Below are 144,179 nucleotides of genomic sequence, written 5' to 3' on the forward strand. Positions count from 1 at the left end.
ATAAATCCTCTTCTTGCACCAAGGTTATATATATATTCATCAGGACCTGAATAGTATATCTGGATGGTGAATGATGGGAAAAATGTAGTTAAAATCTTATATTCATTTCTCTCTGAAACAATTGTTCCCAAATTTGGAGAGCTTTACAAAAACAAATTTCCAACACCTTCTCATGCCCTCTTCCCCTACTGATTCAGAATCTCCCAGGGTGAAGCCCAAAGGCTGTGTGTTTTCCAGTTTCCGCAGGTGACTAAGGGTGCCAAGATCCTCGGATCCAGTTTACTCTCCATGTCCCGTGTTCATCCCTATGAGAGTCTCTTTTATTTATTTTAGCAAATGTCGCCCTCTGGTGGAACAGATTATGACCTAGCTTTAAAAGAGTTTATGCCTCTTTTCTGTTTAAAACCCTTCAAAATTTCATTAAAAATTATTATGATAAGATCAACCGAAGGACTTGTATACACATATATAAGCCAAACCAATGGACATGGATAACAGGGGGATGGGAGCATGAGTGTGCGGGGGGCGGGGGGAGGTTGGGGGTTAATGGGGGGGATGAGGACACATTTGTAATACCTTAACTAATAAAAAAAATTGATTAACCATTAGAGGAGAAAAAAAAGAAATTAAATTCATCAAGAAGTGAAAAAAAAAAAGAGATCAACCAAAGGACTTGTATGCAGGCATATAAGCATAACCAATGGACACAAGACACTGGGGAGTAGGGGAGGCCAGGGGAAGGTCAAGGGGAGAAAAAAAAGGAGACATATGTAATACTCTTTGTAATACTTTAAGCAATAAAAAAGACGAAGTTAAACACGATAAAAAAAATGATTATGATGTTTGTTTGCAGATAGCTATTTAGTGAGAGGGTAGCTCCCTTTGAAAGAAAAAGCTGGTAAAATCCAAAAGGGAGGTCATGGTTGAAAGTTCAGTAACGTCTCAAAGGAACAATCTTTATGAGAATGAATGGACTCTGGCTTATTTTTAGTGATCCCAGTGCTGTTGCCGCGGCTTCCAGACTTGAACTTACAGCACATGTGGGGCAGTTGTGGGAGAAATGAAACGATGAAACGAGAGTGCCTGGTAGCAGACTAACTTTCTATCTCCTTCGTGTCCACATTTTTAAGGGAAATGGAAGAAAAGCCACTGCCACTGTGAGCAGTCTGGTTCTTAAGCAAATAAAACTCTTCCTGTTCTTGAATGATTGGATCTGAAAAGATGTGACACTCATTCCAAACCACTTCTCTTTGCCATAGAACCGAACCTACTACATCCTTTCTTGTATTACAAAAGGGAGTGTTTCTTTTTATCGCAGCTAATATTTATTGGGTGTTCTCGATTGTTTGGAAATGTGCAGAAATACATGCTTTACGGGATCATCCCACGTTATCTGGACAGCAGTTCTGAGGTGGGTGTTACTAGCCCCATTTTTCCAGATGCCACGTTGAAATTTGAAAAGGTTAATAACTGAGAGGGTAACACACAGCCAGTGAGAGGCACAACCTGGATTAGAATCCAGCTACCCATATGACTTCAGAGCTTGTCTAGGCGGCCCAGATGCTAGAAAGTGTTCCACCACTAGCTGGTTATTATTCTTGCCCCTCGCACAGCATTATGACAAGGTAACATTATGTGACCTGTAAATGTAGCTAGGCAGTAGCCCAGATTGGTGTGTGTCCCTGGAACGACAACCAGAAGTTTATACATATGTGTGGTGACAAAGAGCAGTGCCTCAAATGACATGTAAGTCTCCTGATCTTATCTGAGGGTTGTGCAAAAGAATGTAAGAAATACAGCAGACATCCGGGGTTTCTGCCCTGTGGGTAGTTCAGTCCAATCCTGAGCATTTGTTCACTTACCTTTGAGCTGTTGTTTCACACCCGTCTGTGCCAAGTGTATTTGTCACCATGGTGTCCATAGTGTTATCAATATATTACTATTCTCAAAGGCCCAATGCAGCACCAATACAGGAACAGTGTCCTCAGAGTGCCACTTCCTCCCTGGTCAGTCCCTCCTAATCCCCTGGAGTCTGGCATATTTCCTTAGAACTTTCTGGAAACATCTCTTAAGCAGCTCATAAACATTCTTCCTCTTGTAAAATCCCAGTGACCATGCTTGATCTTATTTCCATAGGCCTCTCTTCAGTTCGGGTATGTTAATAGTTCCGTTTTCTTGAACTTTTCCACTTTGAATATTACCATTTTCTGTCTCTTTTTCCTCCTTCCAGACTGTTTCTCTCAAGGCTTAATATGTATACCTTACCCAGTCTATCCCCTTTTCCTTAGGAGAGCTCATTCATAGACGTAATCAAATTTTAGAGCAGAAAGGAACTTTAGCTATAATTTCATCAGCTTCATTTTAGAGATGACTACATGGATTACCATTCATTCATACTTTTTTAAAAAAATATTTTTGTTGATTTCAGAGAGGAAGGGAGAGGGAGAGAGAGATAGAAACATCAATAATGAGAATCACTGATCAGCTGCCTCCTGCATGCCTTCTACTGGGGATCGAGCCCGCAACCTGGGCATGTGCCCTAACTGGGAATTGAACCTTGACCTCCTGGTTCATAGGTCGACATTCAACCACCGAGCCACACTGATCAGGCCATTCATTCATTCTTTGAATGAACATCACTAAGGGCTTCTGAGTACATGGATTGGTACCTCGAGGGAACATCACAAGACTCTGCAAGTTGGAAAAGGTGATAGGACATGCACAGAAATAACCAACATATAGGCTGACTGTGAAAAGTATGTGAAGGCAGGAATAAACTCAAATAGAACTATGGTGTTCAAGACAGGGTCTGGTGGAAGGAAGAGGGTGAGAAGGGTAAAGCAGAGAGGGCTTCATGGAAGAAGTGGTGCCTGTGCTGGGCCTTTAGTCAGATTTGACAGAGAAACGGATATCCTAGGGCCGTGGTCGGCAAACTGCGGCTCTTGAGCCACAGGCGGCTCTTTGGCCCCTTGAGTGTGGCTCTTCCACAAAATACCACGTGCGGGCATACATACAGTGCGATTGAAACTTCGTGGCCCATGCGAAGAAGTCGGTTTCCGGCCTGGGCGAGTCTATTTTGAAGAAGTACTGTTGATATTTGGCTCTGTTGACTAATGAGTTTGCCGACCACTGTCCTAGGAGGAGTGGAGGACCTGAACAGGGGCCTGGGGAAAGGAAAGCACTGTGTGGCTTCATGGGAGCCCAAGCCGACTCATCACTGAGCGTGTGCTTGGCATCTACACAAAGGAGCAGTGGGAGATGGGGCTGGGAAGGCAGCAGGATGGGTCAGTAGGTGGGGGCACTACACTCAGGCTGGGCTTTCTCTAATAGGCAGCAGAGTGAGACAGGACTGAAGATGTATTTCAAGGGGAGAGTTAGGGGAAGAGGCAGGCGTTTGAGAGACTGTTAGGAGATTGTTCATCTCTAGAAGAAGAGGGGAGAGGACAGATACAAAGCTTGCCAAGGCAGAATGGCAAGCATCTGACTGGTGCAGTTACACAAACAAGAAGACTGAGAAGAAGGAATTCAACAATAGTTCATCAGACCTTTACCTCATTCAAGGGGCTGTTCTCATTGCTGGGACCACAGAGGGAGCAAGTAAACAGGAATTGGGGCCAGCTCTGCAAGAGCGGATATGCTAAGTGGTGTGGACAGACTTATTGTCTGCCCCCTAGCGGGCATCTACGCAGGCTGGCCCAATCATATTACTCTATTGTGGAAGCCACTCAATGATGGCCCCAAATAATCCTTTCTCTGCCTCTATGCACATGCTGCTCTGCCCATCAAAAGGGAGAGCTTATTTTCCTCTTTCACTTTTTTTTTTGTGGTTAATCCTCACCTGAGGATATTTTCCCATTGATTTTTTTTTTTTTTAAGAGAGTAGAAGAGAGAGGGAAAGACAGATAAAAACATCGATGTGTGAGAAACACATCGATTGGTAGCCTCTTGCACACCCGACCAGGGTCCGGGCCAGGGAGGAGCCTGCAACGAAGGTACATGCCCTTGACCGGAATCGTACGTGCCCAGGACCCCCACCCCCACCCCTTTTAAAATATATATATTTTTATTGATTTCAGAGAAGGCAGAGGGAGAGATAGAAACATCAATGATGAGAATCATTGATGGGCTGCCTCCTGCACGCCCCCCACTGGGAATCGAGCCCACAAACCAGGCATGTGCCCTTGACCCAAGACCCTTTAGTCTGCAGGCCAATGCTCTATCTACTGAGCCAAACCAGCTAGGGCTCTCTGGCTTTCAATCTGGACTGGGCCCGTGACTCGTTGTGGGCACAAGTGATATTCAGGGACCTCTCATCACAGATTTAAGAGGCCTGGCAGCTTCATTTCCTTCCTCTTAGAATACTAACTCTTGGAGCTCCCTCTTGGAAGCTAGCTTAGAAACCCAAGCCATCGAGACACAGGCCACGTGGAGAAAGGAGTTGCTCTAATCAACCGCTCCAGCTGAGGTCCCAGCTGCCAGACATCTGGTGGAGCCATCTTGAATGTTCCAGCCCAGGCAAGCCCCTAGGTGACCTCAGCTGATACATGGAGCACAAGAATCTCCCAGCTGAGTCCAGTTAACTCAGGTCATTCTGTGAGCGACAATAACATGGCTGTTGTTTTAAGTCACTGAGTTACAGAGTGGTTTATTGTGCAGTAATAGATAACCAAAACAGCTACCCATCTGGCCACCTCTACATGACCCATGAGTAGGCTTGTACCCAATCTGACTCCGGTTAGAACCATGAAAAGAGCCTCGTTTCCTTTCTAGTGGCAAAGCCAGGAGGTGTGAGGCCCAGGAGCCTCATCCATCCTGCAAAGAAAGCCAATTCAAAAGCAAGATGGCAGATAGAGAGAAGCATGGATGCAGTCAGGGAGCCCTGGACAAGCTTGAGTTTGATTCTAGTTGGCTTGAGATCAGGCTGCCCAGCTCTCCTCCCATTTAACAAAACCTCCCCCTTTTGACCCCAGCTAGTTTGAGTTGGGCAACTTAAATCAATGAACCCTGATTAAAATGCTGGCTCAGCATTCCTAAGAGTACCAAATCAACGATGTATATGACTACACCTGGCCTATGGCTGATTATAATACCATTTTACACTGACCATATGGCAAACTATATAAAGTCTGACAGTATCAAGAATTGGTGAGGGTGTAGGCCAATGTGGGAGTGCATTATTTTTGGAAAATAATTTGTTATTATCTAGAAAGTTGGAAATGTGCCTACCCTACCACACAGCAATTGTGCTTCTATGTACATACCCTAAAGGAACTTATGCACACACAAGAATATTCGAAGTAGCTTTGTAATAGCTTATAATAGTAAAAACTGGAAGCTATTTTAAACATCTAATATAAAGAGAATAGATGTGTAAAATGTAGAATAACTGTGTACTGAAATGCTACCTTGGTTGTATTACTACAATTACTGGTTGCTTTACATGCAATAACATGAACATCACCAATATTAAGCAATAAAAAGAGCAAGCCACAGAAGAATTTATACAGTATATTCTATATATATTCTATAAAGCTCAAAATCAAGTAAGACTAAATAATATACAAAATATGAAGAAAAATTAAAAAGAAAAGCAAAACAAGACAAACTCAAAATTCAGGATCGTGGTTTTCTCTGAGTGAGAAGAATCAGAAGAGGCGAAAGTTACTTCAAAATTACTGATGCCATTTTTCTTAAATTAAGTGGTAAGTATAGAATATTCAATTATTAATTATCTTCAACCATACATACACTTTATATGTACTCCTGTATGCAGTTATTTCATAATAAAACTTAAAATTTTTTATTAACTTTTAGAGTGGGAGGAAGGGAGAGAGAGAGGAGAGACACAGAGAGAGAGAGAGAGAGAGAGAGAGAGAGAAAAGAGTCACATGGATCAGTGCCTCCTGCACACACCCTGACTAGGGACCAAATCTGCAACTGGGGCATGTGCCCTGACTGGGAATCAAACTGGTGACCTTCTGGTGCCAGGAATGACACTCCAACCAACTGAGCCACACAAACCAAGGCCATAATAAAATTTTTAAATGAATTTTTAAAAGGCATATCTTACCAGATTGAGCTAAATACTATAATCCAACCATATGCCTACTACAAAGGACACATTAACTAAAATCACATAGAAAGGTTAAAAATAAAGGGATAGACAGTTATATCAGACAAACATAGACACACACAAAAAAGACAGAAGTAGCATTGCTAATCTAATGTAAGATAAATTAGAATTCAAGGCAAAAACCATAATAGCTTAGTGTGTTGTTTCATACATAAATATATGTAATCCACAATGGAAATGTTATCAGTCACCAACCACAATGAGATAAACAGCATAGCCTCAAAATATACAAAACAAAGAATAATAGAAAAAATCAAGGAAAATGACTGAAGCACAATTTATTTTTTAAAAATATATATTTTTATTATTTCAGAGAGGAAGAGAGAGGGAGAGAGATAGAAACATCAATGATGAGCATCACTGATCGACTGCGTCTTGCTCACCCCACACTGGGGATGGAACCCGAAACTTGGGCATATGCCCTAACTGGGAATCGAATCGTGACCTCTTGGTTCATAGGTTGATGCTCAACCATTGAGCCATGCTGGCTGGGCTAATTTTAATATTTAAATTTCACAGTAAAAATAAATTTTTGGGTGAACAGTTCTACTAGTTTTGACAAATGCATAAAGTCTTGTAACCACCACCACAATCAAGATACAGAACAGTTCTATCACCCTTCAAAATGTTCTCGTGCTGCTCTTTGTGGTCATATCTCTCCCCGCCTTGCTCCCCCCTCCCCTCCCCTGCCCAATTCCTGGAAATTCTTTGATCTGTTCTCCATCCTTATAGTTTTCTTTTTTAGAATGTTCTATAAATGGAATCATACCATCTTTTGAGTCTGGCTCCTTTCACTCAGCATAATTCTTCTGAGACTCTTACAAGTGTTGCATGCATCAATAGTTTATTCTATTTTATTGCCGAGTAGCATTCAATTGTATGGATGTACCACAATTTGCTTACCATTCACCCAGTAAAGGACTTTGAGGTTGTTCCAGTTTGGGGGGAGTGGGGATTATAAATAATGTTGTTATAAACATTTGTGTACAGGATTTTTGTGTTAACATAAATTTCCATTTCTCTTGGGTAAAAACCTAGGGACAGCTAGGTCATATATAGAGTAAGTGTATGTTTAACTTTATAAGAAACTGTCTGATTTCTTTTCCAAATGGTTGTACTATTTTGTGTTCCCAAACAGTAATGAAGCAAATTTCTTGTTGCTTTGCATTCTCACCAGCATTTGGTATTTGAAGCATAATCTTAACACATCACTATCAATCAATGACAGAGCATACACTCACATCAACTATAAAATACAGAGATATGGACAATATAATTACAACACAGCTAAGGCTGAATTGATAAATATTTCATATCAACATTTGCAGATGATAGTAAAACCATTTTCATTTCAAGAATCTGTGGAATATATAAAAATAGATCATACTCTAGTTAAAAAAACTTAAATACATTTCCCACATACACTTAAATACAGTGTAGAAACTGTACCACACTGTAATAAATATTGATATTAATAACACACATTTAAACAGCAAAAAAATAATCATATCGAAGTGACAAAACACTTGCCAAAATAATTACTGCTCTAAATCAAATAGGAATTTTAAAATTTAACTAAAGACTAAAAAAATAAAAATAAGAGGCCCGTTCAACTACAGACTCGTAGGTTGAAATGTTTCATCATTACACACACACACACCAAAAAACATTTCCCTTATTAAGAGGAAAAAAGGATTCCCAAGGAAAACATATGAAGGAAATGAAGATAGCCAGAAATTGTGACTGTTTACTGTTCCTTTCCCCAGTAAATGAAGCTCTTAGAGCACAGGGTCATATTCCTACGTCCACTGGTGAACAGTGTGCCTGGTTCACAGTACGAGCTCAATATTTAGCAACTTTTAACTTTCCTAATGGTAGGCCTTCTTTCCTTTGGGCTTCCACAGTAGGCTGCTATCTTAGAGTTTATTCAAGTATTGGAACCACATACGTTTTCCACATCAAAAAAGTCCTCTAAAAACAAATATCTACCACTCAGAATGTGCCGGGCGATTGGCATTAATCCCCTTAATCATCACAACTTTTTTTTTTATTTTCTTTTTCAGAAACTGAGGCTCAGAAAGGTTAAGTGACCAAGGTCATAGAGGAACTCATCACACTATCCAGATTTGGTTGCACACCATTCTCCTTTCCCCCACACAAGCTCTTTCTACCGGAAAAGGTTACAGTGAATTCAGGGGCAAGGTTCGTTTGCCACCTTTGTAGCCACAGCTCCGAACCTTGTTACTGGCACAGAGTATCCCAGACAATTAGGCATTACTTGCGTCCTGTTGTTTGTAAAGTTTTCTTTTGTGGGCCATAGAGAAACGCGCTAATTACCAGCCCGCCACCGAGACCTGGAAAGAAATCGGGAATAATTTAGGACTCTCCTAGCCTCCCAGCTCCATGGTTGGCTTGTAACCACTCTATATTCTGGAGGACTCAGCGAGCACGGCCAATCATTAGGCCACTTTCCAGGCACGTGGCCGGAAGTTTGACTTGCTATTGGTTAATAACAGTAAGGCCCGCCCAAGCACCCTGCCTGCTTCTTTAAATAGAAGCCGTGGGAACTTCTCCGTCTCTCGGCGGCTGTAAGCTTGCGAGGTGAGGCTGTCTGTGCTGTGGGTTGTGGCGGGCAGGCCTCGGGTGTTCGGGCCCTGGAGCCGGCTGGGAGGCGAGTGGCCAGCGGTGATGACATATCAATCAAAGCACGTGTTAGACTGCTGACAAGGGTGATGCGAACAAGAGTCTGAGCCTGGCCGCCGGCGGGGCGAGGAGGGAACAAGCCGGCGAGGGCGCACCCGCTTACCCCCCCCGCTCTCGTTGCAGGTCCGGCCGGCCGAGGACGTCGGATCCATTGCCCTCCCAGCGCTTCGACCCTTCCCTGAAGGCTCTCAATAAAACAGATTGTTCCTACCACTGGTGTCTGTGTTTCTTGTCGTGACGCGCTGCCTTTGAGCCCCCGCTGCGCCTGCGTGTGGCGCCGGGGGTCAGGCTGCAGCGCCAGAGCAGCTGCTCGCGCATAACTGGGGCCTGCGGCGCTCTGCCGGCGGCCCTTTTAACCGCGAGCGACACGGCCGCACGCTCTGTCGGGGTCGGGTTTTCCGGGGGTTTTGACCGACCCAGCCTTTGAGCTGAGGTTGAAATGTCCTAAGGAGACGTTGGGGATCCTGTAGGCTCTGCTACCGAGTGCCCCCCCACATTTCCTGTGCTTGCCCTGCAAGTCCCGGCTCTCCGTCAGTGAGACACTCATGCACCTGAAGTTAACCGCGGTGTGCGTGGCGGTAGAGAAAAACGGGCTGTAGCTTTGAGCAGCTTAAGGGCGTGGTGTATTCGATAGGAACCGACTTCGGTCGTGATGTGGAAGGATTTAATCTGGCTAAGGGGTAAATTTAAGGACCAACTGCTTGTTTGGATACTGTGTGGCTAAAGCGTTGGGTGAATGTGTCCCAGCCCAGTTAGCCTAAACAGAACAGTGTAGCTGTGAAGGTGAGATTTTTATGGTTTACTGGGCACAACATGGGCACCTTGATAATTGCACAGTCACTCCTTTGTAATCCAGATTTAAAAAAAAATACATTTTATTGATTTTTCAGAGAGGAAAGAAGAAGGATAGAGAGTGAGAAACATCGATTAGCTGCCTCCTGCACACCTACTGGGGATGTGCCTGCAACCAAGGTACATGCCCTTGGCCGGAATCGAACCTGGGACCTTTCAGTCCACAGGCCGACAGTCCATCCACTGAGCCAAACCGGTTAGGGCTGTAATCCAGATTCTAATTGAACAATCTAAGCTGCATCACTTCTGAGTAGGAGGAAGCACAGGTGCAGAATAAACTGCATTGGCACCTGGAGGGGGCCCCAAGAAACAGGACTACTGGGCAATACAGTTCAAAATTTACCCTCAGATTAAACGTGGATTAAGGATAATAGCACTTACCTCATGTCGGGTAAGAATGCTGGTCCAATGATCACCCAGGAAATAGTGCCCACGTGTCCCTATTTAATTAGGATTCAGTAGAAATAACAGATGCCTTTATCTAGTATTTGACATGAGATTTATTTTGTGAAAGAATGCAAGCAATTGTAAATCCCCCATATACTATTTTAAGTGCAATAGGGTACAGTCATGTGTCATCTCTTTACAATACACAGTAGTGCATCTTAGTCCTCTGCCTTTAGTTATTGCACAGAAATTATAAAGACCAGTGAACAAGACATGCGGACTGACTGGCAAACTGGCCTACACAATGAGAAATTGGAACAGCACACTGACTGGGATGGTCAAATTTAAGTCAAATGGTTAATGGTCCAATTAAAGTAATCAAGTAAAGGTTCAGGTATTTTTTCAATATATCAATTTCTTTAAAGTCATGTTCAGGCAGGGTGCTGTTTAAAAAAACACTATTAGTACACATAAATTATCAAAAGTTACCCAAGGTAATTTTAATGTTGAATGCAGCTTTAAACTTTAAATTCTCAAAGCAAATTATACAATTAGGGCCTCCACACTTGTAAACGAAACATTCTGACACAAATGCACAAATTAAAGTTGGCAACGTTGAAGAATGTCACATTAATTTTAAGATATGTAGTGTTTGATGAGCAGGCTTTTGGTCTTGACTCGTGATAACATGTTAAGTTTGGGTCATCAGAAAAGGAAACTGACCACAATAGATCCCAAACTAGATGAGCAAAGCCTTTGCATACCTATAAAGTTTCCTGGAGCACACTAGAAGACGGTGGCCTGGTCATGATGTGGTGTTTAACGTTTTCATGTGCTGTCAGGAAATTATTTGGGATTAGAACCAGGTGGTTATACATCATTGGTAAAAGGCTTGGGATAGTTTGATATTGTGTCAGTGTATGTTCTATGGCTACTTGCTTCCAAGACAAATTAATATGAAGAAAAGTAAGTTGCTATGCATATCTTTATCACCAATGAAATCGTTTACAAAATTCCATTCCCCACCCTCCACATGGTACCACATTGACATTCTCAAAATGCAGAGGGCTGCATCACATAAACTAGGAGTGAGAAAATGTTCCACTTGTGCTCTGGCTGCCTGAGGAAAAGCTTTGGAGTTGAGACAAGGGGAAGGAAGCCTTCCAATTGTAGCTTTGCTCTTAATGTGCTCTTGCTGCCACAAAAACTGGTAGACTCAAAGACATGGTATGAGTCACAAAACCTCTGGATCCACCTTGATTCTTCCAATCTCCTTTGAGTCAGAGTTTTGCAGTAGGCAATCCAGACACCAGCTGCTGGATGCATGGAATGACACCTCACAGTGGAATGGGCACTGGCAGGCAGAGGGCAGAAGCTGTGGTGAGGAAAGGCCTGTGCTACAGCGGACAGGCAGCCAAGAACCCCGCACCTGGATCTAGATCTCAACACTGGCAATGTCAGGTCTTTACCCATCACAGCTGGTCAGCAGCCTCCACGAGTGGGTCTTTGAGGCAGGAAGTGGAGCGAGGGTCCATGGCTGAGTGCATTATAGGGACATACACATCATCCATGTTTGGCATGACAAACACTTTCTGTAGGAAGAAAGAACAGCCATGTACAAAATGTTTTGTTTTTTCACCTTTCTTTTTGGTGATATTAAACTTTCCAGAAATTGGTTTTGTTATATTTAATCTATAGCTTTTAAATAATAAAAAAGCTTCCATGGCAGTAACTCAAAACTTACCACTACAAAAATACATGTATTTTACAGGTGAAACTCAGTACAAAGTAAACAAGTTGCTAATAGATAAAACCTTGAGAGACAACTGTGCCTCAAATATCTGATTAAAACTGGATAAAAATAGCTCATCCCAGGGCCTGGGCTACATTGCTATTAACTTTTGGTGGAGAACGCAGAAGACAGGCTTGGAGAATGAGCTCTTAGAAAACTCCAAGACTGCTCTAGAAGATCCACAGGGGAGGGACAGGGGTGCATCTTTAGACTCCTGGGACAGGGGTAGCTGTTCACAGAAGGGTTTCTAAAGAATGAACAAACTGAGCAAAGTGGGTATCACACAGAGCGGGAGCAACTTTGCTGACCATGGGTGGGTGCTACTAGCTGGCCAATTTCAGGGCCCACAAAATCCAAAGATGGACCCAGCAGGCAAAGGGCTTAACCTTCGCCAAGCCTACTGGTAGAAGAGGATCATTTTGTTCTTTGGCCCTACCTTTTGGGTTTCCCTTTTGAAGACCACTGAACAGTGTGCTGTGGATGAGTTCAGAGTTTCTGAAACCACCTGAAGTTTACACCTGTTTGATCATATGTGTACTTTCCTGGGATGAGGCTCCTCAGAGGAGGATCCTGACTCACATGAAGTTCAGAGCCTCTGTTCTCTACCCAGAGCTAGCCTCGGTGTGCAACACGAGATGACAGTGCAGGTGTACCTGAAACTCTTGCTCCAGTTTCTTCTCTATCCAGTCTGTCACGTGAACTAAAGTCACTTCTCTCTCTCCAAGTTTTGGCCGAGCTTTCAGCTCCACATATGGTGGCTTCCGGAAACCATACCTTTTTAAAAAAGACAAATAATAACCACATTTAGAAGCAAAGAAAGGAAGCAGACAAGTACCAACAGCACACATTCCTCATTTACACAGGCCTTTACCACTATTTAACCATTCTTATTCTGATAATCCCCTCTGGAAAGTAATTCAGCACAGTAAGTATGATCTGAACTCCCTGTGTCCTGAGCCATGTGTAGGGCTGTGATGATCTGAGAACAGTTCTGACAAATGGCAAGCCAGGAAGCCCCAAAGGAAAAGTCAGTGACCTGGGCTTGGTTCTCCTAAAATGACAACAACCTTTTTCTTTTTCTTTCTTTCTTTCTTTCTTTCTTTCTTTCTTTCTTTCTTTCTTTCTTTCTTTCTTTCTTTCTTTCTTTCTTTCCTTCTTTCTATCTATCTATTTTTTAAATTTATTTATAAATATATATATATATATGTGTGTGTGTGTGTGTGTGTGTAAAATAAAACCCAAAATATACAAGTGTATAAAGCAGAAAGTGAAAGTGGTCCTCTGAATATCATTCCCAAGATGGGACACTGAGAGAAGTGGTCATGGTCCTCACACCTAATATGCATGTGTAAAGAGAACATTCCATAGCCTTTTTCATTCCATACTCCCTACCACACTTACTATGGCTTCTCCAGGGAGCAGACTGGTACTCAGAACTTGGTAAAGTATCCAGACAAGAGACTATGTGCTATCAAACTATCTAAAAACTTCAATTTGTCATGGACCAATGTTTTAAAAAATACAATAAAAATGTCAAATTGCTATAAATGTCCTAAACATCCTAAATATCTAGACTTATCTTTGTGGATCATTAATAAATGGTTCAGCATTTGAGCATGCATCCTAGAGGCCTTCAATTTTATCTCCCATTGAGCAGTGGCATTTATAACTGATAAAGCTTAGAAGGGAAAGAAATGTTATCAACTCTTAGTATTTAAAAGCATTTTAAATTAAGTTTGGAAGACTGTACAGAAAGGTATTAACTGATTATTTTTGGATGATAAGATTATAGGCTTTTTTCCCTATGAAAATATTACTTTATTAATAACATCTAAAATGACATTTTAAAGTTTTTACTGGGAGACACCGATAAATCATTAACTGATGAGTCAATTCAAAAATCCTCTGGATCATCCCCACAAACTCTCCTGAACACTGAGGATGTGTACTACTAGCATGGTGGTTTCACTCTATGATAGAACAGAGCTTTTTCATTGGAGTGTAGTTCATGGTACCCTGGGGTCTCTTATGCAATCCTGTATACACTTACATTTTATAGGATATGGAATGTCAATTTTAAATTAAGATTCACAGAGTGATTTTCTTCTGCTGGACCCATGAGTAATTTATTTCAGTGATTCTCTATCCTGGCCAGTTCCTCAATCCCTCAATCCTGGGTACTGGGCTGGCAATATCTTTAACAAATCCCTCTGTAACTGTGATATATAGGTGGGTTGAGAACCACTGGTTCATTCAGTTACAACTCCTTGAATAGACCTCCTACCACAGTTCCAAAGTGCATATGCTCTTGCCTCCTGAACATCTAGGCCCGACCCAAGGAGTCTTCCCTAAAAGCCTGGGACTCTGTTGCATGTGTGATCCCGTCTGTAAATGGCACCTATCTCCAAGGATGCTGTGAGGACTGCCCAGGTCAAGCAGTTACACCTGGGCCAGGCACAGAAGAAGAGCTCTACAAATGGCAGCTGTTCTTACTGGTGGATATAGTTGGCTCTAGAGAGGAGGAAGATCAAGAATAGAAACAGCTCATCCCATCAACTTCACCTACTGACCTTGTGAAGGTGAATCTTTAAATGTGAATTAACCATTTGCAGAAGAAAGTAGGTTCCATGAAAAAAATGTGCGAAAGTGCTTCTGCCCAGGAGAAGGTACTTTCCATAATGTCAAGGGCAAGCAGGCTGGGATTTTTATGGTCACACAACAAGGGAAATCCCAGCCATCCCTCAGGGCTCCTCTACGTACCATATTCGATCACTTGGGGGAGGTGGAATGTTGACTGCCAAGGTTCCTCTACATTCCTGTACTTCCACAGTTAGCAGCAGGGGTGTATTGGAGACTTCTTCAATCTTCTTTTTAATGAACTCTGTCTCCGTTGCTTTTTGGAAATATTTTGACTTGGTAATTTTATCAACAAACCTCATAATCTTACTTGTTCGATGACCTCCAACATACCTTTAAATGAACACAAATAGGTGTTATCTCTACCTAATAGGTCATTAGCACATTCCCCCAAGTCATGACAATAAAAAATGTTGTGAAACATTGCTAAACGTCCCCCGGGCTGCAAAATAATCCCCAGTTAAAACTTCTACTTCAGACAAGGTAGAAACCTCACACAGAGCTGAGTCTTGACAACAGAGGGTCACACCAAGTTCTCACAGGGCAAACTGAGGAGGCACCTCATGTTTACAGAGCTCACATACTGAATATAAGTCCAGTGTCCTCTTAGAGAAATCTCACCATCTCTAGATGGCACTAAGAAATCATACTTCATGGACAGGGACAAAAACCACAATTTTTTAATGACTGCGTTTTAGGTGGCATACCAACTTTGGCAACCACTTTTTAAAGGGCTTAGGAACTTCTAAAGAAAAATGCTACACCAAACTGACATGCCAGCAGGCCAAGAAGCCAAGCTTTTGTATTCAGTCATGTCTACCATAAGACTGCCCTAAGAAGAGAGGATAGTTGCTTTTTACAGTCCTCCACAGTTCCAGAGTGTCAGGAATAGTATGTCTATGTGTGTGGGGAAAAGCAATCATTCCTAAGAAGGTCAAGTGGGTAGATTTTAAATAATGCACTCAAACTTTAGAACCAACTCCTCAAATATCTGGATTCTCTTTTTATCTTCTGTAGGATTTCAAAAGTGAATAGGCTGATATTTTCTTACAGATGCTTCTGGCTTCTTTATAATCTATAACTAGAGGCCCAGCGGAGGCATCCTGCAGGGGGCTGGGGACCTGCGCCTGACCTGTGTAGCACCGCCTGCCATGCTGTGTCTGCTGGGGTGGGGGCAGGCGCTCCTGTGTGTTGTGTCTCCGCTCCGGCCTGCCCCCAGCCCCAGCCTCCCCGTAGCTGCTGGGGTGGGGGGCAGCACGCAGTCCCCTCCCGCCCATCTGCGTGCAGCTCCTCCTGAACGGTCGTGATGCTCGGCTAATTAGCATATTCCTTGTTTATATAGATAATAATAATAAAAGCATAATATGCTAATTAAACCGGACTTCCTTCTGGACGAAGCCGGGGCTGTGAGGGAAGCCCAGGTCCTGGGTGCCAGAGAGACGCTGGTGCCGGCAGCTGGGGGAAGGAAGACCTACTCTTGCACGAATTTCATGCATCAGGCCTCTAGTCTTTAAATAATGAAAAGATGTGCACTGTTTAAGCACTTTGATCATTCCACAGTCCAAGTAACAGGCAAAGAGAGTCCCAGGAATGAAGTTTATGATCCAAAAGATCAGCTAAGTGAACCAGTTTCAAAATTCACCAAAGAAATGGCCTGAATGTCTCAGCTTTGTAGGAACTGGCAGCTGGACAAAGAGTGACCCAACTGAAAGGGGAGTAATGCTCTCCACCGAGCACCAGGGGGCGATGTTGTATAATTTCTGCTCCTTGTGATAGCAGCTCTTCAATTCTTTTACTACAATGGCCCAAGAAAGCCATTTTGTTTGGGACGCTCTTAAGTAAAGAAAGCTATATGGCTTTTTTTGCTTTGGGGCCTGGAATTCAGACAAGCCACTGATTTAGGTTATTAATGCAAAACCCATTCACTCAATGTGTGGAAGAAGGAAGATCACAGAGGAAAAGGGAAAAAAAGCTCACCCCAACTTTTTGCCCCGACTGCTGGAGACCCCACTCACCCTTCGGCCCCTGGGAGAAGTGGTTTGTCTCCCACACTGGGCTCTGGTGCATCGTCTTCCTCAGAGGAGCCAGCACTGGAGGACTCCTCATCGCTGTCAGCCAGACAATACGCCCGGGGCCTGCAACTGAAGAGGACAGAGTCACGACTGCAGCCTGCCCATCACCCAGGCTCTGCTTAGAAAGAGAACACAGCCACTCCACCACCACCACCACTACACAAGTCATCACCCAACCCAAAAAGAGGAGGCCCAATCCAAGAGTCCTGGGACTGGACTGGTTACTTGGGAGATATTTCAGCACCAAGTCCCCTGGAAGGAACACAGAGGACTTGGGTCTGAAGAGTGCACTTCTGAGCATGCATCAGGACAGGTGGTGGGAGTTTGGTGCAGTCAACACAAAATGCAGTGAGTTCATCAACAGTGCAGCAACAGCCAAATGGAGGGTGAATAGAAAGAATGATGGTTGTTGCAAGGGTGAGGTGCCAGCTTATGGTGGAGACATGACCATCCCTCACCAATGATGGGGATGTCCAGGCAAGTCCCCTGACTGGCTGACTTAAAAAACTAAGACACTTTCTGGTTTTGTTACTTCCAAATTATTTAGGCTCAACACCCCTTCTTATTCCATACCTGGCCCAGCTACTGAAGGTCACAGAAAAAGCCAACAACCAAACAACCACAGGGCACAAACCTAAAGGGACTCTAGGAAGCAGTTAACATGAGGGCCCAAGTACTGCCCAGAGAAGTACAGATTTAAAAACCATTAAAAAACAAGGTAATAAAAAGCCTCACTGGAGAACAATGTCCTTTGCTAAGCTTTCCAGGTTGGATATGCAGTTTCCAGAAGCATGAGGGCTGCTGGATTACCAAGCAGCAGTGACTGAGTGATCAAGGTTCCCCACTCAGGGTCACTAGGGGTTCTTGGCTGACCTTCAGCCCCATAAAAGCAGCTCCCTTCCTGGATGATGGCTTCACTTCAGGGAGGCAGACGGGCAGGGCCCAACTCCGAGGCTCAGAGACTTAACTGGGACAAAATGAACAAAGGACAGAGTAGTTTCTGAACACTAGTAAGCAACCAAATGGTCACGAAGCAGAGGCCAGGCCTTGTATTTTTGACAAGGACAAAATTACCAGGACAGGCAGTAGAGCTTAGGCCCCATCTCCCCGCAGATACAATCCTTTGGGGTTTTCCTCTGATGTTGCCCTTGGGCCACCAGAAGAAGCCTATCGGGGCAGTCATCTCCTAGCCACCAGGAGCCAAGGGCACCCAAGGGCAGAGCACACACGCTGGTGTGGGCTTGAAGGCCCAGCAAGAGGCTCCAGCACTAGGCGGGCAGGACTGAAATCTCCGCCCCTGAAACAGGAGCCTGGCTGTAAGAGGACCCCAAGAGTGTCCTCCCTGGCAGGACACCGGGATCCTCAACTCCAGCTCTGAAACATTAGAGCCAGCCCTTTAGCCAACAGGCCTGAGCGTAGTGTTAAAGGGAAACTCCCTCTGCAGACACAAAAGCCTCTTGTCTCTGGCCACGGAAACAGCAACAGCACCTAACTGACTTGTTATTCCTCCTCCATCAGAGGCCCAGCTGGTCCCGGAAATGTGTGTTTGCTGGTCACAAAGCTCTGACTTCAGAGTTTTCCACAGCCAGACAGCCCTCATTAAAGCTTTTTTTATTTTGACTGTACATAACAAAATATAATTTCCAATAGAGCTAAACAGGGTCTTAAGATGAGGCAAGTCAGGGACACAAATCCCCAAGGATAACACACAGACATCTCAGACATCTCAGAAATGTATCCTTCTCTACCAGTAGTGACTGGGCTCCCTGGCTCCCACCCAGTGCTGCCAGGTAAGGCTTCTGTATCCTGCCTGCTCCTCATCCACCAGCACGAAAGGCTACTTCAAGATCTGGGACCACAGTGAAACCTGCTGAGCCACTGCCCCCTCCTGTCCCCACCCTCATTTGTCATCTGGCAGCCTCCAGACCGGGGCAGAAGATGCCGAAGGCCAAGCACTGCAGTGAGCTATCAGGTTCCCGAATTAATCCTCCACAGGACAGAGAAGAGGACAAATTTTGTGTCTGGAAGTTAATAATTTAGACAATGCTCTATCAGTTAAAGCAGATCAGATGACACAAAATTCTGATTTTGACCAAGTGTTACCTCTACTTTCTGCAGGGGGAGCTATTCTGTGTGGCACCCAATACTTACTAATTAAAAGTGTAACTAACTGGCTGATACTCAGTTTTATAACTGAACATGCATTTCATGATCTCAATCTATGATGTCAGCATGAACTTCAGAGAAAGACAAACTGCACACACTCTTATTTATATAAGATGTGCTAGAACTAATAAAGCCTAATTTTTAAAAACACACCTCAGAATTCCAGATGAGTGTGATATCCTTTCAAAGAGTCACCTTAAAAGGCTTATTGAGTTTTGCTGCTGCTGCTAAAAATCTTTTTGGAAATATGTTTGGAGCCAGACATATAAGAAAAAGTGAATTATTTTATCACTGATTCTCTCTCTCAGAACAAACATTTTATTTCTTGGTTTCACCATTGCTGACAGCTCTGAATGACTTATAGCAATTTCTCACAGATCCAATTGATCTACGAAGCAGGATGATTTTCTGTCACTCAATAGTTAAAGGAATGTCACAGATTCCAGAGGCAATTCTAAAAAAGCAGCTCCAGAATACTTTAAGACTTAAAGTTTAAGTGAAAGAAGCATAATTAGATTAACAGCCCAGTGAGGTGACTGCTTTGTGGGGGCCACACTCATACAGCGCATTCTTCTTTTTTTAGTTAAGAGAAATCTGTCCCACAGACACACATGTGCGTACATCCACAGAGCCGGACCTAGTCACAGTGCCTAAAGTGGAGTGGTGGTGGTGGTGGTGGTGGTTCAGGGTACACTGTGGACTAGTGACCCAGCGTGGGGACAGAGGGGCCCTTATGTGTGGACTTGCATACTGCGCCCAGGCTAAAATGGTAGAGCATGAACAGGCCAAGTGCCTTACAGGAAATGCCCCACTCCAAGGCCACCTTTCATTAAAGAGCAGCCAACACACAGAACATTCCCCTGACCGGCTCACTTTGGCCTTTTCAGGCAATTCCTAAAGTTAAGGCTGCACAGTTTACTACCTGAATTCTACTGAGTACATTACTGCCTCAAATTTATGTTAACTACGCATGTAACAGGAGGACTACTTGGGAAATAAAAAGACTAAAGGAAAAACGTCTGCAAATATAAAGTGTATGCACATTTCAAAGGGAAAAGGACTTCACTGGAATAAAGCAATATTGACTTCAATTTCTCATCATCACCCTGAGGGTAATGACGGGAAGATGGGAACCAGCCTCTACCAGTAAGTTGGACTTCTCACAGGTTGAGCAGCATTTCCTCAGACTCCCCAAGGGCACAATCATGTGCATACTTGAAGGAAGCTGAGAAGAGCAGGGAGATAGAGCAGAGACCCTGCCAGAGCGTCCCATCCCAGGAACAAGCCATTGCCTGAAAGTGAGGCCCTTGACTGGCAGCCACAGAATACAGGGAGCACCTGGAGGGAAAGGGCTGCTGCTGGCCAACTTTCCAGACATTCTGCTCTTTGGAGAGGTTTAACATCAAGGAAGATGTCACCACCAGAGATCACATGCTTAATAACAGCTAAGTGCACACTGACTTCTGTCTCTCCTCCAGCATGTAGCCTCGGTGATTCCGTGCGCTCAGCACTGAGGGAGTGAAGAGTGGATCGAGAATCACTTCTGGGATGAGGTTCTTAACTATGGGTGGGCTTTCAGAGGCTCTCGATGCTCCCAGAAATTGTGAGCCAAATGGAACACATGAGCATTTTCTGGGAGAAGGACCCAGAGCTCTCAGAATTCCAAAAGGGTGCATTATGCAAAAAAGGGTTAAGGGCTCAGCTGCTCAGGCTTTTGGATTGTATGCTTTTAAAATTAAGTGACAGTCAATTACATGTCAACATAAAATTTAACACCTTCACAGGAAGGAGCAAAACACGTTATAACAGATTCTACTGGGGGAAAAAAATGAGCTTTAGGTATATATTACAAATTCAATATAATACCATTGCAAAAGCAGAGGATTTTTTTTTCACACAGTCTAGAGAAGATTGTCTACTCAGAAACATATCCATCCTCTGGTCAGTCATTTTATGAACTTGAAATTGTGCCAAGAGAGCTGGATGAATAATAGTTAACATGAAGCACCTACGTGGCAAGGATCTCAGAGACCTGGCTGTACTGGGGCTCCATTTGCTACCCCAAACCTCACCCCCTTCCAATGGAGTCCCAGCAGCTCTTGTGCCAGCACAAGCTGTTCCCAGAAAGGGCTCCTTGTACAAATGCTGCTGACGAGTGTTCGTAGTGCCGTGCTCCCCCTCAGATAGACCTCATGTTCAAGACTGTTCCTGCCTAACACGCTTCATTTTAAAGGCAGCTGGTTCTGCCACTCTTACCATGAGGCTGGACTGATGATGCTCAGGCGTGCACAGTGATGGGGGATGTGTGGAGTGCAGGGACATAAGTTGAGTCTGACCACAGGACAAGATCCCCCAGCAATTCAAATCAAGGAAGTTTGTCTGACTTTCCCTGCCAGGAAAGCCTCTTAAGTCCTCCTGATCTCAATCCTCTCAGGTCTACAAACGGAGCCTTTATGTCCAGGAACATGATGAAATGACAAGCTTCCTAGTGGCGTCACATGGGATCAAATAAGACAGCACTGACAGGGTATGAAATGCTACATGGAGACTTGATAAACACCACTCACCAGAAAATACAATCCACAGATTGCCGAATCCAAACACATTTTAACAAATCGAAAAATGAAAGGGAAATAGCACAGATTAAGGTTAGATTGCATACAGCAGGTGAAATTCTCCAATTATTAAAATAGGTACATTTCATTAAGTAACTTGGATAAATCAGAATCATCAAGTAAAAGAACGTTCTCAAATGTATGACCCAGCTCCCACACTGCTATTAACACAATATAAATAGAAGTATTAGGTCAGTATTATAACTAAGCAAAAATTTAAGTCTGTGTCTTATATTTAGACTCTGAGAAAGTGCTCCCTGTAAAATGTTCCTGTCACCGCACTGTTAATTCTATGGGGGGCTAAAGATGTGAGAAGCAGACTCCAATCAGCATTTTCAGTTTGGACAAAACAATTATATAATTTAAATTTGTAGTTAGTCATTTAAAAGGTGTATGGAAATGTAAAATTTCCAGCTTATTCATTGTAAGCATTTAAGAAAAAAAAAAAAGCAAACATTATTAATTAGCTTACAAATTTGAATATTTACTAAACTCTGGGCAATAGATGCAGTATCTTCTACAAAGAGAAGCATTTGCTAAACAAGTCAATATTGTATTATTTAGGGAAAATGCATCTCACAACACTTCAGGAGCACCCTCTTGGCTATAAAATCAACCACTAATTGTAGTTGACAGACTACAAAGCAGACAGACCCCCTATGGGCCATAGCCTTGCCCACGTGTGGCTATTTGTGGCAGTAAGTTGGAGGAGGTACTTTCTGAGTGACAATTTTCTTTACAGAGCATTTTACTGCGTAGACAAGCCTGCCCTGCTGGTCTCAGTCAGTGATGCCTTCTGGAAAATCGATACTATGTGCCCCACCAGCAGCACTGAGGCCAAAAGGCACTGAGTGGAGGTGAGGACTCACAGTGTGCAGGGTGCAACTAGGGAACCATTCCCTGAAACACTCTGTGGTCCAGAAGCACTTACATGGAATGTTGCTCTCTCAACATCAGGGACGACTACATGTCAAACCTGCTTCTCAAAGGCTGGAGAGAGAGGTTGGTTCCCCAGGGTTGGGTTAGTAAAGTCATATAGCCCCTTACCCTTCTTTGCCAATTTCTCCAACCTTCAGGGCTTCAACAAGAGGCTCTTTACCTAGTTTGGTCAAATTCATTTTGGTCTCAAGAGTCATCAGAAAGGACCCATTGTAGGACATTTCCAAATCGATCCAGAGTCCTGGAGAAATGGTGAAAAAACAGAAGGTTTTTCCCCCCCAGAAAAACATGACTGCACATGACAATATAAACATTTATACTTGAAAGTATCTAAATTGGTATCACATTGAAAGTCTATAGATATATAGATACAGATATAGGCACACAAGAGGAACTCATGAGGAGAAAAGCCTTTGAAAATGCTGCAAGCAACTGGCAAACTGCCGGCATCTCACTATCATTGAAATCGTCACAGTGAGCTCAGTGCTCATGTTAGCCTGGGGTCCCATTCTCTGGGCTCTTCTCACATAGTAAGAGGATGGCTTGACCCAGGGCAAAGCCGGGACAAGGTGTGCTGATTCCCAGCCAGTTACAAGGCAGAAGAGAGGTGCAGACAAGACACTTGACTGCAAGCTGGGCTGTTCTTTAAAGACACATGCAAGAGCCCTGGCTGGCATGGCTCAGTGGTTAGAGTGTTGGTCTGCCCACCAAAGGGTCTCAGGCTTGATTCCCAGTCAAGGGCACGTACCTGGGTTGCAGGCTGGCTGCCTGGGCCCCTGGTCAGGGTGAGTGGGAGGCAACCAGCCCATGTCTCTCACAAGCCTCTCCCCCTCCACTTCCCCCTCCCCCTCTCACTTTCCGTCTCCCTCTCTCTCCCTTCCACTCTCTCTGAGGAGCAATGGGGAAAAAATATCCTCCGGTGAAGATTAACCAAAAAAAAGAAAAGAAAAGACACATGTGAGAACCACTGTCTTCCTTAAAATGATCTAAAATTGTGGGGGCAGAAAAGACAGGGACACAGAAAATGGTTCAGACTTAGCTTGGTATAATAAGGACAGTGACAAAAATTTTTAGAACCCTTTCCTTTCTGGAAATTGCCTAATAATGGAAACAAAAGAATTAATGTTCGAGCCCCAGGATTTTCCAAATAAAGAACCTATTCCTTGGAAAAGCTACTGTCAATGAGATCATATCTAAGAGCAGCTCACTGGGATGGCCCATCAGCACAAATCTAAAATGCAAACAAGGACCAGTCACCGCAGGACCTTCTTCACCAACATTCTATGACTCGGCAGGTAGGACAGAATAGACTGGGATTGGAGCGCCATGATATCTCATGGACTTTCAATCAAAATATGACCCTTCAAGTGGGTGTTTAAATGTTAATAAACTTTCAGAGATCCTCAGAAGACAAATGACAACATTTAAAGGAAGCAGGAAATTAATCTAAAACTATTGTTCATACACAGCAGCATTTTCAAGCAATTACAGTAAATAACCTATCCTCCATTTGGCCACAATCTCAGCTAAAAGCTTTGCTTAACCTCAAGAAGCACTAATGGTATATAATTCCTCACTAAAGGCAGAATAATTTCCAATTTGTTTTCAACAAATTCTTGTTATCATAATTGAAGGTACTCATTTTCCATGATGACCTGGTTTAATTAAGTGACATGTAGACCAATTATGATTGTCTTCTTTGCTTTATTTCATGCTTACATTAAGCAGTTAGAAATCATCAATTAGCTTGCTCTGCAAAGGTACTGTTACTGGAAGTGAAGGGCACATCTGTTTTCATAAAGACATTTAGTCATTCATCACTTCCAATAGAAGAAGGATCAGGGCAAAAGGCTTGATATTAATAGATTTCAAACTCAATATAAAAAGGACATCAATAAAGAAAATATTTATTCTATATCTCCAGCTTTATTTAACTCAAGAATCAATAGACTCAAATATCTGGATGCTGTATGTCTTCAGACATAATCATTTCTTTTGAAAATTCTAGTCAGGTTTTCAATAAATATTAATAGTATGTATTGCCTTTGAAGATTGTTATATTAAAGCCATCAGAATTTTACTTCTTATAAAGTGAAGGTTTTGTTTGTCTTTTTTTTTTTTAATGTGGGGATATAGATACAGGCTTAGTAGGTTTCTGGCCCATACCCCAATCATTGGGACATCCCCTCAAGTGACAGGCTCCCGTACCCTACCTTATGAAACTGGAGGCAGGGAAGAGGAGGAAAGAGCATATGGAGCCCAGTCACATGGAAGTTCCCGACCTTTGTGCTCCGGCCTCATTTGCACAAGGGAGACCGAACTGATGTGTGTAGCCCAGCGCCCGGAACATCCTAGCCAGGCTCTCCCCTTTCTCTGGCAACGCCAGCCCACTTCCTTACTTCCACAACTCCTTGCTCCAGCCTAGTTGTTGCCATGGCAGACAGGGGCCAGACCAGAGGAGGCTGCAGGGCCAAGAGGGAAGAGGCTGCATTGGGCAGCCAGAGAGCATGTCTGGGCGAGGGAGGGGACGAGAGGTGGGCATCTGACTGAGCCTCGGAGTGGGGGATGGGGTCTTTTTTATATCATTGTATATGTCCCATGAGCTCACTCATGGGGTCTTGCTCAGTCCTGGTTCTCAGTGAAAATGTGAAGGAGTCAAGAATGGTTTGAAAACCTTTAAAAATAGATATAAACTGCAAATATTCCAACAAATTAACATGATGTGCTTGCATTCTGATGAGGGAAAGGTGACAATTTTAGCACTAGGAGCAGAAAAACTCTGTGACAAGAGTCAGCAGGCAGAAAGCACCCTGAAAACCGTGAAGCATAACAACCTGGAGCCGAGGCCAACTGGTTACATAACAGGTGAGTCAGAAGGCTGCTGCCTTGTTAGGCTGAAAGATAGAAATTAACAGTTTCTAGAAAGGCTGTCTTCCCATTGGGGATAAATGTAACAACAATGGGAAGACGGGACACACACTGCTCCATGAGTGGTGTCTTAACTCTAAGGGAGCTGAATGCTACTCATCTAGATGAATGTAGTTACAGAGTTGTTTCTTTTGTGCTCTTAACGAATGTTAAGACTTTATTGTGAGGCATTTCATTTAAAATGCTGGTTTCTGTAACCATCTGCTCTTGGTAATGCTCAAGGACAAAAAACAGAAGTTGAGGAGGACAATTTTTTAAGCCTCTAAATAGGAGTAAGCAGTCAGTCTTGAGAGGTTCTCGGAAAGGATAGGAACACAAAGTCCTGTCTCATCTTGGGCTGCAATAACAACATACCATACACTGGGTGACTTAAACCACAGACATTTATTTCTCACAGTTCTGGAGGCTGGAAGTCTAAGATCAAGGTATGGACAATTCAGTTCCTGGTGAGGGCTCTCTTCCTGGCTTGTAGATGGCCACCTTCTCACTGTGTCTTCACATGGCAGAGACAGAGCAAGCTAGCTCTCTGGTCTTTTCTTATGAAGGGCATTAATCCCATCATGAGCAACCTCCCTCATGACCTCATCTAAACCTAATTAATTACCTCCAAAGGCCTTACCTCCAAATACCACCACATTGCAGGTTAGGGCTGCAACATAAATTTGGAGGGAGGAGGTACACAAACATTCAGTCCTTAACAAATCCCTATAAAACTGGCACTTTATTCTGGAACATGGGAAACACAACTGACAAGGACAACAGTGAACTTCAGTGAGTCTTCATGCAAGGGCCTGTGAGCAGCTCCGATGACTGTTTTTCACTCTACAGCTTCAGAGAAAAGGATCAGTTACCACCACCACCACTACTCAGAGGGATACTGCAGCAAAAGTTATCCCTCTATCCTAAAGTGCTTATTGAGTCCTTAATGCAAGGTATCAGGAAGTTTATGCTTGAAGGAGAAGAAAGATACCTGCGCCATCTGGTGCAGATCAGACTTCGGGTATCACCAGAGATCATAAACAGCCGTGCGAGTATCACCAGAGACAGCTAAAACAGAGGTTCTTTGGCCTTCGTCCTGGTATTCTATTTAATAGATTCCATGGCCTCAGGTATAGTTCTTCCATGGCTATATCCATCTAGTAATTTCACTCAGCTGGTCACTGTTTTATTACTATTAAAATAACTAAAAGTCTCATTGGAATAGGTTTAACAGGGCCCCTGTGGCTCAGGAGTTGAGAGAACCTAAAGCCTTGCTCACTGAGTTTGGCCCTCATGTTACCTCATTTCCTCCACCTCTAAATAGTAGTGGTTGATTTTCACTCCAAAAGCATCCAAAGAACAAAACCTCTTAAAATGGAGCATTAATAATGTATTACCATGAGCAGATGTTTGAGTTATTCGGCTCTTAGAAGAATTCACCAGTGACTGTTTTGTTCCTGGCAAACAGACTGGTGACATATTACTCAGATACCACAGAAAACTAGCATTTCTTGTATTTGGCTGCATCCTTAAGGATTAATGTCATTTTTAGCGTTGTCTACCTGTAACTGTTCTTGGAAACAGCTCTGCCTTCCAAGGTGGACATAGTCGTAAATCAATCTCCTCTCTCACACCCCTACCAAGATCCACAAATGGGTCTTTTTTCTCCCTTTCTATAAAAGTCTTTTTCTTTCTGCAACATGATCTAGTTAGAGAAGTGTGCATGCCATTCCTGTAAGTACCAAGCCCCACATCTGGCCCTGTCACCATGTTCAGCTCTAGATAGCTGCTGTCCTAATGTCAACTGTTGACAAGGGTGTTGCAGCAAGGAATGGGCAGGTCACAAGCCTGGCTCTGGTTCCAGTTTCTGAAACAATCAGTTGGAAGAGTATCTTTAGACCCAGCACAAGGCACCAGGCAGTCGAGTTATGGTCCAGAAGATGAGGGGTAGATGGTGGAAACTGCCAGTCATGAGTAAAGGCATCTGAAGACCGACAAGGTTCCTATTCTGGCTGGTTATAGTAATCTTTCTACCTTCAGTTGAAATGTGGGTTGTTATTTTTGGTATCCTGAAATGGGGCAAAATCAGTACAGAAATGCCCATGGTAGATGCTCAATGACTATTTGCAGACTTAAATACATGAAGCAAACATCCTGAAGACTAAATGAATTCATCTGATCCTGAGGAGCACAGTCCATATCCTTGGTTCATTCTGACACTGGTCCCAGGCACGAAGATGATAACCTGGCTGACAGAAGAGGTTCCCTACTAGAAAGCTTTTACTAACAACAAGACTTTGTGACAGCAGCAGACACTAATGGCTTACTATGTGCCACGTGTCCTCTCTGAGCATTTTACACATAACATTTTATCTCCACCACAACTGGAAAAGGGAGGCGCTACTGATACCAGTACTTTACGGATGAGGAAACTGAGGCTGAGTGGTTAGTAACTTCCTGAGATCTCACTGCTGAACAGTGAAGAACCAGGGCTCCAACATGGATGGCTTGGCTGCAGAGCCATTGCTCATGGAGAGCCTCTGGCCTAGAAGCTGAGGAACAGGATGGAAGGTGAGCTGCTGGGAGATCTTTGGCAAGTCACACCCACTCTGGGCTTGGCCTACACATCACACAGCTACAACCCAGCAGGGTCTGGGCTAGGTTATCTCTGACTATCCTCTCAAGTCTATGTTATCAGTCTGCCCAATTCTTTAAGTGTCTGGTTCTAATTCAATTTTTTTTTTTAAATATATTTTATTGATTCTTCACAGAGAGGAAGGGAGAGAGACAGAGAGAGTTAGAAACATCGATGAGTGAGAAACATCAATCAGCTGCCTCCTGCACATCCCCCACCAGGGATATGCCCGCAACCCAGGCACATGCCCCCGACCGGAATCGAACCCGGGACCTCTCAGTCCGCAGGCCGACGCTCCATCCACTGAGCCAAACCGGTCTCGGCTCTAATTCAATTTTTAACCATAAGAGAAAGAATACTAGGAGAGAATAAACCAAAAATGTACCATAAAGGTAACCCTGGCTGTCTCTGAATGGTGGGGTGATGGGTAATATTTTTCCTTTTCTAAACAATCCAGTTTTCCCTACAATGAGCAGCTGCTGAATAAACGAGGAGCAAACATTATCTATCCCAACAGAGTTAATAAAACAACAGGAAAGAGCTTGGCTGAGAGGGGTGGCCTGGTGGATCCCAGAGGCCTGGCCCTGGAGACAGCAGCTTGGGTGGGTATTAGGGGTGGGAAGGGGAGGCCAGTTTTGGGTGGGTTACAGAGACAGGACTCTGGACCCCACTGTACAGCCTGAAGAGAGGAGCCCCCCACACACCCATGGTTAGAGACATATGTGGTTTGGGAGGAGTCGGAGATAAGGCAGGAGGTACAAAGCCAGTTTCCAGCCACCTGCTGTTGGTGGGAAGTGACGATGCCTTGGGTAAGGCAGTTACTTAACTTATTAACTACATAGAAATAGGCTGTGTGCCCCGGAACTTGGACAGGCCAACGTGGTCAACGTGTGATTTTACTGCTCCGTTGCAAGGCCACGAAAGCTGACAATGGCATTCTTGTTTCCATTTATTCTGGTAGCAGTTGCCAGCTTTAAGCTGTAGGATGGGTCAACTGTGAGCCCAGCAGTCTGGCCCCAGACCTGGTGCTCAGAACCACCACTCAGTGCTGCCTAAAGAGGAGCATCTGTAGGACGAGTGATCCAATCAGCTCTGGACCAAATACCCGTTCTGAACCAGGTGCCTCCAAGTAACAAGCACAAGTTAGAAAACATTTTTAAAAAATAGGGGAGATCCCATGGGAGGTGTCTCTCCCAAGAGCTGGTAAGGCCTCTTCACCCTGGGTTGCCTTTCCCTGGAAGGTGAGCTCTGCTTTTCAGAGTCCGTTTTAGCAAGTCACCCTGATTTTAATTTCGCTGAAAGGAATTTTTTTCAGAGCCATGGAATCCAAAATGTGTATTTCTTTTGTGTTCATTTCTGTTTTACCAACACTTGTATTCTTTGCAGACATGGAAAAATCTAACTTGGTCAAACTTTTAAAACCCACAGGCTTTATGTCTTTATCATACCTTTCCTCCTTTGTTACACAAGCAGGCAGATCTCTAAAATTTGCCCTGAAAGGAGTTAAATAAGGAGCAAAGCTTTAATTTATCTTGTGCAGTGATTTTCAATGGGTGTGCCACAAGAATTTTTAAAACATACAATACCTGACTAGTTAGTCAGGGGCACTGACTTCTTTTCCCTTAGATTGTCAAATAAAAAAAATGACAACAGCCAGCACAACACTTCCTGTGTGAATGAATCAAAATTATACTTTTTTTTTCTGATCGCCAAAAAGACATAAATTCTGGTGCGCCATAGAATTTTAGTAATTAGTTTATGGGTACCATGAGATGAAAAAGGTTGAAAATCAGTGATCTAGTGAAATATCTCTCTTTAGAGGGAAAGGAAAGAGACTGAAGACTTAGATGGTTGGTGAATTTCACTCAGAGCCTGACAGCGCTGCCCTGGGAGGCTGCAGAGTTCAAAGCCAGAGGGACACTCAGATGCAGCAAGGCCCAGCTGTGGCACTGTTCTCTTGTCGTAAGAAATTTCTAATTCAACAAAGGGCGAATTCGGCCCTGAGATAAGAGACTGCTAATGCACTGGAAAACAGAGCATGTATACCTATTATTGACTTTCTTTAAGCCCATCGCTCAGAAGGGTTATGTTAGCTGATCATTTACCAGCTTGTTACATGCAAGTTAATTCCTAGAGGCAAAGAGTAAAAGGCAACCTAGAGCCTGCTAGAAGCAGAGGAGAAAGGCAACACTTGTACATTGACAATGGAGCGAAGATTCTAGCTACACACTTAACACAGAGATGATGTATCCTTTAAAATTTCACATGTGGTTAAGAGAACTCTAGCTAAATCGTTTGCAAAGAATCTTTTCTAGTTTTACTCTTAGTGAACCAGGAATTAACCAAGGAGCACTCAGATTTATTTAAAGTGTAGACATAATTTAGTGGTTATAGGTGATCTCAACGTGCAGCATTAGGTGGACTTCTACATTTGCAAATACTACTCTGGTCTACCTTTCTCTGAAATCAATGAGATGCTCAAAACATGACAATATGGGGTCACTATCTGCTGAAACATTGCCACAGAAATAGGGCTACTAATTGTAGCACTAGGAAAAAAATCCCTTTGAATTTATATTAAATGTATACAACACAGAAAAAGATTTCACTAAATATGGTTCAAGAGCCATGTGATATAGCCATACAGAGATACAAGTAGATGCTAGAATGTCTAAATTTTCCAAAACCTTTACTTCAAAACAAGTATCACTCTCTTAAAAAGTTGTAATTATTTTCTTCCCTACTTTGTTCCTGAGCCTTTGGAAGAATAATGTAAATCCAGTGGAGGTAGAAAGAGGTTCACTTGAAAGGGACATTATAGAAAAAAAAATCAGCTGTTTGCATGATGGGCACATTTTTTCCTGCCTGCTCACAGACTGTTCTTGCCTATCTGGCTCAGTCTTCTTTTTACCAAACTCTTGTGCACTAAATTACCCATCAAGGTCATTTTAAAACTACATGCCATAAAATACACATAAATCTTTACATTTATTTAAACTCTCTAAGCATTCTAATCAACTCTTTCTTCCCCAACACACACAAGTAGGCATAAATAATGTCAGCAGCATGTCTTAAAAACCAAATCTGAGAACCTTCCTCCAACAGAGAGACTTACTCTCAAAATACTGTCTGACAATATGTCTTCCTTGTTTAAACACCTAAGTAAGTGCCTTCTAAGAGTGGTAAGAACATAAAGATGTAAAACATGAAGATCAAAGAATCTGCAAGCTAGAGGTTGGGGCGAAGTAAAGGAGTGGATACATAGGAGAGGCAACTCCTGGAAAGAGGTCAGGGCTGGGCAGATGCACATGTGAGGCCCAGGACAGGGGAGTGAGGCTCACCCTGCAAGGGCTGCAGCCATACAGAGCAGGGACTGTTTTCTAAGTCACAAAAGTTCAGGCCCCAACTGGCATATGTGTATCTTTGGGCTGAAGGAGGACCTTTTTAAAAAAAAAAAAAAAAAAAAAAAAAAAAAATATATATATATATATATATATATATATATATATATATTTTATTGATATTTTATAGAGAGGAAGGGAGAGGGATTGAGAGTTAGAAACATTGATGAGCAAGAAACATCGATTAGCTGCCTCCTGTACACCCCCCCAACTGGGGATGTGCCTGCAACCAAGGTACATGCCCTTGACCGGAATCGAACCTGGGACCATTTAGTCCACAGGCCGACGCTCTATCCACTGAGCCGAATGGGTTAGGGCTGAAGGAGGACTTTTTTAAGGATCCGAGAGACTAAAAGGAATAGGAGCAGGAGTCCTGATCTATTCCCCATTTGTGTGAGGCTGTGACTGTAAAGAACAAAGATAACCAACATGAAATACACGATTTAAAAAGCCCCCAACTCCCTCCAAACACAAAGTCTTGGTATTCAACCTGCAGTGATGGGGACATTTTCACACTCATATAAGTGTCATTCCTCTCTAAAGTCAATTAAGAGTTACCTTGGTGATCAACATAAGGCTTGAAGGCCTGAAGGATTTTTGGCACAGCCACCCCCATGTCAAGTTCCGTCAGAGTTAGCTCATTCATAAAGTAGGGGAGCTGGAGAAAAGAAGTAAACAATGAATGAAATGTTAGTACCCTGGTAAATGTTAGAATTCAACATACTCTCAGAAGGAATGATGGTCAAGGTTTTGGGGACACATTTATTTAACCCAAATTTATTGAGCACATACCACTACTAGGCACTGTATTACGGACAAAGCCGTGGATGAGGCAGAGAAGATCCCTGCTCTCATGGGATTTATCTTGGAGAGACAGAAACAGATAACTAAGTAGACAAATAAGTTCAGAGAGTGGTTAGTGCTACAGAGAAAATAAAACAGGAGAGAGGGATTCTGGGGCATGAGTGGGGTTGGTTATGTTGGCTAAGGAGGCCAGTGAAGGCTTCTCTGAGGAGCAGTGTTTGGACAGAGACCTGACTGTGGAGAAGGAGCTGGCCATGTTGGTCAGGTTAATAATACCCTGTTGGCTAATGTTTGGGAAAATGGACAGCTCTTAGACTACCAGTGGGAGTTAAGAAATTGCTACATTTCTGACAGGCAAAATCACACTGTTTATTGAAATCCTTGAAAAAACACCAACACCCACATCCCTTGACCCTGTGCTGACATATTTCAATTGCCCCTGGATTCTAGTTCCTCCCTATACCCCAGGGCTGGCATGAACAAATCACGCTGATAAGCTCTCTTGCCCTCTGACTTCTGGTTGGACTTGGCCAATGGGATGCACCTGTAGGGAGGTAAGGTACAGAGAAGAGTGCTGTTGGACATTTGTCCCCTCCCTCTATTAAAGGGCACAACTCCTGTCAGACAGGCAGCATGCCCCCCCCCCCCCCCCCCCCCCCCGCCACACAGTTGCTCCCCACTGCTGCCAGCCCTGGGGTGCTGCACCATCCCTTTTGGTTTCTCTACACAGACCCACACTTTCATAAATCGTACCCACACTTTCATTTATTAAACTCTCCTCTTAGGTTCCTCCATTTGAGTGGGACCCCAACTAATACAGCTAACAGTAGGTACTTACTCTAGAGGAAATAACATAAAAGGATTAATATCATGCTTAGAAATTCCTACTTTGCCTCAAGACTACAGAATTAATTCATCTGTGTTTCCTCCACCTCAATTTATGTATGTGTATTTTTAAAAAATCTTTAGTCCATTCCTAATTTTAGTGTAAGATGTAAATTATGGATCCACTTTAATTTTTTTCTAGTAATTAGTGAGGTATCTTAATATATTTATTGAACCACCAATACTTTCACTACTAATGCTACCTTTAAAAATGAGATTCCCAATACACTGGAGACTGTACTGAGCACCCTGCTTTCTACCAGTATCAAACTGCTTTTATTACTGTAACTTTATACATTTTAGAATCTGGCAAGTCCTCTTTTCCCCCAGATTTTCTAATTCTCATGAGTATTTCTCCATTTGAACATTATATTAATTTTGTAAAATTTAGAATAGATTTTTAAATTAAAGTTATGTTAAACTAGAGGTAGCATCTAGCCAGGCATGAATTTATGCCTATTTTGAGTGGACCTCTTCAGCTGTCCCTCTGTAGAGAAACTTACACACTCTTAGGATTCACCAGTCAGAGAACTTCATCTCTGATATTCTGCAGGTGGGGAAGGCTTAATGGAAAGAGGTTATGAAGTCTGTGATGGCCAAAGCAGGACTAGAGACAGTATTCAAATGCACATTTCTGAGTTGGTGGTTTCTGTGTTTGGAAAAGCTTTTTCCAAAGCATTAATGTTATGTGGTCCCTGACCTCCCAATCAGCCTACAGAATGCTGCTTGGCCAAGAATGTAGCCAAAATCTTGGACCCTTGCCTGCCCCCATGCGTTTAGTCTATTATTGTCATTCTAATACCTATGTGTCAGGAGCATGCTGGGTTTCTATGGGAACAGGGGTCCAACACTGAGCCAGAGGAGCAAATACAGAGATAGGAACGTGCTTTCCTTCCTCATGGCCTGTCCAACCTCCCACCCCATCCCATCCTACACCCTGCAGTTCCGGAAGGAACTAAGAATGAGGAGGGGCTGGAAGAGAAAGACAGGGCAGGATGTGGTGGCTCTCATTACCAGAAAGTACAATGGGGAGGGGGAACATCAGCAGGGTCTGGTAACCTACCTACTCACCTGAGTACCCAATTCTAAGATTCTCACCCCCCAGCCCCTCCTTGTTCAGATCTCTGATCTGAATCAACACTCTGGAGTCCAGGCCCTGGAGCAGCCTCCTTCCTCCCCTGCAGGGAAGGCAAAGAAAGGCCACTCCTCCTGCTCTTTTCAACCAGAACCTCTCTTCTGCCCACCCCAAAGGGCACCACAGTGTGACAGAAACTCACTGTATGTTCTTTATCCTCCTAAATGGGGGACTGGCGTGCAGGTATATGGGACATTCTTGGGTGGGTGGGTGGTGTGTTAGCAGCTATATGCAGTAATAGCAGAGGCCCCTAAATTTGAAAGCCCCATGGCAGTGTTAGAGTTTACTTGCTGTTGGGGCAGAAAATCAGCTTGTTTTAAACCCACCATTCACTATATAAACACAAGGCTGCTCTTTCAAAACAAGTCATTATCATGTGCGAGGCAGACAATCTGAGACTGCAGGGCAAGGCCAGCAAAGAGTTCTCCGATTGTCAGGCCTTCAAGGGCTACCAGGACGCAGGGGTCTTTGTCACAGGGGACTGCTCAGGCTCCTCCAGCCATTCTGGCTCTTGACAAGCCATTAATCAAAACTCACTATATTTTGGAATAACTCTACCAGGGATACCTGAATATTGGTGATAATAACGAGTTCCTTTGGCAGGGGATCTGGTAGGTTCAGAATTTGGATAATATCTTGCTGCCATTCTGTTTATTCCACTGCCAGGGTAAGGTCCCCTCTGGTCTACGGGGCACTTCATGGGTGGCAGCTGAGGTCAGAGTGGAGGCATTGAGGCCAGCAATAGAGTGAGTACTGCCCCTGCCTCTGAACGGCTGGTGCCGCTGGATCTAGGCCCCCTTTCTCCACCCTAACCCTCCAGCACTTCCGGTCTCAAAAAAACAAAGGGAGTGTCAGTTTGTGAACTGCAGAAGCTCACATGTAGAGCAAAGGAGAAAATGAAAATAAAAGGCTTTTCCTCACTTCCTCTGGGATGACAGAACCCACTGTTTTCCACCAAGGGGACTTCCGACTCCAGAGAGAAGCTCGGACACTGCCCCCTCCATTGTTTTGGAACGTGTGTCACAGGGAGAGCAGGGTCCCATCTGGAGTGCAGGCATGCCCTGCTTTCTGCTGCACACTGCCAGGCCCCCAGCTCAGGGAAGGGCCCACAACAGTCTCTGGGAAAGAGAAGTGCCAGCCCAGGAACTCAAGCCCTCCACCACTTCTCAAATCCAAGAAGGGTGAGTGAGCTCCAGGCTGGCTGTGGGCCTCTCACTCTAAACATGGGAGGGTCATTGTCGCTTCCTGCTCCCTCCATGGACCTGGTTACCAAGGTGGGTTCAATCCTCAACCCACCTGAAGAATACAAACCGACTGACCCTTGTCAACTGAGGGCTCCCAAATACCTGTCCTGAATTCAGCCTCGAAATCTGCTCTTCTAGTGCAGGAGGCAGCCTCTCCTCTTCATCTGGGGCTCAGGAAGCAAGACAGAGCTTGTTCGTTACCCAAAAATCAATCCCAGCTCTTCCATGGCCGTGTTTCCCTTCCACTGCAATTTCACTTAGCTCTCAGTCTCCTAACATGGAGTCCTTGAACTCTCTGAGGTCATGGGCAAGATTCTGTCACTGTGCTTTTTTTCTAGGGAAAGGATCCATCTGTTTCTGCTGCTCAAAGGTATTTTGACCCCAAAGAGCCACTGACTTAATTTGCTGACTGTGCTACCTCTCAGTGAAGATCTGGGGGCCACAGTGACTCTTCCTTGGCTAGGTCTTTGCTGGGTCAAAGACATACTTCTAAGTCACCTAAACAAGGTCTCTTGGTTACCAAAGGTGATAATAAGTTAGTCATTCAGTGGCAACCATGAGGAGTACTTATGCAGTTTTAAACTCACTTCCAAGTGGGTCTAAATCAGAATTAGGACTGTTTCTTCAGCAAAGAGAGAGCCCAAAATAAAATACCATCTGGCCAGAAGGAAAGGTCAACCCCAGACACATTTAGAGTGCAGTGCTAACTTCCCCAGCTTGCAGAGGGAGCATGACTTGGGAAAGAGGTCTTAAGTAATGAGGCATGTTCCTCAGCATATACTGTGTGGCTCAGACTGTGTGGCCTCTGGAAATACTAACTTAAGTTAAATGTTAACTTACAGATAACAGAAGTCTATATGACAAATGTGAGCTACAAAAGCTCACATTTTCCCAAACTGAATTCTGGATTATCACCTAGAATGGCTCACAATGAAGGCAACACAGAAAATAATTAAACAGGAATGGTCACTAAGTCTCCAGATGCAATTAATCATGTGGTCAAAGTCACAGCCCAGATATGTTGTTTGACAAGAACTTACTACTCTCATATATCATATGCTTTAAACTGAGTTATCTTTCACTGAGAATACAATGGTACAAAACTTCCAGAAATTAAGAAATGTGAAGAACTGGAATACCTTTATTTTGCTGAGTTTCATTTGGATTTTCTTAGACACCAGTTCAGACCAGTACTTCTCTCCTAAGAAGTCCCAAAACATTCTCCCAAGCAAGGCGTTCACCCAGGCTTCCTGTTCTTCCTCCTCAGAGGGCGGAGCCTCTGGCAACTGGCAAAAGAAAAGGGACCAAAATTAGCTAGAAAGCAACTGGAGAACAAGACAGGTGCTTATTTTTATAGTCACTGAAGGTCCTTCCCTATAGAGATGGATAACCACGTGAGTCGTATTTCTTCCCTATAAATTACAAGTCCCACATTATGTCAGTGAAGAGAAAAAGACAAGCCACCATCACAGATAAAAACTCCTCACCCCCTGTTTTATTTTTCTACCCGTCTTCCTATGGATACCATTAGCTCAGCCAAATTGCTTTGCCCCCCCCACCCCCCCCACCCCCCCCCCACCCCCCCACCCCCCCGCCAAATTAGCTCGGTACTGATCAAATGTCTGCCTACCTCTCCTCTGGCTCAGGCTCCCTGGATGAGTAATTTGTCAGTCTGGTCCTCACCAGGCAGCCCCAGAGTTTCCCAATGCTCAGGACTCTCACATTTAACCTGATTCTGTGAGTCATGATTCTCTGGGGTGAGGGGCAGGGGAGTGCTTAAAAACACTGATGCCTGGGTCCTACACCAGACATACTAATTTAAGTGGGTATCAAGATTTTTAGAATCTCTCTCACTGATGTAACAAACAGGTGAGGTTGAGAACCCAGGTCCTGGATTAGAGAGGCACTCAGGAATTCAGTGAAACTCCTGTAGCTCTTCCCACCTGGTCCTCACTTCCAAATGATAAAATCCATTTAAAACATCCGTCATGTCCAGTGTGCAAGGTAGAAGAGCAAACCTAGGTTAGTCTCCAATTTCCAAGGCTAATGACACTATGGATTACGGCCTGGTGAGGGTGAAGAAGAAGGGAGAAGCAGCAGTGACATCTATGACAGTCTGGTGAGGTTTGGAGGTTAGTGCAGGTAATGCGTGGCGGTCACTATTGCTGCCCACTGAGGCCAGGCCAGACCCTGTGACAAGACTCCTTCTCAGGCTCCCTCTTTTATGCCGCCCCAAACCCTAGAAAGACAGAACTTTTATGTCTATTTTGGGGATAAGAAAACAGATTCAGAGCCGTTCAGTGCCTTGCCTGAGGCCCCTCGTTTATTGGCAGAGCCTGACTCACAGCCTCCTTCTCCGGATCTCCACCTGCTGGGTCCTGTGGGAGGGCGGAAGGGGGTGTGACTGGCTCCTGGCGTGACAGACATTTCCCTATCCTGAGGTTTCTAATTAGACTATACCTTTATAGAAAAAATTGGCCTTGGAAAGCAAAGACCAAAGGAACTGGAAGTGCAGAAATCTGTGAACTGTTCACCCTTTCACTTCTATGGTTTATGTAAATGCATTTGTCTTGCCCTCAGGGGTTGCCTGCAGCCATAACACACACCAGACATTCTCATCCTCTCCATGCTCCATACATGTGCATTCATACCAGTGCGATCTGGTGTGGGCAGCTGGGACTGTGCTGATGCCGCAGCTGTGTGCCTAGGCCAGGAGCACAGTACAAAGGGGCTTAGTGCTCATGAATTTGACACTTGGGGAAGTGATGACTTGTGAGTACTTCAAAGGTCTATGGCATGTGCCTATGTGTGATTTTTCTGAAGCCTGGTGTTCTGAGGGTCTGGCCTGGTGAACCGCTCACTGAGCTTGTAAAGGGCTTATCGGACTGCCCAGCACCCACCTGACCACTAATCTTGCCAGAGCTTGTGCCATCTTTCTCTTTGGGGACCTGGGGCTTAACATGCATTTTCAACTAATGTTACTCCATGTGAAGGGAGATGTTTTATGTTCTAGGAGTCCTTCACATTTGGAGTATTTTGAAAGGTCTCCCTTATAAATGTTGGTGAGTCTCATTAAAAAAAAATTAAACTCTGGTTCTGAGGCAAGAGAGTAAGAAGCTAGGGAAATTCCTTGACAAGCGGAATAAGGGAAACTGAGACAAATAGTTAAACAAGGCCACATAATTAATAGCTGCTAATAAATTGCAAGATCTTATCTTCCCTAACCAAGGACACTTAGGAGCAGATGGTTTACACTTCTCCTCCCCTACCAGAGAGTAAGTAGCTTAAATCCTCCAGGTCAGGGAGATAGATAGCAGAGACCCAGTTAGTGCCATTAGTGCCAGCCAAATGCCAGACTGGATGAAGTCGGGAATAAATAACAAAAAACCCAATTAAAGCCAGACAAATCCAAGACAAACGTAGAGCAGTAAAGCTGACCAGAGAATGATCCCAAAGTCCCCTATAAGCTCATTTTGATGGATCAGCATATTAAAGAACACACCTGGAAAGCTGTTGAATATTCCTTTGAGACCCTCCCCTGAGACCTCCCCTAAAACTCCCTCCTTTAGAAAACAGATAAAAACCCTTAAGACAAAAGACCCAATGCACACTCTCTCTTAAGCATGACTATGTCCCCCTTCTTTTCTCAGGTGTGTATCTTTTCTTTCTTTCTCCTAAGCTCTAAGGGTCCCCACAAGATTTGCAACCTGGGAGCAGGGAGCAGTAGGCAGCAGCAGCTCATTCTGGGCTAACCCCCTCAACCTGTCTCCTAGGTCCCTCTTTTTGCCTCTGTAATTTCCTTTCCTGAGTCCATGCAGCCCAGTCTGGGCTCACTCCTGTTGCTGTGACCTTGCCTCTTCTATCTCAAGCCTTTCCTATGTTTCACTGTCCACAGCTTTAATAAATGTATTCTCTCAAAATCACCAGGATTGGTGTTGTGAAATATTTCCTACACATGATGGGGCCAACTGCCTAGTCCTGGTCCCTTTCTGGTGAGAGTTTAAAAAATAATACATGTTGATCATTCTATTTCAGAAGACATGGTTCTACCTCACTCATTTTAATGTCTGAAGAGTATTCTCTCTGTGCTTTTCTAGTGCTGTAATGTCTTTTGATATTAACCAAGACCTTTCTACCACCAGGTCCTGGACAAAGGAGCGGAAGTCTGTGATCAGCGAGCACTCAGTCATGCCACAAATTGTACATGTTATATGGAGTCACTTTTCTCTCTGTCTGAACACCTGCACTCTACCCCTAAGGGGATCTGGTCCAGCCTGAGGTTACTGTCTTTGAGTCCCATCAGATTAGCTATGTAGACTTCTCAGTAAACACTCACCCTAGGACAATGCTTTCCTCCCTGGGGGAATTCAGGCAGGGCCTAGCTGCTGCCCACATAGGGTACTGCATGTCTTCCTTAGATCTGCAGGCTACATAAGAGAATAGATTTCTCTTTCCCTTCTCAAGCAGGAGAGTCTATCCTTTATTAACCTTTCTTTATAACCCTAGTTATTCACAGTAAACAGGTTTACAAAAAAATTTTTTTTAAATAGCAAGAAACAAAGGCTATTTCACAATTTATATTTGAGCCAAAGGCATATGATGTGGAAACAAATTTCAGAAATAACTGACAAGCAGGTTGTTTTTTGTTTTCAACAGTTCCTTTTTCTAATTCAGGCTTCTCGCCACAGACTCACTGAGAACAAAGAAAAATCCAAGAGCAGCAAAACATTCAGAATGCCTCAAAGCAGTTTATGAACAAAGTCTGGATTCAACAGGCTGCTAGAAAGAACTCACTTCCAATGAATGTCATAAACATTAAAGAGCTTAAAGAATAGCAAACAAAAGCCAGGTTTGGATGGCTTCACATGGGAGTTTTACCAAATATTCAAAGAGAACTAACACCTATACACCTCAAACTATTAAAAAAAAATCAAGAGGAAAGAACACTTCCACCTCTTTTTATGAGGCCAGCATTACCCTAATTCCAAACCCAGATAAAGCCACTACAAAGAAAGAGAATTACAGGCCAATATCCCTGGTGAACATAGATGTTAAAATCATCAACAAAATATCAGCAAATCAGATCCAGCAATATATTAAAAAGATCATACATCAAAAAAAAAAGAATAAATGTACATACGTTTCCTAATATTGCTATTTGGCTGGAGGAAGGAATGGAAAACTACCCATTTCACTATTTCAACTATATACGTATGTACATTTTCAAAGGGCAACTTTCAGAAAATGGCTTCCAAAAAGCAGTTGGAGAGGTCAATGGTCTGAAGGAGAAAATGACTATCATAACTGAGTAGCTCGTGGGATATATGTTATTAAAAATTAACCTCCAAAGTAAAGTAGTAGAGATTTTCTTAATTTTGTGGTATAACCTTTCCTATTACAAATGGCCAGGAGACCAGCCCAGGATTTTTTGTTACAAAGAGAGCTTAGTGCCTCTGATCCTAAGGTTTGATCATATACAATCTGGTGCCACTGAGAGTCTCACAAAGGGCTACTTGGTCCAGGGGAAGGTACAATGAAGACCCTTCCCCCAGGGTTGTTAGCTATAAAAACAATACATAATCATTATAGAAAACACCCATAATCCCACTATCCAGATGTAATTATTTAAAAAACATTTTTGACTATATTTCCTTTCAGATACACACACACACACACACACATTCTTTTAAAGAATATAAAACTTTTAAAAGACAAAATTGGATCTAATATGGTTTTGCATCCTTTTTATATATAGCTTCATTAAGATTGAACTCACATACCATACAATTCACCCATTTATAGAGTACAGTACATAGTTTTTAGTGTATTCAGAGTTGTGAACCAATTTTAGAGTATTTTCATTACTCCCCAAAGAAACCCTGAATCCATTAGCAGTCACTCCTCAAACCTCCCCAACTCCATCCCTACCACCACCACCAACACCAGCCCTAGGCAACCAACCACTAATTTGTCTCAATGAATTTGCCTATTCTGGACATTTCATATAAATGGAATCATACAATATGTGTTTTTTTGTGACTTCTTTCACTAGGTAAAATGTTTTCAAGGTTTTTCCAAGCTGTGGCATGTAGCAGTACATCATTCCTTTAAATTTCAGAATGCTATTCTATTGTATGCATATACTACACTTTACCCATTTATCAACTGATGGATACTTCAGCTGTTTTCTACTTTTGGCTATTGTGAAGATTATTGCTATGAATATTGGTGTACAAGTATTTGTGTGGACACAGGTTTTCATATCTCTTGGACATATATCTAGGAGTAAAACTCTGCATCATATAACTGTTTAACATTTTGAGAAACCACCAAACTGTTTTCCATAGCAGTTGCAGCCTTTTACATTCCTACCAGTAATGTATAAGGGTTCCAATTTCTCCACATCCTCAATAATACTTGTTGTTATCTGACTTTTATTCTAGCATCCAAGTGGTTGTGAATGGTATCTCATTATGGTTTTGATTCACATTTCCCTGATAGTTAAGTTAATGACAGAGTATTCTTTCATATGCTTAACAGCTATTTGTATACCTTCTTTGGAGAAGTGTCTATTCAGATATTTTGTTCATTTCTTAATTGAGTTACTTACCTTTTTATTATTGAGTTGTGAGAGTTACTTATATATTCTAGGTACTAGACCCTTATCAGATATATGATTTGCAAATATTGTCTCCATTTTGTGGGCTGTCTTTTCAATTTTTTTAAAATATAGTTTTTATTGATTTCAGAGAAGAATGGTGAGGGAGAGAGAGATAGAAAGATCAATGATGAGAGAGAATCATTGATCAGGTGCCTCCTGCACACTCCCTACTGGGGATCAAGCCCGCAACCTGGAAACAAACCCGGGACCCTTCAGTCTGCAGGCCGACACTCTATCCACTGATCTAAACCAGCTAGGGCTCTTTTCAATTTCTTGATGTTATTATTTGCAGCATAAAAGTTTTTAATTTTGATGAAGTTCAATTTATCTATTTTTTTATTTGCTTGTGTGTATTTTTGGTATCTTATGTAAGAAGGCTTTCCCTAACCCCAAATCACAGAGATTTACACCTATTTTTTCTTCTAGGAATTTTACAGTTTTAGCTCTTAAATTGAGGTCTACAATTCATTTTGAGTTAACTTTTGTATATGGTGTGAGGTAGGGGTCCAACTTCATTCTTTTGCATGTGGATACCAATTGTTCAGAACCATTTTTTAAAAAGACTATTCTTTCCTCTACTGAATTGTCTTAGTACCTTTGTCTATATCCTTTCTAAGATTTATTTTTATTTATTTATTTATTTTTATTTATTTATTTTTTTTTTATATTTTATTGATTTTTTACAGAGAGGAAGGGAGAGAGAGAGAGAGAGTTAGAAACATCGATGAGAGAGAAACATCGATCAGCTGCCTCCTGCACATCTCCTACTGGGGGTGTGTCCGCAACCCAGGTACATGCCTTTGACCGGAATCGAACCTGGGACCTTTCAGTCCGCAGGCCGACGCTCTATCCACTGAGCCAAACCGGTTTTGGCAAGATTTATTTTTAAATTGTATATATGCCTTCACATTTCTTATTATATGAAAAGCACTTTCTGACTTTTAAATGTTTGAAAAGCCAACTCTCAGGAGGGAAAGGAAAATCTTTAGAAAATCACTCCGCCAATTAAGATTTCCTGATTACTATTCAATTCCTACTTACTTTGTAGGGTTCTCAACTCCTGATAACACAAAACAGGGAATATCATATGATCCATTTATAGATAACAAGATAATTAGTGCAACTAGTAATAATAAAGAACTATCACTTATAAAGGAAAGCATGAAGAGCAATAAAAGTAGTACAGAAACACTGTAGCAGATCTTATTTTCCAGAAATTGTGCAATGATATTTCACATCCCACATGCTCTTCTAAGAAATCTGCTAACCACTCAACAAGAGGTGGAATCCCTGCCCTTCTCCTTGAAACTGGGAGGGCATTTGTGATTGCCTTGACTAATAGGGCACAGTGGAAGTGACATTATTTTACTTCTGAGACTTGGTCATAAAAGACAATACAGTATTCACTTAGCTTTTTCTCTAGGGATGCTTGCCTTAGAACCTAGTCACCATGCTGAAGAAAGCTCAGGCCACCTGGAGAAGAACCGAGGCCCGAGGCCCTAGCTGAGCTCTCATGCAACAACCAGCATCTTGCCAGCCATGACAGCAAGCCATCTTGTAAGCAGATCCTTCTGCCTTCAGTCCAGCCTCCCCAGCTGACACTGTGTGGAGCAGAGAGAAGCCTGCACTGCCAAGTCTGACCAAATTACAAATTTGTGAGCAAAATAATTATTGTTTTAAGCAACCACTTTGGGGGCTGTTTGTTACGAAGTCATAGATAAATAAAACACACCTATGTTGTATTCAGGACCTTCTCAACTACCAGATCATGAGAGCCAGGATGTGACCCACACATGCCTCATGCAGACCAAACAGATGGAGAAGCCCAGCACTAAAACTCATACGCTTTCTTCAAAGGCCCTTCTTTCAAAGGCTTATCTCTGTTCACACAATTGTGGCTCTCTGGTTTCCTAACCCATGCAGATTAGAATCACAAAACTAATAGAGTGGGGGTGGGAGATGGGGATAAGTGCTCAAGGAAAAGCCAGCTAGAAAAATACATACCCATACCAGCCAACTGACAACCGAGAGAGAAAGCTGCAGAGTTTGCAGTCTGGAAGACTTGGATTAGGGGAGAAAGGCCTTCTGATCTCAGCAGCCTTGCATGACAGGCCTGGATTTCCGTTTGTTGTACTAAGTCTTTATCAAGAAAAGATTAAATCATTCTGCTTGCTCTAAGGGGCCCAAAAGTACAATGTGGTTTTTACATTTTCATGAGACTTAGAAGAGGAAATGAATGTTTACTGGAAAGGTTTGCATTAGAAATCTGCCCCCACACAGAGGTTGAGCTGTTGGCCCTCAGGGTCTCCCAGTCCCCTGGGCTCCCACAGAACATGTTCTGAGGAAACAATGTTCTAAAACCTGTTTTCATTTAAGGAGCTCTTTTAAAAAGCAAGCTTTTTATTAGATAATTTTCTTACATCAGTGCACAATTCTCCCCCTTATTTCCCTGAGTCTGATGAGTCCAGGCAGCTGATAGCATGGGGAGGATGGAAGTTTGGGGGAGGGGGATACACTAGTGATAAGTCAGACATTTCCAGAACAGTTTTATATTAACCTACTCTAGCCTATGGACAGTCTACTTCCTGCTCTTGCTGGTAACTTAGGGCAGAGGCAGTAGCCAGCAAAGGCACATGGTCTTTTTTCCCTGATAAAGTAGGTTACATGAGGAGGGCTCAAGGCCTCTTCCACACTGAAGAGCTCAATGAAGTGAATCAAGACTAAAGGCACAAACAGGAAGGTATCAAATGCTTCCCATTAAGAACAGACATATGGTCCCTATAAGAGGCCACTTTAGTAACTGAACATGGAAAACAGGCTTCATGCTCCTCAGGTGGGAGGCTGTGTCTCAGAATTATTAGTGGAAAGTGATGGCAGGAGGCCTCATGTCAAGCAAGGTTTTTTGTTTGTTTGTTGTTAATCCTCACCCCAGGATATTTTTTCCCATTTATTTTAAAGAAAGTGGAAGGGAAGGGGAGAGACAGAGAGAAAAACATTGATTAGTTGCCTCCTGCACATGCCCCTACCAGGGCTGGGGAACGAGCCTGCAACCAAGGCACGTGCCCTTGATCGGAATCAAACCCTGACACTCTTCACTCCAAGGGCCGACGCTCTAACCACTGAACAACCAGCTACTGTACTCCCTTACTTAGCTTTATTTTAATTTGTATCACCACCTGATGTCTGCTTCTTGCTATTTCCGGAACTATAAGTTACCTGAGGGCTCAAGCAGTTTTAGAATGACCTACCAAAATGGCAGCTGGGGCCATGGTCTCATACCAGGTTTTGCACACTCCATCATAGCAACTCTGAAATTAAGCTACAGTACTTAACTTCTGTGAGCCCAAATGGAGAGACTATCATCTAGTTCGTAAAACTGTTCAAGGGGTCAGAGTAATCCTATTAAAGAGCCTAATAAAGTCTGGCACATGGTAGCTTATATTATTGATCTTATCACAGATGGTAGTGAGTCAATATCTAGATTTTCACACTTTGGAAATAACCCTGGTGGTGAATCTTCAAAAGCACTGGACATAACTGAGGCGTCTAAGAATTTGAGAATACAATGGTCATTGAAGAATTAGACCTCTATTATTAATGATTCTGTGAACTTCCCTACTGATCACCCAGTTGCTCACGTGAAAAACCAGGCTGGTACTCTCACACCCCACATCTAATTCATCAGCAAATCCAGCCAGTTCCCCTACGACACATACTCCCAAAGCAGCCCTTTCTCACCATTGGCTGTTACCACCTTGACCTCAGTCCCATTCTCCACTGCCATCATTGCCTCCTACCCACACTTTTCCTCCTATAGCCAATTCTCCAGGGAAAGCCACTTACCTTTTAAAACTTAACCCTTTGCACTCTGAACCATTCTGGACATTGGCTACCAGCTACTTGACACTACTTTGCGGCGGAAACGTGCATTTACAGACCCTCGTATTATTTAGTATAATTTTGGAACCAAGTAACGTATTATAATGATATTGGACTTATATGAATTGGGTGACATCGAGGAATGTATATTTGCAAAAAAAACAATATTTTATTGTTTATAATTTTGTAGAGTATGATAAGTTTTGTAACACTCCCCAATATGCATTGCAGGCTGATTAGTGCATGTTTGACAGTAATAAGTGGTTTGACGCCTGCCACCAGGTGTTTTCCTGTTAGAACACACAATGCAGTCCCGTTTTCTTTGTCCCACATCGGGAATATGTAGTTTATTGTTTAATCCGACACAAAACCCGCTGACATTTCTTGTATATATCTTAGTAATTTTACGATATTTTGATTTAATTTCTTGTGCCATTTCAAGATAAAACTTCAGGGAAACATGCATGTCTCAAAAAGTTGCGTTGAAATAACTCAATTCCCCGTAATCACTAATAAACTGCAATGTCCCCTGAGAGAGGACATCCGAGTGATATGCTAGAATTCCGATGTCCCCTGAGAGGGGACAGCAGAGTGCAAAGGGTTAAATCAGATCAACATTACCCCCTGCTCAAAAGCCTCCTGGAGCTTCCCATACCCCCTGGAACTGATCCGATGAGGCCCTGCCTTTGTCCCTTGCTCATTGTTCCCCATACTGTCCTTATCACAGTTCTTTGAATATTCCAACCACATATCCTGCTTTGGGACCTTTGCACTTGCTGGTTCCCCACCTGAAATGCTCCTCCCATACCTATCACCATGGCTCACTTCCTCACATTGGTCAGGCCTCTGCCCAAATGTCACCTCCTCAAAAAGACCCACCTTGACCACTGATCTGAAATAGAAGTTCTGGCCACCTTCTGTACTCCCTTACTTAGCTTTATTTTAATTTGTATCACCACCTGATGTCTGCTTCTTGCTATTTCCGGAACTATAAGTTACCTGAGGGCAGGGCCCCCTCTTTCTTGTTCATTACTGTGAACAAGACACCAATGCCTAGAACAGGGCCTGGTACACAGAGGTGCTTATGCAGGAAGAAATGAGTTTAAATGGAAGATCTGGAAAGCCACTCCTTGGCAGCCAGAATTACCTTTTTTCCAGCCGTGGGGCTGCTCTCCGCACTCTGCACGGGACTCCTCTGGGGGCTTCGGTTCTCTTGGGGGACACATCTGGCCATGTACACGCTGTAGTCTAGAAGCATCTTCTGCCGCACACTGCCCATCAGCTCCTTCTGCTTTGGCTGGGACATAATCTCCTCTACGCTGCCTTTACTGCTGCTGCGACTGTGGGTCAGGTGTCCTGAGGGACTGCTGTGTCTGCTGTGTGAGGGCAAAATCCCTGGAGCAAAGAAGTAAGGGTTGTTAATAAAGATGAAGAAAAGGATTGCAAAGTAAATTAAATGTAGAGCAAATTCCACTGGGTTACACTGAGAAAAGCAGCTTAAAAGGTTATCAAATGACTATTTAAAAAACAATGACAGCCCTAGCCAGTTTGGCTCAGTGGATAGAGCATCGGCCTGCAGACTAGAGGGTCCCGGGTTCAGTTCCAGTCAAGGGCATGTACCTTGGTTGCAGGCTCCTCCCCGGCCTGGGGCCCTGGTCAGGGCTTCTGTAGGAGGCAACCAATTGATGTGTTTCTCTCACATCGATGTTTCTCTCTGTCTCTCCTTCTCACTTCCAGTCTCTCTAAAAATCAATGGAAAAATATCCTCAAGTGAGGATTAAAAAAAAAAATAGTGACAGTATAAGGTTGTAAGGAAAAGCAGCTAAAATGCTATCAAATGACTATTTAAGAAATATTTATAAGGTAATACTCTCCATTCTAATAATAGATAATTTTTTAGAACAGTTTTTATTCCTCCCTAAGACCATTCAGAGTAATGGGAGCCATGAAATACACTAGTAGGTACCTTTTTCTTTTTCCCGGTGATCTCTTAGGGTCAAATAAAGGACTGGCACACACCCAGGGGCAAATGGAAAGTGGGCAGAAAGCTAACTGTTCATCCACAGCTCATGGCAATTCCAAACGTGCCCTCTTCTATTCAATAAGGTTTTTATCAAGCACTTTTCTAGGCCAATTCCACATCAAAAAGGGGAATAATCCCTGCCTTTGAACTTGGGCACCTAGTCAAATAAATCACACCTGGCAAGTGCAGCTGCAGTGGCATCAGCCTCTCGGGCCTCTGCAGCCGTGTGCTACTGAGGCAGTGGCCAGCGCAACGGGGCCGGGATGAGCGGGAGCAGTGCAGCACCCAGCCCAGGCTCCTCCCCGGGCCCCTGGAGAGGGCGCAGTCCAGGCTGAGGGACCCCTAGTATGTATTGTGACCAGTCACAATAAAGTTAAGTGAAGTTCCAAGCAAGAGGACATGGGGCAGAGGGATAGAAATGAGCAGAGGTCATGATTATCGATACAAATGCAGTGAGTCTAGATGCCAGAGGATGCTGCATTTATATGGTGATCCCGCATTTTGCTGGGGGACATAATTGAGGCCAGGGGCTTGACAGCACTAGCTGTCTCATTATAAACAGGGTTGTGCTGTTGCTTCTTCTTTCAGAGGAAATTTTTAGAAGTTTTATAATACATAAATATAATCCTAAGGAACCAGCAAAGGCTAAAAACATACACCTGCAAATGGTTCCATCACTGGTTGAATGATTCTGTCTAAAGGGTCACAGTGATTGGCCTAAAAGGCAAATTATTAATGAGAACACACCTTAGGTGGCAGACAGTCATCAATTCAGAGTGGGCTTCCTTCCTTCCTATCTAGGAATTTCAATTCTCCTACAGGCCCTTTAAAAATACATAAACATTTATCACACTTGTCCTTACCTGATTTACTTCCAGAGACACCAGTTGGCTTCTTGATTTCCGACTTCAGCTTAGATGCCAGAATAAATCTCCTAAACCACTCCTCCTTTTCTCTGCCAGTTCTCCCAAAGAGATACAATATCTGATCTCTCTGGCCAGATCTTGTTCCTTCCTGAGGATGGGGTGGCTTCTTAGGGTCCTCGACTCCCAGGTCTCTCTCAGCTGGCGGCTTTTCTTCAGAAGTCTCTTTATCAGTTTGGGCCTTGGACATAAAGTCATCTTGTCGACCAAGCTCGATACAAATGGGATACTTTTTATTCCAGATTCGTTTTCGAGCCAAACTTTTGGGTACAAGATAAATCTACAGAGAAAGGGAAGTGATGATTCACTTATTCAATTAAGAATATGCTACATTGTGAATTAAAATATGTAGAGTACAAATGCAAACTTTATAGTATTTTTTACTAAAATGATGAATGTGAAATAATTACCACCTATCTAAAACATGACTATAGACTTTAGAATAAAATTTTAGAGATGACTTGTTATTCTTCTTCAAAATTATTATAGAAAGTAGATGTTTAAGAATTTTGCAAGAGCTACAAATATGTATAATTTTTAGGTAGTAATAGCACAATAATTATATAGTGGATCTTCATCAACTAAGTTTGGATATCAACTGAGTTTAATGACCCTGGACCAAATGTAAGCTGGGAGGAAAACAAAAATTTATAAAACTAGATCTAGAGGGAAAACTCTAGTTTATAACTAAAGCTATTTTAAATATTTCTATAATTTTGGAAAAACTTAAAGATCAGTCATATAGTTATAAGAAGAACAGAGAATATATAACTTTTTGGAATAACAAATAATTTATATTTCTCAAAAACACAAGTATATAGTACTTTTATCAAAATGTAATTATATTGCATATCTATAATTTTCATATTTATAGAGACTTCATTAGTTATTATCCTAGCACCACTACATACAGCTTTTTGTTTGAATGAAAAACTTAACTCTCAAAGTCAGAAGAGTGTGCTATGCCCTTGTTCCTTGAAGTGTGGTTCCCGACCAGCAGCATGGGTACCAGACCAGCAGCATGGGTACCACCTGGGAGTTCATAAAAATGCAGACTCTCAGGCCATTCAGAATTGCTGAATTCAAGTCTGCATTTAAAAAGATGCTCAGGAGCCTGGCTGGTGTGGCTCAGTGGTTGAGCATTGACCCAGGAACCAAGGAGGTCATGGTTCAATTCCTGGTCAGGGCACATGCCTGGGTTGCAGGATTGATCCACAGTGGAAGGCATGCAGGAGGCAGCCGATTGATGATTTTCATCGATGTTTATATCTCTCCCCCTCCCTTCCTCTCTCTGAAAGCAATAAAAACATTTGTAAAAAAATAAATTAAAAAATAAAATAATGCTCTGGAGATTCATATGCACATTAACATTTGAAAGGTTCTGCTCTAAATTGTACTAATACTGTAAACACACACACACACACACACACACACACCCTTTTTAGGGAAAAAATGTTTTTCATTAATCTGAGTTTCCTAAGTTAGTTGGACTTACCTTGCTGTCTGAGAGGTCGTAGATTTTCTGGCTGATGTAGGTGACCTCTGGCTTTGTTTCATTGTAGCTTGCCCTCCTGGAAATATTTTTATTGGGCTTTGAAAGTCTTAAGGTCCCACCCTCAAGTCGAACAAAGACTGAATGTGTCAAAGTCGCATGGTAAGTTTCTGGATCATAGTTGTAAATTTCATTCATCCAACCCTGATGGAGAAAACTTCTATTAGTAAAATAAGAATAAATACAGATCAGATTCAATGTGAAAATGATGACCGCTGGTATTTGGGACACTGAAATCAAACTTGATCATAACTCAAGTGTCAATTTATTAATGACTACAGGTTTCTGAAACAAGTGCTTAGCTTGAAGGATAATCAGTGCTGAGGAGTAATTTGGTATGTTTTTTGATAACTAAAAAGCTAGATTTGGGGGAGAATGACAATGTCCATTATCCTAAATAAAAGGTTATTTTCCTTTTGTAAAGCTGACAAGCAAATCAAGAAACTCAAAAGTATTGTTCATGTAAACAGAGTAAGTCTTTTGCCCTGACCTCCTCTGGGGGTGAGTTATCCCACCCAACCTGGTCTTCCTCAGTAGCCAAATACACCCTCTTCTCAGCCTACTTGCAAACGATCTTTGAAATTTCACAGACCATATTAACTCATGCTACTATTCCAGGACCCAGAGAACACCTACCACTCTATTTCTATATCACTAAAATAATATCGTAAAGCAGATAATTGAGAATTAGGCATTAAATAAATCATACATATGATCAATATGTCAAAAATCGAAAGTGTATAGTTACTTACATGAGTAAAATATTGGTCCAGGGTCACCTCTCAATCAACATAAATGTACTTATACATTGATTTTTTTAAGAGAACAAACATATTGAAGTGTATGAACAACACACAAAGGCCCAACACACCATAAAATTGTGCTAAAGCTAATCTCATAGCTGTAATTAATATCCATCATTCAACATTCTGCCTGCCCCACAGTACTTTCAGATGACATGGGTGGCCCAGATCTCTTTAAAAGAAGTTCTCTAGGGAATTTTAATTGATATCTTCCCACCCCATCCCCAACCCCCATTTTATAAATGTCTTTCTAATGAGCAGAGAAATGCTAATGCTCACTACACTGGAGTTGAAATTGTCATTCTTTTCAAGGAATAGCCATTTCTATGGTAAGTACTTGATCTCATCTTGAAGTCTGGAGGGCCTCTGCAAATGAGGAATACTCAGATTTCTCTTTTATTCATTTATTTATTCGTCAAAACATTAGTTGAGTTTCTCTATAGACCAAGTAATGTGTCAGGAGTTGATACAAAGATTAAAAACAGGACACTATTCTTGACCCAAATCAGTAGAGAAGAATTGAGCCTTCATTTTAGCATCTTATGACGCCACTGGAGCAACCATAGAAATTTGGCACAAAGAGTACCCTGAATATGTCATGGAAGTAAAATTAGACAAATACACTTCTTCGTCTTTGGAGGTGTAAGATTTATGAGCCAATTATATCGGTTTATGTACTTCAATATATTTTATTGCATGAGATAGGAGTATTTCTCCCTCCTCCCAAAGAGTCACTTGTATCTATTAAAAACTGTTGAATCAAAAAGCAGTAACCATGAAAAGAGGGTGTGATCTAGGTGTTTATAAAGAAATAGCAATGACCAGAGTAATGAGTAAAAAAAGAGAACAAGCAGTACAGTGGGGCCTGAAGTGGACTGTATGGTCATAGCATCTGTTTAGATGGCTCTATTTTGCAAAATGTAGAACTAAGTATATTTTTTGGTTCACAGTTTTTTGCCTTTTTCTTTAGTCTGTTAGTATGGTGAGGTTACACTAATTAATTTTCAAATACTGAACTAGTTTTGCATTCTTGGGGAAATTATGTATCGGTCATGAGTTGAAGTTGGGTCATACCAGCTCATGAGAGCCTATTCTACACATCTCTTCCCAACTATACCTTCAGTGATTTCATGTTGGTAGCTTGCAACTGACTGGTGGGAGTTCTTACACCATGAAAATCAGTGAACAGTACAAAGAGGGCTTCCAGCCCACCCCAGAGAACCAGTTTATCATCACAACACTATGATTATCCTTTTTATACATTGCTGAGTTTGACTGCTAATACTCTGTTCATTTTCCCTCTAAGTTGACACGCTGCTCAAGCCATAATGACTTTCTCCATGCTAACAGTACTTTATTGCATGTAGTAAAAGGAACAAATATTATACATATGATTTCAAAAATACTAATGTTCATAATAATAGCTGACATTTAAGCTCATATTATGATCTAGGCACTTCAAGGTGCATTATTTCCTTTACTTCTGCGAATTCCCTATAATTTTATAGGTGAGGAAAATAGTGAGAGAGGTTAAGTGATTTGCCTCGAGAGTGGTTTAAAAAAAAGTGGTCTAGAGAGTGGCAAATCTGAGACTTAAACCAAGTCTACCTGACTCTGAGGTCCAGGCTCCTACTTCACCTCCACAGCACAGACCCACCTTTAGTCTAACACCTGGTGTCTCCTCAGATCATGGCAATGATGGCACTTCTCCCAGGAAGCTGCCCTGATCACCTAAGTTACTTTCCTCCTAGCACTGTATCTGTTAACTGCCTGGTTTACTTAACCACAAACTCCACAAGACAATCACAGTTGTAACAAATGTTTGGCAACTGAGTACATAAATGTAGCCTTATTCAGAGGGTGGCTGTGAGGATTAAATAAAAGCTGTATATAAAGCACACATAAGGACAGTTCCAGATGCGTAAGTGGAGACAAGCAAAAGAATGTGCTGGGACCATACTAAGTGCAGGGAGCTGTGGAGGTTACTTTAAAGTAGGCAACTTGGCCCTAACCGGTTTGGCTCAGTGGATAGAGTGTCGGCCTGCGGACTCGGGTCCCAGGTTCGATTCCGGTCAAGGGCATGTACCTTGGTTGCGGGCACATCCCCAGTAGGGAGTGTGCAGGAGGCAGCTGAATCGATGTTTCTTTCTCATCGATGTTTCCAACTCTCTATCCCTCTCCCTTCTTCTCTATAAAAAATCAATAAAAAATATATTTTAAAAAAAGAAAAAAAAGTAGGCAACTTGGTCATTGTTCCCAACTAAAAAAACTAAGTTATAATTACACAAAACAGCACAGGTAAAGGAAATAAGTAACCTCAGAAAGAATCCTAAGAGTAAAAAAAGTTAAAGCTTTTCAGAACAGAAACTGAACAAGCTCTATCTTATACAGCAGAGAGAGAGGGGTTGCGACTGGAGCCCAGGTTTCCTGACTCCCGTGTAGGGCTCTTTCCAGAACACTACAAGCTTTGATAGGAAACCCGGAGACACTTATAGGGAACACTACTTAACCCACACTAATCAAGTATCCAAGATGCAGACTGGCCATTGGGAGGCTCAGGTCAAGAGGTGGCCAAGCATGACTCGAGTCCCTCTCATTGTGTACCCCGAATGCACCCCTACAGACAAAAACCAGGCTGCCCTTGCAGAAAGCAATTTCCCAATGCAAATCCTAATTGCCTTTTACATCATCGATCAGTCAATTTTTCTGGGGCGTAACAATCTCCCTGGTAAGCTGCACATGGAACTTCCAGAGCTAAGTGGTCAAACATCAAATCCTGAGAGCAGCCCAGCAACTCAAAGGCCTTCACCCTGTTTCTCATATAATCTCAGCCCTTCACTGCTCAGCTATTCTAAAATTCTCAACTCTGAATTTCTTACCAAGTAAGATATTACTCCAACTTAATTTTGTTATGGGACATGGGAGTGGGATAAACAGATACAGCATACAGTTAGCAACTCAATGCATTTCGTCAGTCAACTACAAAACTCAGATATGCTCTCAACCCGCACTAAAGTAACTCAGACAAGCCTTGTTTCTTTCTGAAGCTGGAACTGTTAAAATGGAGACAGTGCATGCCACTGCAGGACAATGACCACAGTCAGCCAGGCTGCAGCTGTCTGGCCCACAGACTGGTCCTGTGATCCCATTTGTGAAGGTCAGGGTTTTCTCTTCAATCTCTGGTGGATTCAGAAGCCATGTCTGGCTGAAAGTACAAACTGCAATCTATTAAGGAATTTATTTAATACTTAGAAAGATTAAAAGCTACAATTAACCTTTTGCAAAATAATAGTCTGGAAGAACTACTATTGTGCTCACTTCTGGTTACAGTGCCAATCAGGAGGTCAAGGCCTGATGCTGAGCTGACCAGAGAAAAATACCAGCCTTTGGCCTGAGGAAGTGATGGGCATTTCTCTATCTTCAGTGCTTGGGGTGCCTGGGCTGACACCCTGCTGTCACAGGGCTGTGCTGGCATTTCAGGCTGCCTGTCACTCACATCCCCTGTATTATTCCTTCATCTAGTCTAACAGGGAAGGTGCAAATCCTAAATAGAACAGAGCCAGAACCTGAGGCCCCTGCTGCTGAAAATTATCTCTAAAGCAGATAAAAAGGTGATTACTTTTCTTTTGTCCCCCAAGCTAAAATATAAGCAGGGATTTCTTTTAGCCGGGCTTAAACCCTTTTTGATGTATTTATTTGATGGTTTAGAAGTGGAGTCATCAGTTAAAACATGATATAATAGATCATGGAGTTAGAGAATATGGCAGGAACAGTTTACTAAACTTTATAGAACTTTAGATGCAAATTTGGTTTTTCCTATAAAAGACAAACAGACCTATACATATACAGAATTCATACTATGAATGATAGCCTCAAGCAAAGAGTCAACATTCAAAATAAATGCTGCTTGAAGACACCATCAAGAATAACGAGAGCCCTAGCTGGTTTGGCTCAGTGGATAGAGCATTGGCCTGCGAACTGAAGGGTCCTGGGTTCGATTCTGGTCAAGGGCACATGCCCGGGTTTCGGGCTTGATCCCCAGTAGGGGGCATGCAGGAGGCAGCCAATCAATGATTCTCTCTCATCATTGATGTTTCTACCTCTCTCTCCTTCCTTTCTCTCTGAAATCAATAGTGCCTCCTTCCTCTCTCAAGTCAATGTTGTCTACTGACATCTATTTAAAAAAAAAAAGAATGAAGGGAAAAATAAAATCCATGAGAGGAGGGAAACATCAGCATCAATACCGTCCACATCCTCCAACTACCTGTTTCAAGGTCACCTTCACAACTATGTCACCAGAAGCAATGGAGTCAGGGCTAAAGCCACAGATTCTGCCTGTACCGGAGAAAATGGCTTTTATCCCAGCTTTTCCTATCCTTTGGGGCAGCATCTCTCCAGTTAGATTACTATACAATACTTTTAGTAATGCAATGGCAAATAGTAATAGAGGTCAGAGACAACAAGCATTCAAATTAGATAGAAAATAACATGATTTCTGAAGAACCACTAAAACAATCAAGGTCTGATTTCTGTTACTACACAATAAGCATTAAGCCATATTAACAGTTAAGTGTTGAAATTATAAGATTATAAATAGATTAGCAAGAAAATAAATTAGCTTTCAAACTTTTTAGATCAGAGTAAAAATTTTTGAGTATGTACCCATAATGTATACATTTACCTATAAATTATGTACATGTTCTAAATAATACAGCTTTTATAAAAAATGAAAAAGGGAAATATAAAATTTTTAAGTTTTTCCTTTCTGATAGCTTTTTCTATCTTCACCTGACACCTCAAGGCACAATATATATACTTAGGGTCAGGCTCATGGTTAATGATAATGAATGTAAATCCGTATTTCAAATAATGCTGAAAAATTCCAAGGAGTTTAGCCAAAGGTCAATATATGGTAACCTATATGTTGAATATCAGCAAGGCTTGTTTATTATTTACATTCTTAGGAAGAGTAAAAATATATACAAATAGAGACTCTGATATTTTCTTCTTGTATAGTGCCTTTAACAACCCATTTTGGAAACCACTGAAGGAAGCAACTGAATGAAACAGGGCCACAACAGAAGCCTGGGCGCCAACACCAATATGTATAGGTTGTGGGGCCATGTTGCTTTTAATCTTGTAGTCTTTGGGGGTACAGAAAACTTCTTAAAGGCTAGTTATTGTACAATAAAAAGTCTTTGGTGGATTTAATACTTTATTACATTAAATATATATTTTAGAGATGAAAATATATCTAACATTGATTTTTTTTCATGATTAATACCCTACTCTTCCAAAAACATGATGAGAAATCTCAGTTCCACAATGCCCATTAGCCTCTCTCCTCCTCTATAAATGACACCGGGGACAAAACCAAAGAGGATGGTCCTAGAATACCTCGCTGGAATTTAGGAGACATTTTCCCAAGGAAACAATGTTATGAACTGTAGTTATACATTGGCTGACTAGAATTACAGTTCAGGACTAGAATTACAGTTCAGCCATGCCATACGTTAATGAGTTGGATGGAAAATTGGCAAAATGTTGATCATTGTTGAAGCTGGGTGTTGGGTGCATGGGGGTTCATTTTACTATCTCTCTACTTTTGTGCATACCTGAAATTTCCTACAATAAAACGTTTAAAAAGTTCAAATAATCATTTTGGGGTCACCTGACCTCCTTAGCGATTGTTCCCATGGAATTCAGGAAGCCCATGAAGCACCTGCTTGTAAGGGAGAATGCCTGCACTAAACATCTCACCTGATACACTTCTCTGGCCATGAGGGGCCCTGGAAACAGCCAAGTTTATAAAAGCTGTACATGAAAACTCAAGCGACCCATTACAGGAGCAGGATAGTTTCAGTTAATTATACTGTAGAAATAAACGCTTTTTTATTTCTTGTACTCCTTGTATTGAGAGTTGTAAGAGACCAAATGAAATCAACCCAAGTCTCTTTTGTCTGTATTTAATGAGGCTGTTTTCTCCTTAAGATTGCTCACTCTAATTTCTTTTAAAAAAAGAATTGCATGAAATTGAGATTAAATTTACATGTTTTATTTTCTTCACAAAATTGATAATGTTCTCCCTATAAAATTATTCTTTTATATAGCAAAACCAAAGCCTGTATTTAGGGAATCTAATTACTTTTTTAAAACTATCCCCTTCTGCCCTAACTGGTTTGGCTCAGTGGACAGAGCATCAGCCTGCGGACTGAGGGGTCCCAGGTTCGATTCCTGTCAAGGGCATGTACCTTGGTTGCGGGCACATCCCCAGTAGGGGGTGTGCAGGAGGCAGCTGATCGATGTTTCTCTCTCATCGATGTTTATGACTCTCTATCCCTCTCTCTTCCTCTCTGTAAAAAATCAATAAAATATATTTTAAAAAAAACAAAAACAACTATCCCTTTTATTAAATATCTAAATGTGACATGACCAAACCTTGTTTGGAGAAACAAGGTTCTCCAAAATACATTTCTATTAGTCTTGCAATGGGGTAATTGCAATTTTAGTCAACCTGCTAGGCCATATCTCTTAAAGAGAGAACACTGGAAACTGACACTCTACTGGTGTGTTCTGCAAGTATAAGTCTGAGATAAAGAATTGAACTCATGAATATAGTTCAAAACGGCATGAGTCACACAAACATAAACCCAAGAAACTTATGGAATCTTCACGAACCTTCTCATAATAGATATGTGGAAACATAAGTATACTCCTGGTGAAGTAACTTCCCATTCTTGGAGAAGGAACATCCAACTTGCCTAAGAATGCTCAGCAAAAACAAATATTCCAGGTGCAATATGCTGACTCTAAATGCCCCATCCTCCCCTGGCCCAAATCCATCCTCTTCCCCAGGGTCTCCAGCTCAGAGTACCTAACTGAGCATCCAAAATAACACCCCAGAAGGTTACCACCCGGGGGTGTTGCTCATAGTGATGCCCTTGAATTCCGCAGCATACATGAGGCTCTGTCTTGAGTTAACTTATCCAGGTTGCCATGTTTTAAGTCATGCTAGCTTCTTTTAACATTTCAGTCTTCCTCCTGACTTTCACATGTTCACATGTCACTTTGTGTTGAATGCCTGTGGCAACCTTTTTCCTATTTGATGATTTTCATCAGCTATGGATTTTAAACATTAAGAACAAGCAGGGGGAAAAAAGAACAAGCAAGCTTTGGAGGAAATTCTAAGAATTCTTCTATGGACTTTGTGACAGCTCTTTGTCCTCGCAAAAGCTTTGACTATTTCTATTATAGACAACACAGCTGCTGATCAGCAGGATACCTTGAGGCTTAACCAACTGCTCATTCGTCTTTGAGCATAGCTACTACTTGCCTGCAAATTGGCCTTTTTGGCTCACCATCCCACATAATCATCAGCGTCATTTTAAAATACAAATGTCTGAAGTGTGATGGAATAATAAAATCCCCCGGATAAAGTACAGAAAAGCTTTACTTTTCTCTTCCTTTTCCTCAGCATGTGAAGTCACATTGCAAAGCTCCTTAAATTGTTTCAGGAGCCATAAAGGAATCAGGCTCTCAGCCCAGGCTGCAAGGATTGCCTGTATCCACCAATGAGAACTTACATGGCTCAGAGGTTTAAAAACACTGGTCAAAAATAGTTCTCAAGCATCAAGGTGCCTGCCTAAATGTTTCATGGGGCTCTCAGATGGGAGTTTACGTAGGGTATGAGGTTTGCAGGGTCACTGTCAAGGGGCTGGACCTCTGTACCAGACAGCTTTAACACAGGAAGCTTTTATAGCATCCTTTGTCAGTGACGTTTCTAAAAAACTAAAACTTAGGTTCTTTTAAGTTAAAAAGTTCCCAAACTTGCCCTCAAGAATTGTACCATTATATCCTCTATAAACACCAATTACATAGAATCAGATGTGCAGAAAATAACTCAAAATAGCTGGATTCACCCTAGAAACATGTTCACAGATCTGCTCAAAGTTAGACTTCACTATACTTTCCTTATCACAACATTTGGGTCCCAAAGTTAATGTCAACACTGCTAAATGTTTTAAAGTGTCATAATTTTAAAATAGATCCCAATGATCTCCTATTCAGTAAAATTAATTAAGACCAAAGAATATTTGCATTTGAAATCTTTGGCTTGCAAAATACACCCAACCCTTCTAATCAATAGTAGTGTCCCTTTTAAAAATAAGGACTGTTTTTAGTCAGGTTTCTAAAAACAGCCCTGAACACCAAACAAAACCTCTCAAGTGAAAATGTACTTTTCCTCATTAGTTACAAAGCCATTCTAAACAAGTTAAGGCTAAGAATGAAAAACTATTACCAAATTTGATCAATCAGAGTTGTTCAAACATCAATCAGGAAGAATACTCATAAAACAGCCTAAGACAATTTGGATTACAAGTGTCAGTCCATGACAGCAATCTAGAAGTACTTATTCTCTACAGGGAAAATTTAAATACATTTATACAAGCACTGAGGGCAAAAAAAAACCTTCCTTAAAATGAATAGTCCTGCCCTTGCGGGTGGCTTAATTAGTTGGAGCATCATTCCATACACCAAAAGGTTGCGGGTTCAGCCCAGCTGGTATTGCTCGGTGGTTGAGCGTTGACCTATGAACCAGAAGGTCATGGTTTGATTCCTGGTCAGGACATATGCCTGGATTGTGGGCTCAATCCCCAGTGTTCAGGAGGCAGCCAATCAATGATTCCCTCTCATCATTGATGTTTCTGTCTCTCACTCTCCCTTCCTCTCTGAAATCAATAAAAGAAAAAAATTTGTAAAAACTTGCAGGTTCAACTCCTTGTCAGGTTTTGGGTTTTATGCCTCATTGGGGTGCACATGGGAGGCAATCTATCGATTGGAGTTAACAGTGAAGATTTAAAAATCTTCCCAGAACAATTAAGAACTCAAACCAGTTTAAAGTGAATGTCACAGTCAGTCATTAGGCATTGGAGTTAAAGATAAGTACCATTTTTCTTTGCTAAAGTTATAAGTAACTTACTTAGAGGGCATGTAAGTTACAACATCGCCCTATTGAAAAAGCTTAGCAACCATGAATAATGAGTCTCTTTTGCTTCACTTCAAACATTAATACTAAGCTCAAGCGTGTCACATCCTCAAGACTCAGCACCAGCTTCTCTTTAAATAGAAGCAGTGTCATAACATATTGCCATGTAAAAGAAAAAAGTCAGAATGCAAAATACGTGGTCTCATTAAATCAAAACAAAAAGAGTGTATGAGTCTGCATGTGTGTGATGTATATACTCATACATGCAGAAGTTGTTGTTGTTTTTTTTTAAGTAGGAGATATAACCAAATCATTCTATATAATAAAAGTGTAATATGCAAATCGACCAGTCGGCAGGGGGCGGGGCCGGTGAGGAGGCGGCACCAGGCCAGCCAAGGCTCATGCCAGCAGGCAGAGAGGGGACGGCGATGGGGGAGGGGGGGGGGCAGCAGTGACCAGCGGCAGTGGAGGGGTGATGGGGGAGCGGGGCCATACCAGCTGGTGCCGGCCCCTGATTGGCCTGCCCTAATGCCTCCCGCAGAGGGAGACTGGCTGCAGTGCCTTCCCCTGATCACCAGGTCGGTGATGGGGGCAGCGCCGTCCCCTGATGGGCCACCCTCCCAAGGGGAGGGGGCCTAAGCCGTCAGTAGGACATCCCTTGAGGGCTCCTGGACTGTGAAAGGGCACAGGTCAGGCTGAGAGATACCCCCCTTCTCCCTCAGTGCACAAATGTTTGTGCACTGGGCCTCTAGTTAACTGTAATCCCTCCCAATAGTGTGATAAAGAATAAATTGTTGCCCTGGCTGTTGTGCTTCAGTTATTGGTTAAGCATCATCCATGCATGAAATGGTTGCTGGTTCGATTCCTGGTCAGGGCACATGCATGGATTGTGGGATCACTCCCCAGTGAATGTTTTGTTTTCACATCAATGTTTCTCTTCTTCCTCTCTTCCTCTCTTTAAAAAAATCAGTAAAAAAATCTTTAAAAAATAAATGTTCTCTTTGGTTTTCCTGTGTTTTTTAAACACTGACCATGCATTTTTTGAATAAAATAAAATATTTATGAAATTAAAAATCAAAACAAACAGTTATTTTAGACCCCCAGGGTTCTTCTCCTTGTTTTGTCTGTTTTGCAATAGATACCATGGTGCCGTTTTTTGTTTGTTTTTTTAGTATTCTTATTTAAATGAGGTGGAGGAAAACCTATTAGCAGAGAAATTAAACAAGCTCTGAACTATCAAAAAACTAAATTAAAAAAACCCAGAAAACATCAATTATTGGCAAGAAATTGAAGGTAGAGAAATTGAAACTCTTGTGCATTGTTGGTGGGAATCTAAAATGGTATAGCTGTTATTGAACACAGTACAGCAGTTCCTCAAAACATTAAAAAGAGAATTACCATGTGATCCTGCAATCCCACTTCTGAGTTTATATTTTTTAAAAAATTGGAAGCAGGGTCCTGAAGAGGCAGTTGTATAACCGTGTTCATGGCAGCATTATTCACCATAGTTAAAACACAGAAGCAACCCAAGTGTCCATTTACGGATGAATGGATAAGCAAAGTGTGGTATATATACAAACAATAGAATATTATTCAGTCTTAAAAAGGAAGAAAATTCTGCAATATACTACAACATGGATGAACCTTGAGGACATTATGCTAAGTGAAATAGGCCAGTCACAAAATTACAAGACTGTATGATTCCACTTATATGAGGTACTCGGAATATTTTTAAAAACACACACAAAAACAGAAAGTAGAACTGTTTGCTAGGGGCTAGGGGGAGGAAAGAATGAGGAGTTATTGTTTAACACAGGGGTCCTCAAACTTTTTAAACAGGGGGCCAGTACACTGTCCCTCAGACCGTTGGAGGGCCGGACTATAGTTTTAAAAAAAACTATGAATAAATTCCTATGCACACTGCACATATCTTATTTTGAAGTAAAAAAACAAAATGGGAACAAATACAATATTTGTATTTGCATGTGGCCCGCGGGCTGTAGTTTGAGGACCCCTGGTTTAACAGGTATAAAGTTTCCCTTTTACAAGATAAAAAAGTTATGGGGATAGATGGTGGTAATGGTTGTATACTGTGAATGTACTTAATGCCACTGAACTGTACACCTGAAAATGGTTAAGATGGTAAATTTTATGTTATGTAGTATTTTACCACAATTTTTAAAAACCATATATATATATATATATATATATATATATATATATATAATACGTGTATGTGCCTATGACTTAAGAACTATATGAGCTATAATTATACTTTTATATCATGTATATTATTATTATTTTTTAATATATTTTATTGATTTTTTACAGAGAGGAAGGGAGAGAGATAGAGAGTTAGAAACATCGATGAGAGAGAAACATCGATCAGCTGCCTCCTGCACACTCTCCACTGGGGATGTGCCCGAAACCCAGGTACATGCCCTTGACCGGAATCGAACCTGGGACCCTTCAGTCCGCAGGCCGACGCTCTATCCACTGAGCCAAACCGGTTTCGGCATCATGTATATTATTAAACATGCACAATAGCCAGAAGTTTTTAAGTATGCACAAATAAATATATATAGAAGTTCTAGTATTTTCTTCCTGAACCCTAATGACATCCCTCAGGAGGCCCAGATCCTGAGATCTGACATGCACTAAAAGGTGATGTCTCTTTCTCCAGCCCATGTCCCGCTGTGCACAGAGGAAAGAGGAGAGCCAGCAGCGGCCAACCACTGACATTAATTTGCCGTCTCTTCCTCCTTTTCCTTCTCTTGCATTAGGAAGTATTTAACCCTTCTCCAGGGTCTCAAGAATATTTAATTCTAACAAAGTCAGCTATAACAAATCCTCAAGTAGCAAATCCCTGGCAAGTTTAGGGAGAGAATGACACAGGAACTGGATGCAAATGCTACTTTCTAGGGCAGTGGTTCTCAACCTTCCTAATGCCGCGACCCTTTAATACAGTTCCTCATGTTGTGGTGAGCCCCAATTTCATTGTTACAAATTGAACATAATTAAAGCATAGTGATTAATCACAAAAACAATATGTAATTACATATGTGTTTTCCGGTGGTCTTAGGCGACCCCTGTGAAAGGGTCGTTCGATCCCCAAAGGGGTCTCGACCCACAGGTTGAGAACCGCTGTTCTAAGGCCATGGAGATCTTTGAAAAACTATTTGGTGAATCAGTAAACCGTGAACTAGAATGAAGTTTACTTGATAAATCTCTTGGGTACCTGGAAAACTAAGAGATCCCAAAGCCTTAAAAACACTGCTTATGCAAAAACCTGAGACAATGAACTCACTAGACTAAAAAATTTCAGTTGAGTCTAAAGGCTCTTTGTGAGCTAACTCATGCACTAGCCAGCTGCTGTGGAAAGGCTTGCTTACCTTCAGTATTTCTGGTTCTTTGATATCCAGAGTTCCTGTGTTCCAGTGTTGTTGATTTTTATGTAGTCTGTGATATTTATGAGCACTTGGTGGTGTAAAAAACCAAATCATGCAAACTGCAGTCATGAATCCCAGGCCAATTCCCAGGAAGAGTCCACTCACATAATGGGGGAGGGGGAGGATGAGGTACGCATAGACACACAGTATGAAGAAGCCCAGTGTCTTCACAGGTAACTCTGGGTGCTGCATGGCCAAGTCCACCTCCTCGTCACTGTCAAGAGTTGGAACATCATCCGCCAGCTCCTCTGGCTTGAGAGGTGTATCTAGGAGCTTATCAACTTTACCCTCCCCATCCATTTCCAAATCAAACTCTTCAGAGTATAGTTCACAAAACTCTTCGTCTTCTTTGCTCACTAAGGCAGACAGAGAACATTTCTCAAGGACTAGAGAACTTGTCTTCAGGCCTAAATCCTTTAGACTGCTCACCTGGGAACTCTTCAGTTCCACCTCTTTTGGGGGCTCATCAATGGACTTTGGGTGATCACTTCTGGGGATGCTGGGATTGCTTCCCTCACCATCCCCCTCAGAATCACACTCCTCTTCTTTGATGCTGTAGTTGTGATTGCTTTCCAAGTGACCGTTCAAGCTGGACAGATTGGAGAGCTCTGAAGCACTTGAAGATAAGGCTTTGGGCCTATGGCTGCCACTTTCTTCCCCAATAATTTTGCTAAGGAGCTGAAAAGGCTCGTGTATGACTTCTGAAAGGCGTCGCTTAGTGTCTTCAATTTTTGCCTCCATTTCGGGCACTTTAAAAAAGGAGCGTGTATCGGAGGGAGAAGTGAGTGGGGAAGAAGGTGCGGTTTTGGAATCTCCACCTGTGTTTCGTGGCTGGGTAAACTGCTTGAACAGGTGTAAATTCAGCTTGGAATCCGGTGGTTTATAGGACACAGTATCTGACTCTTGCTTGGAGGTGTCTGTGGACAGAGACTTGACTAATGTCTTCATCAAGTGCCTGTGCCTTGGGGGCGGTGGGGGTTCTTTTGGCTCCACCTCGGTGGACAGGGACTTCACAAGGCTCATAAAGGGTTTCGAGCTGGAAAGGGTGGAGGATGAGGCACTGGATGAGAGGACAGGAGACTTGGAAGGAGAGGACAATGGAGAAGAAGAACTGGTTTTCTGCTCAGAAAGGGATGACACACTGGGAGAGCTAGCTAAGGGCCCTGATGAAGATGACCCTGGGGACGGAGCCAATGGCACTGTACTTAATACTTGCACTGCGGGCAGAGGGGCTTCCAACAGCTTTACAGTGTTCTCGGAGACGGGCAAAACAGCAGGCGACTCGGACAGTCCATCTGCCAGGATAGGCTGGGAGGCAGGGCCAGTGGGGTCATGGCCACCTCGAGGTTCAAAATAGAGGTCTTCCTTGGCTTCAAGCCCCGTTACAATGCTTTGGTCGTCTAGCCCCTCCTCAAAATACTCCCTGAACTCCTCCTCCTCTTCCTCTTCTTCCTCCCCGGATGCCGAGAAGTGGATGGCGATAGTGTCTCGGGACACGGACCTCTGCACATGCACTCTGGGGGCTGATGGTTTTGGCATGTCAATGGCTTTTTCGGCATGGCGCCCATTCAGACTTGTCATTGCCAGCTTCACAAGGGCTTAGGCTCTGTAAAAACATCAAGAAAACTGAAGTCAGAAAGTGGTTTCTCCACAGGAGACACTGCCATGTGCAGACAGGAGCACAGATGAAGTTCACTTCTAAATGATGATTATGCTTTTACTTGGCAGATGGCCACTGCTTTTCACTTGAGCAGGTTTAATGGTTTAATTTTCACCAGCTACATTCCAGTTAGGCATTCTGTTTTATGAGCAAACTACAAACCAGTGTTAAAAAGTGCCATACAATCTGTCTTACTTCACAACATCTGAGTAATTGTTTCCTTCCTCTTAACTGGCTCCTTTCTATCAGCGATTCCATATTTCAAGGCTTGAAATACCTGCACAATAGATGTTACCAGCATTACTTCAGAAGTCCAACAGGATAAAATGTAGCCATCCTGGTGATTTTGAGAATCTTGGAACAAAAATTTCACCAGTGGTTTTCTAGCTATAAAAAGCTAACTGGGGGGAGCAGGAGGGAGGTATTGCTTCCACTGCAATTTTCACAGCAATCTTAACAATTACTTGGCTGGTATCTCCCACCAACATATCCTATCTTGCCAATGCAAGTAATTAGCAAAGTACCCGAGAGTTGAAAGGAAAATCTGTAAACTAATTATTATGACCTGTTGGCTTCTTTATTCTCCAAATGGCAGGAACCATAAGGCCAGAGTATTTAGGCAGCCATGAAGACATGGCTGTGTCCTGAGGCTTCGGGAACAAGCAAACATTTTAAACTGAATCCAAGATTCAACAGAGAACTCTGCTAAGGGCTATGGTGACAGACAAGGAGGCTATGCTTCCTGCCCTTCTGGAGCTAAGTAGCTAGCTGTAGAGAAGAGAGACACCTGAAAAGCTGGGCAGCAAAACATAAGACACCAAGTCCACACTGTGACATCTAGTATATTACCTTTCTTCCTATTCACTTAAGGCCCATTTATTGGGCACCAGGCTTCCTAATAGGCCCTACAAAGTTGAAATTAACACCACAATCTGAAAAGAGACTCTGTCAAAAAAAGCTAAAACACTTGAGTGGACTTCAGGCATTCTGAAGAGAGTGAGATTAGTGTGGGAGGTAGGACATTTGCTCAGCCTTTTAAACTGCTGTGTAGGCTGTGGTGGAATGGGCATGATGAGAAAGAAGGGTCAGAAAGGCATGAAGATGAGCGCAGGCATGAAGATGAGCGTGGGCATAGTGTGTCCTGACACCTGGGTCTATTCTCTACCTCCAGGGTGGAAGGTGGGTGTTGGGGAGCAGTGAGAAACCATCAGTACAAGAGAGGAATCATGGGAGAGTAGAAAGAACAGTCTTGGGATCAGGAAATAGGGCTTCTGGTACTTGCTCCCTTTCCAGCTGACTCTGTGGGACCTTGAAAAAGCCAAGATCTCTCTGGGTCTCAGAATCTTCCTTTGTAAAATGGGAGATCACCAGTCCTTTCCATACCTAAAACCCTACATGTTTACATTTACAGGTGATTGCTCACAGTACAACATAACACACTTATACAAGTAATATACCATAGACCAGTGATTTTCAACCGGTGTGCTTCAAGAATTTTTAAAACAAGCAATACCTGATCATTTAGTCAGGAACACTGACCTCTTTTCCCTTAAATTGTCAAATTAGAAAATTACAACAGCCAATACAACAGTAGCCATCGGTGTGAATGAATCAAAACTAGACCCATTTTTTTTGTGTGTCAGAAATTCTGGTATGCCACAGAATTTTATCTTTATTTTTATTTTTTCGCCACAGAATTTTAGTGATTAGTTTGTGTGCCATGAGATGAAAAACATAAATTGCTGCCATAGACAATCAACATTATGGTGCTTATTTCTTTAATTTGAAGAACGTCTACATTTAAGTCTTATGCTAAATATTCATGGTCAAAAGGCTGGCAACAGATACTACTGACAAGAGAAAAGGTAAATGGGGGACAGAAAACAGTGATCCTGAATCACTATAAATAATCTAACGATGAGAAGAACTGCAATTCAAAGCCCAAGCATCACAAGGCCACATCTGAACTGCACATTCTCAGTATCAATGCTTCAGAGAAATTACTTTCATAAAAACTTTCCAAAAGAGTTTACCTACACTCATTCATGACCCTCAGGCTCTCCTATCCCCACTGGATCCAGGAAAAGGGACCGATCTCTATCCATCAGACAAAGCAATTTAAATCCAGGAGCTGGTGGCTTCGAGAAAAGGAGACTCCAATAGCTTTACAGTGTTCTGTAAAGCTAAAAAGACAAGGCAAGCTAAAAAGCCTCTGGTCCAAGACAATCCTTCCCTGTTATTCTTAAGCCAATGGACGTGTGGGCTTAGTAAGAAGAAAAATACCAAGTGCAACACATATTTTTCATTTTACTGTCACCTAGTTTTATAAGGGTAATTTAAAAAGAAAATTATAGAGGTAATTTAAACAGAAAGGCTGGTACTTGATAATTCTCAGTAGGTTGAAAAATAAGGGTTATTTAAATTGCCTTAATAACATAAAGGGTGATCTGTAAGGCCCTGTAGTTCTGAGGCTGCTTCATAGGTAGTGGTGGCTGCAAGTGAAGGTGACTGTGGGCACAGGTACAAAACCAGAGAGCACAATTTGGGGGTTGAACAGTATGAGTTGGTCCTATGGGGGAAAAATGCTATTTAGAGCCAAATTCTCTCTGCGTCTTAGCCTCAGTCAGATATGTTTCCGGAAGCAGGAGATCTCAAACTGTTATGCTGATAGGTCTTTCCTAAGTTCTTGACTGTAATTCCCCATTAAAGTTACTATGCCTCCTAAAACATTCTTTGCTCTCACTAAGACTAAGAAAACCTCCAACAAGGGTTTCTCTCCCCAGCACTAATTCAGGATCTATCCAGTCTAAACACAGGAACAGTTAATGCCTACCATTTAACCTGAACTAATAAAAAGCAAAGGCCTCAAACATGACGCTAACAGCCAGTTGCCCTCCCTATCATGAATTCCAACAAAGCTACCAATCTCAGAAGAGTTGGAGTTAGAATACCAAACATCCATAAAATTTATTTTATTTCTAGTCACTCGAAAAGGTTATTATCATTAATTAGGCAATGAAAAAACCAATCAACAATAAATCACACTGTACAATGAAAAACAAAGAGCTATTTAAAGACTCAATATTGACATTTATTAACTCAGATATAATGTCCTCTGAATCAGGCAAAGTTTTGGTGTCGTTTTTTTAGGGGGAGCTAATTTTCTATTAATAACTGTCCTTCCTACCTCCAGCTGTATTTGAAACAATTCAATCCTGGGGTCCTACAGAGCCATAAAAAGAGAAAGCAGTTCCCTCCAGGCTGCTCACTTGTCACCAACTCAACTACTTGGTCCTTCCACTTTAGAACAAATAGTAATGTATCCATTATTATCATTATTATTAATTTCTAATTAATATACTAAATTAGAGGAAGTGCTGGAGGAAGAAAAAGAGGAGAGAGGGAAGGAAGCAATTTTAATTGAAAATTAAACTACAGGCATACCTTATTTTATTGCACTTTGTTTTATTTCCCATCACAAGTGTCACAAACTGAAGACAAAGACCCTCCATCACCAAAAAGATTATGACTTGCTTTATTGCAATACTCTCTTTATTATAATGGTCTGGAACCGAACTTAAAACATCTCCAAAGTATTCCTGCCTGTAGTCTCCAGATATAGAAAGTACAGTAATATATCCTATATAATAAAAGTCTAATATGCAAATTGACCGAATGGCAGAATGACTGGTCGCTATGATGTGCACTGACCATCAGGGGGCAGATGCAAGCACAGGAGCTGTCCCCAGCCCACAGGCCCCAGGTCAGCCAAGGTGGGTGCTGGTGCTGCCCCTCCCCATCATTGCCCCTGTTGGGGAATGGGGCCAATGAGTGGGCAGCACCAGGCCCACCAAGGCGGGTGCCAGTGGGGGCCCCCTCCCCAATAGCCCCGCCAGTCATCCCACAGATTGGCCCTATCGCCGGCCAGGCCTAGGGACCCTATCCATGCATGAATTTCGTGCATCGGATCTCTAGTAGCATCATAAGAGGCAAGCCTGGTTTGGAATATGCCTCATTTCTCAGAAGCATCGTAAATCTTTCAAAGCCATTATTAAAATTCTTTGTCTTTGTAAAATTCTGCCTGTTAAATATTTGCAGCCTCTGCACAAGCTTGCACTTGGACTTATGATGTATGAGTACCATCACTAGCATGGCTTGTGAGAGTCAATAGTTTTCATTTAAAAACTTCTTTTGGCAGAGGAAAAGAGGCAAGCCACATTGTATTGCAGAGGATGTCTTAACACCTCGTGTGTGTGTGTGTGTGTGTGTGTATGTGTGTGTATTTTAATCCTCACCAGAGGACATGCTATTGATTTTAGAGGGGAGGGGGTATGGAAGGAGGGAGGAGAGGGAGAAAGGGAAACATCAATTGGTTACCTTCCCCTAGTCACCCCAGGGATGGAACCTGCAACCTAGGTATGTGCCCTGACCAGGAATCAAACTTGAAAACCTTTTGGTATACAGGAGGACACTCTAATCAGCTGAGCCACATCAGCCAGGGCACTTATCTACGCATTTTAAAATAGGAATTGGTGTTATAAAAAGTAGGGAAGAGGCCCTCAAGACTCCATTTTTCCACCTTGATGCTACAGAGGAAACAGAGAATCTGGTCAAAACCAACCATGGTAGGAAGGTCTGATTTAGCCTAAAAATCTCAAATATATCTTAACAGCTATCCTTGATTCATTTAAATTCAATGCAGCAGCTGAAAATTGCCAACAGCCATTCTAATCTGTTAATACTCCACCTCCGAAAACAAAAATCAATATTCACAATATGGATAATGAACTAGCTCTAGCCTTAGTTTCATTTAAAAAAAAGAGAGAGCCCTAACTGGTTTGGCTCAGTGGATAGAGCGTCAGCCTGTGGACTGAAAGGTCCCAGGTTCGATTCCGGCCAAGGGCATGTACCTTGGTTTCGGGCACATCCCCAGTAGGAGATGTGCAAGAGGCAGCTGATCCATGTTTCTCTCTCATCGATGTTTCTAACTCTCTATCCCTCTCTCTTCCTCTCTGTAAAAAATCAATAAAATATTATGTTTTTTAAAAGGAAGAAAAAAAAAAGAGAGAGAGAAAACAAGAAAAGTACTCTACTTCCAGTGTAGGCAATCCTCCCAAGGCACTTAGGCCTTGATTATTAGCAACTTGTAACTCCTTTTCCATTAGTAGGTTCCCTCAAAGTCTCTTTCAGGCCAGCAGGGGCCTGCACTGCAAACAACACAACACAGGGTCCTCCAGTAAACAACAGGTCCACCCCTTCAGCCACCGCTCCAACTTTTACCTGCCAAGAGGAAGGCCCACCTGGGAAGGGTGATACATTCCCTGAAGGGAAAAGGTGTTCAAAAGCACAACACAGCCCTAGCTGGTTTAGCTCAGTGGAGAGTGTTGGCCTGCGGACTGAAGAGTCCCGATTCTAGCCAAAGGCACATGCCCGTTGCAGGCTCGATCCCCAGTGGGGAGTGTGCAGCCGATCAATGAGTCTCTCTCATCTTTGATGTTTCTATCTCTCTCTCCTTCTCCCTTCCTCTCTGAAATCAATCAATATATATATATATACAATTTTAAAGCACAACACAACTGTAATTTTGCTTGATAGATTGCTAGATGGTTCTAATAATGAAATCCAAGTTCAGTTCACAGTAACTCATTTAAAACCAGGTCATGCCTCCCGCACAACCGCAGAGGCCTAAGGAGTTTTACAAAAAAAATAATGCTGGTGCCATCCACTGGGGAACTCAAGGTGACAACAGGTGGACATCTATATGAAAGCAAAAAACCCCTATGGCAATGAAAACTCAGGACAGGTATGCCCAAATCAGATAGTGCTAATCAAGTAAAGTAGTCTGGGAATTTTTTTTTTTTTTTTTTTTTTTTTTTTAGCAGAAAAGTCATTATGTGACGGGGGGAAGAGATGTGGAGAAAAGCATATTGCAGATATCTGAAACAGCAGCACAGGGGAAGGCACTGAAATGGGAACAAGTCAATCAAATCAGAACAAGAGGCTCACAAAACAATGAGTTTAGCTACAGCTGGGGAGTGCAGGAGGAAGATTAATATTTGAGTTTAAGGGCAAGTAATCAACTTGTAATTTAAAACCTTTAAAGGTTAAGTGTTTGTTTGGGTTTACATATATTTAAATCTTAAGAACCAGAACCAGGTTCCTGAGAAGTTTGAAAATTGTGTGCAAACATTTGATTCAGGTGAGTGAATGCCTAGAACCAGGGCTGGGGATCAAGCCACAACCAGTACTTGCACTTGACTGGAATCAAACCCAGGACCCTTCAGTCCGAAGGCTAATGCTCTATCCACTGAGCCAAACCAGCTAGGGCCATATTTACAATCTTAAAACTGTCTTTCCAATTTGTCCAATTTATTAATTTACATTCCTACCGATTGTGCATAAAGTATCCATCTTTTTTTTAATGCATTTTATTGATTTTTTACAGAGAGGAAGGGAGATTGAGAGGGATAGAGAGTTAGAAACATCAATGAGAGAGAAACATCGATCAGCTGCCTCCTGCACACCCCCTACTGGGGATGTGCCCGCAACCAAGGTACATGCCCTTGACTGGAATCGAACCTGGGACCCTTCAGTCCGCAGGCCAACGCTCTATCCCCTGAGCCAAAAGCGGCCAGGGCTAAAGTATCCATCTTGAACCCTTGTCAAAACTGAACATAATTTTTAATTACTGCCCATCTGATTCATAGGAAAATGACACGTCAATGCTTTGATAATAATTTCAAGTTTTTCCCCATCAGTTTCTCTTCTTCTGTTAACTTGCCATTCATATTTCTTGCTCAAGGTTTTTTCTTATTCACTGTGTAATGGATAGTTTACACTTTCTCTACTGTTGTGTTGCGAATATCTTCCCCATGTCTGACAACTGCTCAATTGGTAGTAGAATCAGTCACTGAAAGTACATACCAAGTGAAGCCTTGTGACAACAGGTGCAGGGGCTCCGAGGACCAAGACCCTTACATGACAGTGATGGAGCTCATCCATTTCACCTCCCTGAGCCTTGGGTCTTTCACTGTAAATTCTAAATTCTCTAAGTCTATCATTCAGTTTCAATGGAACAGAACCTACTTAGAGTCCCACTTTTCCATTTTGCACCAGAGAAATTCTTGGCAACTGCTCAAGTCAAGCAAAGGAAACCAGAGTGCACTTGAACTGATTAATGTGCCAAAGGCAATTAAGTCAAAATATTTTTCTAATAATATTGAAACAGTTTGTCTCACATTAACAATTACTTTTAGACCAGTGGTTCTCAACCTTGTCTGCACATTAGAATCACCTGGGACTCTTTTTATTTTTTTTTTGCAGTTTTTAAAAATTTTTTAATTAAATCTTTATCGTTCAGATTATTGCATTGGTTCCTCTTTTTTCCCCCCATAACTCCCCTCCACCCAGTTCCCACCCCACCCTCTGCCCTCACTCCCCACCCTCTGTCCTCATCTATAGGTGCATGATTTTTGTCCAATCTCTTCCCACACTCCCCACACCCCTTTCCCCCCCAAGAATAGTCAGCCCATTCCCTTTCCATGTCCCTGATTCTATTATAATCACCAGTTTATTCTGTTCATCAGATTCTTTATCCACTTGATTTTTAAATTCACTTGTTGACAGATGTGTATTTGTTGTTCATAATTTGTACCTTTACCTTTTTCTTCTTCTTCCTCTTCTTAAAGGAAACCTTTCAGCATTTCATATAATACTGGTTTCGTGGTGATGAACTCCTTTAGCTTTTTCTTATCTGTGAAGCTCTTTATCTGACCTTCAATTCTGAATGATAGCTTTGCTGGATAAAGTAATCTTGGTTGTAGGTTCTTGCTATTCATCACTTTGAATATTTCTTGCCACTCTCTTCTGGCCTGCATAGTTTCTGTTGAGAAATCAGCTGACAGTCGTATGGGTACTCCCTTGTAGGTAACTGAGTTTCTTTCTCTTGCTGCTTTTAGGATTCTCTCTTTGTCTTTTGCTCCTGGCATTTTAATTATGATGTGTCTTGGTGTGGTCCTCTTTGGATTCCTTTTGTTTGGGGTTCTCTGCGCTTCCTGGACTTGTAAGTCTATTTCTTTCACCAGGTAGGGGAAGTTTTCTGTCATTATTTCTTCAAAGAGGTTTTCAATATCTTGCTCTCTCTCTTCTTCTGGCACCCCTATAATTCGAATGTTGGTACACTTGAAGCTGTCCCAGAGGCTCCTTACACTATCTTCGTATTTTTGGATTCTTTTTTCATTTTGTTTTTCCGGTTGGGTGTTTTTTGCTTCTTCGTATTTCAAATGTTTGACTTGACTCTTGCGATCCTCTAGTCTGCTGTTGGGAGTCTGTATAATATTCTTTATTTCAATCAGTGTATGCTTAATTTCTAGTTGGTCCTTTATCATAACATCGAGGGTCTCACTAGATTTCTTGAGGGTCTCATTAAGTTTATCGGCGGTTTCTAGAAAATTCTTGAAAAACCTTAAAAGTGTGGTTTTGAACTCTATATCCAGTAGTTTGCTTTCCTCCATTTCTGTCATTTGTGTCCTGTTTCTTTGTCTCGGCAATTTTTTATGCTTCGCTGTGTCGATAGAGTGACTTTCTGTGCTAAGTGTCCTATAGGGCCCAGTGGCTCAGCCTCCCCAATTACCTAAGGTAGACACTCTTGGTGCACCCCCTTGTGGGCTTTGTGCACAGTCTTGTTGTAGTTAAGCCTTGATTGTTGTAGGTAAAGCTGGGAGGATTTGACCTCCAGGCCAACTGGCTGTGAGAATCAGCTGTGTCTACAGTGGAAGAACTTCTGTGCTGAAGACACCCTTATGGGGCAAGACTTGCTTCAGTGGGGCTTTGGTGCTCACTGAGTCTGCCGCCTGAGTGTGTCCCTTATAGATCTGAGGAGCTGTAATTGGATGGTCCCACTCTGACCACTGGGTACACTGGCTCTTGGACCTAAGGAGGTGCTAATCTAGCCTCTGCCTGAGGCTACCCAGCAGAAGCCAGCTGTAAAGTAATGCAAGTTGCCCTGGGGCCTTGGGGCAGCTGCAGTTTGTTAAGTAATTTTCAGATTACAAAGGGCCGGGCCTTTCATATGCAAAAGCCTCCGTGCAAGGCTTGGGCAGGGCCGGGTCCCAGAGGATCAACAGGGCGGGCAGAGCAAGCAGTATGGCTGCTCTCAGTCCTGCCTTCAGAGGTCCTGGCAATCGCTGCGAGCGCCTCCAAAGAAAGCTGCCCTCGAGTTCCGACCGATGCCTGACAGTCCCATTTCTCCCGTATGAGTCTGCGTCCCCAGAGACTTGCCCGGAACTGGAGCTCAGAGCCTGAGACTCCCTCCCGATTGAAAAAGACAATCGTGTCCTCAGCTGCCAGCCCTCTCCACATGCACCTCCGCACCTTTGTATTTACTTCAGCAACACACCTCCTCTGAGTCTCAGTATGCTTTTCTCTTTCCTTCTAGTTGTAGAATTTCCACTCAGCCAGCCTTCCTGTGGTTCTGGATGATGTCCGTTATGTCTTTTAGTTGTATTTTTGAAGTGGTTGTGCGAGGCAGCAATTTCCAGTGTTTACCTATGCCGCCTTCTTGGTTTCTCCTGGGAATCTTTTTAAAACCCTGATTTCTGGGCCTCATCCTCTGGAAATTCTGTGTCTTTGTTACTAATGTTGTGGCCCCACCCCATAACAAAGAAACAGAATTTCCGGAGGATGAGGCCCAGAAATCAGGGTTTTAAAAAGATTCCCAGGTGATTCTCAAGTGCAGCCAAGGTTGAGAACCACTGTTCTAGACCTTCCCGACTTGTCTTGTTTATTTAGCCCAGCTATAGAAACAGCCCTTACTTCTAATGACAGAATCAACTAATGACAGAATCAACTAAGGTATCTTCTAATGACAGAATCAACTAAGAATGAGATGCAGATAATCAGCACTTGTGTATGCTTCGCCAACAGAAAACAGGTGTAAATCCTCCTCAAGAATCCCGAATCACTCCCCCACTGCCAAACTATACAAAAGATAACTCCTGCCCAGGAGTCCTCTGCTCTGGCTGTGTGATAAGGACAGAACTCCTATTGGGCTCTCTACCCCAACCCTTTGTTCTTTCTTACTCCAATCAAAAATCACTCGAAGTACAGTCTCTTGGCTTCAACCTCTAGTGCAGTGGTTCTCAACCTTCCTAAAGCCGCGACCCTTTAATACAGTTCCTCATGTTGTGGTGACCCCCAACCATAAAATTATTTTTGTTGCTACTTCATAACTGTAATTTTGCTACTGTTATGAATCGTAATGTAAATATCTGATATGCAGGATGTATTTTCATTGTTACAAATTGAACATAATTAAAGCATAGTGATTAATCACAAAAACAATATGTAATTATATATGTGTTTTCCGATGGTCTTAGGCGACCCCTATGAAAGGGTCGTTCGACCCCCAAAGGGGTTGCGACCCACAGGTTGAGAACCGCTGCTCTAGTGGATTCAAACTATATCACCTCCATGTTCCCACCACTCTCACTTCTACAGTAGCCTGCTGAGCCTTCTAGCAACCATCTATCCTTAAGAGACACAGCTACATTCTCTCTCTCTCACAGACACACACACACACACACACACAACCCTCCTCCTACTCTACTTGGCTTTTTTTTTTAATTGGGAGGACAGCAAAGTAAGCAAAGAGTTGGCCTACTGTTCAATGTCATACCACTATCTGTATTTTCAGACCAAACCGCCATCTGTACCACCCTCTCTAAATCATTAGCACTGCTATCTATGTGAGACATCCCCACTATGAGGCCTGAGTCACTACCATTGCCAGGGATCTCCATGCCAGCTAGGGAGGGGATGATTGGGGTGGGGATTGTAGGAGGTCAGCTGAGAGGCTGGAGTTGTTTAGGGGGAAAGCCTGGAGTTCAAGCATCACTGACTTCATAGAGGATGCTAGGACTTGACAATGCAGAGGAGAGAGGGAAAGGCATTTTTAAAATATGTATTTTTTTTTACTGATTTCAGAGAAAAAGGGAGGAGAGAGAGACAGAAACATCAATGATAAGAGAGAACCATTGATTGGCTACCTCCTGCACGCCCCACACTGGAAATTGAGCCCGCAACCCAGGCATGTGCCCTGATCAGAAATCAAACCGTGACCTCCTGGTTCATAGGTCGATGCTCACATGAAGCCAAAGGCCAGGGGGTAAACCATGACACTTCTCTGAGCCACACCGACAGGGTGGGAAAGCATTTTCAATAACTAACCAGAATGTTGATTAGATGAGTCACAGGAACATGATAGGTTTTTGAACAAAAGAGTGAAATGTGTGTAAAGATACCTGTGACCAGAAGTAAGGGCTGTTTCTACAGCTGGAATAAATAAGCAAATTGTTATAGAAAATGAATATTCAACAAGAGTAGGTTGAGTTCCGAAAGTTCATCAGTAAGTGAACTGTTTGAAATTCAAAATTCATTTATCCTGAAGGAAAATAAATGGGAAATAGGTTCCTAAGCCCACAGAGGTTATATAGTCCATACTATAACTTAACTATAGTACAAATGTACCTCTCCAACTACATGGAACCGCCATTTAAAACATAACTTAAAAAGAAAAACATTCTGAGTTTCTGAGTTCAGATAACACCAGGACCCTAGGGCCTGTACACACTCTGGAAAAAGACAATTCTAGGGAACATGAAGCCAAAGGCCAAGGGGTAAACCATGACACTTCTCATCCATCTGCCCCAACCAGACTTCTAGAGTCTGAACTCTGATTTTCAATGCAGCCCAAATTCTGCTTTAATTCATGTGTGAAATTTTCTCTTTCAATAGTAGCAAGACCCTGGAAAAGCACAGAGGAACTGGACCTGCCTGCCCCCAGACACACAGGAGCCCAGGTAGCAGTCAGAGGAACCTCTTCCTCCCAGACCACCCCATGCAGCAGAGGGACTGCTTCAGTGACTTCTAAGTATCACCATGCAAAAAGGCATCAGGAAAAAATATGGGAAACTTTCTAATTTGTCCAGAAAACAAAGCAGGGCACACAGATAACTTCTAATTATCATGCATAGGAACTTGGTGGCCACTCGCCAGTGGGGATTAGGGCAAAAAGCTATCTATAGCCAAAATTATCCCCGAGAATATTTTCTTTTTTCAATTTTATGAGAATTTCATTTTTATTAATTAAAAATATGCTTGTGTATGTACATGTACATGAAAATACATTCAAATATTTGAATACTTTAAATAATTTTGTGTGTGACTTCATATGCTTAATATAAAAGAATCATGAGCCCTAACTGGTTTGGCTCAGTGGGTAGAGTGTCAGCCTACGGACTGAAGGGTCCTGGGTTTGATTCCAGTCAAGCACATGTGCCTGAGTTGCAGGCTTCATCCCCATTAAGGGAAGTGCAGGAGGCAACCATTCAATGATTCTCTCTCATCATTGATGTTTCTATCTCTCTCCCTCTCCCTTCCTCTCTGGAATCAATAAAGATATTAAAAAAAAAAAAAAAAAGAATCATGAGTTTCCCACAAAGTACTGTATACATGCTTCAGGTGACCTCGAATCGTCATTGTTGTGCCCATTCAAGTTTGAGAGACTTCAAGGCCAACTAAAGGACAGAACTAAAGGAAAGGCTGAATATGGGTTGGCCATATTCACACCACTCTGCCCATAGGAAGACTAACAAATCTCTAATGTGGATAGGAGTTCTCAGGGACACCAGCTTGCTTTATTCTATCTTGTTTTAATAATAAGCCTCTGTGACCTTAATAAACATCAATCAATATATCTGTTGCAAGGATTAAGGTGGAAGGTGGTTAGTTTTCTTAAAGGAGCTGAGAACTGGATGTGCCCCAATGGTGCACAGAAAAACTTGGTTAAGAACTCAAATATTAAACAAACCTAGCTTCAGATCCCAGTTTCACTGTTTACCAGCATGTGACCCTGTTCAAGTTACTGCAAAAAGCCTTTTTTCCTTCATATGTAAATAATATGAAGATAATCGTGCCTACTTAACAGGGACCGCTGGGAAAATTAAGACATAACAGTTAGCAGATGTAAATTATTATCATCAGCATCAGCAGCAGGTGTGAACACATCTTTTTTATTTACGCCGACTTGACCAGAGGTGACCCCACAGCCATGTTATCGAGGATGAAACAGACAGCTTGTTTCCAGCCTTTTCTAATCCCCGAACTAGACTGTCCTGACTGACTTCGGGTTTAGTTCAGGCAGCTGTGACCATTGAGAATGATAAACAGAGGAGCAAATAGAACTATGGAAAGGTTACACATTGTAATACGATATGAGAAAGCAGAACTTGGGGCTGATGTGCATACGTCAAACACAATTACATAAAAAGAATGTACAATCAACAAGATCCTAGGAAGCTACAGGGACTAAGTAATAATAGTTGGTGCTTTACTGTGAGTTATCTTTGTTTGCTTTTAGAGTAAAGCTGGTTAAAAGGGTCATTTTAAAACTAAGGACACTGGATAGGATCTCTAGTTTTATCAACCTCTTTTTTCTGCCATATGATTTGCAACATTCTAACAAATGATATTTAATAGTAATTGATTAATTCTGTTTACAATTTTCCATTTCAATACTGATCCAAATTTTACCTAACAATCTACACTAAAAGGTTCATAATAACCTTATGAAATCAAATCACTACCATAGGTGTGATGATGATAATAAGCATAGCTAAGTAAGCAAGAAACAATCCAGTTGCTTTATTTTGATAGTCAAGGGCACTCACATTCAAGGTCAACCTCATTCTAAATGTAGTGAGCACATTAGTTTGGGGAGTGAGACCTGATACCAACTCTAGGAACAATGTCTAGAGTTAGACCAGCCAAGTCCCAGAAATTCTTTTTTTTTTTTAAATATATTTTATTGATTTTTTTTACAGAGAGGAAGGGAGAGGGATAGAGAGTTAGAAACATCAATGAGAGAGAAACATCGACCAGCTGCCTCCTGCACACCCCCCACTGGGGATGTGCCCGCAACCAAGGTACATGCCCTTGACTGGAATCGAACCCGGGACCCCTCAGTCCGAAGGCCGACGCTCTATCCACTGAGCCAAACCGGTTTGGCCCCAGAAATTCTTATTATGTCATCCACAGCCAATCAGAACTTGGAATCAGCATGAAACCATACAGACTTGCAATCCAAACAAAAGCAAGGAAACTTGATGATTTGGATAGCTTTTGTGTCCTTATCCCAGGTAAACGTATAGTTTCTACTGAGCCTTTTGAAATGAAAATGTACCCCTGGCTCCATGGGTTCCTTTGCAGATGCCATGCTGGAACCACCATCCCAGGTCAGCTCTACCCAGCAGACTGCAGTGGGACAACTGATCAGCCAGCCTTAATCACTTTCTTTTTTTTCTTCTTCTTTTTTTTTTTAATCTTTAAATTCTTTATTAGTTAAGGAATTACAAATGTGTCCTCATTCCCGCCCATTAACCCCCATCCTCCCCGCCCCCACTCATGCTCTCATCCCCTGTTGTCCATGTCCATTGGTTTGGCTTATAAGCATGCATACAAGTCCTTTGGTTGATCTCTTCCCCTTACCCCCACCCTCCCCTACTTTCCCTCTGGAGATTAATAGTCTGATTGCTGTTTCTGTCTTTGGATCTGTCCCTGTTCATCAGTCTTTAATCACTTCCTTAATCCTAGTTCTCAAAGGGCAGATGCATTTTGGAATTGGGTAGAGGGGAGATGTACCAGATAATCCTACTGAACATCTTCACACAGAAGACCCAGCCACTCCTCCCCATCTCAGGGCTTATCATAATTGAGGAGGGGAGACTGGAAGACATATTAGAAAAACATTCCCAGGAATCACAGCCTGTGTGTGCACAGTGTGTCTCTCCCCCACACCAGCCAATACCTACCATGGAATTTTATCAACTTGGAATATCAGGAACACATTACACACAGAGAGAGAAAATAAAAGGTGATAAAATCACCAGGAACTCAACTGGAGATACAGGACCAGCTTATTCCTGGGCAATAGTTTACACCTACATTAGAAGGCACTACTTTTTAGAGGCAATTGCTTTGTAAGAGGCTACTGTTCTATACCTACAATTAAAAAAAAAAAAGAAAAAAAGAGGCCAATTTCCATCAAGGTCAACCAATCAACTACTTCAGATATTTTAAGTGAGGAATCAGAGGTGGGCCGGTGCTTCCATGGGCACAGGACATAATCGGAGTAGACTTGAGTTCTGCTCCTGGTCTTTGATACATGTGCCTGCATTGTTTCTGTTGTGGCCTCATCTCCTGCAGCTGGTCCTATAGCCCACTCCACCCAGACCCCGGGTATAGAGCTGACTCCTGCCAGGGCCTTCAGAGCTGCCCATTCCTGAAAGTCTGTTTCATTGCTATCTCAAAGCCCAAGCAGGACGGAAGGCAGAAATGAAAAGCAAGTGGGATAAAAAAGAAACTTGGATGCACAAAGAAACAAGAGAAAAATTGTTCCTTGGTAGATCAGGAGAAATAAGCACAAATAGCATTTCATAACCAGTACACAGCATGGACCCAAACTGTCCAATTTTGGAGGCACCATAAACCTGATGGCCGTACTGGGGCTCTATTGATGTTTCAAAGACACGGAAGCTATAAAGTTATCTTAATGTTTTTCTGTTCACAGGTCCAATAATTGCCTAACAGCAGTGTCTTGCCCTTTCCAGATGATTAGTGCTGAGTTTGTTGGTAGGTTTTTTCTTCTAGCTTACATGGGTCCTCAGAGAGTATTCTCTGCCAAAGCAAAACACCCAAACAGGAGAACTTTCTGCCCATCCACCTACAATTAGGATCCCATTAAATCCCACTCAGATGACACCCAAAAGCACCTTGCCTGGCACTGCCGAAGTGACCTAGGAAGAGCCCCAGCTCAGGAGCAGACCAGATTTTCTGATCTGTCAAATGAAGGTCATGATGGTAAAAGCCCACCCCTTAGATTGTTGGGAGAAAGAAAAAAATGAGATAGCACTTCATAAACTGTTAAGTTTGGACACTAACTGCATAGAATTGTTGTTATAATATTGTTCTCTCCCCATGGATATGATGGAGTAAAGTACACCAAGGGAATATTATTACTTGTTCTCAAAAGACCCTATGTTTGGCTGTTATTCTTTTTAAATAAAGTTGTAACACAGTTAGTCTTTTCTTGAGAAAATACAGTTTTTTTCTTCCATAACCTTTATAACAGCAATTTAAATGTCCATGGTAAAGAACATTATTTATGTACTAAGCAGCAATTATTTCTTGGAAGAAAGGAGGGCCAAGGGCCATAGACACAGTCAGACACAGTCCTGATTTGTGAGGGTGCATCAGCAGGATTCTGAACCAGACCTCTTAAGTGCTTTACCAACAATATCTCACTTAAGTCTAACAACTCTGCAAGGTAGGTACTATTGCTATTTCCACATTTTACAGAGAGGAAAAAGACTAAAAGTGGTTTAGGCAACTTACCAAGGTAACAAAACTACTAACTAGCAGATCCAGGAATCCTGCTCTAAGGCATGATCTTCACCACTCTACTACACTGTCTCATTCAGATATTTTTATGGATAAATCAATCCAGAGCCAACAGAAGCTTTCTACAGATCCCTGTACTCCAATAAAGAGTTCATCCATTCAACATTTATTGAGCACTGGCTGCCTGCCAAGCCTATCACTGAAAGACAGAGATCTTCACCCTTTCTAGGGGGAGCACCAATTCTGAAAGGATCTTGACTCTAAAGACAACTCAGGAAAGCACTGAAAGTGTTTTTAAAAAGTTGTAGTAATTCACAGAACAGGCTAAAAATACTTCAGTCTATTGTTAAACCCGTCCCGTCCCGTCCCCCCACCAAAGTCTGCTTGGGATAACCATCAACCTATAAAGGCAATATGCTCCATATTTTGAAGACTTTTTCACAGTATAGCAAGCCACAGTGTACAGCAAAAAGAAATCCAGCAGGCCCTTATCAGTCCTCGGTACTTCCTACCCTAGCCCACCTCTAATCCATTCATGCAAATGTTCTATTGCATGAATTAAAATCATAGAAAAACAAAATACTGCACATCCCTTTTTGTGTGCATACAGGAACATACTTCCATCTCTAGGGAAGTCAGTGACAATTAGCTGGGACTTCACTGAGATACTAGCAGAGGCTACATGAGATGAGGCTTCCTGAGAGGCTCCATCTGTAGCAAATGTAGCACATTATTGATTACCTGGTGACTTTACTGATGTCTCTGTCTTCCCTTTTATACGGTCTGTCTCAGGCAGTTGCCACCACCGATTTCCCTATGTAAACTATTCCACAAAATGCTAATGTAAATGTCTCAAGGTAGTACCAGACAGAAATTAACCTCAAAAATGACAAACTACTGTCAGATGGGTACTAGACTTAACAGGGTAGTCACTTCGTATGTATATAAGTATCTAATCACTATGTTGTACACTTGAAACTCATATAAAATTGTATTGTCAACTGTAACTGAAAAATAAATTTAAAAAATAAAAAATAACACCTACTTAAAGACAAACTCTTATTTCCCTCTCAATGTATAATGTATATAAAACAAGTATTTGGAGTTGATTATAGCTATAAGGCTCTCTTAATTTCACAATTTATGCACTGTTACAGACCTGTTTGCACAAACATTTTACTGTATGCCAAACCTTTCTAGTTGGACACATGGAATTTAAGTTCTGATATCAGAGGTCATGATTTAATATTTCATACTTGTCATTCGTAACCTGGAACGAGACAATCAAATAATCGATGCAAGAGCTATGGAGGCACATGAAGGGCATCAAGAGATCATAGCCAGAGGGAGGCCTGATCAGTTTGAGCATCAGTCATGGAAATGTCCCTGGAATAAATGGGAATTGGGCTGATATCTCAAGGATGAGTCAAAGTTAACTAAGAGGTGGTAACATGGGAAGTCCAGAAGAGATAAGGGACCTCAGGCAGAGCATAGCCTAATAAAAGAATTCAAAGAATCCCCTTCGATGTGGTATAGCGTACACAACATGAGATGGGAGAGATGGGCAGAGACCAGGACACGCAGGTCCTTAAAAGCCACACTGAGGAATTTGTCTTTATCCCAAGAGCAATGAGGAACTACAGGGTTATTGTATGTGGTCTAGAAGCAGCAATGAAGGTGAGCAGATGAACATTCTGAAAAGCTCACTCTGGCTGCAGTGTGAAATCAAACTGGAGAGAAGCAAGAAGGTTCAGAAAGTCAATTAGACTCTTATAACATTTTAGATGACAAACCATGGTAACCCAAACAAGGGAAGTGGCTGTGGAAAAGAAAGGAAAGACTTGAGATAGAGTTAGATATGAAATGTATGGAACTTGGTGGGTAGGATCTGGACTGAGGAAGAAGGTGCTCTAAGGACAAACCACATCTGGGAATAAGAGGAGGAACAGGTTTAGGGGGAATGTAGTAGGTTCAGTTTGAAATATCTTAGAGCCAAACACTTGGTGACCTTCAAGGGGGGGATGTCAGAAAGGTGTTGAAAAATCTGGTTCAGTAACTGATACTATTACATATCCACCCAGACAGGAGACTAATGGTTCCTTACAAATAACCTAAAACCAATAGAAAGAAAACTTGTTGGATGATGAAGTGTTTTCTTATAGTCAGGAACATCTAACAATACTGTGCAAGAAACATATATAATAATACCATTTCAGAAATGTCTGCATAAGTTCAACTTTTTGGAATATATCTTTCAAGAGAAATTTCATTCCATCTACTATTCTACACACACACACACACATCTTTCAAACATTAGCATCCTAATTTAAACTAGGCAATCAACAAGAAACTTCAAAATGGAGAAAGAAAAATAACTGTTCCCTAAAATGAGCAGTGAGGGGTGTTTGCATCACCCAAACAGCTCACTCAGTATGCATTAATTTACTAAAAATTTTGAGTTAAGAGTTAAAAAAAAGAGTGTTCACTTTTATTGAATATTTGTGTCCCAGGTACATTAACACACTTTATTTAATCCTCATGGCCCTCCAAGGTAGGAGTTGTGTTTCTACTCCCCAAGAGAAGTAAAGATACTTGCCTAAGGCATCGTAACCAGTAAGGGTAGAAATTGAACAAACAAGTCTAGGCCACTCCCTCTACCAATCAATGCCCAAAATCAGAATGGGAAGAAACGGCTATTTGCATGCTTCCAATCTTCTACTATATAAATATCTGATATGCTAGAGGGATATACAGTTTAACCTTCCTCTAGCAGTGGTTCTCAACCTTCCTAATGCGGTGACCCTTTAATACAGTTCCTCATGTTGTGGCGACCCCCCAACCATAAAATTATTTTTGTTGCTACTTCATAACTGTAATTTTGCTACTGTTATGAATCGTAATGTAAATATCTGACACGCAGGATGTATTTTTATTGTTCGCGACACACAGGTTGAGAACGGCTGCATAGAGATATATGCACACACATACACTCTTTGTCAACATATGTTTTAAAGTCTATTAACTCTCCAGGTACCTTAGCAGAACTTCTCAAGTTGGTACTACATGCCCACGGCCCAGCCCATGACACCCTGCATAGATTCAGGTAGGCCGCTGGCTCATATCCAGCAAAATGGCTGAGGTGACACTGAAGAGGAGGAGGGCGGAGCTGGAGGTACATAGGAAAGAAGAAAACAAGAAGCAGGTGGCCTCAGGCAGATGAGGTAGGCGCCAGATAGGGTGGAAAGAACAGGCATTTCCAACTTGCACACACACTGGGAGCAAAGTCCAGCTCTGCCCCTCTCCAGCTGTGTGACCTCAGGCAACTGATATGATCTTTATGAGCTTCAGAAAGATTTTAATCTACAAAATGGGAAAAATAAATCCTGCTACCTCAGAGCATCTGTGTGGGGTGAAAGGAGTTCTACACAAGCCCCTGTACAGGCTTCCCCGTGTATGGCTGGTTCCCCTTCCTTGTCTGGTACAGAGTCAGTTTCCTGGTCTGCAAAGGGACAGCAATAACAATAGGATTGAAGTAAGATGTATGGCAATGGGTCTGTCAATTGCAGCCCTATACAAATACTGGTTATTAACATACCCTGGGATTATGGGGTAAAGGCAATAACTGCAGAGCTGATTAACAGGTCACATGTGTGAAAAAAATGTTTTGAACAGTGGCAGCATCACTGGCAGAGGTATATGGCTTCCTAAAAGATTGTTTTATATTTTTGAAATTCATGCTTAAAAATGACATTCAGGAAAAAACGTCTTGGGCCAACAGCTGCAGTCCTTCACCCTGTACTCAGGCCCCAGAATTTTGGGACTTGAGTCTGAGCTGAGGTCAGCTGGCCTCTGTATGTGGTGACCATTCCAGGGAAAACATTCAGGTTGTCAGACCTGTGGAGTGACTGGTGAAGGCGGTTCATGCATTTTAAAGACTGGACATGCATGCTAGCAGTAAGCTAGGTTCAGTGGCCAAGCTGGAAACCAACTTGGAGAGCAGGGAGATGCTCAGTTTGCTTTGAAGCACTGCCAAGAGGCCAGCAACTTCATCTCTCCTGTTCTTGCCGCAGGAAAACTGACAGTAAGAAAAAAAAAAGGCACTGAACCAGATAAGGCCGGATCATTCTCTCAAAAAATCAGACTCCAAAGTCTGACTCCTCAAAAGGTCCTTCAAATTAATCAGTCAAAAATCTCTGCAAAGAAGCACCACTGAATTCCATGGTCCCAAAGACGATTATTAGTCCCCATAAGTTGGTGTAGTAAAAATAATGGGAAGACTCAGTTCAAATGTCTCCCCCTCAGAAAATCCTCATGACCACCTCATCTTAAAAGAACAGACCCATCATCCCCTTTTTCCTCTTTATTTTTCAGAACAACATTACACCTGACATTGTGTTATATGGCTACTTACTTGTTGCCTGTTGCCCCATTGAATATATACTTTATGTAGGCAGAAACTTCCTTTATTAATTGCTGTGTCCTCAATGTTCTACAGAGTAGGCACTTAAATATTTACTGGTTGAGAGAATGAATAAACACTGCACATACTGGAAATATTGGGGTGACCACTTTGTAAAGTATATGATTGTCTAACCACTATGCTGTACACCTGAAACTAATACAGAACCTTGCATCTTACTATTTTAAATGAAGGGTTCTTAACATTTACGTGAATGCAAAATTTGGTCTGTGTGTACATGTATGTTTTCTGAGGAGAGAATTCATAGTGTTCATAGACTCAAAGAGGTGTATGTCCCAAAAGAAATTAAAACACCACTCATAAGGGCTGCAGGACTTTCTCCTTTGAGATATTTCAGGAAACCAAAGTTTCTCAGAGCCGCCCCTGGTGAACAAGGTTTCAAGCTGAGAATTGTTTGTGATCAAACACTTTTTCCCAGAACAAATAGTAGGAAGCCAGAGTATTAGCTGCCACATTCCTTTTGTGGGTGTGGATCCTTCACATTTATGGGGTGCCCGATGACAACTTGCTGGACCTCACGGCTATGCAGTCCCTGAAATCAACATGGCAAGTCCGTGAGATCTGCACTTAGGATGTTGGTTCTTGGATTTGCTTTAGACTCATGGATGTTGGCATTTCCACAGCAAGACTTTGATACTTCATAATGAGTTACTATTTTTTTTCTCAGAAACACATTATTTTATCCAGCTTCCTAAGAAAGATCTAAATGAATACTGAGTCTCCAATGCTTTAGTACATCATTCAAAACACAGGGCACATCTCCACAGAAACTTTCCTCTCAGGCAATTTTTTTCTTCAATTGGGAGCATTTCTACATCAAATATAACACTGTAAGTCACCATTCCCACTGTTCTTTGGCTCCCTCAACAAACTGTGCCTAGATATTTAAATTTTTTTCAACATTCTGTAAGAATTAATACATGTACATTTTCCCTCCCATTTTTCAAAATTCATTTGTTTTTGTTTTGACAAACTCTTGCTCTCTATGAGCTTTTTCTAATATGGAAATTTAAATATGATACAAATTTAAATATCCTATAGATTACATGAACTCTCTACTCCCACCAAACCCAGCTGCTAGACCTGCAGTAATCGCACATCCTTTGTTTCTACAAGCCATGGAAGAGGGGGACCTTGTTATTCTGAAAATCTCACTTTCATTCCCAGTCTACCAGTTACCAATATTCTTTCACACCTATGGAAATTTTTGGTCTTTCTTCAAAAATGTGGTCAGAGGTACAAAAAAGAGAGGATGAAAATTACTGTTTTCTGCTTTCTATCCCGAATTAAAATCTTCCTCTACCAGTTCTTCTAAACCAAAAGTCCCATTGTATTTGAAAAATAATCAGTTTTAGAAAAAGGTACCTTTACACGATGATTTCCAGAATGACTAGATGTACAGAAGGAAAAATTACCATCTGCTGAGAAAATTGCAAAATAATTTATAACTCTATTTGCTATAATTTAACAATTCTATCTTAGGAGGTAGGAAATGTACCATTGTGAGCTGTCTTGAAGCCATTATCCTAATTGAAATCTATTTAAATGGAATAGTTAGTTCCTTTTCAAGTCACATGAAAGCACATATAGACCAGAGATCTTTCCTATTAAATCAGGGGATGGTATGCCTATAAAGTAAATGTCACCAAAGCAGTAAAGATTTTTAGCCTCAAAATTCCTTAACTATTCACCATGGTATATATAAATGCTGATCTAGAGACCTTCAAATGCTGACACACACACACACACACACACACACACGGAAATACTGAATAATGTCCTTAAAAAAAAAAATCCGAAAAGCAGACATGTTCTATTCATCTAGCTGGTTTTCATTCCCAAGTTTTTGTTCTCCACATGTTTTAATGTTTTCTTTTAATTACACTGGAACTTTCATTTCTGTTTTCGTAGAAAAGAAGTAAAATGGATAATCCCAAACAAATGACTTGGGAATGCTCTGCATTTTTGGTAGCTTCCCATTAAAATGGGTGGTGCTGGGGAAATGTAAACAGAATGGAGTAGAGTGGGAAGGGAGCCCACAGGCACAATGGGGAGCAAAGGGAAGTGAAGGCTAAAAGACGGGCAAGAAATAATCTACCCTCAGATAACTGACAGTCAACGTCATAACTTCCTCTGTATTTAAAATCCACAGTGCTGGCTCTTTATTAATTTTAGATGAATTTCACAGTAGGTTTTTTGTAATTACCAACAGCTTGCATTACTAGCTCATGAGGTGGCTCTATCAATTAAGAGATCTAGTTTCCTAAGCAGAGGCCTCCCAGATCACATGCTCACCGTGGCATGAAGGTGTGTGCTGCCAAGGGGCTAATGAATTCTCGTAGCAAGAGGAGACCTTCCTCCAAAACCCTTTCAGGGCCAGATCCCTGAACCCCTCCCTGCCCCTAGAGCACCGAGGAATAAATTGGAGAGGGGAAGAAGCTTACGCTACAAAGGTGGAAGATGATCATCTTTGACTGTAATTTAAATTTCTGTTAACAGCATTCTATTACAATAATGTACATTGGTCGCCAGCATTATCTTATACTAGAAGGCCGATGCATGAAATTCGTGCAAGAGTAGGCCTTCCTTCCCCTGGCTGCCGGCAATGGCTTTCCTCTGGCACCCGGGACCCAGGCTTCCCTCGCAGCCCCGGCTTCGTCTGGAAGGTGTCTGGAAGGACGTCCAGTCTAATTAGCATGTTACGCTTTTATTATTATAGATATTGGCCTGCCCTTGTAAGAATGAACTTTCTGAAAGCAGTAACTTCTGTCTTTTCTGCCTCTAGCAAAATTGGAATAAAGAATATAAAACAGAATCATACTTTCATGAGCAGAGCGCACCATCATGGGATACACATGAGGTCCACAAGAAAAGGAGGGAGCCAGTGATAGCGATGACAGATTTGTGTTCAAGACCAGTCAGAAACTGCAAAACTTTTGTGCTGGGGTGAGCTCAGACCTCCTCCCAGGCATTCCAGGGAGGGACAGAATACAGCATCCAGAGTCACAGGGTTGGGAGTACCAGCCCCCGAGTCCTGTCTACATCATGGCCCCCTTTCTGGCTACAGACAAGAATTACTAGACCTAATAGCAAAGCCAGTGACAGGGAACAAAGGGAAGGAAAAAAAGGAGGAGAAAGAAGAAGAAAAGGTAGTATAAAAGAGATAAACCCAAGAAAAATGAAAAAGAGAGGCCTGATCCCCGCAATCCAACTTCCCCCAAGGGATGTAGCAGTGCTGAAGCCGCAGGTGGCAGGGGAGGAGCCTGAGCCGGGGCCAGGCGCCACACCGCTGCCGCTCATCCTGGCCCCACTGTACACTGTGGAAGCGCACTGACCACCAGGGGGCAGCTCCTGCGTTGAGTGTCTGACCCCTGGTGGTCAGTGCACGTCATAGTGACCGGTCGTTCCAGTCATTCAGTCATAACTGTCACTTAGGATCTTATAGAAAGAGAGAAGATAATTTATCACATGTAGTGCTAGTCAAATAGTACTTGCTTTAAGATTCTTCAAAACCTTCCTTAAGAGGAATGGCAAAATGGGTAAGGACATCATTTAAGAGATTCACAGAAGACTAACTTTCACTGGAAGAGTCTGAACCTGCCCAGTGACAGTCCCCAAGCACAGCCACAGTCTTCTGAGCAACATCATCTGCTGAACGATCAAAGGATCAATGGATAACCAGCCTGTTTTAACTCAATGTGGGGACAACCTAATTAATCAGCCCTTTCTCAAGCCTCAAAAAATTTGGCTTGAAATCATCACAGTGGTTGGATGAGGGCTTCTGAAGCCAATTTCTGGGCTTCCTGTAGTCCAGCAGGACCACTCCCTTCCTTAGCAATAGCATCACACCACTGAGAGAGTGATGGATGTCCTATAATGATGGCAGAAACAGGAACTGACAGGGCTGAACTACATACCTGCCCCTGCTTTACCGTTGCAAAATCTCATTCCCACTTAAAATCCCAACTTGGGCACCTGTATAAATCAACTCCTAAAATAGAAAAACATGGCAAAAATCCCCCCCAAGGTACCTTTTTTCTTCAGCTTGCTACCAAGCACCCCTCTCACTCAACATTAACCAATCAACAGTTCCCACCTGCTCTGTGCTTACTAAACACAGTGTTGGGTCAGAAGCCAGGGTACCCCACCGTAGCATAGAAGGGAGCCCAGAAGGAGCAGGAAAGCGTTTCTGGGAGGGGAAATTGAAGTTAATGGGTCAATTCCGACAGATAACACAAAATAGCTAAAATTCTTATCAGCCCAGAGTAGAGTTAGGATTTAGAAATAGTTAAACCTGTAATTTCTGGAAGACTTCTAAGCTGTGGGTAAAAAAAAAAAAAAAAAAATGTATTTTAAACATGCTTTAAATTTTCTTTTTAAGATTAACACTCAGGCATTATAAATTCATATCATTGGAAGGACCTCTTGACCATCTGCCCCAGAAAATTCTAGGCCCTGTACTTGCTACATCTGCTACCAAAATAACTCTATCACCTAATTCAGAAATTCAAGATGTGTTTTTTCCTTCCATAAGATTTTCATACCACAAACCAGACCTCATGAAATAAAATTCACTGCAGGCTATATTTAGCCTCTGCCAACATCCCTCTCGATGACAGTCAAGCCTCAAGACAAAAGTTAGGCTGACCAAATGAGTTTTGTCTCTGGCTCAGTGCATGATCAACAGTCATTTCTGTTGGGAGTTTCGGCCTTAAAAAAAAATTAATGTTCCTGCTTTACTATTAACCTACCCCATCAGGATCGAATACCACTCATCATATCCCCAGACATTGGCCTACCCAGGGAAATTAAAACGAAAGCAACCTCTTTCCCATGGGTTTTCTAGAACTCTGATGATTTTCCACTTCGCTCTTGCCTCTGAACTTAGCCAGAGAAAGCAGCTTGACCTTCCTTCAGACTTCCTAGCATAGGTACTGGATGGGAAACCAAGGAGGGTCCACACCAAATTAGTCATTGCTGTAGGCTAATATTCAAGAGGTCATAGGCATCTGGACTTGAGGACACCAAGATAGCTCCTCTTGCAGCTTCCATAACGAGCAGGTCCATCATGTTATCAAAGGAAACAATATAAGGCAGAAGATGCTCAGCCCAGTGACTGGTGGTTAAGAGCAGGCGCTGTGGAGCCAGTCTGCATGAACCTGAGCTCTGTGCTTGTTCCTGGGCTGCAGTCACTGGCTCCCTTGCCCTTTGATGGCTCTACCCCATGCTCACTATCAACCAGCTTTTCTTTATTTGTCATTGTTAAGTCCAAGCAACACCACCCCCAACACACACACACACACACACACACACACACACACACACTTCTCTCTACCTGCTCTCAGAGGTAAAATTATCAGCAAGCTTGGGTTAGAATTTACCACATAGTCCACTTTAAATACAATTCCCCTCAAACTCTGTATGGCCTACTACACCTGCCAGGGGACCTCTTTTAAAATCAGTCTGTGGGGGGAAAACCATTGCTCCCTCAGTCTGGCAGGCAGAGTCTTACAATGACATAACCTGCTCTTTCCATCATAATTGAAATGCTTTCCATCAGCCTCCTATGATCAGGGCACACAGAATGACTCTCTCATAGAGTTTTCTTTTGGAGCCAGATGTACCCACAGTACTTTGCTCTATTCCAATCTACCCTACCACCAGATCGTATTTATCTGGCTGTGCTGTTAAGGTTTCCAGGGCACGGAGGCATTTAGATGCTCACCCTCAGGCAAGAGTTTACCTTCTCCTCTCTCAGCGGTGTTCTCAACCAGCTTTGGTGCTAATTTCTACTTGAGAGTTTCTGGGCACCACTAAAGCCACACAGGTCTCTATGATATATGGTTCTGCAATTTTCCTGTATATTTTTTTTCTTCTGTCCCCTTAATACTTCAGCTTAAAACCTTCTAAACCAGACTTGCAAGTCTCCCAGAAAATACATCACTCTGGTCTTCAGGAATTACCTCCTCTCTGGTTATCAAAGTACCTGGTCTAGGGAACCAGTCCCTTCCTTCCAAAACAAAACAAAAGAAACTTACCTAAAACACCAGCTAGCGACATCAATATCAGTTTTCTCTTTCAGAGTCACAATCACAAAAGTTTCAGAAGAAATTAAAACACTATCTCTGCCTCAAGTCCTTCTCTTTCCTATTTAGAACCTCAAAGTTTCTAAAGAAGATCCAGGTCTCTATGAGCCCCTCCACCTAGACAAGTGGATCTCATGAGCACTGGCAAGCTCCTCCCCTCACCTAGAAGTTGGCTTCAGAAAAGCACAAGTCTCCCCAACTGCAGAATCAGATCTAAACACAGCTGCCTCTGTTCTACCCACAGCAGGAAGCCTCTACCCCACAAAGGTGCAAACGGCAATTCCTTCCTACTACTGCCTGGCGGCCTCTTTAGGACTATTAACAAACACCTGCCCAACACCTCTCACGGGCCAGTACTCTGATTTGCTAATGGCACTGAGGGCAGTGGGTAAGAGGGAGGAAAGACAAACACGAATAGGCAGAATCCCTCCCTTCTAGAAAGAGGAAGATTACTACACCCTTGACTGTGGGCTGCCAAGGTCAGACTCCAATGCTGAGGTCTCAAATTGGAGCCCCATGCCATCGATGACATACTCAGTGAGAGAATAAAGCCTCCTGAGGCTGGGACAGGAAGCCTGTCCAGAAAAGAGGTTCCACCTTTGTAACTTGGTGGGTGGAAAGCCTTTCAAGTTTGGGCCAAGGGCACAGAACATGCTTCTTTTGTAAGACAGTTCTAAACCCACTGGACAGCTGAAACCCCCATGGACTCTTCCTGTCTCATGTCCCTTCCTGGGTTATTCTACTCTTAAAACTATTCAATCCCTCTAACAAACCAAGTTTTAAATTGCATTTTCCAAGTTTCCCTTGTTTTCTAGTGTGCTTGCATTCATTTATTCATTCATCACCCAAAAAACATTTAAGAAGCTTGTGCAATGGGTCAGATACTGTGCTAGGTACTGGGTATATAATGGTGAGCAAAATCAAAAAGATCTTCCCTGCCCTCATGGAGGAAGGGGGAAAGCAGATGTCTACTAACAAATATGGAATAAGAAGTGGTGAGAAGTGCTATAAAGGACCAGAAAAAAAGACAGTGAGGTGAGGGGGTGGAACCATTTCCTGAAGAATGAGCAGGTGGTTCAGTTCCTGAAAGGCTAGCTCCCTTCCAACAGGAGACAGAAAGGTGCCTGGAAGATAATTAACCAAGAGAAGAAAGGCACCGGCCCAGGCAGAAGTAGAAGGTAGGAGGGACTACATCACACAGCTTTTGAGAACAGGTTCAGAATGTAGCTCTTATCCCAGGAGCAACAAGAAGCCTTCATAGGGTTTCAAGCAAGGACATAACATGATCATATTAGCAATTTTTTAAACCATTCTGATTGCATTGGGGTTAATAGATTAGAAAGGAGTAGAAGTAGCTGTGGAGAGAGCAGTAAGGTGGCGGCTGCTATTTTCCAAGCAAAAAGATGGTCATTTGGCCGAATCGGTTTGGCTCAGTGGATAGAGCGTCGGCCTGCGGACTCAAGGGTCCCGGGTTCGATTCCGGTCAAGGGCATGTACCCTGGTTGCGGGCACATCCCCAGTGGGGGGCGTGCAGGAGGCAGCTGATTGATGTTTCTCTCTCATGGATGTTTCTAACTCTCTATCCCTCTCCCTTCTTCTCTGTAAAAAATCAATAAAATATATATTAAAAAAAAAAAAAAGATGGTCATTTGGACCAGAGTGGTGGCAGTGAAGTTGGAAAGAAACCATTCAAGAGATGTTTAAAGATGAAAATCAACACTGGTAAGGCCTAAAGGCCAGCTTGCATTTTCTGCTTTGAAGAGAAATGTCAATTTCCTCTGGCAGAAAACACTTGCTATGTATACTCTGCAGCTCACTGGTATTAAATTTCCCTTGGCATTTATTTGTCAGGATTTCTAGATAAATTTAAAGCCATTCTCCTTATTTGCTCTTAAATCTATTCCTAAAAACTGTCATCCATTTTTAAAATATGTTTATCAAAGCATCTACTATATGCTAGGGATAAAGAGGTGACCAAGGCCCTTGGCATGTCTCCTCTGAGCCTCTATCAGGGGTGGGGAACATCTGGCCCGTGGGCTGTATAAGGCCTGTGAGATCATTTGGTCTGGCATTAGGGTATGCTAATTAAATGTTTGACCAAATATAGCAGGAGATTTTTCAAAATATTTTTTATTGACTTCAGAGATGAAGGGAGAGGGAGAGATAGAAACATCAATGATGGGAGAGAATCATTGATTGGCTGCCTCCAGCACTGGGAATCGAGCCCACAACCTGGGCATGTGCCCTGACTGGGAATCAAACCGTGACCTCCTGGTTCATAGGTCAGTGCTCAACCACTAAGCCATGCCGGCCAGGCAGGATAATTTTTAAGTTGATAATTCCGTATGGCCCTCGAATGATGTTATAAATATCAAATTGGTCCTTGGCAGAAAAATGTTTCCCATCCTGCTCTAAATCCTCCTGGCAGTAAATATAACTCTCAAAGTTGGGTCATCCTACCTCCTGACACCTTAATATAAGCCACTTAACAGGCTCCTCTCTACCTCTTAGGGACAATCCACAATGCAACAAGCAGCACAAACACTTTGCACTCAGGGGATTCACTCCTCTTTTCATAAGGTCCTCAGCCCCAGGAGACACAGCATCCAATCTAACCTCTCCAGGTCTTTGAACCACCCAAACCTGGCTCTTACAGGAAGACCATGAACCCAATAGGCAGTTCTTCCTTCGATGTAATCAAACTCTTTTCTCTAAAATGTACTCAGTTCAGGAACAGCTTATGAATTGTGCTCCTTCATTTGTTGTTGAAATTAGTTTGTGCTGGATTCTATCTTCTCCTGAGGTTTTATAAACTGATGGTGTTATATACCTTGGAGCTACACTGTCCAATGTGGCCACATGTTAAATGAAGATTAATTAAAATTAAAACTTCAGTTTCTCAGTTGCACTAGCCATGTTTCAAATGTTCGATAGTCATATGTGGCTAGTAGCTACCAGATTAACAGCACATTTCCAACACTATTGAAAGGTATATGGGTTGCCTCCTGCATGCACCCAGATGAGAGATTGAACCCACAACCTGGGTATATGCCCTGACCAGGAATCAAACCAATGAATGACCTTTTGGTTTATGGGAGGACGCTCCAACCAACTGAACCATACCAGCCAGGGCTTACTTTTTATATATACTGTATATATACCTTACACACTGCCAAATACTTAGTAAATACATAGATTATTTAGTAAATACATAGATTAACTGAAAGCACTATTTAGTAAACACATAGTCAGTATTTAGTAAATATACAGATTAACTGAAAGCACTCTAATTTTTTATGCCTGCTTTTCATTAGCAAGGCTATAAGAGGCTTGCAAGAAACATTCATTTCAGATTCTGAATTTCAACTAACACCAATCCTGTAATTTGCAGCATGTGCAAATTTATTTTGCTCTAGAACCACATCTAAAATATGTTTTCTACTGTGAGAGGAAATCCACCAACAATGCTTCAAATATGGATCTATCTTGGAATAAACCTGGTCAAATGTCAATAATTATTGGAACTGAGTGATCCATACATGGGGTTCATTATATTATTCTTTACTTTTGTGAATTTAAAAAAAAAGTGTTTCAGAATAAAAGTTTATTTTTAATAAAGAATACAATTATATACAAACTCAATCAGTTCTAACAAATATGCTATAGGATAATTATAAACTTTGATATAGATGGGTTCATAGTATTTTGCTGAATATACAAACCAAGCCAAAGAACCAAAGCCAGTGATTCATTTTATGATGTTCTTTTCCTGTGTGATCCCAAGGTGTGGTTGTTCCTCCAGGTGACAAAGCATCATATCAAATTACACTGGAGATGGGGTTCAAGCAGGTACTGCACATAGCAGCTCTGAGTCACCATGTTTGATCACCTGCTAATAAGGTCACTGATCTCCGCTTCCTCTTATCAGAAAAAAAGGCTAAAAAATCTACCTTCCATATCCAAACACTAAAGCAGACAACTGCAGGAAGGAGCAGAGAAACAACTGCTTCTGGTCCATCCTTCCTTCAAGGTGGGCACTGCGCCCACTGCACAGGCTCCTACAGGGAGAGCAGAGAGTCCATGGGAAGTGCTCCCCAAGTACAGGGTATTACAGACCATCCAACACCAAGCTACATTAGAATGCCTCTAGCAGACATGCAAATTAGCCATTTTAATCTTACCTTCAGCCCTCTGGTTACTTTACACATGGAATGATGGAAATGTTGACCAAGAACAAAAGCTCGTCCACTCTAGGTCAAGTTCCCCTCTACCTGAGAGTCAGCAAACCCTTATCCACAGGCATTGCTTTCGGAGCTTCGGGACACTAGTTCATTCAATCCCTACAGCCACTTAGAGGTGGGAAACTGAGGCACCGACAAATTAAGAAATTCCCAAAGCTCCTCAAGCAGTGTGTGGCTGCTGAGCCCCAGTTCCTCACCTCTACCCTGTGCTGCTCCTCCTGCCTTTCCCATGTTTACCCCTCTCCTCTTTGTCCATCCTCATTGCAGTCACATTTTCCACATGTTGCTCCCTCTCTTGAAATGCTCTTCCCAACACTCCCAGTTGATAGCTCCCTTCCTTTATTCTTTCTCAGTGCCCTGTTCTTTTTCTTCAGAGGAAGATGATTTCACACTTATCACAATTTAATGTATACAGTACATATGTTTGTTGACTTATTTATTGTCTAGGCTACATAATGTGCTATGTGCTGGCAGGAACACATCTGTTTTGCTCCCCAGTAGATTTCCAATGCCAAACACAATGCTTGGCTCCAGAAGACGCTTAAATTTTTGTTGAAAGACTGATAATCATTCTTCAGTCAGTGGAAAGGTTTTTAAATTCTCTATTTCAAGCCCCAAGTGATAAATATAACCAGCTTTAGGAACACTGCCTAAAAGACAGCATTAGATGTTAAGAAAAGACTCAAAATTGAGTAAGAGTACAGGCCAGCTTATGTCAGCTTTAAGTAACAAAAGAGAAATGAAACTCATAAAATGCATATTGTGATTCTGAAAGGTTATTGCAGGAGCAATTCAAAGGGTGAATTTAAATCTCAAACCCTAAATATGCTTATGACTGAAGAGAGCTCCTCCTGCCCTGGGCTGTTTTCAACTGTTAGGATAAGCTGGAGGCATTCAGTTTGTTACTTCCAATCATCTTCTTAGGGGGAGTCCTAAGAACCAACATCCAGGCAAACCCAATAGACAAAGGTTACCTGGTTGTTTCAAAGCCCACCCACCTTTCCCATCCCACCACCAGTTTCAACAACGAAAGGTTAGATTCTTTTTTTTAAATGGTTTATTATTATTATTATTATTGATTTCAGAGAGGAAAGGAGAGGGAGAGAGATATAGAAACATCAATGATGAGAGAGAATCATTGATTGGCTGCCTCCTGCACACCCCCTACTGGGGATCGAGCCCACAACCCAGGCATATGCCCTTGACCAGAATCGAACCTGAGACCTTTCAGTTCGTAGGTCAACGCTCTATCCACTGAGCCAAGTCGGCTAGAGCGAAAGGTTAGATTCTTCCCAAAACAGTGCCCACTTATGCTCACAGTGACCTGGCCTATGGCTTTTGTTCACAAAAGGAAAACTTTCATTTCAAGGATTCAAGTCTTCTGCAACTTCCATAAGGGTTGGTTATTTGTTAGGTTTAACAAAGGTCTCCCAATATATAACAGATGTCCTGACCTAGAATTCAGAATTTAAACAGGTGTCAGCACATAATAAAAGGCTTGGAATTTGTGACTTCAAAGCAGGGGGGATCTTACTTTTTAAACTGGGAAAACTTCCAGGGTGCATGGCTTGAGAGGATTCTAAGATGAGCAGGATCCACCTGAAACAACCATTGAACTCATACTGGGAAGCAGCATAAATAAGCCTGAGTTCTAGTCGACCCACAAGCCCTTGCGCTTGCTCTATGAGGTTGGACAAGTTACTTATCTTCTCTGAATCTGTTTTTTCATCTTAAAATAAGATTGATAATAGTATCTACTACTCATAGGGGGATGTAAGGTTTAAACAGGATAAACCCCCAGGATAAACAGGTCAACAGGTGAAACCCCCAGGACGGAGCAGGCCTCTTGATGCTAACCCCAGTGCTCTCTCTACTTCATCCAATGCCAGTCAAAGGCTCCCGCACTTCCATGACCTCCCAGCATCCTTCTAATTAATGTCTTATGGACATTTCACGCAATGCAATTAAGCATTATAAACAGTTTAGAAAGGTTATATAGAAGACTGAGTGTTAAAATTCACATGTAAAAGTATTCACATCAGCCCTAACTGGTTTGGCTCAGTGGATAGAGCGTCACCCTGCAGACTGAAAGGTCCCAGGTTCGATTCTGGTCAAGGGTATGTACCTTGGTTTCGGGCACATCCCCAGTAGGGGGTGTGCAGGAGGCAGCTGATCGATGTTTCTCTCTCATTGATGTTTCTAACTCTCTATCCTTCTCCCTTCCTCTCTGTAAAAAGTCAACAAAATATGTTTAAAAAAAAAAAGAGTATTCACATCAGCGTGGATTTCCAATCTTTATAACGATATTTGCGGGGCTCCAGTGGCGCAATCGGTTAGCGCGCGGTACTTATAACGATATTTGTTTTTAACTTGGGATTTAAACTTGACAAAGATCTTAATGAATAAGCAGGGCAAAGGGATCCGTCTGTCCATGGCTCGTTAGCTCCTGAAGTTAATGCTTCTCACGGGGACAAGAGTCAGCCAAAGGACAGAGTTCCACACAAATTGGAAAACGTTCCTCTGGCCCACAGGTCACGGATTACTGCCTGGGCTCTGAGTGGCACATCTTACAAGATGCTCCCTGGAGCCACCTGCCAGTTAACTGTCCGTTCTGTCATTCCACAGCATCAACTGTTATTGGGTGCTGCCTATGTGCCAGACACATGAGTGACTTCATGGCATCCTCACAACCACCTATGAAGAATGTACTGCCATAGTTCACCTAATCTAAGACTGCAATGACTATGAGACACACCAGTATTTTATGTACAAAAAAAGGGAAATCACTGACAACTACAACTGTAACTTCCATAGATTATAAGACACTTTTTTTCCAGAAATGTTAAGATGAGACAAACTGTACTGTCTTAGCATTGTTTAAATGTAAATACTGTCCCATTTTACAGATAAAGAAACTGATAGAGAGAGAGAGAAAATAATTTGCCCAAGGTTACAGTGCTGGTAAATGGAAGCACAGGGATACAGACCTGGTAAGTCTAATCACCCATCACAAACTCAAACTTCCCCATGGCTACATGAATTACCCAAAAATGCACCAGGTAGAGAGGCAGGACATGGGGTGCTAATTCTTGCTCTACCATGAGCACAATAACTGCAGCAATTCTCCACGCATCTCTGAACCTGACCTTTCACATGTCCAAAGAAGACACTGTGCCAGACTATCTTGAATAAACTGTCGTTATTCTGGGAAAAGAAACATGGCCTAATGGAAAAAGCATGTTTTGGAATCATAAAGTCCCTGATTGAAATTCTTGCTCCACCATCTAACCAGTTTATCACCCTGGGAAAGTTACTGAACTACTCTGAGCCTCAGTTTCCTCTTCTATAAAATGAGGCTATCTCCCTTAGGGGGCTGTTCGATGCTGGAGATGAAATATATACTAGTGTATGGGGAAAGTAATACAAGGCAGAGTTGGATTTCAGCAAATGCTCTCTTTTCTAAACTAGTCACCTACAGATTCTGCTTTGGGACAGAATCAAAGAGCAAATATTCCCTGTGACCTCAGGGAGACCCTCAGGAGAGAATGAGGATCCGATAGAACAAAGCAGACCTTGAGGGATACTCAGGCAAAGAAAATGAACTGGAAGCACCTGGAGGACAGGGACACTATTTGTTTAGTGAACTTCCAAACTTTTGAATAAATGAATTGATAGTGAAAAGGGGGGGGGGGGGGGGCGAGGAGATCAGGAACTTAACACAACAGAAGATACTAATCAATACATATAAGGATGAAGATAGTTTTATACCACTCCTGACAGAAAAACCAGTCTTTGAAGATTCAGTTTAATACCAAAAGTGACCTACAGCTAGAAGAATTTCCCTGTTGCTCTGTTTTGTTCTTATGGTAATATTCTATGGCCCAGCTGGTGTGGTTCAATGGTTGAGCATCAACCCATTATGAACCAGGAGATCACGGTTAGATTCCCAGTCAGGACATATGCCTGGGTTGTGGGCTCGATCCTCAGTAGGGGGCACGCAGGAGGCAGCCAATCAATGATCCTCTCTCAGCACTGATGTTTCTATCTCTCTCTCCCTCTCCCTTCCTTTCTGAAATCAATAAAAATATTTTTAAATAATAATAATAACAAAAAGTAATATTCTATGCATTTCTCCCTTTTCTTTCCTCAAGAGCTTCAACAAATCCTCAGAAGATGAGAGCTTTTGACTTGGAGGGAAGGTAAATCATATGGCATGTAGAAACAAACTCTTAACCCGTGTTTTTTCTCCATCATACCCACAATGCCTAGCAATTTCTGGCACACACCTGACTCCCAATAAAAATTAGTTGAATATTTTTTACTATAAGCAACTTCTTTTTGACCAAAACTCCAAAACATCCTATACATTTATTCTACCTCCTGCTTCTCCTCCAAACACACTCTAAAGCAGTGGTTCTCAACCTTCCTAATGCCGCGACCCTTTAATACAGTTCCTCATGTTGTGGTGACCCCCAATTTCATTGTTACAAACTGAACATAAAGCATAGTGATTAATCACAAAAACAATATGTAATTATATATGTGTTTTCCGATGGTCTTAGGCAACCCCTGTGAAAGGGGTCATTCGACCCCCAAAGGGGTCGCGACCCACAGGTTAAGAACCGCTGCTCTAAAACATAATCGATAACAAACAAATAATACTCTTGGTGGATGCTATGTTGCCAATCTTCTCACACAATGTCGCTCTTTAAACCTCAAGAAGGCCTAGCACACTCTGCCCAACCAAACTCTTGCACTTTCCCTTCCCTCTCATCTGTCCCAGCCCTTGGGTTACTTGTCAGTCGTCTCATTACTACCATCTTCCGATCTGAATCAGTTTGCTAATCTCTTTCCTCTAAGATACGGTACCTTTTCCTGGAGATAAATGTGCAGGCAAGTCGAGTTCTCCCAGACCCCCTCCACGCCCCTGCTTCAAGCCTTCACTGACACTCCCAGAGAGGCCCCTGTCCTATCCCGCAAAAATCCCACTGTCTCCACCACTTCAGGGAGCCGACTTGTTGTCCCTAAGTTTAGACCAACTGCCAACTTTTGGAAGAATTTAAAAGAATACTGAAATAGTTTAAGGGCTGGGTAAGAGCTAATAGAAATGGCCGCTTCACTCTTCCAATGCTTCCTGTGAGATAAGCCACTGTGTCCCCGCGCACTGAACCCACACCCCTACACCACCAACACTCCCTCACCCAGAGCTCAGGGATCACTCTCGGTCCTCCGTTCTCCCTTCCAGGTTCCCATATAAAAGTCACTCAGTTTACTTCCAGCTCACATCTGGCTCCTGACAGGGGGACTCCTTTAAGTCCTTTCCATGAAAATCATCAAAACATGCAAGAGGCTGGTCCCCTTCCATTCTCGTGCGTGCGGAGCAGCCATGCGGTGTCAAGACCTGGGGACTTCAAACGTGCATATGGCACCCCCTCTGCCTTCAAGGAGCCCACGCTGTTCCTTCAACTCTAAGCATGTCCTCCCTGTACCGTGTCTATAAAACGCGGTGACAAAGTACTTCAGGGCTTTGGGGAAAGAGCGAGGGTGTAAACTGACTGCTTTTACATTTGATGCCATGTAACCATAACAACCGATGAAGTAACCATCAACCCACTGAGGGGCTAAGTTTTCCAAAAGCCCTTCCCCCCCCCCCCCCCCCCTCAAAAAAAGGCAAACTCCCCTGCACCAACTCCCGCAGCGGCCGCACGTTCTGGGCAGCGTGCGCGGTGCCGCTGAAGTCCTCCTTCTCCCGGTCCCACCGGCTCCTCCGGGTGCTCACCGGCAGCCACAGCCTCCGCCGTCACACTCGCGCTCCCGGGCAGGACACCTGGCGTTAGGCCTCAGCCCAATGTCACTTGTTAACCTTCCGATCCCCGGCTTTCGGCACGCCGCCGCCTCAGGTCTAAGGCATGCGAACCAGCCCACGGCCACCCGCGACTTCCAGGAGTTGGAGGAAAACAACCCGAGGCGCCGACGGCCACTGACAGATCCGCGTCAAAGTAACTGCGGTTCTCGACTTCCCAGCCTTTCGCGACGACGCGGGCAAAGGGGCGGCAGGAACCCGGGGCCCCATTCATCAGTGGACAAGCTGTTCCCCTAGTTGGGATGCGGACGGGTCTCCTGGGCCCCGGCCGAGCCCGGGGGGTGGGGGGGCGGGGGGGCGCGCGGACCGCAGGCTAAGAGGACTGGACGGCGAGCACGTCTGGCCGCGGTCAGCCCACACCGCCCCGCACCGCCCCACAGGAAGGAAAGGGGCTCCCGGGGGGGCGTCGCGAGTGGGCGTCCGCGTCCACCCCCCGGGCGGTGACAGCAGGGCGGGGCCCTGGGGGGCTCGACCCCTGCGCCGCGCCGCGCCGCGCCAACGGCCGCTGGCCCCGGAGGCACCCTGGACCCCCGCGGGCTGGGACTGCTCCCCCACGCCGGCCTTCTCCACGGGCGCTCCCTCCACCGCCCGCCCGACCCCGAACGCGCTCACCCCGGATCCGCTGGCTGCCTCATTGTACTCCGCCGGCGTCCGTACTCTGCGGCCGCCCTGGCTCCGGCTTCGGCTCAGCCTCGCGCTGCCGTACAGCCGCCAGCCCTGCCCCGGGAACCGGCCGCCCCGCCCCGCCGGCGGACCCGCCCCGCGCCCGCGGCAGCCGCCACCAACCAGAGAGCGGAGGGGGCGGAGCAGGCCGCGCGCCAGGCCCAGCCAATCCAGCCCCGACCGGCACGCCGAGGAGCGGCGGTGGGAATGGGCGGGCGATTGGTCAGGTCTGTTAAAGGCACCGCCGCCCCCAGAGCTGGGGGAGAGGGAAGACGGCAGAGTTACCGGAGGAATCCGGGAGGGGAAGAGTAAGAGCTTCTCTCCCAGCCGGGCTGCAGCGCTTTCCCCAGCTCTTTGCACTTACTAATGTCCTCGCCCTGCAGCCTAGCAACAGGTGGAGACAGAACCAGGTCCTGCCAGAGAGAGAAACTGAGGCGCCGAGAACCAGAGGTCTGCCGCTGGACTAATTCACTCAAATTTGGTTTTAGAGACCCGCCAGACGCATCTATCCCCGTCCGGCCCCAGACATTGGCTTTAAAAGGAACATTCCCAGCCTCACTCTGGGGGATTTTAACCAGCAGATTCCTAGGTCCCGCCCCAGAGCCTCTAATCTTCTGTGTGTGGAATGGGACTGGGGAAAATGTGCGTTTGTCAACACCCCTCCCCCGAGATGATCCTGATGTACATGGTACACATTTCCAGTCCATCAGAGTAATGCAATTCAAAATCAACCACCCAAAGTAAAGCTAAACCCCTTTTTATTCTCAACATGACTCATGGTGGAGAGACTTGCTAGCTGGGCTGGAGGTCAGTCACCTATTGAGAAACTAGGAACAGTTCCCTGAGTGGGTCATGCTCGGAACTGAAGGGCTAGGATGAGGCAACAAGCCAATCTTGTTCCCTCGCTCGTGAAACAGTGCTTAACTATCTTCACGGCAAACACACCCTTCCTCCTTGCCATCAGCAGGCCCAGTCGTCATCGCAGGCGGCTGTCTTGCCCTACGGGAGCTTCCTTCCAATGCCACCAAGCTCTGCCCACCCTGCCAGCCACACTCCTCTCGCCATCCTGGCGTTCCAAACACACATCTGGCCCCGAAGTCACTGGCCTCAGCTTCCAAGGCAACCCCTGCTACGAGGAATGAGTGGCTGCACGCAACAGCCCATGTTTTGCTGTGATCGCTGATGGGTGCTGTGATCGCTGATGGGTGCTGTGTTTGCCAGGGACGGCTCCGCACACCCTGATCAGCCCTGTCAGGACCTTGTGTGGGATCACCACGTGCCAACCCTTGGCCTTCCCAAAGGAAAAGGAACTCTTGTCCCAGCAGGAGAGGGCTCCAGTTGTGCCTGTCTGGAAATGTGCGTCAAGGGCAGCTATCCTTGGAGAGCGAGCCCAAAACTCTGCTCAGCTACAAATTAAAATCCCACCTCAGGAGGAGGGGTGGGCCTGGGCCCTGAGGCTGCACCGCTGCAAGGGTCCTTGGGAGCTGGCAGTTGCATCTCAGAGTGCCCGCCCACCTCCTTGCCCCTGCCAAGCCCTACATGATTATGAATTAATATACTATGAACCTCACCTCACACGAGAGGCCAGTAGGATCCAACAGTGAACACTTAGAAAGAGCCCTTCTTTGTGAAAAGGGAGAAATTTGAAAGCTTTGAACAATAAATGAACATAGAACATAATGATGTTAATGCTGCCTGCCTATTTAAGAGGTTGCTATGCACCAGATGCTATGTCAAGGCCTTTGTACACATTAATTCATTGAAGCCTTAGAATCACCCTGTGTGGTAGATATGAGTGTTATTTTTCTCCACTTTACAGATGCAGGAACCGAAGCTCAGAGAGGAGAGTGATGCGTCCAAGATCACAGATTAGCTCAAGAGCCAGCATACATGACCTCAGGGACCAGGCTTCTCCTAACTGCTCTTCTCCAGTGCCTGTCACAACGCCCCTTCTTGCTGTCAGAAAGAGGACGAAAACTTCAAAGGGCAAAAGAAGCAAATATCACTAATTTCCATCGAAAGACAGTGTAATATAGGAGCACTGCCTTGAAGTGTAAGTTCCATTGCTATAACTTACTATCTGTTTCGCCTTGACCAAGTTATATAATTAAATCTCTTTGAGCCCAGATTGCTCATCTATAAAATGGGATAATAACAATTTTGCCTCCTTGGGCTGGCATGAAAATCACATCAAATAAAGAAAATACATATGAATATATATGTGCTTTGAACTTACAAATGAAAAGAGTAATTTTAGAGCTTGGTCTCTGTGACTCATTATAGTGACCCATGGCAAAGGTTAGGGATTGTGATGCTGGATTCAGATATTGAGCAAGATTTCTTACGTTGTCCTCCAAATAGCTGCTCTATATTTACAGTATGTATAAAGTGAACTAAATTTTCCCACCTACAGTGGAGGTAGAAGTCATAGAAATTCAAGCCCAAATTATTACTCTGGCATTTGCCCCACCTTTCCCGCAGCCATCACCCCAATCTCTCTCACAACCCAGGCTTCAGCTTAAGCCTACACAAGGTTCTGGTATACTTGAATTATTCCTAATAATGTTATTTCAAGATGATCCCCATTTTCTCATGAAACTCTAAATCAAAAATTGCTCTAAGATTTTTAATTCAATTTTTAAAAATATATTCTTATTGATTTCACAGAGAGAGATAGAAACATCAATGATGAGAGAGAATCATTGATCGGCTGCCTCCTGCATGCCCCACGCTGGGGATTGAACCCGCAACCCGGGCATATGCCCTGACCAGGGACCGAACCATGACCTGTTTCATAGGTCGATCCTCAGCCACTAAGACATGCCAGCCAGGCCTTAATTCAATTTTTGACACTGCTTTGCACTTTTGGAAAAAGAAGTGGTTATAAAGTATGCAAAAAACAAAAACAAATGTTAGGAATCCATTGTGCCATAAGCTGCACAATTAATGAACAGTCACTGAGAGATCAGTAAGCACCAGGCGCTGTGGTAAGCACTGGGGATGGAGATGAAGGTACTTGTAAAAAAAAAAAAAATGTAAGCAGGGTGAACTTTTGGCATTAGATCTAGTAGAGAAAGACCAACAAGTTGATAGACCAGTATTAACTATACAGGCTTCCACAAAAGTAAGCCCAGGAGCTATGGGGCACAGAAAAGGCACATATGGCCCCTAAAGAACCCCAATAATATTTTAGAGGTGGCCAGATGAAGGCTATTAAGGAGAAGAAACCAGAAAGGTGGTAAAAACCCAAGTAAGAGTGTTGTCACCAAAGGAGAAGAGATTGGAGAAGGAAGGAGTGGTCAACAGTAGCATATGCCTCAGAAGGGTCAGATTAAAAGAGGTCCGAACATTACACCTTGGGACTGGGAAATGAGAAGGTTATTGGGGTCATGGACCAATGCAGTGTAGGTAGGGCTGGAAATGCAGAGGCTCCCTAGAGCTGGGCTGAGGAGAGGAGCCAAGATAAGAAAATAAAGAGCCTGGACAGGAGAAAATAGGAGACAGGGTCCCAGGAGGCCCAGGGGGACAGGCGAGTTGCCAGGGGCAGGAAGAGGGTCTGCCCTTACTCCATGAAGAAGGGGATGCAGATAAGAATGGGTGTGGGTGCCGATCCATTCTTGGGTCAAGGCCAGGAAGTTGAGGAAACTCCAGGAAGTTGAGGAAATAGAAGTTGACTTCTATTATTTAGCTCTAAAGTGAGAAGCAAAGTCATCTCTTGAGAGTGGGTGAGAGGTGATAACAGCAGCTTTGGGGGAAACTGAAGAACTGGAAAAGCCATTGAGAGAAAAGAAAGAGGGAGCTGCCAGATTGAGAGGGAGAATCCTGGGCCGCCCTGAGGGCCCCAGGACCACAGAGTTGGATAGATGGTTATCCAGGGCTCAGCCGCTGGGCCCAGGTGGGGAGAATCCAGACTCAGGATTCCTTAATCTTGCAAAAGTGATTTGTGTACCCTGATATGCAATAGCTAGAAGTCAGTGTGAAGTGTCAACTCTGGACCAGGCTGAATTGTAAATGGAGACAGTGGAATTGCTAGCCTTTGTCATTTCCACGTGGCTTCTGTACACAGCACCTGTGTGGTTCAGAAGACAAGATGCTCTATATTTGGGTGGAAGTTTAGACAAAGAAAATGTTTGAATTTGTTTTGGCCAGAATTCCCCAGAAAGCAGAACTTTAGACAAAAGCTCACATTCCAATATGTTATGGGGGAGCGTGAGCCCAGGGAGCATATCTGAGGCTCGGGGCCAAAGCAAGGATGGGGGCCAAGGTGTTTGATAATGTGTTCTTGGAGTGGTCATATTCCAAGCCACTTGATTCAGAGGGACTGAGCAGCCCTGTGCAAAACATCTTGGAACCGGGATCGGGCCTAACCTGGCAGTCAGACATCCCCCAACGGGTCCCGGGCTGAGGGCCCCCCCCCCCCATACACAAATTTTGTGCACCGGCCCTCTAGTACATCAATAATTACCCTAAATGTAAATGGACTGAATTCACCAATAAAGAGGCACAGAGTAGCAGAGTGGATCAAAAAATAAAACATCTGTGATGGAGGAGTAAGGGGAAGACACCAGTGGTGTCTGGCACCATTGATGAAAGGCTCGGCACAGGGGCCTGAGCCCTGCTTCTAGGATTCATTGGCCTGACACCCAGTGAGTGTCGACAGAGGTGTCCTGGGTGGGGGCTGAGAGGTGCCAGCTTCCAGCCCGAGGCAGACACTGTCAGAATGTCCCTGCTGGAAGCTGGAAGGAGCAGCCACGGAGCTGGCTACTACAGCAGTGGCTGGGAGGTCTCAAGTGCTACGTAAGGGGTATCTAATACAAAGCCCATTTTCAAAAAGAGGAACCTTACACTATCCTCCCAAAACTGCTATCTTCAATTAGGATGGAGGAATATAAGATTTCAAATATCTTTTTTTAAATTATCATTGATTGATTTTTAGAGAGAGAGAGGAAGGGAGAGGGAAAGAGAGAGAAACATTAATTTGTTGTTCCCCTTACTTATGCATTCATTGATTGATTCTTATATGTGCCCTGACCAGGGATTGAACCCACAAACTTGGCATATTAAGAGTATGCTCTAACCCACTGAATTACCTGGCCAGGGCTCAAATATGCCTTAATGTTATTACAATGTTCTTTTTAGGTTAGGGGTCATTTGGACCTGGGTTCAAGTTTTGCCTCTGTCATTACTGAGCCATGTGATCTTGGAAATGACACTAAACCTCCTTGAGCCCCTGTTTCCTCATCAGCGTATTAGAGATCTTCACACCATATGTTATCATAGAGTTTAAGTGTATGTATAAATTCTTAATATAGCATCTTTAATAACAGGTGCCCAATTAATGGAAGCTGTTGTTTTTTACCTGAGGGAAAAACTATTGCCCGCAGAGTAATAACAATGGAGTGACACGCTTACACTTCAAAACAGAAGTGAAAGAAGTTATCACATGGCTGCGGAAAACCAAAAAAGACTTCTAATATTTCAAATAACCAAACAGCTTTTATCTACATATCTTAGAGTTTCTGGGAAAGCGTCAATTTCAAATATTCTCTCTTGTCCCAGTACGTACACTCATTTGAGAGGCAGTCACCTGATCAAGGACCAGAAATCAGCACTATAGGTATATCCCATCAAGAAGGGGAAACTTCAGTCCTTTAGCTTCCTTCGCTCTGCCCACGCCTGGAGTGTGGGATACACAGGTCTTCTTTCCCAGGAGGTTCTTCTTCCCAACCTCAGCTGAGAGGGGGAGCGGGGACAGCTTCATGTGAGCGACTTTCAGAAGAACCAGAAACTTGAAGCACAGCAGAGGAGGAACCAAAATCTGCAGGTGGAGGGCTCCTCCCCCTCGCCCCCTCTACCCCGCCAGCACCCCTCTCTCCTGCTTGGCCTGCATGATCCACCACAGAACCAAATGGTTCGGGTTGTTCTCTTATGAAAGTGATAGAAGCTCAATTTAGAGTATTAAACACACACACACAGAAACCCAGAGGAAGGAAGATAAGAACTCACTCATTTTCTTGCCACCTATTAACTGTCAAACATTTTGTTTATATTTCCTTCTGCCTTTTAAAAGGGCATTTGTTTTACATGGCTATTTTACACGCTACACAATTTTGTACTCCCTATGGAAAATGTAACGTTGTGACATAATGAGCAGCGGTGCTGTATCGGTTAAGGAAAAGAAGGACTTAGTTTAGAGTCAGGAGGGTCTGAGTATTCATCGGAGCTCTGCCACTTACTCACTATATGATTTGGGGCATATTATTTATCTTTTCTGAGTCTCAGGGTTTTCATCTGTGTAATGAAGATAACAGACACATCCATTCTCTGTCACTACTTTTCTGTGTGGCCCCCTATCCAGAATATAAACTCTGTGAGCACAAAGTCCCTTCTGATTGGTCCTCTGCTAAATCCTTGGAAGCTCTGGTGGATTAAAGATGGCCACAAGCCCTGGCCGGTTTGGCTCAGTGGATGGAGAGTCGGCCTGCGACTGAGGGGTCCCAGGTTCGGTTCTGGTCCAGGGCATGTGCCTTGGTTGCGGGCACATCCCCGGTGGGGGGTGTGCAGGAGGCGGCTGATCGATGTTTCTCTCTCATCGATGTTTCTAACTCTCTATCCCTCTCCCTTCCTCTGTGTAAAAAAAAAAAAAAAAAAAATCAATGAAGATGGCCACAAAGTCCTGGCCATTCCTCTCATCCAGAGGTAGAGTTTATTTCTCCACCCTTGGAATTTGGGGCTGGCCTTGCATGGTAGCCAGCCTCCAAGATGGCCCTAGTGTCCTCACTTCCTGTTCCTTCGTGCCCTGGCATAGGCTAGTCTGTGTGAGAAAAGAGTGTGGTGGAAGTGACAAAGTCTGACTTCTGGGATCAGTGCACAAAGGGCGCTGAGGCTTCTGCATGGCTCTCTTGGATCACTCACTCTGGGGGAAGGCAGCCACCCTGTCCTGAGGACATTTAAGCAGCCTGTGGAGGGGCCCGTGTACAGAAAAACATGAGTCTTCTCGCCAAAGCGAGCACCAACTTGCCGACTATATGAGTGAGCCACCTGGGAAATGGGTCTTCCAGTCCCAATCAGGTGTCAGATGCGCACAGCTCTGGCTGACATTTTGACTGCATCTCATGAGATATTCCCGGACAGAAGCACCCAGCAAAACTGCTCCATAATTCCTGACTAATCCATAGAAACTGAGAGAGAAATATTTATCATCATTTTAAACCACTAAGTTTGGGCATTATTTCTTATGCAGCAGTAGGTAACTAATACACTCTATGACTGGTTTTGACCAATAAAATGCAACACAAGTGGCATTCTGGGACTTCTGAGCCCAGGCCTTTGGAGGACTGATAGTTTCTACTTCCTGGCTCTTGGTAATCAGTCACCAGGCTTTGAGAAGCCATTAGATGATACATGAGGCATGCATGCCAGGTGAAATGACCAGCTAACAGTGAGCTGCCAGTTCATGAGTGAGCATCTTGGAGGTTCCAGATGACCACAGTCCCAAGCCCCAGTCATCACCATATGGAGCAAAAGAACCACACAGCTGAGCTCAGTCAACCCACAGAAATGTGAACAATAGTAAAATAACTGTTGTCTGGCTAGTATGGCTCAGTGATTGAGCATTGACCTATGAACTAGGAGGTCATAGTTTGATTCACAGTCAGGGCATATGCCCAGGTTGTGGGCTCAATCCACAATGTGGGGTGTGCAGCAGACAGCTGATCAATGATTCTCTCTCATCATTGATGTTTCCATCTGTCTCCCCTTCACCCTTCCTCTCTGAAGTCAATAAAAATGTATTTAAAAAAATAAAATAACTGTTGTTCTAAGCCTCTGAGTTTGGGGCCGATATGTTGTGCAGCAATATTTAACCAAAACACTGGCCAAACACCTGGTCATAGGTGGCTTTTTAAAAATGTCTGGTGAATAAGTGGGTGATCTCTGTTGGACTTCAGTTTCCTCTTCTATAAAACCACAGGGGTTAGGCCATTCCGTACTTACATCCTGTGAGCCTCCATCTCTACTGTTTTATGGCTGCTTACCTGGATGCCTGCTACAGGGCCTCACTACTCTTGTAGGAAGACCATGCCTGCGGTAATCTCTGTTCCTCACCCCGTGCCAGTTCCTTCTTCTCTCTTTCTGTGGCATGCACACACTCCAGGCACCTGGTCCTCACGAAGCTCTGGTGATTTTGAACATGGGGCTGTGTCATTTGGCAAGAGGAGAGCAGTAGGGGCCCTCGGGCTCATAGGCAGCACCTGCTCAGCTTAGCCAGGGGAATTGGGAACCGTCCCACAGGTCCTTGGGACACACAGGTAAAGAGCAGAACAAATGCAGACTACATATCCCATCTACCTTCCTCAAGGCCAAGTCCCATAGTTGTCTTTTTTTTTTTTTTTTAAATATATTTTATTGATTTTCCACAGAGAGGAAGGGAGAGGGAATAGAGAGTTAGAAACATCGATGAGAGAGAAACATCGATCAGCTGCCTCCTGCACATCTCCCACTGGGGATGTGCCCGCAACCCAGGCACATGCCCTTGACCGGAATCGAACCTGGGACCTTTCAGTCCGCAGGCCGACGCTCTATCCACTGAGCCAAACCGGTTTCGGTCCCATAGTTGTCTTTTGGCTAGAAAATGGCTGGCCTCACTCACAGGACCCAGGGTCCCGGCCAAGTTTCCTCAAGTTGAGACAGTCTCGGCCTCTGAGGGCTGATGCTCAGCCTCTGGTTTATAGGTTCCCTTGTTTGCCACAGAGGCGCCATGATTTTACTAGCGTGGCCATTTGGGGTGGTAGATCTCTACCACTCTCATAAAAATTTTTTTTTCAAAGGGCTGGAGAAGTCAAGTAGCTAGCCTGAGGTCATGAAGCAAACCCCCCCTTCCTGGTGGAATTAGAATTGCTTCCCTCCCATTTTCCAATCACCCACCCACACCCTCCTACATCCACCCGTCACTCATGTTACTCTGAGAAACCACGGTGTGACCCATTAAGTGATTATTCAGAAGGGGTATTAGCCCTTCCTGACTATTAGTCATCCCCAAACCATTGTCATCATTGCTGTAATTAGTAAGGTCTCTCTCTCATTAAGCTATAAAGATCTGTCCCAGTCTTTAGAAAGTCACCGAGTTTCTGGAAGCTGGAGGGGTGGGGGACCATGCTGTTCTTTATTCACGCAGCGAGAACATACGGATCAAAAACCTATGAAATGCTGAAAGGTATCCTGTAAGAAGAGGAAGAAGAAGAAAAAGGTAAAGATACAAATTATGAACAACAAATACACATCTGTCAACAAGTGAATCTAAAAATCAAGTGAATAAATAATCTGATGAACTGGTGATTGTAATAGAATCAGGGACATAGAAAGGGAATGGACTGACTATTCTTGGGGGAGGGGGGTAAAGGGGTGTGGGGGTGAGTGAAGAGATTAGACAACAATCGTGCACCTATGGATGAGGACAGTGGGTGGGGAGTGAGGGCAGAGGGTGGGGTTGGAACTGGGTGGAGGGGAGTTATGGTGGGAAAAAAGAGTAACTAATGTAATAATCTGAACAATAAAGATTTAATTAAAAAAAACAAAACAAAAAAACCTACTGTCTTCTAGGTGCTCTGCAAGGTGCTAGACACAGCAGTGAGCGAAGCCCAGGTCCTGCCTGCAAGGAGCTTGCGGTCTAGTGCGGGAGCCTGTCCTCCTCATTGTGCCAGTTGTATGGTTTTCACGGTGTGGTTTTCACACATTTCAGAGCGGAGGAGAAAACACAGTGCCTCCCCTTTAGGCCCCTTTACCCACTGCCTGTGGTCTCTCGTGGATGCCTGACAATCATCTCATGTTCAAATTCTTCTAATAGAGCTCATGGTCTCTGCCCACCCCCTTCCTAGTCAGTGGCACCACTGCCCACTTACTTAGCAGTGAGTTATTCTCGATTTCATCCTCTCTTGGTCACATCTGCTCCACGAGCGAGTCCTGGTTCGGGCGCATCCAAACTCTATCTCTGATCTGTCTGCTTCTCTCCATCTCCACAGCCAGCATCGGCTTTCATCTGGATTCTCTGCTTTTAATCTCACTCAATGCTTCCACTTTAAATTGATAATCACAGACCTCAAATGAGCATTCCTTCCTGGCCAGCAAGCTTGTATTTCCTGCGCAAATTCACTTTCCTACCCTCTGAGACAACTGATTGCCCTCTCTTCAGATACCCAACACCTCCCTGCCCCCTCAACTGCTGACCTCATCTCATCCTTCCCTGGGAATACAGGCCCAGCCAGACAGAACTCCCCCATCTTCCGAGCACCAAGTCTTCCTGTGGCATTTGTATGCGTGCTCTCTGTTTTCTGCCCATGGGCCTATCAAAGGCCTAAATTCTCTGGCTTTCTAGGAATTGACCACTTTAATTATCTCCTTTCTTTCTCCCACATAATTGATTTCTTCCCATCAACACACAAACATGCTCTAGTATTTCTCTTCTGAAAACCCCCTACCTCTAGCCCAAGACTCCCCACTGCTGAACACTCTCTGCTATCTTTTCTCAAAGTAATTTCTTCCCTTTCCTATTATCCTCTTTAACGTGCTCCAAAGTGGCTCCTGCCACCTTGTTTTTCCGCACATGGGCCTCTCCACTGCCCCCCTGACCCAGCTCTTGTCATGTCATTGATGGCCTCCACTCTGCCGAATCCAGAGCTCACTTCTCTGTCTTACTTGATTCTGACTCAGTCTTTTTCAGAACATCTATTGCCTACCTCTCAATGCATCCAAGCCTTGTTCCCTTTGGTCTCTCAGATTCCCTCCAAGTCATAGCAAGCTCTGCCACCCGGATCACACGTTGCTGTTGGTCTGTTTCTTGTCCAGATGATTGGCCTTCAGGAGAGACCTCAATCTACCCACCGGTGCCAGGAAATGTAAGAGTGGGGTGTCAGCGAGGGCAGGCCCTGGGGTGTCTGTTACGACCACCAAACAATGTCCCCACAAGCCTTTTCTCCTCATCTTTTTTTTTTTTTTTTTTTGAGCCAAGTAGGCCATTTTTTTTTTTTTAATTTTTCACTTAAAGTATTACAAAGGGTATTACATAAGTGTCCTTTTTTTCCCCCCCACCCTTGACAAACCCCTACCCTCCCTTACCCCCCAGTGTCTTATGTCCATTAGTTATGCTTATATGCATGCATACAAGTCCTTCGGTTGATCTCTTACTCCCCTCCCTCCTGCCCCCCAACTCTCTCTGGCCTTCCCGCTGCAGTTTGACAATCAGTTTGAGGCAGCTCTGCCTCTGTATCTATTATTGTTCAAAAGTTTGTAATGGTCTTTATTATCCATGAATGAGTGAGATCATGTGGTATTTTTCCTTCATTGACTGGCTTGTTTCACTTAGCATAATGCTCTCCAGTTCCATCCATGATGTTGCAAATGGTCTCCTCATCTTTAACACAGGGAAAGGAAAACTTCACACGCTGATATGGGAGAATGCTAGGATTGCTGGTGTTTCTTTCTCTCTCTCTCAGTTTCTACTAATGCCTTTCTAATGGTGTTTGGGCAACAGAGAAAATTTGGGTGCCAAAAAATAAAATGCCCGATAAGAAGAATTGGCCCTGGCCTGCAGGGATCTCGGCTGTGGTGGAGTGCCAGGGAGGAGGTGCTCACGGTGGGCAGCAATCCATGGAGGTGAAAGCCGGCGCCTGGCTGGCATCACTCAAGGCTCCCATGCAGCTATGACTGCATCTTGGTGACCTTTCCAAGAGCTTGGCCATAGAGCTCATGCATCTGCTGTAATTCTGGTTAATGTTTATGCTGACAGAGTGCCCAGGGAACGACTTGAAACCTCCTTGCCTAATTCTCCCCTTTTACAGGCCAATCGATATCCAATCCCAATCTTCCCCATCAACAGCCACCCCCTTCTCAGACCTCTTCACCTTTACCAAACTCTTTCTCCAGTAAAGGTGAAATTGAGCTGGTCACCTTGGTAAGTCATTCCCTCTGGCCCTGGGTTGTGATGCAGAGTGGCCTGGGTCCCTCTCGTCTTGTGTATCTCTTTTGTCACATTTCTCCAGAGAGTGATGCACGTAATTACCAGCATCTCTGTCCTCGAGCTCCAGGAGAGCAGGGATTGGATCTCATCTCTTCCCTCTTCTGCAAGACCAGCCCCTCCGAGGCCCTCAGCGCTCCTCTTCACCTGCCCTTATGGACACATGTTCTATCCAGCTGGAGTTTGGAGAAGTCCTGTCTGCCTCTAGCCTTGTCTATCATAAGGAAAGAGAGAAGAAAAAAAATTCCTGCTAGCTGAGTTGAGATATTTTCAGGCTAGAAGCTCCTGGAATGAGCCCGAGTGCTTGCTCTCACTCCACCGTGGTGGGACAGACCTCCTTTCTTTCTAGGCCTCAGAAGCTTCAAACTGACAAGATTCATCGAAGGAACCGAGCAGCACCATGAGAAAAAAGAGTCTGGATCCTTGGAGTTTGTCTCCAAGGCCTGGGACAAAGCACAAAATCTGTTCCATACGTAGTCGGAGGAGGATGGTGGCCCCAGTGACTTTATATCCAACATCCACTGAGTGCAGTGTAACCCCACAGTGGTGGTATTTGTTTAAGAGAGTGAACCCTACCTTAAAAGATCTTATTTCCTAAGTCACGCGGAATATATCAGGATAGGTAGAAATTCCTGTTCCTGTGGCCAAGCCAGGGATAACAGAGGGGCAGGGTGTGCTAAGTTTTGCTTTTTCCCTTCAGGACTCTTGAACACTGAAAAACCATGACCTACAGGGGGTACCATGTGGCCTGCAGTCTTTTATCAGCCTCCTCTTCTGGATCTGTCCACTGGGGACCAGCCGCACAGATGCAGTGTGACAGGCTCAAGTCTGGCTGCTGACGCTGGCAGTGCTGGCCAGGTGAGGCCTGTGTGTTCTGGGGAAAGAACACAGGAGGGTGGAGAGAAGGTACCAGCCTACCGGAGGACAGAATGGAGGGTGGGAAGAGGGAGGAGGGAGGAGGGAGGAAGGGGAGTAAAACCACAGAGAGGTGTGCATAAAATGACAAGAGGTGCTGTGACCTCTCCCAGGGGACAGCCCCCAATGCTCAGTGCTCACCCGTATCCATAAGACACAAAACATTTTGCTTTTAAAATTTAAAGCGATAGGCAAGTTTCCTCACTCCCCATTTCTGGACAGTTCCAGAAATTTAACCCTGCCTGTACCAAACAGTGACTGGGAAGTGTATGCATGAAATTGTCATCAGAGCATTGATGATAAATCAGAAGAGGATTCTAAGACGTTTGAAGGAATGAGGATCACATCTCTAAGACTCTTTCCAGTTCTGTAATCCCATTTTTAAAAAATTAAAGTTTTAGTAAAACAAAATCAACTCACATGTTATGGTTTTAGGGAGACCTTAATTCTTGTTTGATGGCAAGAGGGAGTTAAGCAAAACTGTTCTAAAAACTACCGTTTTTTCCTGTCTTTTGTACTAATTAGGCAAAATAGGAATTATGGGGCTGGCCTCTCTTGTAGATTATATTTTCTATTTATATATTTTATATTAGCTATTTTAAAAACTTTTTATCACATGACATTTTAAACATATATAAAAACAGAGAAAATAATCAACATATGTATACCTATAACCCAACTTTATCAATGATCAATGCATGCCTAATTTTTTTTTTTTTTACCAATCCCCTATTTCTCCTTCGACTGGATTATTTTAAATAATAATTATAAATATTATTTCACTTGTAAATACTTCACTCTCTATCTCTAGGAAGGGCTCTTTAAAAAGATATAACCACAATACCATCAGCATGCCTAGAAAATGAACAATAACTCCTTAATATATAAAATATTCAGCCAGAGTTCATTTTCCTGAAAATTTTCTTTCATATCTGGTGCTATGTATTTATCGAGAGCCTTAGACTTGATATACTTTGCTTCTAGAAGTATTTCCTGAATCCAGAAAAAGCTTTTTGCATAAAAACATTTTCTGCAGCTTATTTATAACCATGAAATTAGGCAACAAATTAAATGACACATGAGGTGAATGGTTAAGTAAGTTGTGGTAAAAACCAACAAAATAGCACTGTCATTAGGGAAAGGCAGTGACGTTAGAGGACTCACTCCACCATTTCCTATCAAGACTTTTTTAAGCACCATTTTACTCACAGATAAAATATGAGTAATAATTGTATCCACCGAATGAGGTAGGCACTACCATTGTGAGGACGGAGTAAAAATGCACTTAAAACACTCAGCAAAGTGCTTGTCTGGCTCCAAATGAGCCCTTAATATCTGGTCACTGTACAATGTGCAGCAATAAACATATTTATGAAGAACTTATAGTAAAATAAAAAATTATTATAATATCAAGTTTAAACATTATACTGCCCTAGCTGGTTTTTCTCAGTGGATAGAGCGTGGGCCTGTGGACTGAAAGGTCCTGGGTTTGATTCCAGTCAAGGGCACATGCCTGGGTTTCGAGCTCAATCCCCAGTAGGGGGTGTGCAGGAGGCAGCTGATCAATGATTCTCTCTCATCATTTATGTTTCTATCTTTCTCTCCTTTTCCCTTCCTCTCTGAAATCAATTAAAAAGTATATTTAAAAAAAATTGTACTGCCATATAACCACAACCATGTCAAGAAAAAGTGTCCAGAGTTAATATATCAAAATAATAGTTATTGAGTGGTGACCCTCCCCCAAAACCTGCTTTTGTAAAAGCAAAGCTAGCTCATTGCAGAAAATTTGGAGAGTGAAGAGTAGAAGGGAAAAAAAGTAAGATTTGATCAATTAAGAAGATGGCAATCTTACGATTTTCTTTTTAAAGTCAACAATGCCTATCCGCAGCAATTACTGGCCACCAAGCCCGTTATCGCCACCTTGTGGTCAAACTGAGCAACTACTCTTAGACAAAAATTCAGGGAAGAATTAAACTGCCAATATTCTACATACCTAAAAGGCTAATATGCAAAGTGTCCCCTCAGGAATGTGACGGGGAGACCAAGAGTTCGATCATCCGCCATGACGTGCGCTGACCCTGAGGGGGCAGCGCGGAACATGGTGGGTGACCAGCAGCGGTGGGCGCTGTGGGAGCGAGGGAAGCAGGAGGTGGGGAGGCCCTAGGCAGGGAACCTGAACGGCCCTGATTGCTGGCCAGGCCTAGGAACCCTACCTGTGCACGAATTTCATGCACTTGGGCCTCTAGTAGCTCCATAGATAACATAAATGTTACCCCGTGTCTTCTACCATGGGACCTCCAACTCAAGGTTCATCTCAGTCCATGGACGCTAGGGTGTATCCAGGGGACCTCATGTAATTGTCCAGAGGAGAGAAACATGGTTCAAGGATTTCATATGAGCAGCCCATTATCTATCCTGCATGAAACTGGCTCACCCATCTCAGAGCTAGTCTATGTTCAGCCTGAGGCTTTCTGGAAACTTGTCTCCACTGTGTTCAGCTTTCACAGAGGAGCCCCACTGCCTCACTGTCTGCCACCAAGTGCAGAGAAAACCTACCTGACACACCCAACAGAAAACCACCTGACAGAGGGGTGCCCTGGAGGAGCCTGCACCTGGGTTCTCCACCCGCATCAGATCCTCCCAGTCACCCCTGTTCTGCAAGGACTAAACCAGCTCCGCCAAGCTTCAGCTTCCTTTCCAGTAAAGTGGAGGGAGAGACCCCAGGGTCCCAGAGACTGGCGCCTGGATCCGCTGCAGCAGAATCATTTGGGGATCTTCGACATGATGAGTTTTGTTGCTTCTGCCCGAAGATCCTGATACAAGCGGTCAGGGTCCCTTCCGGGACTGCCAGTCTCTGTCTTCTAACTGCAGAGTCTGGAAAACGTCCTCCTGGGCGAGGCTTTGTTCCAAGGACATCCGAAGTGACCCAGAGGACATCAGGGGGGAGAGCGGGGCTCTGGAGACAGGGTTCGTCCGGCTCTGCCCCTTAGCTGGCTCCGGCTGACTTTCTCCATCTGTGAGAGAAGATGATTATGTTCATACCTACCCCCAGAATTGCTGTGAAGGTGAAATTATTTGTTTTAATTATTTAATTATACTTACATTTACATCTAATTATAGTTATTTGATAAATGCAAAGCCCAAAGCCCTTAAAATAGTGTTTAACACATGAGTTATTAGTAGTAGTGATTATTTTAACTGTTACTATTACTATTATATACAGATGGGTATCTTTAAATAACAATAATTTTTAAAAGATACAATCCTTTTTTTTAAAATCTTCACTTGAGGATATTTTTTCATTGATTTTTAGAGAGAGTAGAAGAGAGAGGGAAAGACAGAGAGAAATATCGATGTAAGAGAAACACATCGATTGCTGCATGAGCCCTAACCAGGATCCGGGCCAGGGAGAAGCCTGCAACCAAGGTACGTGCCCTCGACTAGAATCAAACCTGGGACCCTTAGGTCTGCAGGCCAACGCTCTATCTACTGAGCCAAACCGGTTAAGACTAAAAGATACAATTCTTAAATCTTTAAAAAGAACATATGGGGGTAGTTAAAATATAGGGTTCAAACCATCCCCCTACTTACCCTCCCAAGGTGAATCCAGGTGGAACAGCCAGGACAAGGACGAGCTGCACCATCTACAGAAGTGATGCTCTCCGGGGAAGGGTGCTCGAGAGGATGTAGGAACAGGCAAGGACAATTGTGGTGATAAGGGTCCTGTCTCAAAGCCCGATGGCCAATACATGATGATACAGAACAGGGTTTCCTGAAGTGGGCACTGGTGCAGGGACCAATATTGGTCATTAAGGTCTGTGGGAAAAAAAAAAAAAAAAAAAAAAAAAAAAGTCTGTGGACCACACCATTACTTTGACCCTATCCATGATGAGTCAGCTGACATGGGTGCCCAGTGCTGTGGCTCTTCTGTTTCTTCTTTTTTAAATAGTCTTTAAAAAGTATTTTTTTATTGATTTCAGAGAAGAAGGGAGGAGAGAGATAGAAACATCAATGATGAGAGAGAATCATTGATCAGCTGCCTCCTGCACGCCCCCTACTGGGGATCGAACCCATGACCCAAGCATGTGCACTGACCTGGAATTGAACTGTGACCTCCTGGTTCATAGGTTGATGCTCAACCACTGAGCCACACCGGCCGGGCTGTTTCTTGACTGAAATCAATTACTGGTAACTGTAAATGAATTTCCTGGACTGCAGTCCTGTGAGGGTGGGGACTTAATCTCTTTCACCACTGTATACTCAGCCCCCAAATTAATGACTGGCAAACAAAAGGTGCTAAGTATGTGCTGAATGAATGAATGAAGAAGAGAATTGGCCTTCTGAATTATTATGTATCCATCTCTTGAGGGTTTGGTTAATGAGCCTGAAAGAAGTCAGCTGATATAGAAGCTTCCAGAAAGTAAAGGCCTGAACTAAAGCACTGCCTGGAAGATGTCCTGCTGATGAGTAAGGAAGACCCCTTCCCACCCTACACCTCGCTGCCTGGAGCACGGGCGCTCCTGGGGGGACAGACAGTGCTGTGCTGGGGCTCAGAGGTGGCCAGCTGCCCCCTGCCTCTGGCCCCTCCATCTCTGCTGGTGAGTTTAAGCACTTCTCTGGCACATCTGAGAGGGGGCACAGGTGGCCATGTGGACTCAAGGCCAGCAAGGCTCAGGCTGAAGAGTGGCTTCCACGGAAGCTCCATCACAGAGACATGGATGAATGGCGGCGAGGAAGCGGGGTCCCACTCTCAAAAGGTCGCTTCCTCGCCCACATCGGGAGCACATGGCTGTTCTCAAAGGACAGGGCTCAGAACAGAGACTGAGGCTCTGAGGGTCAGTCCAACCATCAGAACCAGGCAGAACCCCGGCGGCGCCGCAGCCGCCCATCTCGGAGTCCGAGAGGCTTGGATCACAGGACCCCGCGGAAGCGAGAGAGCCGTCTGGGCTGTCACTCAGGCACCCACCCCCAAAGGGCGGCCTCCTGCCTTGGGAGGAAGCGTGCCACAGTGGGAAGGGCACTGCCCTGGGCGTCCGAGTCAGGGCCCCGCCTGGTAGAGCGACCAAGGTGGGCCGGGACGCAGCCAGTCACCTGGGGGAAATTCCAGAGCAACGGACCCCAGACTGGCCTCTCCCCTGGCTGAAGGAAGGTCAACAAAAAGAGCCCGAATCTGCCGGCTTGTGCGGCTCAGAGGCTGAGAGTGGACCTAGGAACCGGGAGGTCACGGTTCGATCCCCGGTCAGGGCACATGCTGGGGTTTCAGGCTCCATCCCCAGTGTGGGGTGTGCAGGAGGCAGCTGATCAATAATTCTCTCTCATCACTGATGTTTCTGTCTCTCTCCCCCTTCCTCTCTGAGATCAATATATATAAAAGAACCCGAATCTCTGGAATTTTTAGAAAGATTTTTACGTAGGCCTTGCTAGGGACGATAGCCTGAGGCCTTGAATGAGCTCCAGCTCCGGGAAAGGGAGGGAGGCTCCCCTCTGGGCAGAGGAGTGAGCGGAGAGTCCATCTGCTGTGTCAGGAGTTGCAGGGACGGTGCATGCGTTTCGATGATGAGCAGTTACACCGGGGGGAACGTATAGGGATGTGCAGGTTGAGGTGCCGCGGCCCCTGGCCTCAGGGAGCCTGGGGATGGGGTCTGGGAAGAATTAAATGGCTGTGGAACTCCTTGAGGTGGATGTTTATCAGGATGCAGAAGGCACGGGCAGTTTTCCATCATCGTTGATCGCCAGTGTTGAAACTATAGATGGACCAGTCACCGCCGTGGGTTGCACCTTAGGAAGGAATCTCGAGGAAGCACGTTGCTCTCTCTTGGTTACTGATGAAGTCAGAGAAGCTGGAGCATCTGTTCTTTCCCCCAACGCCTTCCAGCAGGTCCTCTTCACAGCCCCAGGCCCTGGGCAGGGCAGACCTGAGCCCAGGAGGGGGCCCCTCTCCTCCAGTGGGGTCACAGCAGGGCCAGGGCCGTCCCCACAGGGCCTCCAGATCGAGCCCCGTCTTCCTCAAGCCGTCGCCTCCAAACTCCGGGCACACATCGGCCGGCCCTGGCTGTCCCGGTCGGACTCCCACCTGGGCCTTTGCCCGGAGCTGCCTCTGCCCAGACAGACCCCTCACCCCCTCTTCCTGTCACAGATTAAAGGGAGGCGATAAAAATGCTCTAAAATTGGTTGGGTGTGACCCCGTGCACTGCAGGGCTGCCGGTTCGATTCCTGTTCTGGTCACATGCCCTGGTTGCGGGCTCGGTCCCCCGTCCCCGGTCCCCGGTGGGGGCGTGCAGGAGGCAACTGATGGAGGGTGTTTCGCTTTCACGTCGATGTTTGTATTGCTCTCTCCCTCTCCTTTCCTCTCTCTCTAGAAATCGATCTTAAAAAATCTTAAAATTGACTGTGGTGGTGGTTGCAGAACTCCGAATAAAAATCATTGAGTTGTATGCTTTAAAAGGATGAACTTTACGGTATGTGAATTATCTCTCAATCAAGTTGTTATTAAATATACATTATACCCATCCATATATTTATGGCCATTACTCAGCCTGTGCCACTGGGGAGACGAAGATGGATGTTGCGTTGGCTAGCTTCCAAATTTAAAATAGAATAATACAAGATGAACTTGGCAGGGAAGAGGGGTAAGTGTGTAACAGGGCTATGAATAAGACCTTGGCTTTGAGCTGTAAGATGCAAGGTGCTGATTAGGCCTGGTTATCTGTGACCCTGTGAGGGGCCAGGCCTGATCTCCATCTACTTAATGAAGAACAAGTGTGCTGCTATCGAGCTAGGAAGGAAGAAAACTCCTCCCATGATGCTAGAAATCTATAATTAAAAGCATAAATGACACGTTCCAGGCGTTGGAGGCATTCATCATGTCTCTTTCCACAGGCATGCACAGAGGAGGCGGCTTGAAGAATTCTTTGAATTATTTTAAAAAAGAAAAGGAGGGGCCGCCTCTGGTGTTGTGGGCACCGTGAGTGGAGAAGGAGGGGGGGGGGGCTGGAGGGGGTTCCCAGCTGCTGGTGCACAGCTGGACACATTCTGTGGGCTCACACAGCATTAGGAATGTTCTCCAGCAGCTGCCACAGATATAAGCCCTAGGCAGGCAGAGCTCTTTTGTTTGTTTGTCCTGTTCATTGCCGCATACCTAAGGCTGGTGTGCAATAATTTTTTTCGGCATGCGTTGAATAAATGAACATTTAAATATTAGATTCGACTTCTGTGTCTGACCAAGACAGAGTAACAGGGACCCAGCCTGAAACAACTTAAAACCCAGACAAAATATACGAAACGGCCCGGTTGGCGTGGCTCAGTGGTTGAGTGTCAACCTATGTATGAACCAGGAGGTCACTGTTTGGTTCCTGGTCAGGGCACATGCCTGAGTTGTGGGCTCAATCCCCAGTGGGGGGCGTGCAGGAGGTGGCCAATCGATGATTCTCTCTCATCACTGAGGTTTCCATCTCTCTTACCTTCTCTGTTCCTCTCTGAAATCAATTTTAAAAATATTTAAAAATAAACACAAAATATATGAAACGATGGTTGTCGAGACACTGGACATCAGGCAGAAAAGGACCGCGATCCCTGAGAGCTGAGAAACAAATGAGGCAAACCCTACACTTGCCCCAACTACCTGGAGAGTTTTCAGGCCGTGGTGTGGGTAGGAGGAATCCCGAGGGAGCCTGGCGAGGCCCCTTGAATTTACAAGAAAGAGCTGGGCAGCCAGAGGATTCTGGAAGTCACCAGCTGAGTATGAGGAGCAGGTGCAGAAACTACCGGGACCAGGAGCAGAGAGAACCATTTGGAGCTCAGGCAGGACCGGGACTGGGCCGTGTGCTACTAGCCAGCGTGGGAAATGGTGTCATTCATGGGTCGCTGGGGCTCTCCCGCCACAGTGGGGAAAAATTAGCCCTAGACTAAACACCGCTCTGATCCTGCCTAGCGATGTTTAACAGCAAGCCTTAAAAGGACAAAACTGTTCCCAAGCAGCTTAACCCCATTGCAGAACAGAGTTCAACAATTTATCAGAATACAAAAATATCCAGCACCCACCAGGTGAAATTCACAGTGTCTCGGTAACATTCAGGAGAGAATCCACAGAGTCACTGGAACTGGAAAAGTTTAATATGAAGAATGATTAACTGAGAGGAAAAACCCAAAGATGAATTCAAACTTCATTGAACATTCTCCTCTCAATTACCATTCCCAAGCAGACAAGGAAATGCATTGAGCGTCAACCTATGTACCTGGAGGTCAAGGTTCGATTCCCGGTCAGGGCACATGCCCGGGTTGTGGGCTCCATCCCCAGCATTCCTTAGCTTGTGGCCCCATCGCTCCAGGGCCAGCATCCTCACATCTCTCTGCCCTGTCACCACATCACCTTCTTCTCTGTGTGTCCAATCTCCCCCTCGTTATAAGCCTCTGTCGTATAAGGAGCCTTGTGATGGCACGTAGGGCCCACCCAGATGGACCGGGATCATCTCCCCATCAAGATCCCTAATTGAATCACATTTGCAAAGAGACTTTTTCTATGTAAGGTCACATTCACGATTTCCAGAGATTAGGGTGTGGATATCCTTTGGGGGCCATTTTTCAGCCCACCACGGGCAGCCATCCTGCTCCAAGTTTAATAACAGGAGCAACTAACCTCCACTGCATGCCTACTATGTGCCAGCCCTGCTGTGTGCCAGGCCCTGCTGTGTGCCAGGCACTGTGCTCAGCATTTGACTGGCAGCCTTCTCCAGAAACGCGTGGAAACGGGATAGTGATGCTTGTGCTTTGGAACCAGAAAGACCTGAACTGGAATCTCAGATGGGCCACAATTAGCCGTGTGACCTCCAGGCCGATGACTGAGCCTCCCCACCGGTCCCGCACCTACAGAAGGATGCTGCCTTGAGCTATTTTCCCGGGAGGTCTCGAGGATCAGGTTTAAGCAAAATGTCTGGCTTGGTCGTCTGCGTGGCGGACTCATGTGGACACACACATTGGTGAGGGGTGTGCTGTAGACTCTCAGCGTGAAAACAGCTAAGTGCCACTGGCGTCCATTCAAAAGGCAGCGTGGCCACTCCAGCACCCCCCTCCCCGCAGGGCTGCGGGACTGCACTCTTCTGTCAAAGACAGCACACACTCGGACACACACACACACACACACACACACACACACACCAAGTTTCAGGCGAGAGCTGAGCAACTAATTTCCCCACATAAAATGTATTCTTCCTTCTCTTGTTATTATGGGCTGGGGCAAAGACGTAATAAAAACACTCCGAGTCTGGCAAAGAAAAACAACCTGAAATTCGATTTGAAACTGGAAGTAATCATTGTGTCTACAATCCTAAAAAAAACAATCAATCAAAGAGTAGCTTTTAGAGCCGGTCTTAAGTTAGGCAGAAGGGTCTGAGTTAGAGCCGAGTCATGGTTTTCCTCCCTCAAATGCCACTCCACCTGTACTTTCTTACAGGTTAAAAGTCCCACCGACCCCCAGAGCCACTGGTTCTAGACCCACGGGCGCCCTCTACATCCCCTCCTTACTTACCCCATCAAGTAACCCAGGCCTGCAACTTCTTTAAAATAACAACAGAAATAAACTGTGGGTGGGGTTGCTGATGGTCCGTGTGTGATTAAAGAAATTTGGGGCATGCTCCCTCTGCTGCCCTGTCTTGGAGAATCCCTGGCATGTTAGTATATTAAAGGGTTTGCTGCAACTTAGAAAATAAAAGAACACTTTAACCTAGAGTTTCTAAAGGCATTTTGCCATGGAACCCCTTTGCGCTGAACATCCATCATAGTCTGAAGGACTGGTGTTCCTCGGTACACAGTCTGGGAACCACTGGCCTTCCGGCTCCAGTTCAGGTCCTCAGCCTAGCGCACAGACTTCCACGTGGGGCCTGCCTGCCTGCCTCTCCAGTTTCACCTCCCCTTGTGCCTTATGTCAACCTCCTTGCTCCAGCCACACCTCACTGCTCACATCTCCTCATGCAAGCGGGAGTGTTCATGCCTCCAAGCCTCTGCCTGAGCTGTTTGCTCAGCCTGGAATGCTGTTCCCTGCTCCCATCCTATAGGTGCCTCAGGACTGACTGAAATGTTATCTGCTCTGGAAGAGGCTTCCCAAGGCTTCTAACCGGAGCTAACTGCTCCCTCAATTGCACCAGCCCTGCACTTGGCACTTGCCTATAGAACAGCATGTCTCCCTACGCATATTGACAAATATTCATCTGCTGTCTCCGGTTGCAGGCTGTGAATTTCTCAAAGGTAGGACTATGCTTCCTTTATTTCATAATAGGCATTTGCCAGCTGAACTTCCTCTTGTCTTCTAGTCTATTTTCTTAATATATTTTTCTCATTATACAAGTAATTCATGCCCATTTTGTTATATATATATATAAATAAAATGGAAGAAACACCCATAATCCTAGAGGAATCAGGTGGATGAGTTTCAAACTACTGTTAGCATAAGAATAAGCTGTGTGAGCTTGTTAAAAAGAGAGGTACTCAGTGGTTGAGCATCAACCTATGAACCTGGAGGTCCCGGTTCGATTCCCAGTCAGGACACATGACTGGGTTGCAGGCTCCATCTCCAGTGTGGGGTATGCAGGGGGCAGCCAATCAATGATTCTCTCTAATGATTGATGTTTCCATCTCTCTCTTCCTCTCCCTTCCTCTCTGAAATCAATAAAAATATATTTTTTTAAAAAGAGAGGTGCTCACCTAAGTGTCCATTGCATAAAGAAGATGTGGTATATACAATGGAATATTACCCAGCCATAAAAGGAATGAAATCTTACCATTTGTGACAACATAGACAGACCTAAGTATAATATTGCTAAGTGAAATAAATCAGACAAGAAAGACAAATACTTTATGATTTCACTTATATGTGGAATCTAAAGAACAATATAAATGAACAAACAAAACAGAAAAAGAGAACAGAATGATGGCTGCCAGAAGGAAGGGGGGTTGGGCGACTGGGCAAAAAAGTGAAGTGATTTAAGAACTACAAATGGTCAGTTACAAAATAGTCATGGGGCTGCAAAGCACAGCATAGGAAATACAGTCAATGCTATTGTAATAACTAAGTATGGTGCCAGGTGGGTCCTGTCTAACCACCAAGCTGTACACCTGAAACTAATATAATATTGTATGTCAAGAATATAATATTGTAATTGAAACATTAACAATATGTTTTCATAGAGATGCTCAACCCACAGCTTTGCCACCCAGCTCCTGCCCCAGTGCGTGTGTGCACATCTATAGATATAAATGCCTATGCGGCCCTAACCGGTTTGGCTCAGTGGATAGAGTGTTGGCCTGCGGACTCAAGGGTCCCAGGTTCGATTCCGGTCAAGGGCATGTGCCTTGGTTGCGGGCATATCCCCAGTGGGGAGTGTGCAGGAGGCAGCTGATTGATGTTTCTTTCTCACTGGTGTTTTTAACTCTCTGTCCTTCTCCCTTCCTCTCTGTAAAAAATCAATAAAAAATATATATAAAAAAAATAAAAATAAATGAAAGCCTAAGCGACCATTATAACTAGTCGATCTTATGACTGGTCGCTGTGATGCGCACTGACCACCAGGGGGCAGAAGCTCAATGCAGGAGCTGCCCTCTGGTGGTCAGCGCACTCCCACAGCCAACCTCCCACGCTCCCTCCCCCTGGCCTGCGGTCCCAATTGGCCCAGATCAGGACTGGGCATGACAGCCCAGATCAGCCCCGATCACTAGCCAGGCTGAGGAACCCCACCCATGCACGAATTCATGCACTGGGCCTCTAGTATTTAATAAACTTCCAGTTCATTCTAAAACACATCTGTCATTAAGGGTCACTGTTCAGGTGATTTCCAACATTTCTGTGCCATCAACAAGCCTGTGGTAAACATCATTGCACATACAGCTCTGTCCACGGGTCCACTGCCTGCCTAGGGTAGCTTCCTAGAGAAGAAGCTCCTGAGCCAAAGGGCCGTCTGCTAATGAGGGCCTTGGGACCGTTCTTCTTCAGAAAGATTTTGCCTCTCCCCTCTCCCACCAGCAGCTTAGGGGGGTTGCTTGTCTCATCACACCCCACAATTACAGCCACTTTGGACAAGAAAGAATACAAGAATAGTGGCTATTAAGTGTGAAAGAAAAATTGCCTGGCTGGGTGATTTTTTTAAGAGGAACATTTAGCGAGCTTTTGAAGTATAATTACTGTTTCAGCCAGCCGAACGCACAGGCCCATTATTTTCTTTTTCTTTCAGCGCATGGTTGGTAATTTTGTCAAAGCTCTGAGCACCCATCACTTCATCTGTTCCCCTGGGCTTATGCTACTTGTGTGTTTTCCTAAAAGAGTCTCTCTTTCTCTCTCTCTCTCTCTCTCTCTCTCTCCCTCCCTCCCTCCCTCCCTCGACTTTTCTGCTTCCCAGAGGCTCAGCTAACAGGCAGGTCCCCTCACCTGAGATGCCCCCACCCTGCAGGCAGAGGGTCGACAGCCTACCACCTAGAACAGTGATGGCGAACCTATGACACGCGAACTCATTTTTTTTTGGTTGATTTTTCTTTGTTAAATTGCATTTAAATATATAAAATAAATATCAAAAATATAAGTCTTTGTTTTACTATGGTTGCAAATATCAAAATATTTCTATATGTGACACGGCACCAGAGTTAAGTTAGGGTTTTTCAAAATGCTGGCACGCCGAGCTCAAAAGGTTCGCCATCACTGACCTAGAATGTTGCCCAAAGCTCAATATTCTTAGTTGTCGTATTTCACGTTTTCTCCCTTTCTGCCTCCATCCAACTCTGGCAAGCAAGGGTGGCCCTGGCAGAACTTCTCAAAGTCTGGAGCCACCTGAGGAAGAAGCCCTGTGGGCCAGTGGATTCGGGCCGTAGAATGGAAGAGGCCACAACTCCCTCCCCTGTGCCCACGGAGCGGAGGGTCTGCCCGAGCTCCCGTGTTGCACCAGGAGGAGAGAACAGTGCTGACCAAGTCCATGGACAACAGCCTTTAAATGCTCAGTGTTCATCCTCTGACTGGCTGTTCCCAAGCTAGAGGTCTCTCCCGGAGATTGCTCACACGTGTGCAGAGCGCTGTCTGCAAGGACTTTCCCTGCTGTTTGCAACTGGAAAAAAAAAAAAGCCCCTCAATGGGCAGCTGGTTAAAGAAGCAACGATCCTTCCATTAGAGAGGACACCGGCAGTGGCACCAGGTAGTTTAAAATACTGAGTCGAGAGAGAAAAAGGAAAAAGACAGTGAGGCAGACCTGCGTAGATGGCAGGGAAATGTCTACTATTACATGAAAACAGCCAACATTTAATGAGGATCTACTGTATGCCAGGCACCATGGATAAAAAGGCAAAAGCACCTGAGTCCCCCGCCCTGGTGAGAAGGGCATGGCCAGGGTGTGTAACTAAACAGAAACAAGGCTGAAGGAGCTGTGTACACCGGTTGTTCCTGGGCAGGTGTACTCGAGCAGGGACATGGTTTTGATGAGAGTTTTCCGATTTTACTCTCTAGGCTTCTATATTGTTTGAGTTTTCCCCACAATAAATATGCATTGTGTTTGTAATTAAAATAATACAAAATGAGCCCGGCCTGTGTAGTACAGTGGTTGAGCATCGACCTATGAGCTAGGAGGTTCGATTTCAGGAGGTCACATGCCAGGGTTTCGGGCTCAGTCCCCAATAAGAGGTGTGCAGAAGACAGCCAATCAATTATTCTCTCTCTGCCAAACCGGTTTGGCTCAATGGATAGAGCGTCGGCCTTCGGACTCAAGGGTCCCAGGTTCGATTCCGGTCAAGGGCATGTACCTTGGTTGTGGGCACATCCCCAGTGGGGGGCGTGCAGGAGGCAGCTGATCGATGTTTCTCTATCATCGATGTTTCTAACTCTCTATCCCTCTCCCTTCTTCTCTGTAAAAAATCAATAAAATATATTTAAAAAAAATTATTCTCTCTCATCATTGATGTTTCTCTCTCTCTCTCACTCCCTCTCCCTTCCTCTCTGAAGTCAATGAAAATATATTAAGAAAAGAAAAATAATACAAAATGAGGAAATGAAGTACAGGGGACATGCAGAAATGGAGCCCAGGATACAGCCAGGGTCAGAGAGCTGGGACCCGATTGCTCTGGCTTCCCATAAGACCATAGGTGTGATCTTTAATTTCTCAAGGAAAATAAGGCAGAGAAACAAAACCTTTTGGGGGGATGTTTGAAGGTTACCCCAGCTGTTACTGCCTGACCCACAGGTTTCAGGTCTCAAGTCTGGAATCCAATTCAGGGTCAAGTGTTGCATTTAGTTGTCCAGCTTCTTTAGTTTCCTTTAATCTAGAGCAGTTCCCTCAGCCTGTTTGGGTCGTTTCAGACATGTAGATACTTGAAAAGTCCAAGTCAATTGTGTTAAAACTGCAATTACTTTAAACATCATATTTGAATTCTACATATCCTTGTCCTGTGTAAATTTTCTCATGCCACTAGGTGGCGCTCTCGGTAGGCCTCGGGCCTCAAAAGCCCTTGTGAAAGGGCAATGAAGGGCAAGCAAGCAAGGCTATTTGGTAAAGCACAGCATATCGGAAATGCCTTCATATTTATAAAGGTGCTATTCTTTTGAGCACGACTTCTCGCATATGATTCGTAATCACATTGCTCTGTTTATGGGTTCTGGATCATAGCATCCTGATTTAGTGGGCCTGGGGTGGGTCCTAAGATTCTGCATTCTAACAAGTGGCCAGATGACTGGGTGACTGGAATGCAGACCACACTCTGAGGAGCAGGTATTAGAACAAGCACATGAAGAAAGATATCTATGGGGTGCCCCCCCAAAATGTATATACACATTTGAGCAGATAGCTTAATTCGTGTTTCTCTTTAGATTTAACCCATTGGAATTAATAATTATTCAAAGTGTATACATTTTTGGGGGACACCCTATATTTATAATTAGGCAACTTTTATTTTTATACCATAATCAGCAATGGTGCTTCTCCTATTGCTGTCCCCCAACTCTCCCTCCCTCCCTCCCTCTGTCCCTCCACCCCAGCCCTTTGGCCTCCTTGCTCTCCATACTTTAGGGCTTTTGCTGTACTTGTTCCCTCTGCCTGGAAATGTCTTTCCGAAGTAGCCTTCTGCTTGGCTGATGTCCTTGGCTCCCTCAAGCCGTTGCTCAAATCTCACTTCTTTTCTTTCTTTTATTTATTTTTTATTTTTTGATTGATTTCAGAGAGGACGGGAGAGGGAGAGATAGAAACATCAATGATGAGAGAGAATCACTGATCGGCTGCCTCCTGCATCTCCTCTATTGGGGATCGAGCCCGCAACCCGGGCATGTGCCCTTGACTGGAATTGAACCTGGGACCCTTTTAGTCTGCAGGCCAACACTCTGTCCACTGAGCCAAACTGGCTGGCCCAAATCTCACTTCTTAATGAGCCTCTCCCAGACCATCCTACTAAACACTGACACCTGCCCCCAGCCCTGCTTCCCATTCCCTTTCAATCTCTTGATTTTTTCCCCCATAGCCTCACCACCGTCTCACATACCACATAATCTACTTATTATGTTTATTTCTGCCTCTGTTAAAATCCAAACTCCATGAGGGTAGAGATTTTTGTCTGTTTTTTTTCCCCCCTACCAATATATCCTAAACACCTATAACAATGTTTGGCACACAGTAGGTGCACAAGAAAATATTCATGCATCTTAATGGAACCTTCAAGATAACGGAGCCCAATCCCCTCATTTGATGAAGAAATGAGCTCCAGGTGTTTGGGCAACATAAAGACCGGCCCGAGGTCATTTAGACTGTAGGGATATTCTTCTAAATGAACATAATCAAAAGTAAGACTTGTTTCTATGGGTTAATTTTTAAGCTACAACTTTAATTTTTCCTAGTGTACTAGGCCTTTTCCAAAAAGAATCTGAAGTAGCCAGCAAGATCAAAGGTCATGTGAAATGGAACAGTCAGGAATCAAAATGGAAGCGATATCATCTAAACTTTAGATTCTAAAGGAAGAGGGAGCCCACGTAACAGGCACTTGAGGGTAGTAAATTACTCCACTGGGGTGCAGAATTTGGCTCAGAATTCCTTGGCAGCTGAGTTAAACAGGAAGCACGTGGGATTGCAAAGTGTCCGCTGTCTGAGCACCCAGCGGAACTCGCGTCCAGGAGGCGCTGGTGCAGGAGAACTCTGAGTGACATCCATTGGACCCCAAATTGGCCAATGTTTACAAAAAAACCCAAAGTCACGGTTGAAGAATGCAATCCTTTTAAATGCAAAGACTAAGCGTATAGCATTAAAGCACGCAGTTCTTGTGCCTCAAGTGACTTCTATTCTGATGTTCCAGCTGGAAATAAAGACGAAAACTAGAGAATCTAGAATACATAGCTCAACGTGTCTAGAAATATCCTGCACAAATATCTGAGGTCTCATATCTTTGGTAAACATTGAACCACTGGCAATTAATTCATGGATTAGATTTTTATATGTTTAACAAATATTTAATGAGTTTTTACTGTAAACATTTGTTTTCCTTTTCCCACAGGGCTCTTCGCAGGCCCAGCTATCTCCCAGCAACAGGAAGGGAAGCCACTTCTGTTTCTTCAAGTTGCATAAAGTATCTGCCAGGGTTTATCATATGTCCAAAAGAGAGACACCGTGAATTTGGTAAACGCCTTCTGGTCACCAGGGAATTGTCCTCCACCACTGAGCAGGGGCAATTGCTGTTTTCTAGAAAGGTTCTTTTTTTTTTTTTTAAATATATTTTTATTGATTTCAGAGAGGAAGGGAGAGGAAGAAAGAGATAGAAACATCAATGATGAGAGAGAACCATTGATTGGCTGCCTCCTGCACATCCCCTACTGGGGATTGAGCCGGCAACCTGGGCATGTGTCCTTGACTGAAATCGCACCCGGGACCCTTGAGCCACTGAGCCAAACCAGCTAGGGCAGAAATGCTTTTTCAAAACCCAGGTGTTGTTTTTACAAAGCCTCTCACTACCCTCTGAGTGAATACTAGTCAACATATTTTAAAATGACAATCATTTTTTTCTAATACACCCCTTATCTTGTTTTTTAATTTAAAGAATTGCTATTTTTTTCTTTTTTTTTTGGCCTGGTGTGCTTAAAATTTTTTTCCTTTTGTGGTAAAATACACATAACATGAAGTTTACCATCTTAACCATTTCTTCATACTGTACAACCATTACCACCATCCATCTTGCAAAATTGAAACATTAAACAACCATTAAATAACTCAATTCTCCCCTTTCAGCCCCTGGCAACCACTCTTCTACTTTCTCTCTCCATGCTTGTTTGTTTTTAGTATGTTTTTTTTATTGATTTTAGAGAAGAAGGGAAAGGGATAGAGAGATAAAAACATCTCTGAGAGACATTAATTCACTACCTCCTGCATGCCCCCTACTGGGGATCGAGCCCTGACTGGGAATCGAACTGGTGACCTCCTGGTTCATGGGTCATCGCTCAACTACTGAGCCAACCAGTCAGGCCCCTTCCTTGCTCATTTTTTAATCAAGTTGTTTGTTGTTGAGTTTTAAGGGCTTTCTCTATATTTTGGATATGAATCCCTTATCAGATATATGATTTGTAAATATTTTAATATATTTCTCAAGGCATTTTTTTTTCTGTCTGACCGTCTTCAACTGAGCATCACACCCACGGAATGTTCTTTCTTCAAAAGGAGCCCAGAGAGCACTAATAACAAACTGTACCTCAGTGAGTGGCCCTGCCCCAGGGGCCCTGTGGCAGGGCCTCACGGCTAAATCTCCAGGCCCTTCTGAAACAATCAAGACCTCAGATGGTAAATTTGCAAATACCAAGGGGTCTCCCGAGATGGTCATGGCCCAAAGCTTCGTGGTAGAAAGAAGAGCCTCCGCACTCGCCATCTTGTTCTTACTAACCCTGCCGGAGCAGTGGCCTGGACCCGAGCTCCGCTCCGCCCGGGGACACACATTTAACTAGTGGCTGGTGGTGTGACAGCCTCTGCAGAGCGTTTTGGATGCTGATTTAGGGTCGTCCTCACTTTGAAGGCACTGAAACCCACTCTCTTTTCTTTCCCCAGGACCCAGTTCCAGGTTCCTTCTAAGTCCCAACCATGCGCTGCCCAGGTGCTTGCTTCTGCCTCTAAGTTCTCTTAATAAATGATCCTCTTGCTGCAAATTCTAGACCCAACAACCCAAGCCCTGAGGAGGGCAGAGGTGGCTGCACCAGAAACTCATGGGATAGTTCCTGGCACTCGCCAGGCACTCCTGTGCCAAGAGGTTCCAGGAAAACTGGCACATCCCAGGATTGGAGGAAGTAGGGCCGCAACGGGGGACTTTTTCCTAATGAACTCAATCATCTCTCAGAACAATAATCCACCGACGGTCAACTATAGACAGAAAACAACGTTGCAGGCTCCCTCCCCCGCAAGGAGAGAGAAAAATAGAAAATATTCCATGCATTGGCTCTCAAAATAAACCACTGGGGATATAAAACTCATCCATAAATATAGGAAATATAAGCTTCAGTTTTGTATGATGGCCAATGAACTGGGGGCGAAAGGAGAAAGGGGAAATGGAGAAGAAAGCACAGAAAGGATGAGAGATGAGAGGGAGGGAGACCGTTGAAGGATGATAGAGAAACACAACATTTCCAGAAGAGGAGACACAAAACGCAAGAGAGCACAGTACAGTGAGAGATTGAGGATTCTCGAAAGGTTGTTATTTAAAGTAAATCACTGTTGTCATACCTTCCTGCTTACACGAGCATCTTAGAAACATGGCCAGTCAGAGCTGCAAGGACCTGAGCTCACCTTGACCAAGTCACCCTGCACTGGGTTGCATAGTGCTCCTCCCCAGCCCCTGCCTAATTCACGACTACCTGAAAGTGTGGCAGGCAATGTGAACAGAGCAAGGACAATGGGCCAGGTGCAGGTCACCAGAGTGAAAAGCCCCAGGTGCCTAGCAAAGGACAATTTGTCGGCCGGGACCTCACTCCCTGGGTGACCTTTCCTCCCTAGCATATCACTGGTCGTGCAGCTTGGACCCCTGACCTTTCCTCGCTGAAGATAACATCTAGGCCTCAGTTGTATTTCCACTCGAGGCCCAGAAAAGCAGCTAAACCAGACAGGTGACACCAAGGCTGACCTCAGACCAGCTGCACTGGATAATGACCGCCTGCCCAGGCACGGACCAATCAATCAGTGGAGACCCCGACCCTGAAAGGACACCCCTGGAAAATTGCTAAATATTATATTGAGATCTTCCCCTGGGACCTTCCCTAAAATCACCCTGATCGCCTATTCCTTTGGTATTTCAAAACAGTTGAGTAGTTTATTTTGAGAGAGGAAGGCTATTTTTTAACAGTGAAATCACTATTTATTTCTTGATCCGGAGCAGTTTTTTCAAGGCATGCCAAGACCTGCTGGGGATTTTGGACTTAAAACTGTCCATGAGGCAGACCCCTTGATATGAAGTGAGTTAGCCACTCTTTGGGGGTTTCGACTGAGAAAATCCTACGCCACACACATGAAGCTTTTCGTTATTTTGTAGTTCCTCACCCTTTGTTGGATCGTGTTTCTGAAAAACTGGTAACAGCTGTGGACCCTCTCCCAGGAAATTGTGTACTCTCCCAACTTTTGGCACCTACTCTCGGGGGTTCACCAGGCTCTGCCCCTGCCCCCCTGAGGACCCAGCTGTGGAGACTGGTCCTCAAATAGCCAGGCAGGCAGACCTCTCCCTCCAGTTCCCCTTTCACTTGAGCCACCTGGTGTGAGCCAGGGCCCACCCTGGCCTGTGGCAGAGGTTTTCTCCCCAATGTGCTAGTGCCACTGGTGGAGCTGAGTTCTTGCTGAGCAACTTTAGAGACCCTCTCCCGACTCTTAAAGACTGAGCCGAGCCAATGGGAATCCGGGGCAGAAATCCCCAAGGGATAGTGGAGCCTTTATGAAAGGGACTGATGGAATTCAAGGGCTGGAAGGGACCTGGGGCTGGTAGGCTGTCCCTCCACTGTGCCTAGAGACCACCATCCCCTCCCTTGCCCCAGGGCCTTGGAGACCACCATCCCCTCCCTTGCCCCAGGGCCTTAGCACTGTCCCCCTTTGTCAGCCTTGCCCCTGGCCTCACCTTTTCCACCTGGTACTCTACCTATCCCCAGGTCTTTGGTTGGACTCCACTTCCTCTCAGACACTTTGCTTGGTTCCCCAAAGTCTATGTTCGGAGGCCTGTGCCCCCCTTTCCTTTGAATTTCTCCATCACAGCATTTGTCCCACTGTTGCAATTGGCTCTCGGCTAGTCTGTATCTACTGTGTGGTTTGTCCCAGGAGAGAAGGCGCCCCCTGATTTTTATAATCTTCTTACCAACAATGTGGAGAAAACGGAGCATGATGGATACAAACTTGTTAGGCAAAATGATTCCCGGTACTTACTGTGACCAACGCCATCTCGTGAAGCAAGCTGACCACCAGTTCACCCCTATCACCTGAAGGGAATCTTCCTGCATCAACAAGTGGGCCCATTACGTTGTTTACTGCTTTCGATTTTACAGAGTTTAACAAGCACGAGCTGAACCACGTAGCTCCAAGCCACCTGTGTTAACTCGGACCACTTGGCTGTTGACAACAAGCCCCATCCCTTGTTGGGGGTGGAGATGAACTGTCTAGCTCAGCGGTTCTCAACCTGTGGGTCGCGACCCCTTTGGCGGTCGAACGACCCTTTCACAGGGGTCGCCTAAGACCATCCTGCATATCAGATATTTACATGACGATTCATAACAGTAGCAACATTACAGTTATGAAGTAGCAACGAAAATAATTTTATGGTTGGGTCACAACATGAGGAACTGTATTTAAAGGGCCAGAAGGTTGAGAACCACTGGTCTAGCTGCTGCCCAAGGCGCTGGCTTCTGTCTCTAAGTTCTCTTAATAAACTTGATGTACTCCTGGGGCTGTCAGCCTCTTTCTTCCTCTCTAGGCCCCAGGAGATTTTCCCAACAAAGTTTCTTGAGTAAATAAATGAGTAACTAACTGGCCGGTTTCATGCAGGGTTTCTCAACCTTGGCACTACTGGCGTGTTGGACTTGGTAATTTTTTTTGCCACTGGGGACTGACCTGTGCAGTGCAGCATCCCTGGCTCTCCTACCCACCAGGTGCCAATAGCACCCCATTCAGGTGTGACAACTAAAAATCTCTCTGGACAAAGGGAGGCAAAATCACCGAGGTAGAAAAATCAGTTTCAATGAATGCAGGTTGTTGACCTTGGAGTCCAATTGCCCATCTTGAGTCTCTGTCCGGGAGTGAGAGTTCAGTTAATCAGTTAACACTGATCGGGCGCTCAGGGTAGGCTCATGAAATGGGTGGCTGACCTCTTAGGGCTCCTCGGAGGAGGGAGAAAATTCCACTATGCAGTTGCTATGGAGCGGTTCAAGCCTTGTAATGACTTGTTACAATGTGAGTACACAAGGGGGCGCTCTAACTAACACGTTCAACCGCGGAGAAAAAAGGCCTCTCAACGAGCTGGTGCCTTGACACTTGCTCAGTGATGAGCTTGGACTAAGATGCTTCGTTACGCGCCATCCGGGTGGGACAGTGAACCAGGGTCCGGGATTTAGAGAAATCCTTAGTCCTTAAACCTACTATGAAGGATCCCTGCGTGTGTGGTTTCCTTAGAGACATAGACAGTGGGGGTAAATAATTAAAAACCCACTTATGCTCCATAAATAAGTCATAAGCAGTAAGAGAGTCTTCCCAGCTTCCACAGCAGTGGCCCTGCTCTGGTAGCAGCAACGGACTGATGGAGTGATCCAGGGGCTCTGGCCAAGTTGTTAGAAATCATCTAATCCTTTGCTTCCGACCTGAGTCCATGGCCCTGAAAACTGGGAAATGGTGTAACATTTTTGAGACACAGCTTTGTGTGTGGTACAGCTTTGTGCCTCTATAGCTTTCACCGTATTTTCAAAGGCATCTAAACCCTGTCAATGTTATGAACCATTTGTTTAATCTCATTTTAGAGATAAAGAATCTGAAGTTCAAGCTGGAATCTAGCAGAGCCAGGACTCACTCAGATCTCCCTCTGCCTTCAGCCCAGTGGGGTGGTGCTCTGACCGGGACCCGGCCTGGGGGGTGGTGAGGTCTGAGGCCGCTGAGGAACATGGATCCCAAGGGGTGGGAGGGTGCTTTACCAGTAGGGTTGCCAGATAAAATATTGGATCCTAGTTAAATGCAAATTTCAGTCAATGAATACTTTTATAGTATAAATACGTACCAAACATAACATGGGACATACTTATACTCGATTATTCATTTATTTGAAATTCAAATTTAACTGGGCATCCTGGGTTTGGGGAGGTTTGGTTGGTTTTTGTTCAATCTGTCAACGCTGTCTGCCAAGGACGGCCTCAGAGCCTTCAGTTGGGCAGCAAACACCGAAGCCCCAGCCAGTGGATATTAATGACTCTGTTTGAGACTGGCTACCCCCCGGCCCTGACTTGAGTGGAGGCACAGAGGCCCTTGGCCTCTGCTGACGGGACCTGTTGATTCTCTCTGTGACTTCAGTAGGCCTGCGGAGTCCTTGAGCACTACAGATATCCTTTATGCATACAGCCTCTCAGAAGATGACATTTCACAGGTCTTTGAAGAATAAAGATCAAGTTTATTGAATACAACACCCGCCAGAGTGCCTGCAGCTGTGTCACTGAGGCAGCTGGAGGGAGCGGTCTCGGTTTGGTGTGCTCGCTAGTGAAATTCCACTGGAGAGGGCTGCAGCCTCTCACTCACCCACTCAAGACACCATCGGAAACATCGTAAGACCTCAGGAGACCATTTCTTTAGCAAGGAATAAATAAAAAAAAATTAGTAAGAAAAATATGCATTTCATTCTTCTATTAAAAATAATATTTGCTGTAGGCAACCATCTTCCTGTTGCTCAGCCTTCAGCGTGGGAGAGGAAAAGAAAGAATACAGAAAAACAGCGTAAGGACATCTGTGCTGTCCAGCTTCATTTTCTGTTTTGTGCACTGCCCGGGGTGAACCTTGTCTTCAGGTTGACATATCAATGGGGTTGCTTCCAAGCAGCGTTGTTTTCCCATTTGTGTCGGGCAAGGTTGCAGAGGGACAGGGTGCCGCTGTCCGGTCAGTGCCATGCATGTCCAAGGAGCAAGGACTACCCAGAACTACGGGCCTTCGAAGGACCAAAGACAAAGAGAGAAACACTAGCCCCTAAGCCAGGCCATTTGCTAGAAGTGATCCACTACAAAAAAATAAAATAAAAAGTAAATCAAACCAGAAAAACAAACCAGGTTTCCGTGTATGAAGGTACTTGGAAAAGTTCTTTATCTCTGTACAAGACAAAATATTCAAGTTTCAAAATATTCCAATGGCCTGCTGACTCTGAACCTCCTTCTGCTGCTCTCCACGCCCCAGGATGCTCCGACTGGGGGGGAGGTGGGCCGGGTGGGAAATTAGCCAGCCCCACTGTATCTCTCTACCCACAACATCAAGGCAGCAAGATGGCTTTAAGAACTGGTGGCTTGGCCTGAGGAATGGCTTTGCTCAGTGGGAGCAGGGCAGGTTCAGAAATGAGTGCACAGAGCTCTTGGAATCGGGAATCGTCTGCTCTTCTTAGAATGTGGATGTCCTCCCGGGGATGAGTGTCCGCTCTCGCAGTCCTAAGTGCCATCAAGGGAGCCTTCCGTTCTCTGTAGTGACAAGACACAAGACAAGGTACGGTCACACCCCTCAGGACTGAAGACTGGCAAGCCGAATTGCAGACAGCGCTTCTTAAAGGAACTCCAAAGCAAGGCGGTCTTCTGCCGGCACCGCCCACACTCATTTCCCCCTCGCTCCATGCCTGCTCTGGAGGGCTTGCAGCCTCTACTGCCCAGGTGCCTGTTGCACAGCAGACTACCAACCAACTCCCTCCAGCACCCACTGTGCGCCCAGCACTACATCCCCTGGGTGCTACACTTACCCACAGAGGAAGACTAGTGAAGTCAAGAGAGACCTGTCTTCTTGCTCCAGCCCTGCCTCTAACAGAAGATGGACCTTCTCTAGGTCTGTGTTTTAATTTAAAAAATGAAGGACTGAACGCTGATGACCAACCTTGAATGTTTTCAAATTATATGATTCTGCCTTAAAAAGGAATGAAATTCTGATAGATTTCAACATGGATCCACCTTGAAAATGCTAGGCTAAGTGAACTAAGGCAGACACAAAGGAACAAATGTTGTATGATTCCACCTCTATGAGGTCCCCAGAGTATTCAAATTTAGAGAGACAGAGTAGAATAGTGGTTGCCAGGGGCTGGGGGGACAAGGGGGTGAGTGTTGTTAAAGGGGTACAGAGTTTGGTTTGGGATGATGAAAAAGTCCTGTGGGTGGATGGTGGTGATGATTGCACAGCAACGTGAGTGTACCTCACGTCACTAAACTGTCCACTTAAAAATGGTTAAAATGGGCCAGGAAGCTCAGTTGGTTAGAGCGTTGTCCCGATACACCAAGGCTGCAGGCTTGATCCCGGTCAGGGCGCATACAAGAATCAACCAACGAAAGCATAAGTAAGTGGAACAACAAATCAATGTTTCTCTCTCTCTCTCTCTCTCTCTCTCTCCATTTTCTCTCTCACTCTAAAATCAATAAAAATATTTAATGGTTAAAATGGTAAATTTTATGTTGTGTATGTTTTATAACAATAAAAAAGGGATTCCATAGGCCTTCTTGTAGTGTTCTCTAACTGCTTCATATGGTATTTATGTCACCTCCCACCCCCACCCCCATCAGTGACTAGACCCCCATCTTACCCAGGCAGTTCTCTATGCTGAGGATGCAAGAACCTGACACGCTCCCCCCACCCCACCCCCAATTTTATATCCTGGAATTCTTGACAAGCAACCCTGCTGTGAACTAGAAGGTGGAAGAGGTCCTAACAAACGGTAGGAGTTCAGAGGTGGAGCAGAATGAAGGTCTGAGGGGCTTCAGCTGGAAGCCCAAGGCTCTGCCTCCTCCTCTGCCAGGAGAGACCCTGGCGGGCGGGCCAAGAGAGCTGTGCTGGCCCAGGGGGCTGGAGGCCCGCCAGCCTTGGCAGCTACCCCCGCCCCATTTCCTCCTCCTCCGGAGGGTGACCCTGGTCCAGCCTTTTTGCAGGGCCCAGACCAAGTCCCTCCCCAGTCACCTCTGCTCTCCTCCGAGGGAAACCAGCACTTGGGCAGCTGCTGTCAGACCAGCCCCACAGACAGGAAGGGCTGGGCCACAGTCAGCTGCGCCTGGGGATTTTGAAGTAAAGGTGAACACGCTCACATCTAAGGCCTGTGCTTAAATCAGAGCCAGCCGTCAGCCACGCACAGACAGAGACGAAATCGCCCTGCTTTCTGGCCAAAGGTCATTTTGCTTCGAACACCCCGAGGGGATCTCTACTTCCTGCTTCTAGACTGTGCCCCTTATGAGCATTTCCAATAAACCAGGTCTGCTAGGCGCTCATTTAATTCTGCAACAACCGGGGGAGGGGGCTTTAAAACTTACAACTTACAGATGAGGAAACTGAGGCCCTGAGAAATCTGCCCACAGTGACATGGCTGATAAGTGGCTAATAAGAAAAAAAGTCCAGTTTTAATGGGGGTCTCTGATCCTACGTCAAAGCCTGGCTTTGGTTGAATCCTGTGCCTTGGGTAAGCAGGCGCCTTGTTCCCCTCTGTGATGGGGCATCTCAAGGCCAGGTCAAGTTCCCACATCCACACCCAAACCGCCACAGCGTTTGATGAAAAGAACTTCAAAATAGATGATAGTTTGCATGGTACCTTGCACATGTTTCTCATTTAACCCTGAAGAAACTCCTAATAATTATTGTTTGTGTTGTTGTCATCATCTCTATCTTACAGATCAGGAAGCTTGAGGAAGACAGGATCACCCAAAAGATGTCTGGAGAACTGGATCTCACACTCCAGTCTCCTGATCCCAACTCCTGGGCAATGCCCACTGCAGCCTCGCTGCCCGCTGGCTCCCAGGAGGGAGGAGGTGAGTTGTAAATGGGAGTTGCCTTTCTTCAGTAAGAAGGCAAGGTTCTTTCCAAGATCCCCAGACCCACGCAGGCCCAGATCCCCCCCTTTCGCTTAAGGACTGGGTGTTCTCTTCCACGTTATCTGTCTGCCTCCCTCCGCCACAAATACAATTTATAAACAAGGCAAAAATGGCAGAGGAAAATGAAGTCAGAGTGTGCCATTGAAGTAAGTCAAACAATACTAAATTGGTATTTGGCTGAGTGGCTATCTCATTGTTAAGATATTTCCTCCAATATGTTTTCAGAAGCACCGGCCATTAAACAACTGGGAATGATTGCCAGGTTTGATTTCAGGAAGGAAATCCCCTCCCATTTCCCTGCTGGGCAATTCAATTAATTTTCTCCTGACCCTCACCCACCAGCTGATTATTAGGGAAACTATACCTGCTTCTCTTATAAACAAAATGCTTTCACTTAAAGATTCAAAATTCCTTCCAACGGCTGGGAACCCCTGCTCTCCCATCAAAAGACTTGAGTATTTTGGAGAGCGGGAGCATCCTGGGAGCAGATTTCTGGGCTCAGGGGCCAGCTTCTGGGGAAAGGGAAAGTTCTGTCTGTCCTGGACCTTGGAGCCTCTGTCCAGAGAGACCATTTGGATTGAAGACAAAGTAAATAAGTCGGTCCTGCAGGTCCAGCAGACCTGCCTTGGGTGGACACAGCCATGTTTACTGCAGCGTCTCCTTATCTGGGTCCCACACTGCCCATGGAACAACAGTCTCACCTTCCACTCTTTCCAGGCCATGATGGCTGGGACAGTGACATCACTTTTTGGAGGGAGTCTTGTGTCATGGACTGGCTGGGGGAGGAGGGAGCCTGGACACTTAAATTCCAGTCCTGGCTCTGCTATGAACTAGCTGGGTAACCCTGGGCAAGCTGTTTTGCCCATTTGGGTCTCGGTTTTCTCACCTATCAATTGGGCTCCCTGCCCTTTACATGTAATAGTCTCTGATTTCAGCCCGGCCACTGGCTCACTGGTTGAGTGTTGACCTATGAACCATGAGGTCACGGTCAGGGCACATGCCCGGGTTGTGGGTTCAACCCCGGTGGGGGGGTGTGCAGGAGGCAGCCGATCAATGATTCCCTCTCATCATTGATGTTTCTATCTCTCTCTGTCCCTCTCCCTTCCTCTCTGAAATCAATAAAATATATATTTTTAAAGTCTCTGATCTCAGAAGTCTGGGGGGGGGGGGGGGTTAGGTTAGAAAAAGACATTCATCCATTCCTTTTGTCTTTAAACTGATAGCTTTCCTCCACAATAAGGATGTCAGCGCTTCCTGTCTGTCAAAGGCATAATGACTTCTCTGTTTTATAAGAAGGAAGACTCAGGCAAAGAAAGGAAGCCAGGGGCCCATTGGAAGGGCTACCAGCAGTCTTGCTGCAAGTTCTTCCCAGACCTTAAAGAAACAGGTTAGTGGGGCAAATTCTTCATCTCTGAAGATGCAAGCTGCCCTTCACTCCTGCACTGCTGCATGCTCATAAAAAGGCTGGGAATAGGAAGACAGGGGGAGATGGGTCTTTGCAACATTTGAACTTGGACTTCTGCAAGCCTTTTTCCCAAGCCTGGACCCTGGGCTAGCAGGAAATATGAACGTGGCTTGTTTGGAGCTAAGTGCCTTAGATTCCCAGTTCTCTGGGAGGGGGTTTCCAGGGTCTCCCTTCATATGTGACACTCTTGGCATGTGTGGCCCAAGTGCTGGGCTGAGATGCAATGATGCAAAGTGGGAGAGAATATTTGACATCACAACTGGCCCAGCAAAGCTGGCTGGTCTAATGACCCAATATCCATGGGCCCAGGGCTCCTGCTCTGAAACAGACGAGGCCAGTACATGGGTATAATCAGTGGGAATGCAGAATCTGGGTGAGTCTGGAAATATTTCACTGTTCAATGGACAATTTTTTTAAAAAATGATGCATATAAAATGTGTACTTACAGAATATCTGTTTTCCATGAAATCTGTAAAACAAAGGGTAACAGGGAAGTGAGCAATGCAAAGAGAGCGTGTTTGGGTCCTCCCACCCCAACATCTCAGGGGCTGATCCCAGAAGGGAAAGGGGAGATGATGCAGAAGATGCCAGACCCACAAGCTTACTGGGTTCCCAGGTTTATGGCTCTTTTGCCCAGACAGCTTCCCCTGGGCCCTGTAGCTCTGTGTGACAAGCATAGAACGCCCCTGGCCAGCTTATTTGGCATTTAAATGACATAAATATGTTTGTGTTGATTTCAGAGAG

The 144,179-nt window shown here is 44.0% G+C and overlaps 2 protein-coding genes, 1 long non-coding RNA gene and 2 other non-coding genes across 13 annotated transcripts in view; 3 read left to right on the plus strand and 2 right to left on the minus strand.

Moving 5' to 3' along the window:
• The first annotated feature begins 8,671 nt into the window (after nt 1-8,671).
• LOC138994215 (uncharacterized) lies at nt 8,672-9,046 on the plus strand. Its single transcript, XR_011468405.1, has 2 exons — nt 8,672-8,734; nt 8,960-9,046. It is a non-coding gene; the product is annotated as an uncharacterized lncRNA (long non-coding RNA).
• Nucleotides 8,816-8,885, plus strand: LOC138995230 (small nucleolar RNA SNORD104). Its single transcript, XR_011468560.1, has one exon. It is a non-coding gene; the product is annotated as a small nucleolar RNA SNORD104 (small nucleolar RNA).
• Nucleotides 9,047-9,075: 29 nt separating the features above from the next.
• LOC138995263 (small nucleolar RNA SNORA76) lies at nt 9,076-9,207 on the plus strand. Its single transcript, XR_011468582.1, has one exon. It is a non-coding gene; the product is annotated as a small nucleolar RNA SNORA76 (small nucleolar RNA).
• A 1,343-nt stretch (nt 9,208-10,550) lies between these two features.
• Nucleotides 10,551-103,084, minus strand: TEX2 (testis expressed 2). Of its 2 annotated transcripts, none has more exons than XM_070394837.1 (12): nt 102,981-103,084; nt 63,527-65,189; nt 50,289-50,489; nt 48,734-49,073; nt 46,995-47,242; nt 36,447-36,593; nt 31,798-31,897; nt 22,405-22,537; nt 16,520-16,639; nt 14,628-14,837; nt 12,521-12,641; nt 10,551-11,667 (listed from the first exon to the last, which is right to left on the minus strand). In XM_070394837.1, the coding sequence occupies exons 2-12, from the start codon at nt 65,162-65,164 to the stop codon at nt 11,548-11,550; spliced, it is 3,378 nt and encodes a 1,125-aa protein (XP_070250938.1). In that variant the 5' UTR covers nt 65,165-65,189; nt 102,981-103,084; the 3' UTR covers nt 10,551-11,547. The 2 variants fall into 2 exon arrangements, with proteins under 2 accessions (XP_070250938.1, XP_070250937.1); XM_070394836.1 differs by having other exon boundaries at nt 16,520-16,645.
• Nucleotides 103,085-138,531: 35,447 nt separating this feature from the next.
• Nucleotides 138,532-144,179, minus strand: part of PECAM1 (platelet and endothelial cell adhesion molecule 1) — a 51,859-nt gene continuing 46,211 nt past the window's right edge. For 5 of the 8 annotated variants that reach the window (XM_070394870.1, XM_070394871.1, XM_070394868.1 and 2 more), the window contains 2 exons: nt 143,882-143,904; nt 138,532-139,597 (listed from right to left, as the gene is read on the minus strand). Coding sequence is in view for 4 of the 8 variants with exons in the window: in XM_070394871.1 (XP_070250972.1) it covers nt 139,568-139,597; nt 143,882-143,904 (53 nt within the window). In the remaining 4 variants the exon portion in view is untranslated. The remainder of the gene's footprint in view (nt 139,598-143,881; nt 143,905-144,179) is intronic. The other 3 variants (XM_070394872.1, XM_070394869.1, XM_070394866.1) reach the window with 1 other exon arrangement.

The sequence above is a fragment of the Myotis yumanensis genome, unplaced genomic scaffold (genome assembly GCF_028538775.1).
Source record: "Myotis yumanensis isolate MYYU_CA2020_CCGP unplaced genomic scaffold, mMyoYum1.0.hap1 SCAF_16, whole genome shotgun sequence".
NCBI lineage: Eukaryota > Metazoa > Chordata > Mammalia > Chiroptera > Vespertilionidae > Myotis > Myotis yumanensis.

Coding starts and splice junctions, on each gene's coding strand:
- TEX2 (XM_070394836.1), bottom strand. CDS start 65,164: ATGACAAGTCTGAATGGGCGCCATGCCGAAAAAGCCATTGACATGCCA. Junction 50,490..63,526: donor AAGAACCAGAAATACTGAAG/GTAAGCAAGCCT, acceptor TTTCTCCATCAG/GGTTGGATGAATGAAATTTA. Junction 49,074..50,288: donor ACGACCTCTCAGACAGCAAG/GTAAGTCCAACT, acceptor CTTTCTCTGTAG/ATTTATCTTGTACCCAAAAG.